Source organism: Ostrinia furnacalis, unplaced genomic scaffold, assembly GCF_004193835.3.
Source record: "Ostrinia furnacalis isolate ACB-3 unplaced genomic scaffold, ASM419383v2 OfSCF1083, whole genome shotgun sequence".
In the NCBI taxonomy this organism is placed as follows: Eukaryota; Metazoa; Arthropoda; class Insecta; order Lepidoptera; family Crambidae; genus Ostrinia; species Ostrinia furnacalis.
The window spans coordinates 126,612-270,790 of record NW_021131322.1 but is presented as its reverse complement, the minus strand read 5'-3'; the positions used below and the strand labels follow the sequence as shown (position 1 = coordinate 270,790).

Here is a 144,179-nt window from a genome sequence, read left to right as displayed (position 1 = left end):
ATTACTAATTACCTACTTATTTATTAGGACGAATTATTAATATTTATGTAGGTATACCATGATTGATACTTTTGGAGTCGGTGCAGGCAAACTTTACATGTTTCACAATCTTGTTTCATAATTATTTTTACAGCTAAGGTTTATTTAACTTCATGAAGATCTATGTAAGACACTTTTTATTAAAGAGGAACTTAATTTAGAAAACATTATGATCTTTAACACTAAATCAACTTTAGATAATGGTAAATGAAAATGGCGTTTAAATTTATTTACATAGTATTAGTTTAGAAACATTCGATTTAACTTACACTTAAAATTCACTTGATGAAGCATTACTTAAGTGCATGTGGTATCAAGTAGATCTTTAGTTTTATTTAGTTAAAACTAGATAGTTTTCATTCTGTCTTAGTCTTGCTAAATTATTGGTGCTGCTATACATCAGAGAACAATTAATTTACAAATTATTTGTTAATTACATCATTTTTCCCTCGACTTTGTCCGTGTGGAAGTCGAAAATGGTTCTAATAGGACTAATTGGTTTTTACGTTTCTAGTTTTGTTATAACATATAGGGGAAAGTTCGGTATATTGTACTGGCGGGTAAATTGCACCACCCTCATATTTCGTAAAGTATTCTTTGAACTCTGTAATTGCAACACAACAATTCATTGAATATCAGCCATATGATTTTTGCCGTGTATAATGAACACATGACGTATTTTACTGTGAAAAGTTTTTATTTAATTGTTTTTATGGAACATTTAACCACTTGTAATTGTGTTAAATTTAATCACATATTGTTTCTAATTTATTAAATGAGAAGATTGAGAAGCGTAAAGTCTCATTTAATTAATTATTAGAAACATTTTTTGGTACTTATTATTATGTTAAGATTTTTTTAAAGTACCTACTCTGACCTAGTTAGTTAAATTGTATAATATCATGTTGTACCCAACTTTACCATACCATACAATTTCGAAAATATTTTAGATAATATTTTAGTAAATCATATTTTAACCGCCTCTGTGGTCTAGTGGTAAGATCACCTGCTTCAGACGCAGAGGTCCCGGGTTCGATTCCCAGTGGGGGCAGATTTTTCTGTTCGGTTTGGTTGGTGGTAGGGCTTGTTCTAAGTCCGCCTGGCTAGCTACCACCATCTTACCTAAGTCTGTCGCCATAACAACAATGTTTACAGCATTGTTGTGTTCCGGCAGTTAGAGGTAAGATAGCCAGTTCCTCCGTGGTTGAGGATTCCGGGTGAAGCTCGCTTCCACCTTCGGCCTGATCGTCACTTACCATCAGGTGAGATACAGACCAAGCGCTTCCTCGTTGTGGATAAAAAAAAAGTTGAGAGATAATAGCATAATTTAGTTCGCTAGCGACCACACGCATTTTGTATCAAAAATTAATACAATAAGCTGCGCACGCAGATTCCCGTGGCCAGCGTGCATTACCTTGAATTAATAGGCGTGATCCTGTTTTATCGAAATCGTCCCGTTAAGTGTATTTTTTCTCAAAATGTAATAATTCTAGTAAAAAAGTAATTAACTTAATCTTCAGAAAACTATTTCTAGGATAATGGTCTTTAAAAAGTCCTAAGTAAATCTACGAATACTTTATTTACTTTTCAACACTTAAATACTACTTCATCTATACTATTTAGTATTAAGTGAGCATACAAAAAATCTTAATTTAGTAAAATAGGTTTTTTTTAACTTAAGCTAAGAATAACTTAAGACCAAATTATCTAAAGAATTCTTAACTTGGTTTTGAGTATTCTTAATTTGCTTAAGTAGCGCTCGATGAAGAATGTAAAGTCTTAAAGAAAAAAAACTCTATTCTAAGTTTATTTGGTTTTAGCTTAAGTGTAAATTTATATAGAGTTAAGACAAGTAAGATTTTGCCCTTAATACCAATTGCTACTTGGGCTGTAATCCTTCTTACGTTATAACAAACTAGCTTTCCGCCCGCGGCTTCACGCGCGTGGATTACATTATCTACATATTTTACAGAACCCTATTTTTTTCCAAAACAAAATTTAGCCTATGTTACTCGTTGATAATGTAGCTTTCGAATAGTGAAAGAATTTTTTAAAACGGTCAGTAGTTTTTGAGCCTATTCATTACAACCAAACAAACAAACAAAAAAATAATCTGATTTTTATGCATAATTTTTGGGCAATGATTAGAAGTTGTTTTCACATCAGCCAGATAGTTTTGACAGTTCCAACTACATGCCAGAGTCTGGCAGCCAGACAGTTTTTTTTAGGATAGCTGCCAAAGCCACGATGACCCAAATTTCATGATTCACCAGCATTCTAACCTATATTAGGAGCATACGCTGACAATCTTTCAGCTTTTATAAAATGACGTAGGTCTGACGTTCACTAGCTCTTAGTCTATTAATTATCTCCAGTCTTTGTGACTTATAAGTTATAACACTTATAACAGGAATAAACAACGTTAATCTCAGTTAAGTACACTCGTGATTAAAATAATATGAATAAAGTTCAATTTAGCTGATATTTGGTGAACGGTGTGAATTTCAAGTCTTTTATTGTTTATTGTACAGTGGTATTATTACCAGTCTCTTTCTTGGAAGAGATTGCGTTATGACATCGTGATATGATATTGCATTATAAATAAATATCCTTGGACATTTTACACTACGCCTCTAGTCCCAAACTAAGCAAAGCTTTTACTTGGGTACTAGAAAACGGATATAAACATAGATAAATATTTTTTTTTAAATACATACATAATATACATTAAAAGCGTTCTTGTCTCAAATACGTATTTAATTGATTTTTTTTTATGATACTTATTTGTTATTTGATACTTCCGAGCTAAAGGAAAATAAAGTAATTTCTATATTCACTCTGCTACTAATACTTTGCGGATAAACTGTCAGTTAATTACAGAGTTATCGTAAGTTGACGTCAAAACTCAACAGTTATTACTATTAGGTATCTTATACATTATTATCAGTGACTTCGACAGAAAACTGACTGACTCATCAAAGTAAAACATTTTGCTTCTTTTTTGAAAGCTTCGAACAACAACAACAATTTTGCACCGCCTACACAAATTCCCTGTTTTGCTTAAATTTAACTGGGAGAGAATGCCACATGGCATTAAGTTCGCCTTTTTGTACCGCTTTTTTGTGTGCAATAAAGTTTTTAAATAAATAAATAAACAAATAACATCCATAATCATCAATTTAGAAAATTAGTAAAATAAAAAAGAAATAAAGCTCTGCCTAGAACCTGTAACAAAAGAATGTGCAAAAAGCTCAAGCAAATAAATAAGCTGAGTACCAAGGACATAAAGCTACTTATTTTTCCGTATCGGGTTGATAAACTTTGTAGGTATCAGATGCTAGTACCTACGCATTTACGGACGCTACATTTTTTGTTTCGTGCTGCATCGCCTGTTTATAACTGGTATGCAAAAAATAATTTTTTGGTTAAAAAAATTCGTAACTAAATGATAACCTCCCATTTAGACCAAAATATACAGGACGTTCATTCAAACGATGGCATAATCAATGGCACAACGCAATCTACTAGTAATGCCAAATGGGGCATTATTGGCGATTTAAGATGCATTTTCTACGTTTGTCAAGAAATCGCACAGCAGCCCCAAACCCTTAAACAAAATAAGTAGGTAAACAAGACATAGTGGCAGATTAAGTTATAGTTATATTTACATTACATTCATACTATGTTTTTAAGCAATTTCTTCGCTTCGTGTATGTTACTGTACTTTGTGTAGGTATCTACACCTAATTTACAGTGAGTAGATTTTTATGCGACACTTTTTCTCGGTAAAAACACTAAATAATAGGTGCATATAATATCTTAATGTGATCTTAACTGCCGTTTTTGTTTGCGGGACTCCCTGTATCTATAATGATAATTGGTTGACGTGTACTTATTTGTGCTCGGGTTATCAATAAGTGAGGGACCATGGAGCGATTCGCTGTTTTCATACTAGTGCTCGGTAAACATAACATTATGTTACCTAGAATTAACAAGTCATAATTTAATTTATAAATAAGGCAGTGTTGAATAATGTGATGAAATACCAAATAATAAGTAGGAGTTAGTAAGTGCAGTGTAAAGTTAAATAACAAGGAATGGATAGCTTAATATGACGAGTCTATGCAGGTAGTGCAATCTATTTACTTAGTATGGATATATTAATAATGAAAAATAATAAAGCAAGTAATCGAAAGTAGGTACCTACATACCGAGTTGTTCGTTGAATAGTGTGTGAAATGCACAAAGCGGTGGCTTACTCGTAGGTAGGTACTTTACATAGTGACTTAATAGGATGGGTTGCACCATCTTTCATTAAATTTGACAAAAGGCAAAAATCTGTCGATCTCCATACAAAAACACCGGTTATCGTCATAGTTACGGCACAGTATATATATGAGCTAATGTGGTTACGGTCAAAATTAGGTGGTAGCACAGAATAATAATAAGTACTACGTACAGAAGTTTTACTTCGCGAAGTTATTTAAAAAAATGTATGCTCAATGACATTAACAATATAAATAATAATAAATAAATATCCTTAGACATTTTACACTGCGCTTCTAGTCCCAAACTAAGCAAAGCTTGTACTATAGGTACTAGACAACGGATATAATACATACTTAAATACTTTTTTTTTGTAAATACATACTTATTATATACATAGAAAACACCCAGTCCAATACAAACAAATATGTTCATGCACACTAATGTTTGTACTGTGCGGGAATCGAACCCGCTACCTCCGGAATAGTAGTCCGTTTCGAACCACTACACCAAACGGCCGACAAATTTGGTGTAATTTAGCCTGTCTCAAGAGTCAAGCACCATTTTGTTGACAAACGTCAATGATCGGCACTGCGCCGAAGCTATAGGGCTGACTTCGATACAATGACACGTGAGGTGCCAAACTGCGGAAAATGGCGGAGGAAATATATGATTTAGCATGAATTATTGATGATTAAACGAACTTCGAGTGAAGTTCGATCATAATTATATGAATAGCTTCATTCGAAGATATTATTTACCAGGTAGTCCCTTTAAGCTACTAGGCGACTTCGCAAAATTTTTAGAGACTTTTATTCAGTCTAATTAAAAACAAAACACGTATGGTTTGTATTTTAATATAAAAAAGTATCTTATTTGACTACTTTATTTCTTCCCCCTCCAATAACCCTACCGCCGTAACAGTCGTAATCGGTACTACAGCTCATTCTTTCAGAGTTTTTGCAAAACCTTTTCAGTGGGTATATGGGGGGGTGGGTGATAATATCTTCGAATGAAGCTATTCATATAATTATGATCGAACTTCACTCGAAGTTCGTTTAATCATCAATTATATTTTATAGCTTCATTCTTCAGATATTATTTACCAGGTAGATATTTAGAGTAAAGGGTTTTGCAAATATTAAAAAATAATGTATAATAATTACTTTATACTTTATTCATTTTATCAATACTTAATTCTAATGAACACATTGTTTCTTATTATCAATAAGGTTAATTATCAAATAGATCATTATCATCTTAACATAATTATTTATTGGTTAAAACACATAATTTGTGTTGTACAATATAAGTTAGAATTTAAATTACATAGTAATTATTCATTATTCATAATAACAATTTGTAAATCAGTAATTGGAATCGTAAATCGGCTACCTTTTAGGTAAACATACAGATTTTGCAAACAGGCCGTCATCTTGTATATTTCTATGATAAAATCGAGCGAAGGTACTTGAAGTGTTAGACCAGCCTGCGGCTTTTCTAATTGTTTCTATGTTAGATCCCGCGCGACTCGCAGCTGATGTGGCTGCGTGCCGCGTGCTATGTGCAGTGAAAATGCTTATGTCTATCCCGCTATCTGCCAGCACTTGTTTGACCCAGCGGCTAATTGTTTGTGTGGTTGCTGGTCTATGTGGTGGTTTAAATGTTAATAATAGTTTACCGGAATTATCTTCTCTATTATGTCGCGTTAAAAGAATGTAATCCTTTAGGGTAGTAGCTGGGCAAATTTTGATATTTTCATGAAAGTAAGGCAAATTTAATATAGGTTGTTCATGGCCCGGCCTTGATGTTTTAATGATGTCCGTGATTATAATTCTAATAATGTTATCATTAATAGTTATATTACTTAGTTTTATTAGTGAGATCGTTTGTACTCTTTGAGCTGTACAAATTGCCAATAGTGCTGCTAGCTTTTTAGTGATGTTTTCCAGCGTTAATTCAGTATTGGGGTACAATTTTGAAAGGTGATTAAGAACTAATTGTGGGTCCCATGTATAGGTATATTTGGGTAAGCTAGGCCTTAGTTTGAATGCTCCTTTAAGTAATCGTTTAACGCATTCATCGTTGCCAATACTATTACCTAATAATAAGGACAGTGCTGATCGATGACTATTTAAGGATGCATGCGAACAGCCTTTATTAAATTGTTCAGTTAAAAAACCTAAGATGTGAGATTTTGTCGGTTCGTAGGTATCTAGTTTGTTAGATTCGCAGAAATGCCACCATAGTTTATAGCAAACGTTATATTGCTTTAAAGTGCTGTCAGACAGCGAGGCTAACATTAAGGATATGGCTTCTAGTGGTGTTTTTCGCCGTATGAATGCTTCTTGCAGAGCCTCGCGGCACCCAGGGTAAGAGTCTCGTGCAATGGATGGTGTTCTCTGAAAGGAGATTGCAAAAGTCCTTTATGTGGGCCTAAGTATATTATTTTAGAGGCTACAAGGCTCTGCAGAAATGGAAACCACGGCTGCGAAGGCCATATTGGAAATACTAGTATTCCGTTTGCATTGTCATCTACGATTTTTCTTAAACATTTTAGGATAAGCGAAAAGGGCGGAAATGCATAAAAATTAACGTCTTGCCAGTTTAGGGTGAATGCATCTACTGCGATTGCGTCTGGGTCTTGTTTCCATGATACGAATTTAGTGCATTTGGTATTTGTGCGAGAAGCGAATAGATCTAGGTCGGGTTGACCCAACTGTTCAACGATGGTTTTATAGCTTGAGTCGGATAACTGCCATTCGGTGTCAGGATTTATAATTCTAGATGCAGGGTCGGCTTTATTCTCTTTGGTATTAACATAAGACGCGAATAACCAGATATTTCGTTTCTCGCACCATTGCCAAATAAGACGAGATAGGTCGTTTAAATGGGGAAACTGAATGCCTCCCATGCGGTTTACATAACTTATGGCTGTTGTATTGTCTACACGTAACAATATTGCGCTGTTGGTTATTTGGTTAGCAAATACCTTTAATCCTAAAAAGACGGCTAGCAGTTCTTTATAATTAATATGGTGTTGTTGTTCATCAGCTTTCCAAGCTCCATGAGCTCGTTTGTTTCCGCACGTAGCTCCCCACCCTGTACTAGACGCGTCTGTATAAATTTCGAGTTCGAAATTTGAATATCGCATGGGGTTAGAAGTTTTAAAGATGTTATTTAACCACCATTTAAGATCTTCTAGTATGACTATAGGGAGTATGATGTTTGTTTCGTAATTATCATTTTTAAGTAAGGCTAAGTACTTTTGCCTTTCCAATATCTTTGTGTATACCCAACCGTACTTTACGGCTGGGCAGGCTGCGACTAATACCCCAATTAATTGTGAAAATTCTCGTATCGAGCATTTGGTAAGAGTTGTAAATTTTTTAACCAACTGAGCAATATTGTTTCGTTTTTGTTCGGGTAATGTAATGTGTAATGATTTGGTATTGAAAACAAAACCTAAAAAGCGACAAATGTGATTTGGCTGCAGAGAGCTTTTTTCAAAGTTTATTACGAAACCTAAGGATCGCAGGAGTCTCAAAGTCTCATTAACGTTATTTTTACAATCGATAAAGTTGTCTCCAATGCATAAAATATCGTCTAGGTAAATCACTGATTTAAAGCCGAGATTTCTGAGATGAGAAATAACTTCTTTCATAATTTTTGTAAACACCCAGGGTGCCACTGATAGACCATAGGGCATAGCAGTAAATTCATATGTTTCAATGATTGAATTGGAGGCTTTTTTGCACTGAAAACGCAAGTATTTTCGGTCCTCGGGATTAATAGGGATCAAAAGGTAGGCTTCTTTTAGGTCTATTGTTGCCAGATAAGCATTTTTTGGGATAAGTTTGCATGCTGTTCTATAGTCTTCCATTTTGAAATGAGACTTTGAGACGAATTTGTTAAATTTTTTCAAGTTCAATATAAAACGTTTGTCGCCATTAGGTTTTGGTGTTAAAAATATGCTAGACAAGTATTGGTCAGTGCGAGGTGTACATTTTTCAATAGCTCCTAAGTCTATAAGTTTGTTTAAGGCGATATTTAAATCTTGATATTCAGCATGTGAGAAATTACATGGAGGTATGTTATATTGAACTACTTCTTTACAAAAAGGTATACGTAAACCATTTTTAACACAGTCTAATACATAAGTATTGGAAGTGATATGTGTCCAATTGTCATAAAAAAGAGATAATCTGCCAGCATGTACCTGAGTTATTGTTGTGATGTCCTCGGGCGCATCTGGTGTGCAGGACGTGGACCCCTTGGGAGAGGTGGAGCTGGTGGTGGTATCATCGAGGTTTGCGCGTACTGTCGTCGAGCATTGGGCGTGGGCTTCCTGTATCCTCCTCGTCCTCTGGTTGATGGGTAACGAGGAGGGGCCTGCCAGTTTTCCGAATATGGACGTGATGTTGAAGGCTGTGTTTGTCTTTGGTTTTGATTAGGTCTTTTCATTTGGTTGCCTTGTCTTTCGAGGGTTTTTGCCACCTTATTTTTTCCGACAGGTTGGCCCCGAAGAGCAATTCGTCTCGTTCTGTGTTATTTATAACACTTAGTGTGGTTTTATCTAGGCCTGTGCAGACAACTCTAGTTCTGATTTTCGTGAACAATGCGTGCATATCACACAGCATTCGACAACTGTTACTTAGATGTTTTATAGCTGAGGCTTTGTCGTCGCTTGTCATTAATTTTTCCATGGCCCTATTTATGGCTGTTATAGCAGAGCCTATTTGCTGTTGATTTGTGGCCCATCGTTTATCTTTTGTTTTCCTTGCGTCAGTCACAGCCGCCATGATCTCGGGGTTCATTTTCGGGGCTTGAAGCAGTCTACAGTTATTGGGAGTAGTGTATTCTTTGTAAATCCTGTCTTTTGATTCTTTGTCCAGGCCTTTTTTAAGTAGAGGCTGCCATAATTTGGCCAGCCGTTCGTGTATGTCGCTCCCGTATTCGGGAGTGTCATCAGTCGGGTCTCCCAATGCTGCTAGCAGCTCTGGATCCAAGTCTGGTGGCGTTGTTGTCTCCGAAGTGACATTTTCAACAAGACTCGTTAGTTCTTGTGTAGGCTCTGAAGTAGTTTGTACTTCCAGGTTTGGTTCTGGCAGGATCTCAAAGGTTTCCTCGTAGGGGATTTCAACCGTGTTATCGGCTTGAGGAAGTGAATTCTCCTCGGGAACTAAAAGTAGAAATAAGCTATGTAAGTACTTAATTAAAATTCTTACAATTTTAATTATTTTAACTATGTTGAAGGTGGAAAGAATTACTTTATTTAGATCATGAAAATATTGCTAAATATTGATTCTGTTGTCTGTATTTTAAATATCTAATAAGTATTTTAGTGGGTAGGTATATAAATTTTATTAAAAGGTAAGTCAAGGATTTGACTCTCGGTCAATTTGGAAAAAATTGACTCTTGGGTCTGCTAAAATGCATAATTTACTTATTTAGGCAACTCTCGGTCGATCTCGAAAGATACTTGGCTCTGGGTTGAGTAAGTAAATGCTGTTGTAAACAACAGCGACTCTCGGTCAATCTCATTTGAGAATTAACTCTGGGTCTACACGCTCTACGCCTACATGTGAGGCGTTTTGGTAGGAGAAAACACTGGTTTAGTACACATACCTGATAGAAAACTGTCGTCATCGGTTTCACATACACTTGGCGTAATTTCTTTTCTCCTTATTTTTGCAATTTTCTTTTCGTAATGCTTGATTAGTTCTTCAGCACTACGTTTTGGCATTTTGATTTTCAAAAACTTTTGTAAAATCACTTATTTCACTTATGCAAATATATTTTGAGACGTGCGTTCGTCGCCGCGCGCAAAAAGGAATGAGCTGTAGTACCGATTACGACTGTTACGGCGGTAGGGTTATTGGAGGGGGAAGAAATAAAGTAGTCAAATAAGATACTTTTTTATATTAAAATACAAACCATACGTGTTTTGTTTTTAATTAGACTGAATAAAAGTCTCTAAAAATTTTGCGAAGTCGCCTAGTAGCTTAAAGGGACTACCTGGTAAATAATATCTTCGAATGAAGCTATAAAATATAATCATGAATAATGTTAACTACTTATTTACCTCTCAGTGTCTTGAGGCAACTTAAAAAAGTACATTCTGTGTTTTTATTATTATTTAAGCAGTTAAATACTGCACAGTATTTAGTACACCATTTTCTTTATTTTCTTCCATCATACACAAGAATACGCGAGCGTGCGTGAGTCAATGTTCGCTCGTATGTGAGGCCTTGTCGAATAGTATCCTGTAGGTGGGCCATCGTGCGTGTTTTGTTTTCGATATAAACTCCCGGAGATGAACAGACCTGTGGGTCTAGACAAAGTGCAAATTATAATCGCAAACCAGTCGAAAAGCCTCTTTTTTGTATGGAGTTTTGACGGATTCGATTTTCGATTCGATCAAAAAGTGCGTTTTGTCTAGGGGGGCTGGTGGTAGTTAGTTAGGTTCTTTGACAGATTTTTGACGTTTGTCAAAGTTAAAGTATTAAGATGGTGCAACCCAGCCTTAGATAGTTAAACACTTGTGTGTGCATTAACAATCTTGCAACTAAGTTTATACGTATCTGCCTAAGTAAGTACCTAAGGCTTTTTATCAGATGTACGAGTAATCGCATTAAGATAATTTGTCTGCAGTCATGCACATATGTAGCGGTGCAGTATTTTCTAGAATGCGAGATATTTTGATATGAGTAGGTACTTAAATATCTAACATAAATGTATGTTGAGCATTAAAACGCAGTATTCAGAACTACAAAATCGTTTTTTGAAACTTTAAGTGATAAAATCTTTGATTAATTAAACGCTTGTTTGGGACCGTGTTCGCGCGCGTTGACTCTCAACTATGATCATAATCAAATACAAAATACAAATACAAAAATCTTTATTGTGAATCATCTAATAGGTGAAATGGTGATATGTTACAGTAGGTAGTATCACTATGATCCGTCAGACAATAATAAAAATTGGCAGTTACATAAACTAATTAGATTTCATCATTATCATCATCATCTCAGCCATAGGACGTCCACAGCTCAACATAGGCAATCCTCCCAATGCTTTCCATGTTGCCCAGTTGGTAGCAGCCTGCGTCCAGCGCTTTCCTGCTACCTTTATGATTATGATGATGCTAATTAGATTTATCGTCAAAGAATTCAGATAAAATCCAAGCGAGGCAGCGAACAGTAGCCAATTTAGTAACTTGTTTATGAGCACTTTCACTGTAAAAATGCCATTAATGTGATGCGTATTTTTCAGCCACCGTCGCTACGGTCGCGGCTCAAAAACGCTACCGTAACGACTACGTCTACGACGCCCACACAGATGCTTTCTACAAGTTCCACATCAATATGGCCATGCATTGGAGAGCATTAACCATCTGCAAACTGGAGGGTGCCACCCTCATGGTACCAACTTCTGTGCAGCAGATCGCGCAGGTAAAAAAAACTGAAGGACATTTGAGAGCTGTACCAAGGTTTTGTTGGCCTAATTACTTAGGTAAGTGTTTGTGAGCATGGCACAATCAAACCTTTAATTTCAGTTAGGTAAGTATTCGTATAGTGGTTCACGAGAAGAATCCTCCCTCCACGAAAAGAAGAATCCTACCTCCATGAGAAGTGTGAACAACAAAAATACATTTTTAAATCAAATTATTGCCCACAACTTGTGCTGTTGCTAACAACACAGATGAATGAATTCAGTCAACTCTACTATGCGTTAGACTTAAAATACGAGGACTAAATGCTTGTTGCTTCGTACTAACGATCTTCAGGCATAAATCTTTGTAGGTACCTACCTATCTAGATATGGAAGACACATACTGACCTTCGACATGGGTAATCAAACTGTAAGTACCTACTTTTGTGTTGCACAATTAGATCACGAAACTGGAATAGAATATACCGATAAGCTACTTATTGTGCAACGCTAGCATTTTATTATGGTTCGTGTGTAACGTTACTAACTTAAATTAGTAAGAAGACCAACTCTTCACTTGAGCTAAATACTTTAGCGGGATTGATAACTTATTTTATTTCAATGACTCTTACTACTACGTCCCCTTATGGCTAGCAGACTGCGAACTAACCTAGCTCACTGTGACATTAGATTGTAACTCGCCTATAAACCTATCTGATTAAACCGTCTCGACCAGAGGGGAGCTCAATCCTCGTCACGCGTTGATTCCCGCTGAAAACCAGCTTCTTCGTGACGTTTTTGTCTTGTCGCGATTTTTTGCTGAGCGGGCGCCTGTTCAACATATTTTGATTTTAAGTTAATCATGTCTACACTTGCTTTATCTACCACATTGTGCGGAATAGAGGCTGTCTTATTCTTATTACAGTTACTACCCATAACACTAGGTACGTATCAGTTTTCAAACCTTACTCGTATGTCGTATATTGCTAATGCTCTATGAACATACATGTTACAGGTCCATGGGATGTTCAAACAGTACCCCGACATGGGAGACTATGTTTGGATCGGGGATGACAACGCAGACCATGAATCAGCTGAGGAAACCCCGATTATCGATTGTAAGATATTATTAAATCTATTTCAAAATAGAAAATGTAGGTAAACAGCCATTTTTTTTAAATCATAAATAACTTGAAAAAATGCGACTCTTAACGCTAAAAATTAAATAACTATGTGGACAGCCATGTTTGTTATAACGGTACTATTCCCGCCTCTCGTTCCCACCACTGCAACTCCTGTGTAGCCAGGATCTACAGCTCGACCGCCACAAAAATCCAACCAATGAAGGTCAAGTCCATGTTTGTTATGGTTCAAATACATAACTCACCGCATAGGGAGCATCCGGGAGCATTCACTTGTAATCTACATATTATCTATAAAAGCGAAAGGTGACCGACTGACTCACTCACTCATCACGAAATCTCAGAAACTACAAGTGTTATGAGTCTCAAATTGTGCATGGTGGTTCCTTTTAGAACGAAGGTGGTCACTAAGACGGAATTTTGCAAAATTTAATCCCTATGGGGGTTTTACCACGTGTAAGAAGTCGCGGGCGGCCGCTAGATTATTTATACAGGATGTCTCAAAAAGTAGTGTCAAACCGAAGCCCAGAGGTAAAGCATCACTAGGGCTATCCGAATCACCCCTATGTATGTTCCGCGATTTTTAATAGTTTTCGAGTTATGATTGTTTTAAATTTCTGTGCTTAGGTACTTTTTTTGGTCACTGTGACGCGACGCGAATAGGTAAGATATATGCCTGATTTTTTATTATTATTAGATGAATACTAGGCCTGATTCATAAGTATTTACATCCATAACACGTGTAAGTCGAAAAATTCCATATGTTGTATAAAAAACATAACTCGGAAACTATCAAGAATCGCAGTGATTCCGGTAGCCCTATAATAGTGATGATTTACCTCTGGGCTTCGCTTCGCTTGACGCTACTTTTTGGGGCATCCTGTATAAGTGACTTTGAGCATTATTACACCACATTCTCAGTCGGTACACTCTTGTCAGAGTGGTGGTGGTCATCATCTTGAATCACGATTCAGAGTGATGTTCCTCGTAATACCACCACGACCACGACCACTCCGACAAGATTGTACCGACTGAGAAGAAGAAGAACACCACATTACTACACTATTCTATTCGGTTTTTCCCCTCGACTTGTTCCCATGGCAATCTAAAGCCTAAAATAGAATCCCGTCCAATGACCCCAAGCTACCCATCCTTATCGCTCGCGCGTAATTATATTGCTGTCGCGACTGTACGATGCGCGACCGCAGTGAGTGTGCAAGTGCGTCAGCAACATAAACGTGCGAGCGACAAGGATGGGCAGCTTGGGGTCATTGGACGGGATTCTACGTGCTCATGGACCAGGCTTTAGTAGTTTTTCAAGATCCAGTAATGCAGGACCAGATGACGCTAGCTTGCCACCATCTTGTAGGTAAAAGACCGTGTTTGATTTCCGTTTCCGACACAAGTATCTATGTCGTCGTTTCAGCCAATTGTTGTCCACTGCTGGACAAAAGCCTAACCCCCTTACCAATAAAAAGTTACACAGTTGTTGAACACTGTTTTAAAATGACATTTCTCTACTAAACGTCACTTTAATGCACTGTTCAACGTGCGTGTAAGTTTTATTAGTAAGGGGGTAAATAAGTATATATGTATTAAATCTAATTCACAAAATATTCCAGTGCAGCCAGAGGTGGAAACGGAGGCTCCGTGGGAAAAGCGATGCGTGCTTCTCACGAGAAGAGGAGAGATACAGACACGAAACTGTAGATATTATCAGCCCTTCGTCTGCATGGTGGAGGCAAAGAATGCGCCTTACGACCAAAGATGCGACGTCTACGCCGCAGGTAAACTATAAAAGATAGGTAAGTTCGTTCGTTTCAGCCGAAAGACGTCCACTGCTGGACAAAGGCCTCCCCCAAGGATTTCCACAAAGACCGGTCCTGCGCCGCTCGCATCCAGGCGCCTCCCGCGACCTTCACCAGATCGTCGGTCCTACTGTCAGCAGGTAAGAACAGTCATTTAAAATTTTACTAATATTATAAATGCGAAAGTTTGTATGGATATCTGGATGTTTGTTACTCTTTCACGTAAAACTACTAATCGGATTTTGATGACACTTTACAGTATTATTGTTTACAACCTGGCTATAATTTATGACGATATGTGACAAACTAAATTTCATGCGGGTGAAGCCGCGGGCAAGTCTGTGTATTATCATAAAGGAGAACTTTACACCGCTAGCGAGTGCATCTTAAAACTAGGAATCACTGTGTAAAACGACGTCTATCGCATCGTGTTTAATATACCTACTTATCTGTGCATATACGGTCAATAATATAATACACAATAACATTATAGATAGTATATTTATCTTAGGCACAAAGGCCAAAGCAAAGATAAAAACCCATCATACCTTTAAGTACTTTGTCAAGAGTTGCAACGGTCCTTAATCTTCACCAGATTTAAAACTGATGTAGGTAGGTACCTAATCATTCTAAATTACTTGACTCATTTAACTTTAGTATATTTTACCACCAATATGTATGCCTATATTTTTAAATTCCAGGATATGAATACAACACAGACGTGAAAAGTTGCTACAAAATTCCACGCGACATCAAGACTTGGAATGCAGCCTATGCAGAGTGTCAGGCGCATGGTGCTCACCTCGTGGTCGTGAATTCAGTAACCGAGAGGGACGTGATGCAAGCCTTGATGAGCCGCACTCCATACCTCCGCACTTCCTTCTCGCCATACTACTATATCGCGGGTATCAGAGCAACTAGTATAATTGGCTCGGAAGTAGTATATCGGACTATTTTCAGTGAGTATTTTTGATATTTCAATCCATAGTTTTGTAATGTTGTCTGTCTGTCTGTCTGTTATACGCTTTCCCGCTTAAACCTCGCAACCGATTTTGATGAAATTTGGCATAGAGATAGTTTGAGTCCCGGGAAAGAACATAGGATAGTTTTTATCCCGGTTTTTGAAACAGGGACGCGCGCGATAAAGTTTTTCTGTGACAGACAAAATTCCACGCGGGCGAAGCCGCGGGCGGAAAGCTAGTTAATTTATTATTTGATTAAGGTGTAAAGTTTAAGGCGTGTAGATTTGGGGCGTATAGTAGAAGTTTGTGCCCGCCAATTCTACTGAATCTTCGACGAACCTATACCACTTAGAACACCCGCCCAATTAGCACCTGCACGAATAGCACCTGGCCTATTCCACTCAGAGCACCTATTGATATAATTTTTTTGTTTTTTTTTTATGTGATAGGAGGCAAACGAGCAGACGGATCACCTGATGGTAACTGATTAATTGGGCGGTGCTCTAAGTGGAATAGGTCAATCTTTTCCAGCACTTGGCAACTGATTTTAAAAACATTTTATATCAATGAGATCCCAGATGATTTGAATTAAGTACAGTCAATATTAGCATATCAAACTAAGTATTTTTGTTGCAAAATCACACATAATTACAACTGCTTATGATACCACAAAGTTTAGCTTGAGTGCGTTCGTACAACCCGTGGTATAACCCGATCGAGTTGTAGACCCAATACACTGAACTGTCCCGTGACATTGACAGAGGGGCGCCACCGTCAATACCGGATCGCTGGTTCCGATTTTGCCATGTTGGGAACTACAATATAGTTTTTTTTTTCATCCATTTGTCAAGTTATTTAGCGCCTCTCTGTCAATGAGTTTAGTGGGACAGTTCAGTGTCTACATCTGTCATCTACTAGGCACCTGGCAGTCGATGTTACAACGACGCTCTGGTACGGGCGGGGAAAACGCGGGGAGGTATGCGGATGAATCTCGCACTAACGCGCGGGGTTTGCAGTTAACTCGATCGGTTTCATAGAAAATCCGATTTCAGACGAAACCTTAGAAGAGGCCGGCTTCAGCGAGTGGGCGGACAACGAGCCCAACAACCAACAGGGCATCGAGTACTGCGGCTCGCTGCACCAGCGCTCCGGCAAATACAATGACATATCCTGCCTCTCCAGCTTCGGGTACATATGCGAGAAAGAGAGAAACGAGTGACAAACCAAACCAATCATTTAATAAAGTTATGAAATCGCTAAGTATTTTCCTTTAGCCTCTCGTGTCCAAAAGGTAACATGAAAATTGCGTCTTGAATCAAGACAAATATAGGTACTGTCATGGACCTATAAAAAAAGGCGGACGGAACTCGCGCTACAACAAAACTGTGACGCAAAATTTTGGCGTTTGTCTATTGTGTGAGTGAATTTAGGGATGCCATGTTAGCCAAAACATTTTACCCATTTATTTTAAGAAAAACATAGATCGGCAGATGTTACTTGGAAATGTAGACAGAATTATTCCGTGCCATTTTAAAAGGATGAAAGGTAAAAAATTTTAAAGGAATGCGTTGAGGTAGGCGCGAAATTTTCAATGTTCATATTTTCTTACATTGTTTGCAAGTCAGTGTGTCAGGGTATGTACATAATGTTGATCAAAAATGATCTTGTGTACATTATAATCATAATGTTATGCATCATCAATATATTATTATTATCTCTGATAGATTTTTTTTAACATACAACCTGACACTGACTTGCAATCAATGTAAGAAAATTTGAATTTCGCAGTTCCACATTTTTGGGAAGGATCAAATTTGCCTATGAAAATATATCCCATTAAAACACAATTATTATGATAAATTATTTTATTTCCATAGTATGCGTAATAAATAACTAAAAAGTCCTAAAATTATTATTAATTTCCCATATTTCGGGTAATTTTCCCACGTAAATAACTGAGAACACTGGTCTTTGACGTATTATTTTTTCGAGTGAATGACGTTTGATTTCAATTAATTTCAATATTTTAATGTCGGGAAATAAGTGATTGGATTATTATTTTGCCTGTGAAATGTGATTCCTTAATTTTTGTTTGTTCGAACAGAACCGTTTTTACACAATTTCATCACACAAGACATGTCGTATTCGTGTTGTTTTTTCGCTGCTTAAATGTGTCAACTGTGTGAAGTTAGCACTCGAAGTGGTGTATCAGGGTGTGAATGTGTGCGTGCCGGCCTGTACGTACGGGCAAGCTGGTGTATCCTAATGTCACAGTATTTTGTTGATGAGAATCCGTCCGACTTTTTTTATAGGTCCATGGGTACTGTTTATAAAAGCTAAATAAAAAAAGGAATTCTCGAATCGGTTGCATAGATAAACGATTTGTAATATGAACTTATTGGGTCTTATTTATCTACCTCGTAGAAGTAAGGCCGCTTTCACATTAGGGCGTGAGAAGCGCGACAGCAGCGGTGTTTTAATAATTTGAAGGCGGGCATCCGCTTTCTTAGTATGAAATTATCGGCAGCGTGTCTGTCACGCGTTTGTCGCGCTGCTAAAGTCGCCTAAATGTGAAAGCGCTCTAAGTAATCTGTGACCTCACAGAAAAAAAATACTGAAAGAGTGTATTCGACAGATTTTTCAAAATACACTTTATAAGCAAGGGATCGGTAAATGAAAGTCGTTTGGTAATTATGCAGTAGTTTATTGTTACAATGTCGCGGTACACAGCGGCTACGCCGTTCTCGCGTCCTACGCGCGCGCGCCACACGGACAAACTCGACTATCGACTCTTGTCATATATTTTATTCGTCTGTCATTTGTCTGAACGTCACCACGGCTTATTCCACTATTCCTCGTTGACAATAATTGGAGCTTATAATGGGGAATAAAGGACTAAATAGTTCATTAATCCCCGTTATATTAGGATTTTATTTTAAACGTAATGGGGATTAATCAACTTTTAGTTCATTATTCCCCATTATAAGTTCTAATTTAACGTTAACGGGGAATAGTGAACAAAAAGTTCACTTATCCCCGTTGACGGGGATTGTCAACGGGGAATACACCACGTCTCTACCTTAAGGTGGCGGTTCGCACCGCGACAGAGACAGGAGACCGAGACGGGAGACTGCGACCGTTATTTGACTGGGCAGAGACCTGTCTGTCTCTGTCTCGCTTGCGAACTGTCGCTTAAACATTGTCTAAAGTCAAGTATCGTTCGCGGTCTCCCGTCTCGGTCTCGCGTCTCGGTCTCCTGTCTCTGTCGCGATGCAAACCGCCACCTTTAGGCTTCAACCACACCAGTTCGCGCGACCTGTCATTGGCCTATGATCACGCCGCCGATGGCGATCGGCACGCGTTGATGTGGTCGAAGCTTTATTCAATCGAAAAACTTTGAAAAACTATACTCAGCACACGATTGAAACGTGAAATAATTTCACTGATTGCGGTCGATTTCTAAAGCAAGTCAATCACTGATCTGAAACTGTATGTAGTTTGAGACAAATGCAGAGTATAGTTTCTGAATGCATGAGAATCTGTGATGGTGTTGTTCATTAAATATGTTTATAGATAAAGTAATAACATTCAAATCGAGTCAAATCTTTCTTATTTAAGGAATTACATGCAGTAGTGACGGGGATTATGGTACTTTGTTACATAAAATTTGGTGCTTTTAGTTGCAATTATGTACACTACGGGAAGACACAATGAATAGCTATGAAAAACTTTTGCAGAATCCTATTGATAACTTATTCTATAGCCAACATCAGGACTGCATGTAAAATCATAGCATTTTACGTTACTAGTCTATCTGTGTCCGTGTGGCCACAACGCACATAACGCTACAAAAAACTATTACAATAGTTTTGGCAGTTCGCAACAATGGTAAAATGCAACTAACTTCGTACACGACAGAAACACGTATCATTTATATTTACATTCAATTATGTTTCCGATTCGTCGCAGTTGTCCCCGAAACTAAATCACAAAATTATATGTGACGAAATTAAACTAAACCCATACATAAAATGTTTACGTCGGCGAGGCGCGCCCACCGACTGTCTTGGGCCATTGCATAATGAGAATCGATACAGCCATTTCATATTAAATCTAAGTTAAAAGTAACTTAAAACGACTATCAGTGCACAAAATGTCTACTATATACAATACAAATGGTAATAAGTGTTAAAATAAAATCATCGCCGTAGTAATACATGAATTACGATTACTTTATCATTTTTTGTATTTTTTTTTACTTTTTTGTTATTATCGTGTAAATAATAATTACGAAATTAAACAGGGGAGTGATTATTGAACACGAACTAAGAGCAGACGCTAACTTTTACGTAAACTAAAACTTACTCTACGCTATTTACATATTGAGAAATTAAGAACGAATACAATCACAGGCTCTGTGCGAGCATCGTGTGCGAGAACTTAGACCGAAAGAAGCGATGTCTACTCCGAAAACGATAACAATATGACAGCTGTCATTAAGTATTTTCATCGTATCGACTGTTGTTTAAAGGAAGGAGTTTAAGTTAATTAATAAAATAATAATAATAACCTTTTTAATAAGTACCTGAATGGTCTTATATCTCGATAAAAACTTCGAGAATGTCGAGTAATTCCATCCATATTTTTAGGGTTCCGTAGTCCTGACAAGGAACCCTCATTCGTATGTCAAATCGTTTATCGGAGCAGACTGGCTGACTGGCCGTTGAAAACGTGGCGTGAGCTAACAACTAAACTTCACTCGTGTAAATGAACAGTCGTGTACTTAAAACTTAAAATATACGAGATCTCTGAAAGTCTGGAAACGCAATACGTACAATTAAAGTAAGAAGCGTCGCGGGCGCGGGCGCGGCACGTGACCGTCTACGAGTAGTACAGGTGACAGCATATCAAGTTAAATATTATTGCATCATAAATGACTGTATTAAGAACCATTATGCAATAAAATTGTATCACCTGATGTGCTGTCGACTGTACATTAAACTTCACTAAGCACTTGTACTTCGTTACATTTCAATTCAATAACTAACGATAATAATAATACCATTGAATAACTTTCTTCCTATTTTTATTGTATTCAAAACTTGAATTAATTTATGAGGTACAAAAAGGCATCAATATCCTTCGTGTTATATTTATACAGTTTCTTGTCCGGCCACGCCCCTAATTATCGAATTACTTCGTCTATTCTATTTACACTTTTAAACACCCATTAAGAAATTTCGCGGAGGACGTGTGGTGTTAACAGCAAGCGATATCAAAGCTATTAAAATAACGTATGTATACCTAACTCAGCTATATTTACAGGCCGTATGGGGCCAGGCGGCTCCGGAAAAACGGACTTAAAAGGGTAGCCAATATAGCGTATAGCACACTAACACAGCTAGCTATATTTTATTACCGAATATCGCACGCTATATTGGCTCTCACTTGACGCTAAGGATATAGCAACGCTATTTATCCCGTCGAGAGATAGCGGTATATGATTATTTGCATCATCTATTAGGGCAACATGCCTCTAAGGAGTCTTACTAAAGACTCACTAAGTAATTCGTCTCTACGCTGTATATACAAACATATTTATTAAATAGTTCCTTTTCCCGGAGCCGTCTCGGGGCCAAGTATTTATCTGTTGTGTGTACCAGAGTCCAATAATTACGCCTAGCGGATCACAGTAACAGTTTTCTGAGATAAGGCAAGGTGGGGTCTGTCGCGGACTGGCGAGCGATTCGTACAGAGACGATATAGCTGGCTGATTCGAGTTTGCAAGAGGTTATTAAAATAAAAAAGATTTCAAAAAATTGATCGGTTTTGTGACTTTGTCTCTTTTACAACTATCCATTAAGGGCTAGTGTGACAAGGACAACGCTCTATAAAATTAAAGCTTAATGTCTGTTAGACTGTTACAAAGGTTTTAAATAGCCGATAGAATTGACGATATCAGGCTTAACACTGTAGCATCTTATTTTAGATATTCTGCAACAAACATTTTTAGTTTCATGTACAGCAGACTATATTTTATTGCAAAATCGACTCTATTACAACTGCATTACAAGCCACAGTGTTTAGTGCGTGCCGTCGTCTGTAAGTTAAAAAAATGTTGAAATGCCAGCTATACCATCCCTGTATAATAAACTAAGGCGACTGCATTCGCTACGATTTCGCAGCCAATGCATGCACCTGAGTTGAACGCACGGTTGAGTCTCGCCTCCTTTGTACCATCGAACCCTTCTGTCAATGTTGTCACATGACTAACGATAAAATTAATTTAATTTCATATTAAACAAGGTTAGTACTACTTATTGGAAAAATAGCAAAGCTCTTGAGTTTAATGCCCGTTTTCACCGTCAATCTCTAATTTTTATGAGACCCCTATGGTAACACCAGGAATTTTGTTTTCATAGGGGTCACTTAAAAATTAGTAATTGATGCTGAAAACGGGCATAAGAACCATGTCCCGTGGGTTTAAAATGGCGGTTTTTAGCCCCACTGTTTACTGACACAAAATATGTCAGCCATATTTTAATCAAATGTCATGAAATATTAAAACTGACAATAAAGCTGTATGATTTTGTATTCTATTCGTAAAAAGTTAAAGGTTATTTTTGTGAATCATGCAACAGCACCAACAGAAGTTCATCCTACTTGTGTGGGCGACTACAAGGGGACCATTCCGTATCGTACTAGAGCCTAACATTAATACTATGCATTTATTTATTTACAAATTTAAATTTTTTATTCATTTATATAGTTTTGAACTAGTTTTAAGGCTACGACGTCTCTTGACACTCACACATAGTCTTCCTATTCTAGACAGATATATGTTAGTAGCGTGATACAGGTCCTTCCTACCTAAACACAAATAGAAACATCAATTTTGGAACATATGATAATATTAAGTTTTTTTTTAATTACTTGCCAATAAAAAGAGTTACTTATCCATCACTCACGCACACTAACACACCCCAATAATCTTACGACAAACCACTAAAATATAACTATTAAATGCTTGAAATACGCATGTAATCCTTTACATTTACAACACTTTGCTATACAATGTCTCACTACTGCAATGATAGTATGTGAAAAATTATTCGTACATGTTTTTTATTCATTTATAATCATTGCCAAGTAAATCAGTATTTTTTTTTTGTTAATACTAAGTCTATCTAACCTAACTACGTAAAAATGTTCAGTCGATGTTACATACAATGGTGTTTAGAAGTAAGCTTAATATAAAAGTATGTTACACGATAGTTAAGGCGCGTACACACGGACGCGAGAGATTCGCGAGTTGGCGCGCAACCGTGATCATTAAGTACGAGCGCGCGTGTGTACACTCCCTTACACGGCGACACAAGAGAACACATAAAATCATCGATAATCCAAGTCCATCAAGTAAAATAGAAATCGTTAAAACGCATTAATAATATTGCAACTCTTATTGCTTGCAACGTCTTTACGAAACACAATCAATCAGGCACACATTGAAAATCTACTACATCACATACATTATAATTACATGGAATCGCAAAGATAAATGAAAATAACCTAATGCCTATGCGTACTTTGTTACTTTACAATCGCATCGCAACGCGGCGAGCGCTTGACGTCTCTTTCCCGTTCGGGCGAGTCGTATGTTGCCGTCTCTTTCTTTATTCATAAATACTCGTCATAGCGAGTGTTTCGTTGTATAAAATATGAATGTTGCATTTCGCAACTTTTTGTAGTTTCATTTATTCGCAAATGTCCGAACCAACCTAAACTAACCTACCGACATAGTCGCTACAGATTACACTATAAGTAAATATCAAAATGAATAGTAATGTAATATATTTGGTTGAGTGTCGCTGCAGGCGCGTTGCTACGGGCCCGCACACGTTGTTTGTCTTTTAGAATCACAAACATAAAATTAGCCTAACATCAAATCTCCCGAGGGTTCCGTGGACTTGAAATGCCGTATTTTTATTAAGTTTCACGGCCAAGTAAAGTGAATATGATATGTTCCCACTGGGCTAATAATTTAGAGTAGACAAACCTAAAGACTTGAATTAGAATTAAAAGTAAAATAACCTAAATTGTCAACTCAGTGAGAAGATAACGAAAAGTAAATGCACACATTTATCAGATTCTAAAACACCCGTCTGGCAAGACAGTATCGTGATTGGAATAAAATAGCAATTCAATTCAATTTCTACACTATCGCAATATTGAGGTACGGTGCGGTATTTTAGTTTTATATCAAAATTGTATACAGGCCAACATGAGATCTTAATTTGACTTAATTAAGCTTTTAATTGTGATTATATTATGTCGATTGAACACTCATATCTATCTAGCAAACATATCGTGTAACCCTTTGATCATACTAACGTTGAGGGAATCTATGTAATTATAAAGATTAAAAACTTGTAAAGAATGATTCAATCTGCATAAATCGCAATTTCCACGCTTACTAATAAGCTTAACATTCTCACATTCTTGCCAATAGCTATTACAACTAACCACGACACATCAGTTTAATTAATAACTTCAATTTCTACCGTTTCCTTTACTTGCCGATGGGTTTCAACACGCAGATCGAACTTATATTGATGAATCGTATCAATAACGACAATTTTTTTATAATTTTAACATTTATCACGACATTTACTGCATAATTACTATAAAGGATGAGACACTTGTTTGTCGGTTTACTACGATTCATCAAACTATTCGATGCGATGACAATTCAGATTTCCATACAGCTCACTTTTATTAACACGCATACCTTTGCTCGGGTACTAATCATAGGTACATTCCTACCAACATTATCACTAAACGAAACATTCAACCTCAACAGTTTGAGAATTCTACATTCTTGTCAATTTGCTAAGAAACAGTTTGGGAACCATCAAAATCACCAGGGACACACATACACAAAAGTCTTTAAACAAGCTAAAGTTCATTACGACTGCGTCAAAGTGAAAACGTTGCTGGCAGCGTTTCCGCGTTGTATTATTGCGCTAAGAATATTCTATTGTGGATTTAGGCGCGGCGGTGGCGGGTCGCGGCGGCCGGGCGGTTACCTCGCGGCGGAGTAGGCGCTGCGTCGCTTGTCGGGCGGGCGCCGGCGCTCGCGTCATTCCCACTGGTGCGGCGACGGCGGCAGCTCCGACGGGTGCGCCACGGTCGAGCTGCAAGCGCAATGACGTCAGCACCTGAGCTGCTCCTCCCCACCCCACTCCACACCCGATACCCACGCCGCTTGAGCTTGGCGGATTCGACGGACTATTGCGGCGGCTTTGGTTATTATGTTAACTAAAGAAAATGATAGAGGAAAATACAAAGCTCAGTCATATTTCCGTTGTTGAGTTGTTATCGGAAATAATATTGGATTTCGCTCGTGCTTAAGCAAATAGGTGTCTAGCGTCGTACTATATTCTCCATATTTATCTATGTTAACGTCTTGCATCCAGCGCTTTTGAATGACTAAAGTCAATGACCAATAGAAGTCTTGAAAATCACATTTTGGCGATTTCTATAGATCATGGAATTCTAGCTTCTCTCGTCGGTGCTGGCTATAAAACGTTGACATACATCTATTAGACGTGCTATAGAACAATGAGCAATACTCGACACGCACGGGAATGACTATTTATTTACTACACACTACACTTTTTTATTCAACTAAAGGCAGTTGTTGTTAGCAATCTCATCGGATGTTTAGTATACTTTGAAGCTTTTTTTTCTCCCATCATTTTCTTCCCACGTTTATGGCTTGGTTACTTTAATTTTACCTGAATTAGGTATATGAATATTGAAAATAGCTTTCTAAATGATGCTATAAAAGTTTACTCAAGCATTTCCAAAGTTTCAAAGTCCCAACGCCAATCGAATCCATCAAACAAGTTGAACATGCAAATTTTACCCAAATCTTTAATTGAAAAACTTTAAAATTTTAAGATCTTTAAAACTGTATTATACGATAGTATAAAAGAGAAATTGAATAGCAAAACTGCATCACAAATCAAACTACTTTAGCTACTAAACATTACAAAACAAAAGTCACCACAACCAAGTGCACGGCACTGTGCTCGCTCTCGACTCTACGCATGCACTACGGACCATACCAGTAACAATTTTAACATATTTCTAAGTAGAAAACGTTAAAATTGTCTATCCTCCCCGAGAATTTAACTGTCTCATAGCAAAAATCGATCTAATAACAAACTATTCATCAAGGGGAGAGCTCTTAATAATGTCTGCCAACTATGTTGAATATTTTTTCAGAATTGTATGATAATATGAATGAATTCATGGCAAATATTATCAAGAGACTTGATTGTCATGCACTGCAACCGAACCGGAAGATAGAGACGGAGCGAACAATCTAACGATCAACCCTTTTGAAATTACGAATCGACGGCCGTGCGCGGAGACAATACCAAAGGAGTTCAATAAAATAAAATAACTTGAAAATAACATTATTATGAGCAGCTTTCTCATACTTAGTTTTTGTAATCAACTTATACTGCCAGACACAAAAACTGCGTCATAAAGTTTACATTAACTTTTTTTCGTCACATTCCCGGTTAGCACATGGATTTGCTTTTGGGTAAAAGCCTATCCATGACTAAAATCTGCACTAAATTATATTGTGTGTACTTTGATAAGTGAGTGAGAGTGGCTAAGTGAAAATTGTTACACGATTATGGACTCCGGTCTGACATATTTTTTTTTAATTTCAATTCAATTGCAGTTTTAGTGTCCGGCAGTGTATGGCGAAGGGAAGCACTGTCCCCGCACGGCCGCGCGCCGGACAACACATAACAACGTGCGAACGCTTACGGACTGGCTCGCGCTACGCGGCGCACAGAAATATCACGGGCGATAGCAGTAGTATTTTTGCCGCCGTCTTGAAAGGGGAACAAACTTTTGCTTTCGAACCCGTTCTAGAGCTGTCGCAAAACACAGAAAAAAGCAGAACGTTATTACACTACTCCGGTCAGCGTGCTGAAGCGTGGAAGACACCACCATTTCAAGAGGGTTGATGTGGCTTCGGAACGGCGGATCTCGAGGCTAATGTACAGAAGTGTCGCTGGGAAGCGCGGAAAATTATACAAGTAAAATAAAACCCATGCTGGTTGTTCTACGCGGGATCGACATAGGTTCTTTACTTCTGCGACCACCGGAGCTCTAGCGTTATGGATTCGCCCGAAGGCGTGAAGCATTTGGTGAGACACGAAATTCACATAAAGTATGATGCTTCGGTACAACGCTCTCAGAACTCAAACAAAGGCGGTGATGTGTCGGCTCTTCTAAGTTATTGTAACAAAATTAACTTTCCTAACAAATCAGAAATACTCAAACTAAGCGAAATGACAACGCCTAAACTACAACAAGAAGCTGGATTTAATAGATTCTAAATAATAGAAGCCTATGAATTAACGTCACACATCACGCTCTTTCTGATCGAATGTCAGTCGTATTGTATTTTTTCGTATTAGACAAAAATAATTTGATTGAGTTCCTCAAACCAAGGACCGAACATAGACCATGGTATTATTGACATAGTGACACATACGTGCACTAACATAATATTCGCACGGTGCCACACCTAGTTGTGATGTCCGTTTGCTTTCTCTGATTTATTATCTTTAACTCAACGGGCAGACGTGGAGACAACAAATGTTATAAACTCAAACACTGCTACAATGCCTACAATGTTAGTACGGTGCAAGTCACACTTCAATACCAGTTTAAATATCACGCAAAAGGCAACTTGACAGCTGTAGGCCTAAGATGCGCGCCGTGATACTTTTATCGACGTCAAAATGTATGGACAAAATCGATAAAATGGCGTGATAACCGCTTATCGCGGCGCGCATCTTAGGCCTACAGAACTGTCACTGTCATACGCGTGTCATTTAAGCTAGGTTTGCACACACACACGATAAAAACACTACGACTGCGTGATTTTAGATTGGATTAGAAGAAGCGATGTTGTCTACACGTCCCCTGGCGAACGGCGTGGCCCTTACTTGGGTGCGGGTGGTCGCTATAGCTGAGCGTGTTAAGCCGCGTCTACACTCGCCGGCGACCGACGGCCGCGCTCTCGGCGTCTGGTGGTAATGCTAGAACGTTTGACTGTTATTGGCACGGATGTAAAAGATGCTACATAATTAAGTGATTTCGATAAATAACTTTAGAACTAACATTAGTAAAATGTATTGCAAATAATGCTGAAAATTATTTTTATTATTTACTTTTATCGGATTATAAAAGTTGCACTGTTTTAAGAAGACATGTTCAAATAATAGTCTTTAAAATAAGAACCATCGCCAACAGTGATAACTATCCATTGCCTGTCATGTCGATTCGTTCTATCGCAAAGAATCACCATTGGATGAGAGCGAGAGCAAAAACAGAAATGGATAGTTAACAGTGTGGCCGTGTGTACACAATCAACATAGCTTTTTCCTAATTTACGGTACTTTTACACTCATAATACTGTAAATATTTCTATTTAACCAAAATTTTGAGACCAATTTGCATTTACAAGTAAAAACATCATCCGTGTCAATACCAAACAACAGTTCTGTGCCGATCGCCGCACCTTCGGTCGTCGGGCAGTGCAGATGCGGCTTTATTTAACGTATCGCAAAGAAATCACCTAGTGTCGGTTGGTTGCGGTTGGTTGCGTCGTGGCGGCGGCTTACCTTGCGAAGCTCTTGAACGCCGCCGACTGCGGGTTGATGCACAGAGGCACTCGCGACGTCTGCAGTTGCTCGGCTATGAACTTATGGATCTCCTCTGCGGATTAGATAGCGTGTGTTAGGGGCGTAGCGGGACGCCTTTTTGTGATTCTTAGTGGCCAGGGTGTATGGTAGTAACGGCTGACGATAGATGGCGCTGTTCGTTTTTGTATCGCGGTATTGTGTATATTTTTGGTCAAAAACCTACAGTAATCTTATTCATTTATTTGCATTTTAACATATTATATCAATGAGACCTTACAAATAGATTTCTTTTATCTACTACAAGAAAACCATCATAATGAATGACGAAGCCAGTACCGTTAAAAAGTGGAAAAGTTACCACATATTACTATTTCACCGTGATTTTAAAATCAACATAATGCAAAGGATATTATTATCTCGTCAATATAGTTATTTATTATCTATTTATTTATTATGTTTGATAATCAAAAGTCAAGTAAGAATACCCAATCACCGACCATAAGGATTGTTTATTGGCGAATACTAAATGTAGCTCGAAAAAGAAATTAATTTCTATTCCTATGAAATCATAAAAACCGCTGGCCACTATTAGCGTCTTTCAAAGAATATTTTTTCTCTAAAAATGACATCCGCTCATATTGTGTAGTATGTGTATGAGTGGTGTTTTACCTTTGACCTGGTGCACGGAGGTGAGTTTCCGCTCCCATCCGTCGTGGAAGGCGTGCGGCGCCACCGGCTCTAAGTCCGGCGAGTAGTGACGCGCGGCGGGCGGAGCGCTGGAATTTGGTAGGCACTTGTGTTAGATAAAGACAAAGATAAACTTTTTATCACCATTACTTTATGTAGTTGTAAATGGAGCTATTTTGCAAAAAACATTAAACTGTAGTCTGCTGTATTGACAGTTTTTAGCATGATAATAAGAAATTCATTTAATGATCAGGGGGCGTACTGTGTTTACGTCAAACGGATTAGATGTCGATTGCGTAAAAAAGTGACATTAAATCTATGACAGATTGTACAGCGCCCCTAGCGGAAACTTTTAAGAACTAAAATCTTCGTATATTTTTTAACGCAGTCGATATCGAAGGCATTTGACGTAAACTCACATTACTCCCCCTGGTTGTAAGTTGATTATTCGAAAAACTTCTTCGTTGATATTTGCTTCTGAAAAATCTGCTTGTTGTTTCAAATGCTTATGTGATACATGCAAGTGACTACCGTATTAAACCTACTACTTATTATGCAGGAATGTTAGCTCCACCAAATACATATTATGGTCCTTATGGATATCGTGTTAGGGTGCATAATTACCTGTAGCAGCACTTGCACATGCAGGAGTGGTAGCGTAGACGACCCTCCTCCAGGTACGGATGTGCAAGCGCGTCGACTACGGAGATCCGCTTCACCAGATAATGGTCCTTATGGCTATCGTTTTAGGGTGTATAATTACCTGTAGCAGCACTTGCACATACAGGAGTGGTAGCGTAGACGACCCTCCTCCAGGTACGGATGTGCAAGCGCGTCGACTACGGAGATCCGCTTCGCCGGGTCAAACACCAGCATCTGAAATCAGGTTAAGATAATATCAAAATAACTGCAGAAATATCTTGCTAAATATACTAAGTCAAACTTCATTTCCGTGTGCAGTTTTGAATCTGCCATCGAACGCGTCCCCGGATTGGGGATAGGCGGATAGCGAACCCAAGCTCCAAAAGCGCGGCAGATCTGGTCAACTCGGCGGGCCACCCGTAATCCAGAATTGAGTGGTCCGGGGCTGTCGAGGCATTTGTCCGGGCCACAATGCAGAGGACATCTTTAAAAACCCTCACAGTTGGGGTGAGCTGACGTGGCGTTTGCCTAGGCCCATTTTTTGGAGGGACGCTCTCGGTACTTCTCTGATCAGCAGAGCTGACTGACCATAACCCGCTACGGCAGGCCAGGGGTGCTCGACCTAGGTCGCTAACAACACTGGATTGCACTTGTGCCAGCAGATGCACAGCCTCGTGCGTGTAGAGCGCGACGAGCGCAAGTCAGTGACGTCATTAGCCGACAACTCCGGTGTAGCCTGAATTACACCAAAGCGTACCTGCGCCAGCAGATGCACGGCCTCGTGCGTGGCCTGCACGGACAGCGTGTAGAGCGCGGCGAGCGCCGACTGGACATTACGACGTCGTGCCCGAAGTCACTAACAGATACACCAGACCTGACCCCAGTGTACAGCCTCTCTGTACCTGGCTTGTATATGTAACAACACGTACCTGCGCCAGCAGATGCACGACCACGGACAATTGGACATATGACGTCGTGCCCGAAGTCACTAACAGATACACCAGACCTGACCCCAGTGTACACCCTCTCTGTACCTGGCTTGTATATGTAACAACACGTACCTGCGCCAGCAGATGCACGGCCTCGTGCGTGGCCTGCACGGACAGCGTGTAGAGCGCGGTGAGCGCCGACTGGACACTATGACGTCGAAGTCACTCCTGAAGTCCTGACCCTACACTCTCTCTGTACCTGGGTGAGGAGCTACCTGGCTTGTATATGTATCAACACATACCTGCGCCAGCAGATGCACGGCCTCGTGCGTGGCCTGCACGGACAGCGTGTAGAGCGCGGCGAGCGCGGACTGGACATTACGACGTCGTGCCCGAAGTCACCCCTGAAGACCTGACCCCAGTGTACACTTTCTCTGTACCTGACTGAGGAGCTACCTGGCTTGTAAATATATGTAACAACATTTCTCACCAATGTATCCATCCTCTAAGAGCTTCGTGTTAAAGACACACTATCGTCAACTGTGCAACTACGAATACTGAAGTTCTTTGGTCACGTCTCCAGAAAGAGAACTCGATGGAGAGACGCCATCACAAAGGCCACTGAGTCCACCATGGTCTAGTGTACCCGCGACGCCTCTAACCGTCAGAAATGGAAGCACATCGCCAGGAGAGCTACCCTCGGAGATGAAATTACCCCACCATGTACCTCGTCAGCGCAACCACGACCACTCTGACAAGAGTGCCCGACTAAGAAGAAGAAGAAGATATGTAACAACACGTACCGACGCCAGCTGATGCACGGCCTCGTGCGTGGCCTGCACGGACAGCGTGTAGAGCGCGGCGAGCGCGGGCGGGACAATTGGACATATGACGTCGTGCCCGAAGTCACTAACAGATACACCAGACCTGACCCCAGTGTACAGCCTCTCTGTACCTGGTTTTTATTTACATACCTGCGCCAGCAGATGCACGGCTTCGTGCGTGGCCTGCACGGACAGCGTGTAAAGCGTGGCAAGCGCCGACTGGACACTATGACGTCGAAGTCACTCCTGAAGTCCTGACCCTACACTCTCTCTGTACCTGGCTGAGGAGCTACCTGGCTTGTATATGTAACAACACGTACCTGCGCCAGCAGATGCACGGCCTCGTGCGTGGCCTGCACGGACAGCGTGTAGAGAGCGGCAAGCGCGGGCGGGCGCGGCGCGCGCCTCATCATGTGCGCGCGCGCGCCGGCGCACGCGTGCCGCATGTCTTCCAGCGACGGCGTCCCGAGAAGCTCTGTTATTAACTCCAGCTGGAACGCAAAAATTTAAATTATGTTTCGGCCAAACCAACGCGTCTACAACCAATGTGTGTTACCAGTGATGACTTATGATCGGAAACGTGACCTCTCACTATAGGCCTTATACAGAAGCTTAAACTTGCACAGCGTGTTATGGAGAGGGCTTTGCTCGGTGTTTCTTTACGAGATCGAATCAGAAATGAGGAGATCCGTAAACGAACTAAAGTCGCTGACATATCCTGACGGATTAGCAAGATGAAGTGGCCATTGCCACTTCAGCTTTCGTCCGATGGGGCAGCAAGGTTCTAGAATGGAGGACCGGAAAACGCAGCGTGGGACGTCCACCCAAGGTTGACCGACGACATCATAAAGGTAGGAGGTAGGTAGGAAGGTAGCAGGGAAGCGCTGGACGCAGGCCGCTACCAACCGGGCAACATGGAAAGCATTGGGGGAGGCCTATGTTCAGCAGTGGACGTCCTATGGTTGAAATGATGATGATGATGATGAACGCGTCGACGATGACGAACACTGCGCGTGCATAGGATCGCCGCGACCAATGCAGGACGCGTCGATGTGAACTCAACGCTACAAATTCATACACGACATGTGATCGCTACCGCCATTGCCATTTCGCACGCAGGCACGCGTTGTTCTGGCCGAATCTTAAGACACTCTTTATTGTACTAAGCACAAAAGCAAAAATGATTTCTAGCCACAAAACTAAACCCCTTGAATAAGTGAACGATTCCTCTCCTACAAAACTAACGCACAAATCTCATGCATATACGGAAATAACAAAAGAATATCCTGAACTCCTCACCTGCTGCACGGGACTCTGCGCTTGGAAGAGGATGCGCCTTCCCAGCAGCTCGCCGAATATGCAGCCGACGGACCACACGTCCACCGCTGCCGTGTAATGGTTCGCGCCCATCAGGATCTCAGGTGCTCTGTAAAAAAGTAGAAGTAAATTGAACATCCAGATGTTTGGTCATAGGCTTACGTACGAGTAAAATGGAATGCCCAACTGTAGAAAGAATAATTTCAATTTTACCATCGCTATCCTTCAGCATTTCTAATTGATTAGAAGCTATCATTTCATTTAGTACGGGGTATTATTACTGGTATTTTTAATACTTCAGAGCTAGGAAAGTTTCCAATAGGAACTGCAGAAGCCTTCGAGTAATTGCAAAGAATTGAAACTCAATAATTCAGCGTAAGTGGCATGTTAAGACCTAAGACGAGGGCGCTATAAAGCGAGAGCGGCCTAGTTTCGGGCCGCAACCCAAAGGTCACTCGTTTCATTGCTCATTCACCGTGGACCGCGCGTGCCTTGGATGTACGTCTTGCAAAAGTGGCGAACGAATAGAAGACCACAAGCGTAAAATTATATTAACTAGCTTTTACCCGCGGCTTCATTTGCATGAATTCCAGTCTGCTACAGAAAGACTAATGCCGATACTTATGCCCATTTTCACCATCAATCCCTAATTTTAGTAAGTCATAACAGGAAATTTTTTTCATAGGGGTCACTTAAAAATTAGGGATTGATGGTGAAAACGGGCATAAGTATAGTAAGTATAACACGCCTAATATTAAAACCCTGGATAAAAACGATCCTATGTTTTTCTCCTTGACAAATCATAAACTTAAACCTTTCTCGTGAATCTCTCTTCCTATTGGTGAAAGTCACATGAAAATTCCTATAGAAGTTTTTGAATTTATCGCGAACAGACAGGCAGAAGCCGCAGAAGGTACTTTGTTTTAAGCCTGAAGGAATTTTATAGTTATGGAAAGTATGGCATACAATGGGGAAGGCCTAAATCCAGCAGAACCAAGAACGCAATGTAACAACAATTTATTTATTATTGAGTTCACATACCTCAAAGTAACATTAAAAATAAAAACATAACGGAAATAAACTAGTTTTTGTTGGACTATTCACATAATATCTTCTTAGGAAAGGAGTATTATTGCGCACACAACATTAGGAACAAATTCCAAGAAACATTTTGCAATTTATTTTCCTCCATTCAACGTGTAACTCGCGGAAAACGGAAAATTGATTGATGGAAATTGCTTAATAGATTCGCATGTTACGCAATGATAGCAATAAAAATATTCGATACCTACATATTAACCTATAACAAAAATGTTTTAGTTTATGAAAATGAAATAGTAATTTTTAACCCTCTCTGAAATATGTTTGCCTAATCCCCAAATTCTTATTTGCTAGGTCTGAACATTTCTAACCACATAACAATGTAAATATTTCAGTTCCCAAAAAAACAGCAAGGGAAGCAATGCAAAGCACGTACTTTCTCAAATTCCGATACAAATAGACGTAATATATTATTTCGGGACGCGAATGTCGGGGCAGCAGATCCCGGTTATTACGGTGTTCCTACTTCTGGCAGGAATAAGGTCGCGGGGTACCGACAAAAACCTTTTTAATACTTTCCATCTGACGTTTGTACTGGGACCGTGCGTCTAGATATCTGCGAGCCAGTATACAGGGTTAGGTACTTGTAAAACACCAACAATATCTCGAACTTAATCTCAAGAACTAGAAGGTTAACATCAATGCAACATCTGTTGTACGACTTTTGAAAATTAATTAGTATTTTAATTTAATAAACCGCTCTAATGTTCATAAGCCATGGGCATTAAAAAATCATTTAAACAAACGAATGCCGCATCGTCCTTTCGTTTATGAATGAGACAGTCTTCTTCTTGAAAATTCAATTTGTTGAGATATTATGTTAAAAGTCATTGTACTTACTACGTTAACTCGTAGAACAAAAATGTTGTTATATAATTTGATGTTATTTATCTAGCCCTGTGAGGTTACTACATTTTCACAAACAAACCTGTATATGTATATGAAACGCGTACAATTTTGTTTTTCAACATTTCCTCTGATTGCGTTTCACCTCGGGCGCGAGTGCGACACATGATTGATGATCCCAATATAAACTTGAAACTTTTTATATTCGCTGCCTTCGCAACTTTAAACAAATGCGCTCTTGTATTCTTTTGACATCTTCATTCATAACGTTCAGTAGCGTTGATTTTCATGATGTCAGACAACCTCGAATTAATCTTCAAGACGCGTTAAAGGATTGTTTAGTTAATGACTACGCTGATTGACTATAACAGTCTTACATGGCACTTAAATTGATTAAGATGATAAAGTAATAAACGGAATTTGTTATTATTTGACACGCAAATAGGTAGTTCATTTAAAATGCTTTAAATTGTCAGTGTCGATTGTGTCCAATTATAATGGAGATCGTTCAAACAATGGTTCGTTATCAGCACCAATGGATATTAATTTCACGCTATTTCCTGCTTTCGGTAACTTGCTAGCAGCTGCACTGCAGTGCCATCAAAATGAGAGTAAAGCATTCGTATGCATTAGAGACGGACACTACTCAGGCCGAATTTACTTTCGTCGGTGTAAAACAAACCATTAGAGTAGGTTTCGTATTCACATTTGGGAATCAAATTGCGATTTGGCTTTTGAAAAAGTAAGTTCTTTTTCAAGCAAGAGCATTACCGACAAGCCCGACGGATAACTAATGTTTGGCCAAAAAACGTTTCCCAAATTATCACATCGCAAACAACGTTTCGCAAACTTTTATTTGGCAAATTTTCATCTGGCAAAACTACTTATTGCAAATATTTAATTCGCAAATGTCGTTTTTGGCATATTATTGTTTACCAAATTATTGTTTGGCAAAGTATGTTTTGCCAAATGTTTCATTTGGCAAAAATATTTCACGATAAACAATTTACAAAATAATTTGATTGATGCATAGAATGGAATACAAATAAGCTTGTGGTTATTATTTTGTTTCGTGGGTAGTTAATATAATTTTTTTTCTATACAAATTTTCATGTTTCATTCTTTTTATCGAAATTTCCAAATGATTCATCAACAATAAAGGTGATTCTAGCGCTCGGCGGCCGCTGCCGCGGCACGCTTTGCTCGCCTTCGCGCGTTAATTGTCACTGTTCTAACCTAACCTAGAACCTACTATTCTGCAATACCTACTTTCTACAACCATACTGTTTTTTGCAATCTCTTTGTTTTACATAAAATTCTTGTGAAAACCATGATGTGCATAGGCACACCACCACTTACCCACCGTTACCCACAAATCAAAGCATAGGCAAGTATCTGAAGTGGCAATTTGACGAAACAAATTATTTGGAATATAATATTTGGCACAATAAAACATTTGCCATATAAACATTTGCCAAGTAAAATTTGGCCAAATGATAATTTGACCAAATGAATTAGTTGCGAAAAGAGCATTTGCTAAAAGTTCTTGAAATGAAATTTATTATTAATGAATTAAAAATGAAACTTTGGCGATAACTTGTTTGCGAAGTGAAATTTGGCGAAAAGTAATTTGGCCAAACGGAAGGATACCAACAATCTGTCTCTTGCTCTTGAGTATGATATCGTTGACATGTTATACTCGTAGGGCACGTCAAGCTAAGCTTTGTATCCAATGTAATTGTAATAGGTTCTATTTTAGAATAAAATCCTTACCTGTAGTACTGCGTGACCACCTCCTGCGTCATGTTCTTGCTCGCATCAGGCTCCTCAACCCGCGCGAGTCCGAAGTCGCATATCTTGAGCACGCAATTGCTGTTCACCAGAAGATTCCCTGGTTTGATGTCACGATGGAGGATGCGTGCCGAGTGCAGGTATTTCAGGCCTGGGGATAGATTGATCTAGAATTAGTACTGGTTGGATAGAATATCCTAAAACAAAATAAAAAGTGCACCAACTAATAGCATTTAATAGCAATACTCGATATTTAAGATCTGTTTCACTTGCTGATAAAGCCTATTAGGATCTTATCTATTAGATAAAACTGAATTTTATACGTCAGATAATAATCTGTTGATTTACCGATGAAAGTGGCCCTTAATCTGTTCCCATAGATTTAATTTAACAGACGTTTATTAAAACATCGATGGCCACGATAATTTAGTAATATCCTCGAGAAACATAATGATTATTAACAACACCGGTAATAAACGTTCTGTTTATTATAATGAGCACCTCATAAGCCTGATCAGATAGTAATGGATGAATGAATTTATTGTCCATTGTTTAAGCGTGATAGCCCCTCAAGGCAGTGTGGTAACTGGCAACTGCCCGACACTACTTGTGTACCGCTTTTGGTTGGTTTTTATCAAATTCTATTTTGCCCATTCGATTCCGGTTGAATCCGGCTCAAGTTGGCGGTTTATGCCTGCATATTAGATTTTGAATACAGCAACAGCTGAGTGGTCCATTTTCGGCCTACATAACGTATCTCCATATGCTGCCAACTGCCAAGTAATCCAGGTGACTGACATTTGTAGGGCAGTGTGCGACATTAGAGTTAAACTGAAGAGTTAGATTGCTTTTCTAAATATATTTACTAAAGGCACACTTTTGATAAAAAGGTGATATCCGTACTGCGAGTAATATTAAACAATTCATTGATAAGTGTTGTACTCCTCTTGCAACGTAGTAGCGAAGAGCTTACGGACGGAATGTAAAAAATCGAGCTACAAGAATTGTCTCAGAGCATTCTTTGTGAAAAGAGAATTCATGAGCAGACTTCGTTAATCGAGCCCAGTTTGTTTTGTAGAGCGCACGTCGCCAATACAATTTCAGATGATTCAATAAAAAGGAGTAGAGTTCGCTAATGATTTCACCGGCCAAAGGACCTTTTGGGTTGGTCTCATATACACAGGTTTTTATAAAATTTATACAAAGCGCCTAGACTCGAAACGATTGGAACCTCATTGTCATCTCGTATTAAGAGGAGTTGCAATTTAATTATTGAGTTATTTAAGTAAAAAACAGAGTTTAGTATATAGCATTAAAAGCATGGACTGAATCTGTGTTATAAAGCCGCAGGTATAAGTAAGATTAAGTGGAATAATATCACAGACATTATCTCTTACGATGTGAAATTTCGCTCTCTTCATAAAGCGTGTCAGTCGCATGATTTACATGTGTCTTAAAAAGCAATGTGGCAGCCATTACCGTAATACGCGTCCCATCGAGCCGAATAGAAATCCACGCGAGCGATATTGCGCTCACTTCCATACCGAAAGCCGCATTAGAACTCGGCAATTTTGTGAGGCGTACGTCAGTAGCAAACATTTCTGAATAAATTAAAATCCACCACGAAACGCTCCGGCTGATATCTTGGAAAAAATAGAACCATTCGAGTGTTAAATTATCCCTTTCAATTCGAAGAATTGTTAGCCATCTCTGGGAACGTTAAAACTCCTGTATCTTTTATCTGGCGAGGCTTGCTATAGTGTAGGTCGTGAGATAGGTAGTTTAACGGGTATTGCCGCTGGAGCAATAACTTTTGAGTGCGAGTTATACTACCTATTTGAAGGTGCCTTGGGAAGATGGTTAAAAATTTAGGTGGATAGTATTAAACTAAAAAAACTTTAGTGGTACGTTTTATGAAGTTATCTTTTATGTCCATTGCGGTTATAAAATCGAAACACTCGATTAAGATATTCCGCACATTAACATGTGTGAGTAAAAAACCGAGACTGAATTGGGAAAATATTTCCCACATCGGGATCAAAACTCGAAGCGACGCGGGCGCCTCCGAGTGACGCCACAAGGAATTAACGCCACCTCGTAGAGTTTAATTTCCCAGCGGGTCCGCCATTTTCACCTCCACGCAACGGACTTTTATGATGGCCCTGCTTCGTGCTAACCCAGTACACGTGGAAAGAATTGTAACATTAAACTTTGAGAATAGGCGATGAAAATCAGTTTACTTTCAACCTCGTGTAAACTTTACAGGAGCTTGGGGCCAGTGAAGATTCCAGTTACTTAGATAGACCTGAAACCATAATTGAATGCCAAACAAAGATATCGCAATACCAAAATTGATTTTATTTTGTTTCCGCGGGGCATATTTTCGGCTCGATCCATCCTTTGGCAAAATACTTGTACGGGCAAATGCGACAAAGACCCGAAAAGCTACCCTTTACACAAATTTAATTTTTTATGATAGGAAACTAAAAAGCAAAACGTGTTTTTTAAATTTCCGCTTCAATCTTTCTCGATATCATCAAATACCTATAATGGTATCTAAAATGAGCTACATTATTTAAATAAGAATGTCGTTAGGGTAGCGCATTTTCTTACATAACTTTTCAATTCCTATCATTGGAGGTCCGAAAATATTTCTCATACAATTTGATACCATAATGATCATTCTTCATAAAAAATTTAAAACCTACATATTTAAAAACATAATGATTGATATTCATAATATCACTAATCATACACTTAGTTTTTACTAATATTTGTTTTCATAAATTTATTACTCATAAGTGTATTTATCCATATTATTGAAAATCATGATGTCTATATTCGTATTAAATCGTATTTTAACATTAAATTAATTTGAAATGGTCCAAAACAGGCAATTTTTTGTGCCACAAAACTAACGTGACAGAAACGAATCGCTGCAAAACCGACTCCACGTAGTCTTGTCTGCCCTACCCCTAGAGTGTAATTTAAAAGCCGGAGGCGCGGAGGGAGGGCACGGGACTATTCCCACCTCTCGTTCCCACCACTGCAACTCCTGTGTAGCCAGGATCTACAGCTTGACCGCCACAAAAACCCAACCAATGAAGGTCAAGTTTGTCCCGGGGGAAAGTTAAACTGTCATTGGACCCGCAACGAAATTAATCAGAAGAACATAGGAGGAGTTCGAAATTAAGGTTCGACTTCCCTCCATTGCAAAGCGGATGACAGGTGACAAACAAAGGTTTAAAACCTTTAAGAAAAAGATTATGTACCACGGACAATAAATTAAATTAAGGGGGCCTATCTTATGAGCAATTAGCAACTACCTGCCAATAATATTGTTCACAAAATCGCTTAAAAGCACGGAAATTTTTCCTTGTCGCGACAAGATCGGTGTAATAAATTGCGGAAACAGATGTATGTTGTATTGAATTAAGCATTATATCACGTTCATGTTTCCAAAGATCACACTCCCACAAGATATGATGGGCAGACTGCTCATGACTGACATCATCAGTGGAACACTCGCAAAAAGGAGACGGAACTAGTTTGAATTCGTGAAGTTTATGTTTAAAGTTGCCATGTCCCGTGAGGAACTGCGACGAGCAATGGTCGATTTCTAACCATCGCCTAGTTAGACGTTCGCGTACATTCGGGAAGAATTTATATAAGTGACGTCCTTTGACTGACGTATCCCATCTTTTTTGCCATTCATTAAGTAAATCTTCTTCAACGACTTCTCGGGAATCAAATAATCGACTTATTTTAGAACGATCGCGGCTATTTAAGAAATCGGAGGTTATATTTTCCCTTGATGCGAAGTACATAGCCGCACGCTTTTGTACCTCTAAGTCGACCGGCAGTACACCAGCCAGGACTGGCAGAGCCTCCGTGCTCACAGTTCTGTAAGCTTTGCAAAGAAAAATCAATGCAAGGCGTTGACTTTGAATAGGATAGAATTTTATGTGAGCCAATATAGAACCGTCGTTAGGCTTAAGGTTATCTAAGTTATTTCCCTTCACAGGACGTTACTACGCCCGTGATCGACACTATGCGTAATCAGGCGAGAACAATCGCTTCCGAGAACAGCTGCTACCGATTGAAAAAAATCTCAATTCCTGGACGAATCTTTTCCAATAAAATAGCGTGAAAATTGGCTAAAATAATTATTCGAACAGTTCTGTTTTTGGATGTTTGGCTTTTAGAATGGAATATACAGGCCAAGAGCTTCCTCGTTGTGGATAAAAAAAAATTAAAAGTAGTAAATGGAAATACCATTATAAACAGAGGCCTGAACCGACGAAACTTCACGTAATGAGAAAATATACGACTGTGATTGATCCGTTTTCCGAGTTAAAATGCGTCATAGCTGTCACTGCTTGTGATGTTTTATCACAGGCCGCGCACGAGCCTTTAAAAATATTTACTGACACGTGGATTCATTCGATTGTCCTAATTCGTGCATACTACTGGAAAGCGCAAATAATTCTACAATGCGTAGAAGTGTATAAAAACAAAATAGAAAGGTTCAGAAGGCTTATGACGAATGTGTTTAAAAAAAATAGTAATGCCCCATCTGAAACCACAGCAACAGTTCTTTTGATTTTGATGAATACTAGTTTCATGAATACTAGTTTCTGTTGAGTAGAGTTACGTCTATGCGTTATGTCTCTTCGCCGTCTTAAAAACGACCTACGCTGCACGCCTTTCGCACGTCACATCCGGCAGTGTTATCCGCAACCCTCAAACAAGTATAACAGCGGGGTTACTCTGAAAAACGTAATCCGAAGTTTCGAATGTTGCCATTCCTCGCACACGAAGAGAGATGCCAGCACAGCATGAGCGACGGTGACCGATAGACCTGAAACTACGTAATCAGCGTTTCAGAGTAGCCCCCCAGGTCCAAAGTTGTCGTTATTTTTGAAACTTAAGATAAAGCAATTGACACCATAGTGCCCCAGTTTAAGGTTTAAATGAGGTTACTGCAATAGTTTTCAGAGTGGCACGCAGCAGCGCCGACCGCGGTGGGTCTCGACTCTCGCGGGTCGTCGGCCGGCGCGCGCGCCGGACCGCGTCGCCCGCTAGTCCTACTCCTGCGGGGACAATGCTCCTAGGGTTGCCCGTTCCCTTTTAACATCTGTTCTCTAAACTCTACATTGTACATATCATCATCATTTCAGGCCTCCCCTAATAATTTTATAGAGTACGACGTAGGTATGTACTATTGATTTTAATTACGAATCTATAGTAGACTACTCAAGTACTCGTATAAACATTATTGTACATACATACAACACAAGGTTTTTAGCATCTGAACCAGAGTTCTGAAAGCGATGCTATCTTGATGTTAGGCTACATCACCAAAATATAGTGAATTATATTATTAAAACTGCTTAGAATCCAAAATAAACTTCACAAGCCCTGATGACTGCTGGAAGTCTTTGGGCTTGGACGCTACACTCTTGACACGTTCCCGTTCGCGCTGGCTCGATAATGGTAATGTAATAGCCAATCGCGCTCGAAGGTGAAACTTAATAAACAACCTGCCGTAGCCTCATCGATTGTGGTTCTTCGAGGTGCAATTTATATGACTTATAAAGCATATGACGTTGTTGCCTTTTCACACGGTAAGTCTAGTAAACATTTATAAAACCAATAGTACAATTCAGCTTTTATAGTTACTTATTGATTCAATTTGTCTGATTTACGTTTCAAATATGAATATAAACTGAACCCAAATCTTTGTTGTTTCCCATCACATACCATAGGATAAGTCGTTACTCTTTAACAGTGAGTTACCTTTGAAAGACACACTTAAATTCCTATTTCAGGGAATGTAATGCAGCTTTCCTTCATCTCAGTACAGCTACCAAAAATGGCAACACCGAACTGATCAATAAAGCCTCAGCTGACAGGAAGAGAACCTCGAGTCAGCACCGATGCGTGCGCCCACGCAAGGCCGGCGCAATCTGCGATCGGGAACATAATATGTGCTTGGTCGCCTTGGCGGGACGAGTATCGATTACAGTTGGAATCGATAAGAGAATAGGCTAGTTGCCTAAAAAAATTTTTTTAGTCCGTAATGTTTAATATCAAAAAATATTGGACACATATATTTTTATTTGTCAATCTAACAAATAATTACATAGTTATGGTGCGTTGAAGTTGCGCACGACGTCACAACGTGCGGCATTTTTAAGCAAGCGTTGACGTCACGGGCCTCTTCTTATGAACTTTGGGGCGCTTTATCTCTTTAAATTTTCATTAGTTTGAAAAAGTGAAAAATACGTGTAGAGTATTTTTTTATAAGTTAACTGACGGACTAATTAAAACTCTTGCTTTTTGACCCAGGCAACATCCCCATTCCTGGCGCACGATTGTTTTAGTTAATTATTATAGAAGCGACTGATAGTTATTTTAAAGTTTGACATACGGATACAGATTTAAATGGATAGGAGTCTGAATTCCATGAAAAATTTAAATGTCACTGAATCGCAATTTAAGCACCATTAAGATAATTTTATTGGCGTCTAAAACAAATTAATCAAGCGGCAAACATTACTAACAAAAGTTACACGCGCGTAAAACACTTGTAAAGTGACGTTTAGTATGAAAATATATGTAGAATATTTTAAACGATACACATACTCGTATACGAATGAAGTGTGTACCGTTGAACATATAAGCACAGTTATGCTAAATATAATTTGACCAATCACTTACAATGCACGCGACCACGAAAACAAATCAATAAGTATTCGTACAGAATATATTACATAATCCAGTTTTGGCAAATATTCGGGAAACGCTTGCGGGTTGCCATGTTACTGCTACCACATTTTATCATAGAGAAATGTACGAATCGGAGATCTAGCTCGACAAGAAATACATGTATACGAGGGCGGCACTGAAAATTTCGGGAATCAAGGAAGTGAAACAACATTACTATTTAAAAATGTATTTATTGCTTTTTAAAGTATTCTCCGCGAAATTTGACACATTTTTCCATACACGAAACCAATCATTGAAGCAACCATTGCATTCGGAAGTTTGGGTCTCCAAAATGGCCGTTTTGTAGGCTTCCACAGCTTCTTCAGGTGATGAAAATCTCTGACCACGCAATTTATTCTTTATTTTAGGGAAAGTATAGAAATCATTAGGGCTTAGGTCGGGGCTGTACGGCGGATGGACTAATAATTCTATGTTTTCTTGCTCTAAAAACTCTTTTGTTCAGTGCGCGGTGTGAGAACTCGCATTGTCGTGATGGAGGATGATGCGGCGGTTGCAGTTCTCTTTACGGAGTTCAGAAACGACCTGTGGCAAACAAATGCTAGCATACTAATCTGCATTAACCGTTCTTTGTCCCCCAAGAGGAATAGTCGCAACATGGCCGGTTTTGGAGACAAACGTGGCCACCATTTTTTTTGCAACACTCCGTGAACGAACAATTTTTGTTGGCTTTAATTCATTTTCGAACACCCAAACTCGTGACTGGTTTTTTGTTTCGGGTTCGTACGCGTATATCCATGATTCGTCACCTGATACGATGTTGTATACAGCATTTGAGGATCCTGCATGTAATCTCCCGAGAGTTCTGACGCACCAAGTAACGCGAGCCGCTTTTTGCTCTTCGCAGAGCGAATGCGGTATCCATCGGGAAAACAACTTTTTTACACCTAGTTGTTCATGCAAGATTATTTGTATTTGGCTCATGCCAATGTCTAAAGTTGCCTGAATTTCGCGGTATATCACATGTCGATCTTCTTCAATCAGCTTACGCACAGCATCAACGTTTTCTTAGGTGACTGCAGTTTTTGGACGACCTTGACGGGGATCATCACTGAGCTTGACACGTCCACGTTGAAATTCAGGAAACCAGCGATAAATTGTGGTTTTGGATGGGGCTTCATTACCAAATGCAGAAATCATCCGGTCAACACACTGTTTTTGTGTTAAACCACTCCGAAAGTCATAATAAATCATCGCTCTTGAATTTTCTCGAGTCAATTCCATTTTCTCAACGACTAAACAAGTTTGACTAGACCTTGTGATACGACCGAGAATCTTTTTTTAAATAAATAAATGGTATACGATTTTTAAAACCCTGGAGTTTGCAATTAAATAGATTTTAATATGACTGGAACAGTGGAAATATTCCATTCCCGATACTTTTAGTGCAGCCCTCGTATATTGGATTCGCTGTGCCCGCAATATAGTATGCGTGAAAATCATTTTCAGTCAGTCGTCAGGCCTCTCGTTTATACGGAACTACGTCCATTTAAACAGACCAAGAAACATTTCAGAAGTTAGCTATAGACAAATTTTAAAAATGTATGTTGGGACTCTGCTGGTTTTCAATAAGGGTGAAACATTTTACCGCTTTAGTGTTAGTTTCAGCTATTGATAAATTCAATTGATAGTGCTAGAAACTCCGTAAAGAGGTAGATAGAAACGTAAAAATTCGTTCTGAAATTACTACAAGAATACGACCCAACAACCAACTCTAAAAATAGCGAGTGAGGCAACATATGCATGCTAAGCTTCTTATAGTTATCGCGGCCCTGCCGGCAGAGCCTCAGTCCTCACCGACCCGAGGGGCCTCGACAGGGACTGAGACATTAATCGTGCCAGACATTTCGGTACCTAAAACGTACTCTGTTTCAAAGTTCATTATACCCGAGATGTAGACATGTCGGTAGGCGAGTATACGAAAGGCCCTTATCGCGCAGATGGCGAGGTCCCGAAGTAAATTCCATTAGTGGGAACGGAAAGAGGGACATCAGCAGGGCTCTACACTTAGCTTTTTTTATTCCACATCGCTTTTAGCCTGTAGGTATTCTCTTAGCATGAATTTTTGTGAAGTTACAATCCTACAGTACAAAAATCAATTACAAAATGCGTAAAACGTATCAGATTGGAAACTTGAGATTGGTTTTTCGGTTTCGCATAAAGCCGAACGGTGGCAAAATGTAATGTTGTCATATATCAAAGCAAATCCATAGCAGCTTATACAGGTATACGGAGGTGATTTCGAAGGGAGAACGTGCAAATAAACGATATCGCAGCCGGCCGGCGACGCGGCGGCAGATTTGCATAATACAGCTCGGCACACACCCCGCCTCGCGAGTCGCGATGTAATCTATTAGTTTCGTTTGATGCGTGCACGGGATAGAATGTAAAAATGCAACACGTGCAAATATCGAAGACACTTTACGATACAAATACAATACTCAGCATCTTACTTAGAGCGTTATGCAATTTGACAATACTTGCTGAAACTTCTCAAAACTCGATGGATATGGAATGCTACATGATATTTAAGTCTTTTATGACATGCAATAGTGAAATATACATACACATGATGACGAATCAAAAATCCAAAATTCAGCAAATTAATCTTAGCACAGTGACATTAATTTTAACTACCCAATTTTAACCTTAATGTTTGCGGCCGACTTGTGGTAGGGCAGATGACTCACAAAGCGCTACTCCTCTCCATTCCTTGGCCTTGACAATAAAACAATCCAGTCTGAACTAACGCGGTGGGTCATCATGAGTCATGGGCGGATCACCACCGCGGGGTGTGTAAGGATTGCAGTGAACACAGGTCTAAGATGCTTGGATAGAGTCATATGGAGGGAGTTGAATCGCTTCTAGATTACGTGCATTAGTACAAATGCAAGCCACAGACGACAATATCCTCGGGGCTTGAGTAATGTGACTGAAGGATCGTCTTACTTATTTGCCCCTACTTGGTGAAAACATTGTATCATTTTTTTTCTAATTTTTGATGTCTCCACATTGTTCCACGAAGACTATAGTGCGCATCGCGGGTTTGCATCAATTATGGCCAGTTTGCATACGCATACCAGGCATACTGGCCACGAGCCGCTCTGCGTATGGTCACTGTTTACATCGAGGTATGGCGACGGCGATCCAGCAAAGGCATTTCCTAGATTGTGCTAACACAATCGGAACAGGTAGCATTTGCAGTAATACCGTCGACATTGTAGACGAGAAACTATGCAAGACTAGACGTTGCATTCCTTGACAATGTTGCTCTGAATTAAATCTAAAAAATAGCGAGACAAAAGAGTAAGCAACTTGGTTTCGTCATTAGAGTTGAAAAAAGTAATTTGTATAAAATGCAAAACACATCCACAGATACAATGTCCACGTTACTGCGTATTAAATACGGTTTCCCATTAAAAAGTTCTCCTATTACCCTGGAACGACGTGAGACAAAAGGGAGGGCTCGGTTTAATCTACGGAGCGCGTGGAATATTAAAACTATGTGCGGCACGTGTGGCCCTCTAATCACATTTTTATCCGGCGCGCTCGTTAATGTCGGAAATTAAGGGTAAGGCCTACAAGACCGGCCCGGAGGACGGGGCATTTATTAATTTGCCCTGCACGTCCCATAAAAATCGAAGCAGAATAGCCAATCCAAGCCAATATTTTTCGCAGAGAAAATACAACGCGATCTAGCAACTTATGTTACGTTCATGACCGATATGCATACCTTCGAAGCTATTTAAATTAGCATGGGCGACAGGTATAACTGTCTGATTAACTAAATCGCTAGGCCACAGGTCCTCGACTACTTATTTATTGAAATTCAAATCAGCCTAGACGCAGATGTTGCCGATTACAATTTTCCATTTTTGGAAACGTTGCCAAATGCCGGTAAAAAGCGGTCGATGCTTTGCCCTTAGGGATGCAGGACCGCAAGAATGTGGACGCAATCGGGAAGTTCTAACGTACTCGTATCTGTCGTATTTTATTGATCCCTGAAACTAGCTATAAAGGCGGTGCCACTATAAAGTTTTTAATTAAGCGCCGAGCTTGGGGCTTAACGACCGCATTTTTCTGGATCCCCTTCGCGCTTCACTCCCGGGAAATCTCTTGGAACTGTGCGAATAATTGCGCAAATTAATAATACGAAATCAGGATACCCCGCGACAGATGTTACGTGGATCCTTTGAATGTGGAATCAGCGTGGATTAGAGATTTTGTTACATTTCATTGAACAAGGAAATGGGATAAAATTGTTGTTTTCCTTGCTCTTCTTTCAGTTTGAGCGATAAATCTGCTGAAAATGTGAAATCAGCATGTATTCCAAAGTTTAGTTTGCCAAACTTTCTAATAGCACCATAAATTGTGTCTTTGTAAACATTCTTTTCCATGCCCTTTTCAGCCATTTTCACGTAGGTATACCTACCCAAATAAAAACCATCCCCGCTAAGGCTCTACTATGTAGAAATGAATTGATTCTAATATTTGAATCCAAATACAGCAAGTTTTGAAACGTAAAAAAAACATCAACTACAGTTTTTGGTGAAAATTAGCAAAAGCTCTCAGCTTTCAAGTGATATTTACTATGAAGCAGATCAATCTGGTTTTAATTAGTTTACGGCGACCACACCGCTGTCATAGTTGAGTCACTCCAGTCGGGCGGCTCCCAAGTTGAATTTATCGCAGCGACCAAGCGGCCGCAACCGACCGTGTTTACCGGCCTCTGGGCAGCTTACTGCATGGCAAAGAAGAAATAGCACAGTCAACAGCACATCAACTAAATTTTTCTTAAGTAAAATCGCACCTATCACAACTGCATATGGTGCTACAGTTTTTAACTTGATGTGCCGTCGTCCGTGCAAAAATTTTTCAGACATTAGTCCAATACATAAAATAGCTTTTGTGCCAGAAAGGATCATGACTTCGATTTCATTCAGCTTTGGTAAATTCAGCGTTGATCGATTGGTAGCGGCCTGCGTCCAGCGCTTCCCTGCTACCTTTACGATGTCGTCGGTCCACCTTGTAGATTGATCAACATGGAAAGCATTGGGGGAGGCCTATGTTCAGCAGTGGACGTCCTGTGGCTGAAATGATGATGATGATGATGATGATGAAATTCAGCGTATTTTTTGGAGAAAAACATGCGCTTCAATGAACTTAAGCTTAGTCCACTAAATCTTAGAATTGCATCCATAAATAGTTCAAAGAGTATCCTAAAAGGCACTTTACTAAAAAAAATGTCTTGAGTATAATAATTTTCTCTTCAATTGAGCAGTTGCTCAAACAAAACAAAATTGATAAATTGACGCTTTCAGAAGTAGATTTTGTTTGTTAAGTGAGACTTTGACTCGCAATAGGTCTACATCCATTTAATTTGTCAAGTTGACCGCACCTCCAGTGCCGCTCCTCGTAGGCGGCGGTTTCTCATCAACTAAGACGGAACCTGCGCGGATTCTAAAGTTTCATTATCGGGTTGCCATCTAATTTGTGTAAAGAATCTGAACATGAAAAAAATACTAGTAATATTTTCTGCATAAATATAGGAGCAGTCGATATTCAAACAGAAAAAAGTGTCAAGGAAACTCAAATACAACTGTAATTACGGTCAATTAAAAAAAATATTGAACTTACACAGGATCTTAACAGGAGACTTAAATATCAGGCCACAAAATTAAACTTTTTTTATCCACAACGAGGAAGCTCTTGGCCTGTATTTCACCTGATGGTAAGTGATGATCAGGCCGAAGGTGGAAGCGAGCTTCACCCGGAATCCTCAACCACAGAGGAACTGGCTATCTTCCCTCTAACTGCCGGAACACAACAATGCTGTTAACATTGTTGTTATGGCGACAGACTTAGGTAAGATGGTGGTAGCTAGCCAGGCGGACTTGGAACAAGCCCTACCACCAACCAAACCGAACAGAAAATTCTGCCCCCACTGGGAATCGAACCCGGGACCTCTGCGTCTGAAGCAGGTGGTCTAACCACTAGACCACAGAGGCGGTTCGACAAAACTATCTAAGATACCCCAACAAGCAATACATATTCTGGCGAAACGGAACGTACGAGAAGCCAACCCTGTAGGTATTACAAGCATTCCCGGTATACATACCACGTTTACATATTTAACCTTTTCTACTCCGTCGAAGTTGCTCCCAACACAATTAGACTAGTAACATAGCGCGTCTGCCCACGTAATGGAAAAACTTCCCTGATTGTGTGGAGACCGAGGAGACGGCTATTAAGCAAGCACCCATTGATCATAAAACAGAAATCGTAAAAGAACCCGTAGGATTGCTCAGATAGAAGTACTCTATAACACTAAATCATCGATACACTCCACAATACCCTCAATAAAATTTAGTATGTAGTTTTACAACTCGATATAAATTATGATTGAGTACGCTTACAGATATTATGCAAATTGCAGGTATAAGGGTGCATTTAATTGCTTAATGTCTAATTGGATTCCTGGTGGGATTAATTGCAATTAGAATATGAAACCGAATTCTAATCAAAGCTTTTGATTGAATTAATTAATCGTTATGAAACACGTCTAAGATTAGTGGTTTGCAAATTGCTTAATCATGTTTTACTGTTCCTAGACTAAACTGCAATTTGATAAGGGATATAAAATATGACTCTAGAATTCTAGACAATTTAGTATTAAGTAATAATTTTATATTATTCGCAGATTAGCATCCAAAGGACGTCCAGTCTCCAAAGCTAAAAGAAGGCCTCCCCCAAGGATTTCTACAACGAACTGTTCTGCGATCCGGCATCCAAATATTTAACCACGAACAGTCAACTAGATATATCAGTATTTTTCTACAAAACATAGCAATGAAGTTCACAGAACGCAATACGGGTGAGCTTTTAACTGCATTAATTTGAGAAATTGCAGTGCTGAGTGCGGCCCCGCACTGAGTAATAACACCCACGGTTTAGCTCTTTTCGGTTTAAGGCCATTGAGACTAAAACTTAGTTGCGTTTATAACTTTTTCAGAAAGGTCAGAACAGATATTGCATCGTGTTTAATTAACTTGTGTTTATGAGATAACGTTTTACTACTAAACTTACCATAATTTCCCTTGTTTATGATGCGTTCAATAATAATAATAAATTAAATCGTTATCGACTATGATTCTTTACAGGGCTTTAAATTAGTGGGAAAATTAACGAAAGCCATTTGGTATTGAGTGGCCTGAGCAAATGAAGCTCGTTTTCTTAAGCACTCAACTCAAGCAAGGCACAATTGATTAAACTTCAATATTTACGAATAAATCAATCACGGTCTTAAATCCATTCACACTTATTTAAGCATTGTTTCGTAAAAGGGCTAGGTAAAAAGTTACAATTAAAGTTTAGACGACTGATCTTTGGCCCTTACATTGTGACAACATTTGGAAACGAACGAATCGGTCAACTAAGTTGCTGTGAAATCACTTTGTGCAGTTTACAAAGGAACACAATCAACATTTCGAAAATCATAAAAGCAGTCAGACCTGGCAGGCTAGATATAACTGCATCCATGAAACATAAAATAAAAATACATACATAATAATAAATCCCTGCTGAGAGAGGCAGTAAAGTACATATAGGACCAAAATTATGTAAGGTTTATTAGCTCTACATTTTTAAACAATTGAAAATAACCTTTAACCAAATAATTTGGTAAAGGTGTTTGTTATTTATTATTACCCTAACAAGCCTCAAAATAGAGAGGGTTTCTATTAGTGCAGAACGTAAATAATGGGTACAAAACCATAGAAATTTAAGAATCACCGGACGTCGCTACTTGGGTAAATTACAGTGAAACTATTTCTTAAGCATTTGGGAACTAGCTCTTTAGAGTTTCCTACATAGGAAATAGTAATAATACCTTTTGATTTTTTAAATACTTAAGTTTGGGAATTAGCGCAGAATATCGGTAACTTATTTGCATAGTATTTCTAATTAATATTAAGTATATTGCTATTAAATGCATTATTTTGTGGTGACATTTGACTAGACTACATTCAAACAACATAAACTCGTAAAATTAGAAAGCCAATCCGTAAAAGTCAAACAAAATACCTACATCCTGAAAGTTACTCCACCACAATTTTCCTGTGAAATCTTAAAAGTACATATTTCAGAGAACTAGCTAGAATAACTTTCCCGGTGTTATATAACGTTAAAGGTATAATAAACAGTAGCCACTTACCTCTTAATATCTGGTATAGGAAGACTTTGATGTGGTCGGCGGAGAGGTGTTGCGGTGACACTATGATCTTGTGCAGGTCGCTTTGCAGGAGCTCCGTGATGACGTATCTGAACCGGTTTGTAGTCGAGGAAATTGGAATAGAATGAAAACATTATACACAAAATCATAAAGCATTCAACGAAAATAATTACTAATTAGGGTATAATGAACTCGTAAATGATGTGAGACATACATAAAGTAAAAACGTTAATTATATTCTACTTAAGAAGGCACTTTTTTTTTTTTTATCCACAACGAGGGAGCTCTTGGCCTGTATCTCACCTGATTACGCTAAGTGATGATCAGGCCGAAGGTGGAAGCGAGCTTCACCCGGAATCCTCAACCACGGAGGAACTGGCTATCTTACCTCTAACTGCCGGAACACAATAATGCTGTTAACATTGTTGTTATGGCGACAGACTTAGGTAAGATGGTGGTAGCTAGCCAGGCGGACTTAGAAACAAGCCCTACCACCAACCAAACCGAACAGAAAAATCTGCCCCCACTGGGAATCGAACCCGGGACCTCTGCGTCTGAAGCAGGTGGTCTTACCACTAGACCACAGAGGCGGTTACTTACTCTAAAGTTCTTAAAGATTTGGAGAGGCAACATAAATTGGTGTGTGGGAAGTACCTAAACTCCTTCATGGCGAAACGGATCGCTCTTGAGAAATATCTTAAATCAAGACTATCTTGACAGCGCCGTGAAAAAAACATTACCGTCCCCACAGCTTTTTATGTAAACATACAAATATTTAACTACTCTAGAATCCATGTTTTTAACATCTTTTAGCTCATAATTAAGCAGTCCATAACACTCATATAATAAAATATCGCTGAAAGATATATTCCCTAAAGAAACATAAATTCTTAAGTGGATAGGATATTTTCTTGGTTTAGTTGTATTGAAAAGCAATTTTATCTTCGGCCTCATTTACGTGACTTGTTGGGGTCCAAGGGCATCGGTAACGACCCATTGATCAGGTGGATTCCGTCTGCAAATACCTTTTTGTTTAGAAAATTCTGGGCTTGTCTTAAATAAGGCACAAAGTAATTTGGGTGGTACATTTGGGATAATGATGTTTTCGGTAAAGTCTGTAATTGTAACATCAGACTTGTGAAAAAGTAGCTGACACCCACGCAGACCTCGTTACACTTTTAAAAGATCCCTCAACAGTTAATTCCAAGCCTATTATGAAACGAAAGCAGTATTTATGTACAGTCAAAAATTAGATTGAAGCCTATGGTAGGTATGACTGTTTCAGTTTAATCTATGCGTGTGTTTGACACGATTATTGAGCTTTTCAATCAAAGCTTTCTTGTTTTTGATCTGTAATGTAATTAAAGCTTTTCTAAACTACTTATAACAAGTATACAAACAGTATCGCGACACAATTTATAAAGGAAGCCGTACTACAGCGCCCGTATCAAAGAACAAACTAAGTTATCCTTAGGCGAAAGTTGAAGTCTTAGTTCCAATTTGCCAAGAGGTGGAGCAAAAAAGGGCTCAGCTAGATGGGCCCGTGACAAACAGGGTTCGTAACTCACCGCCCACGCCCGGGTATGGCATCCCGCATGGATTAGAGGGGTTCAGTAACGTTGCTGATCTTCTATATCTAAATATATAAAAGGAGAAACTGACTGACTGACTGACAGATCAACGCACAGCCTAAACGGCTAATCGTAGGCACTTGAAATTTGGAAGGGACGTAGCTTAGGTACCGTAGAGGTGCACTAAGAAAGGAATTCCCGAAATTCCCACGGGAACGGGAATTAGCGGGAAAAACGGGATTCACGCGTACGAAGTCGCGGGCGGCCGCTAGTAAATATATAAAAGGAGAAACTGACTGACTGACTGACAGATCAACGCACAGCCTAAACGGCTAAACGTAGGCACTTGAAATTTGGAAGGGACGTAGCTTAGGTACCGTAGAGGTGCACTAAAAAAGGAATTCCCGAAATTCCCACGGGAACGGGAATTAGCGGGAAAAACGGGATTCACGCGTACGAAGTCGCGGGCGGCCGCTAGTAACTCATAAAGCTCTTACGGCTTTATAACGGTTTCTGTAATTTTAGGTACCTACCTACTTATCTAGATGACATAATACCTAAGCAAAAAGTATTTCTTTCTTTCTTTAAAATTTCTTTCTTTCTTTAAAAAAAATTGAGATCAAAGTAAGAAATGTTCGCGCCCGGAGTGTCTGTCAGCTACACTCGAAAAGATAAAGATCTAAGGGGGAGATTAGGACGATTTGTTATTTCTGAAAGAATTTAGAGGACAATTTCGAAATAATTTAGTTAAAAATCAGAAAGTGCAGTGAGTAATGTAATCATCAAGTAAACATGCATCACGCTGCGTGTAATCGTACCCCTTCTAAGCTTAAAACTTTATTAGTAAAATAAACAAGGTATAAAATGCAAACTTTATAACATTCTCTACCGAGAGAACTTTTGGGCCAAGCAGAAATTAGGTGTCCAATACCTAAATAGAAGTAATTAGTACTAAATTCAGGGTTAGAATCCTATTTAGACTGGTAATAAAAAGCCTCCGCCCGTAACGTAGCGTGATATACAGGCTATGTAGCCCTCCGCCCACGGAGGGTCGGGCGTTCGTAGGACGACCTCTGAGGGCCGAGTGCGGAACCGTCGCTGTGTTATCTCGCTTATCTACAGCGCCCTCGTGGCCATTATCGAAATTACAGAACGAAGCTGACGCATTCGAAGAACAAAGGTTTTTCAACTTGTTGCGGTGACATGAATTGTATGCGGTGGGGTCATATGTAGGCTGATGACGTGTTGTGTTTAGCTCAGCAATAGCAAATTGCTGGAGGAAAATGTGAAAATTATGGGCCATAATATTTTCTTATTCTATTATGTTATTATTGCATACAGCTGTAATTTTGTTAAGAGATAAATATGGACCTTATTGTCTTCACCTATCTACAAATTCTCATTTCCGTTGCATAATATGTTCGTGACTGACGCATCTTGTAATTTTGCCCTTCGACTATAAAGCTTCTTACATCAACGATCGACCAGATAATAATGCAGTCAATGTGCAATAACGTCACGATTGCTTGAACCAATGTTATGTGCGTAATCCGAACTATCGAGTTAATTCGATCGCTTGTAAGCGATCAAACACAAATCTATTGCCAACTTCGATAGCTATCAATGATTAATAATGTTATTGAGACAGACACATGCACGATGGAGCATCAGTTGGTGATTGACTAAAATTACACCGAAACCGAATTTCGGTTAAGTGTCGATTTCAATCGACGATTTAAGGGGAGTCTAATTCTAATATACAGAATAGTATTGTTCGCAATTCACCCACGCGGATTTCGGGAATCACAGGTCACAAACTTTACGTTTTTAAACACGGTCTTAAAAATATTTTTTTCTTGATTGATAGAGTTATATGAGCAATGAGCACAGCATGAGAAGTGATGGGACAACAATACAAGCATCCATCTCCTTTTCCGCCTCTTTCGAACTTCAGCACCAAAATTAGATCATATCTATTTCGGAGGCCTTAAACAAATAGCTTCAGCTTATTCAATGAGTATTGAAAGTTTTAATTGAAGCCACCACTATATCTGGCCAATACCTAAAACATCAACAGCTTGTAACAGACAACACTGCTTATTACCCTACACATCAAATCCATAGCGTCAATTAGATTGAAATGTGTCCCTAATGAATCAAAATTAACATTAATGCGTTTCTCGTAAGCAAATCAATATAGGATAATTAGTATGATTAAAGCCCTTAAGAGCCCGTGTCGTGTCAAGAGAAGTCAAGTTCAATTAAGGCGAGCTACTGAGCACAAAATACAGAGTGATGCGAAAACACTTACGGGATTAAATGAACTGGAAATTAGGTATATGTCATTGTAAGTTAGATGCGGCAAGGTGTAATGAAAATTCTATGAAGATACAAAAATGACACATTTGGCAGTGAGTGCAGTAAGGTTTTAGTGGCTCTCATTTCAAATCCATGTGAGGAGGCCGTATGTAAAATATTGCGCATTACATAACACAGAACGTTTTTGTCTGTCTGTTATATTGGGTAAATTTATTATGAGATAAATGAATACGTTTAGAGGAAAGAGCGATAGTTCTGGGACAAATTAACATTCATAAATCAAGCAAGCCTATATCGCGGTTTTCATTTGTTTGTGTATATTTACCGTTTAAAAAAGAAACTTTAGACCCCAGCACTTGAGATTGTGGTTTTTCATGACAAAATACTCCCAAAAAAAAACTAGATAGTTTGTTACATCAACAAGACCCTTACCTTTAGGGCGTGCGGATTACTGTTTTATTTTCGAACTTGGCAGTCGCCTTGAACTCGGAGGGCGATCACTCAGTACTTCTTTAGCGAGTTCTTTTTATAAGCTTTTATTTTATTAGCTATCCTGTGACTCTTAATAGAGAAAAATACACAAGAGATAATTTCAAGAAGACTCTGTTATCAGTTGCCCACAAACACCTTGCTTTAGATAGGTTTCTATGTCCGATCCGAATCTTTCAAAATACGGACCTAGAAAACTAACTAGAGGGATCAGACGACGGAAATCGGATCTAGAGCGTAGTATTAACATACAAATAATAGTTCTATGACTTATTGGCCCAGGGTTAGCATTGTCATTGGTCCAGGGTTAGCATAGTCATATGACTATGTTAACCCTGGACCGTATTTTAGCGGATCCGGATCGGACGTAGAGCGAAACCGCTCTTATAGGGCGTGTGGTGCTGTTTTATTTTCGAGCTTGGTCCGGCTCCCGGTCGCCTTGACCTCGAAGGGCCAATCACTCGACACTTCTTTAGCGAGTTATTTTAATATGCTCATTACCAGCTAGCTGTCTTTAGTTAATGCGGTGAATCACATTTGATCATAATTTTTATGTGGTTTGTCAGACTTGAAAAAATAAAAGCACATTTTCCTCCCTCTAAATTACTCCCGCTAATGTAAGTAATGCAATTGTATAACTTCAGATCAATAATTGTGTAATGAACACGCCAAGTACTGTCCTCACACTGTGACACTATAGACTTTAGACAGAGAGTTCGATCGTTCGTTTCAGCCGAAAGACGTCCACTGCTGGACAAAGGCCTCCCTCAAAACAGAGAGTACAGTGACCATATTGAGCCTTCTCCAAAGTATATTTTTTTCATTGCTTGCATGTCGAAGTTATGTAGTATCGTCTTGGCTAAACTTAGGAAGTTGTCGAAAGAAAAACAAATTGAAACAACTAATCTAACATGATGATTAATAGGTAAGTAACTGAAAAGTTGTATAAGCAAAAAATGTGAACAAGTACCAATGGCGCTGTAATTTGAAATTTCAACAAGATCTGACGACGCCTACTACAACGTGTGAAAACGGTAACAAGGTCGTACAGTTAGCATGAGGGCATCAATAAGTAGATTGACATATTGAATCTTATTCCTACAGACATAAGAGTTAATCTGTTGTAGGTACTGGTACTTCTGACGCTGACCGTGCAAGTGACGACAGCATGAAAGAAACGTATTAGGAACAAAGCTAAGGTCGATGTCGTTATGTTCATCTGCTTACTCATCACAAACCACAATCTCATTTGCAAAGATTATATTACTGTGGTATCTTTATTGGTCGATAATTTAAATTTTCTATTCTTTGGAATTGTACACAGCGCTATCAGGGTTTTTTTTTTAATTATTGTATTGTACTTAGTTTAAATTATTCAGAGTTTTTAATTAGTCAGAGACTTCATATCCTTTATATACGACAACTTATCAAGCTATAAGTACACTGTGATTCTTTTCAATAAAAATACCTAGTCTGATAAAATTCCAGCTTCTGTACAATCCGTGAAATATTTCATTCATCTTGAATAGGGTTATTCAAGATTTATTGCCGAATTCTCTTGGAAGAACTTTTGTTTGGATACGAAACGCACACACGAAATAGCGCATAACATATAATGTGTGTACAAAAGCAAAACAAACAGAATACTCATTTACACACAAATGGATCCAGTTTCTCGGCAAGTTTTAAGGAAACTGGGTAATAAATATCGTTCCAAAAACAATATAGTACCTTCTGCCTACGTAGTACTGAGTACGTGCCTGTATGTGGCTACTTGTGGGTAGGTACAGTGCGGTTGGTTGCCCAAGCTATCGGATCTACACGGCCGGCTTCGGTGAACCGCGAGATCTTAATTTACACAACGTAGTCGCGTATATTATAATGGGCCTTATTTCTTTGCTATCTCATAAGAAGTTACGATTGGTCAAGATTTTACCCGTGTGCAATACGGCTTTATATCGTTTAACTTTATTATGTGTCTGTTTTCCCAGATTAACTTGTATATGATTCAGTTAAGATCTATTTAGTTTCATAGTTAAACCAAATAGTTTATATTTAGCCTTTGATGTCGAACGAAGTTGTTTTGATAGTTATCGCGCCACAAGTTGTTCTGAAAAAGTTACTTTTTATTTACAGTAGAATTCATATTTTGATAAGCGTGTATAAACATGGCCTTTAAGACGACAATATCTCCCCTTTTCCACGATTATTATTAGTTTACAACTTTCCCCCTTCAATGTTATTGACAACTGAGCAGGAGAAGCTATTTTTATGCGGAAAACAACTCATGCCCATAATATAATAATTTTCAAATGGTTGTTTCAGGATTTTGTATTGAGTATGTTTTATATTTATAGGGTCATAATATATCGATGCGTGCTCCATTTGCGGTAGTTAAGTCGAACGTCTTTTACCTAACTGCGGTAGAACGAGGGTTTAACTCGTATTTATGAATATGTTACGATTGTCAAATATGTTTGTTATGAGGTAGAGACATAGACATCTTCATCGTTGCTGCAAGCAACTGATGTGCTGTCAACTGTATGAAAAAATATTTTACCAGAATTTCATGTGCTCAATTTTTATTAGAATTATCATTTTTATACCAATAACGAAAGTTATTGTTTCAACATAACATTGAATTTTCTTTCAATCTTCGAAGTAGATGGAAGTCAAATTATGTATAGTCGGCAGCTGAATCGTCGGAAGCCGATCGAAATCAAATGAACGATGCTCACAAAGCTGCTCCGATTGTTTTGCTTACGGTGTACTTGTTATTCATTGTAGAGAGACTTCGATCGTAAAGCGTGTTTCACACTCGCGCCACTAAAGTTGAGGAATTGGAGTGTAGATGGTACAGCGGTATCCCCCGTCGTTAGCGGCTGTTTTTGGTCGAAAAAGCTTTCGCGCTTGGTTCGCAAACTGTGGTCACGTTTTAGTAGAGAATTGACCGTGGTGAAGATTTATTTTCTGGAGTGTATTTACATAGGCAACTAAGTACTTTTATTTTGTTTTATTTTATTTTTATCCACAACGAGGAAGAGCCTGTATCTCACCTGATGGTAAGTGACGATCAGGCCGAAGGTGGAAGCGAGCTTCACCCGGAATCCTCAACCACGGAGGAACTGGCTATCTTATGTGCCACGAAAATAAACGCATCGTGTAAAATCTACGGGTAATGTGATATAACTTAAACGGGAGTACTAAGATCTCCATAGTGTTTTATTTAATCTAGGTACCTCCTTGTTTTTTTTTTTTCACAGAAGTAGTCGATAGCGCGTGAGTGTAGAACGCGCTTAATACAATTCTGCACAACGACCGAGAAAAGACATTACCTATTCTCTAAAAAGATATTTTTCATGACGGAATGGGGTTGGCGTCACATGGATATGAAATTTTGTTTAGAATTTCAGAAGTGTTTCTATAAATTATGAATCAGGAGTGGTTTATTTATGGCACATAGTTTATTTGTTTACGTAGAGAACGCGAATTTAATGTACCTACGCAATAGCTTGAGCCGATCAGGCTACTGTTGTAATATTTTATGTAGTCCGTCAGTTCCATTGTGACGTATAAATAGTATTTAACTTGGACACCGATCCTGTTCGCAGAAATGCGGGCGACAAAAACAAGTACTTTTTTTCCAACGGATTAACGATATCTAAAGTGGTCGTAACAGAAAATCAAACTGGTTATGGAAATACGCCGCATTTCCTTGCAGTCGTTTACTTACATTTAGTTCTTTTGGCCGCAAAAAGTCGGTTTTATTTGGGCCTTTTTATCGGAGGGTCAAGAGATACGTATGAAAATAAGGGATTTTTATAGTAATGCGGGCTAGGAACAATAAGAATCGGCAACAACGGGCTGGCTAGGGCTGCGCCCCTGCGATGCGCGGTAATTATTTACTGGGGGGCCGGGCCCGGAGTCGAGCCCTCGTTAGGGCTGCCCGCTGTCCCTTTCTGTGCAATTACGCGAATTAATACGTAACGTTTTATTTACAAAGACTTTTAGTTGCGGCCATTGAATGTTCAAAACTATATTGGTTATAAATTCCGAATATCGTTTAAATAACGGTTGAATTTAAAAGTTGTGATCTAAATTGAATGAGAGAGAGAGTTATTCTGGTAACGTAGCTTAGGTTCAGTCATGTTGCTATGTAATTAACGTCTTAATTCGAATAAAAAAAATCTTACAGGAAAAAATACAACGTAATTCCGCCAGCCCTGTTCTTCCCCTTGCTGTCCCTCCCCACCATGGCTTTGTACCCACTTGTCTTGATTTATCACGTTTTGTATTTCAGGATATTAATAAAATTGCTAGTGAGCAATTAATTTATGGGAAACTCGTGTGTTCGAAAAATTCAATATCGATGCTTTGTATTTTGTTCCATTTATTTTATGATGCACCTGGTTAGTTTACGAGAACGCTGTAAAAAAATGCAGCATTTTTTCTTTAACAGCGCGGGTGAAATAAATGCAGAGGGGAAGCCAGACTCCATAAATTTTCGCTTGCAAGGGGAGGAGTTATGATTAGTGACATTGTGTTGTATTTTTAATAGAATATAGAGCTCAGTCTCTAAGATGTAGCTCTTGTGAAGATTGTAATAATTAATGCTTGGGTTATCGGGTAAGTTCTGAAATTTTAAGCCATATCCAGAAATATTCAGTGAGACTAAGAGAACAGGACAAAAGGGGCAAGCAAGTCGCGTTTACATACGTTACTTACACAATTTAAAGCGGTGTGCTTTCAAAATTGTACCGTTACACATCGCGGGGAACACTTGTGTTTGTTCGAAACATGCTAATACAGGGTTGTGAAGTAATCCTACGTGGTGTTCTGTATTACACCATCTTGTGTGTTGTAGCTTGTTTGTTCTTTCATAAAAGTTTTATTACATTTCGAATGATTCTTTTTGACTATTACGTTCGTGTATTTAAGTAAATTTATAATTCAGGACTTTAATCGCTTCATAAAAATTTAAGTCAAGTTCCATCTACATACCATATCTAACTACTTTTCCGTTGAGTATCAGAGACTAGCAACATTAAATATAAAAAGGTTCCATGTCCATCACATTTCATAGGATTATCTTACGAGCTATTAAGTTGCTGTACAGTATTTATTAAGTGTACTCCTAACATGGTTTATTAATGGTAGATTCGACCAAACAAGAGTAAATATTAATCTCAGAATAAATCGTCATACTGAAACTGTCAATGTGCCAATTATACCAAGAGTTATTCTCGGATAAAAGTTTGGTCGAATCGGGCCTTAAAAGGCTTCCGAGTCTTCAACTCTTATTTCGCGCCACCCTATATGTGCTGAGGACTGCACATCAAGCCAAATACTGTGGCACTTTATACCGTTCTAATAAGTGTGGTTTTGCAACAAAAATACAGTCTGATGGCCTCTCGGCTGTACCCTAGGTGCATCGCCCGGATGCAGCGCACCTGTGCACCCGAATGTCTTGCCGTCCGAGCGCCCGACAAAAAACAGCGTAAGGTAAACTCGACGTGTGTTGGATTATACAGGGAAATTTTGGTACAGTCGAATTGGAACCTGTTACTTATGCAGTTTTTACATAAACAAAGCGTAATTTTAGAGAAAAAAAAATCATTTAAAGTATTTACTAATCAAGATCGCAAATCGTATAACAGTAGAGTTTTCAAAACAATAGTGTTTAGAAGCAGTTGTAGAGTTAAAGTTAATAGGTGAAAAAGCTCTTAAAAAATTCTGACTAACTAAATAACCGCGTAAAAGAGCAAGACGTCTATTCGTCAAGAAGTGATGTATGATACATTAGGTTAATGAATTCTCTTCTTGGAACAGGATATTAGATATAACAAGTAGTGTTGTAATATGAGCAGGCACCGATTAGCTGACAAGGAGACCTGTTATCGGGCACTTATTGTTCGCGACCGATAAATCGTCCGTCCACTAAAGTCTATGCCCTTTTTGCATGAAATGACAGAATTACAGACACGAGTATCAATGTCTTGCAATCGATAAGTTATTACACTGGTCAACAGTGGTTTTGGTGCCAAGGAACTGTATATATTTTTTGATTGAGGACCTTATGCTGGTTGCTTTAGTAGCAAATTTGTTGATTTCCTACGTGTGGTTTTCTAGATTTTGACGTGTATAGAAAAATACAAAATTTCACCAAAATCAGCGTTTATAATATTTTGAAATGCTTAAAAACTTTATTTTGCTCGACTTTTGTGAATGAGGTGTAATGGAACTATCACGTTACATCCTCCAGCAGTAATCAGCCATCATATACCGATCCCATCTGCCTTGGTACCTCTCTTCCAATGGTTTTTAGGTCTTGATAGCATCGCTCTCCCTATTCTTAGCTATAGCATGCTATAGTTACCCAAGATTCTATGGGAATTGGTCAAGATGACTGTGGAGGTAGTGCTCTTTGATAAAAATTATAACATCCTGAGTTTTTAAGGCATGTCTCACAATTTCAGAGTAGTTACTGGACTAGTGATTTCCGAAAAAAACAATTGTAATTTCAATTAACAAAATCTATGCAATTCGTTCCAAATAGTCCATCGAACTTAAGAAATCAGTATCTTTTATTAATATTGTTATTTATGGACCATTAAAAATTACTTAATAAATTAATTTAAAAAAAAAATATGCTCAAACTAGGATTTTTTTTTTGTTCTTTCCTCACTTTCTCCACTCTGAACTTCATGTTACGGCTTCTTTGACCATTGTAACATTGCCTTAAGTGTTCACAGAAGATTATAAAAACAATTTTGGGTATCCACGGCTTGAATACAACCACAATTTCCGACTTAAAGTAAGAAAAATAAGCACTTTTAATAAAATCTTGCCTGAATTTTTGAACTTTTTAACTGTGTACACACCACCAATGTAACAGAAATACATTTTGATTATTGAGACAACTTCTTGGCAATGTAGACATAATATTAAAATAAATGCATTTATAAAAATTTACCGAGAACACTACAAACTGTGCAACCAAAGTACCGATTAAAGCTAAATTTTAAAACTGAGGGTAGATCCAAAACTACACGTAGGAAAAAAAAAAGAAAAATATTTATATTATTACTAATACACACCTAATAATAAACTATCAACAGAATCTCGGCACCATTTTCATTTTGATTTTTTGTTGACCAGTGTTATCGATAGATTCATATCGGTTTATCAGAAGATAGGTATTGATTTCACCCGTGACTTTCTTGTCTACTGTAACTTGCTTAGTCACCAAAAGGCTGAAAGTTGAAACATCAACAAAAACCAACCTATCAATAAATATTAGTTAGTACGATCCAAATTCATTGTTATAGTTTCATAATTTACATAATGAGTTCAAAATTGAATAAATGGTTTAATTTTGTTCAATTAACATTGAGAGCTGAATCAACATAAAGTTATACAAAGCTACAAGTTAATAGCACTGAAAGGTCGCACACGAAATGGGGACCATAAAAAGTACCTACAAAACTAGATATGCCAAGTAACTGGTCAGACAACTAAATATGCATATAAAAAGTTTGCAATTGCAACACGAAAACTTCGTTAAGTTTAAGCGCGGCAATCCCCAAAATGGCCGGTGCTAACGGTACTGCAAAGGGAGCTCAGGCGAAATGTAAACAAAATTTTAGAGTTATTGAGCACAAATGCAGCTGAGCCGCCATTTGCATAGCAACTAGTGCAGGTAAGGCCAAGTTATTCAAATGCTGCAACGTACAAGCTGCAAGTGGATCAAGGACCTATTTTAGAAGTCATGCAACCTATTTTGGTGCATGCCGGCCACTATGTCTAACATTTATCAAACCCACTGGAATTAGAATGTTATTTTTCGTGTTCACAATCATCACATTAAGTTAGAAATACGCTTTTTTACTTTGTCTTAGGTATGCATATATGACTCTTATGTACTTTAAATATTACTTGTGTTCAACAGAGGCTTCCGGCGACTGGGACCGCAATTAACTAGGACCGCGGTCCCAGTCGCCGGATCCATAAAAAATAATTATTTTCTTCCGGCGACTGGGACCACTCATAGATAACTTAAAAGAAAATATTATTCAATCTAAAATTGGCACAGTACTAAAATCCATGAGTGGTCCCAGTCGCCGGAAGGAAATAATTTAATTTTTACGCATCCGGCGACTGGGACCGCGGTCCCAGTTAAATGCGGTCCCAGTTGACGGAATCCTCTTCAACAGAGGCTTCCGGCGACTGGGACCGCAATTAACTAGGACCGCGGTCCCAGTCGCCGGATCCATAAAAAATAATTATTTTCTTCCGGCGACTGGGACCACTCATAGATAACTTAAAAGAAAATATTATTCAATCTAAAATTGGCACAGTACTAAAATCCATGAGTGGTCCCAGTCGCCGGAAGGAAATAATTTAATTTTTACGCATCCGGCGACTGGGACCGCGGTCCCAGTTAAATGCGGTCCCAGTTGACGGAATCCTCGTTCAACGAGCACAGTATAAACATTTTTTTTAAATTGAACTCATGTTTATTTATTGGACTTCAGCCACGTAAATAACTTAATGTCAAACGTACAATGTTTTATTTAGAAAATAACTATATCCAGAGTAACATTTCATTTCTCAATAATCAGCAATTTTCGCAAACCCACCTCTACCCGCCTCCCTTTGTAGTCGTCCTTTGGCTGACCCTTTTGAAATGCATGAGCAAGTCTCAGAAGATGCATTGAAAGCGTACGCAGTAGGACAAGTCCTACACAATACTCCATCATCAACTTAATTACCATAACGAATTCTAAAACTCTCTTCAAATGCATATTGCTTTCAAGAATTGGAACTGATTTTCATCTGTTGTCACTTTGTGGAGCGGAGGCAGTGAACGAAAATGAAGTTAGAAGTTTAAGGAAAGTTTTAAATTATGAAGATAGAGATCTAGAGTCCAGAGATAGTGAATAGTCATAGTGGAGCTGTAAGCTGAAGTGAACTGTTATAAATAAAGCAAGATAATTGTTTCGTATTATTGTACAGTAGTGTGAAATATTTATTGACTACAAACAAATAAAACCTGCTTCTATGTGTTTCCTCGCTTAGTAAACGGTTCTGGCATTGATGTATCGAGTCTGCAGTACGAAACTAGATTTTATTCAAAATATGGTAAACTGGTGTGAACAGGAAAGTGCGTGTATAATTTGTTAACATGATTGGCTCTCGTATTTTATTTTAGTTTAGGTATAGCATAAACTATGACATAGTGATAACTGATAACATAGACGATAACGGGTTCCCATCACTGCAACTTCTGTATAACCAGGATCTACGGCACGACACTAATAAAACCCAGAGAAAGCGTACTACCGGGAAAGTGAGATCCCATCAAAAACAATACTTGTCAAAAAAACCAAGTCTCGCAACTCAGTTGTTCTACGGTAAAAAGTTGTGAGATCCATGTAATACCAAGTCCAGGCCAGGAAATCTTTAACGTTTTACATAAATATATTGACTTGGCCATCGCATGAAAACACGTGTAAATTAAATTATTTAGTGCGATGGCCAAGTCAATATATTTATGTAAAACGTTAAAGATTTCCTGGCCTGGACTTGGTATTACATGGTGATGGATCTCACAACTTGTAGAACAACTGAGTTGCGAGACTTGGTTTTTTTGACAAGTATTGTTTTTGATGGGATCTCATTTCTTTTTGTATTTTGTAGACAGCAGTTATGTATCTAGAAAACTGGACCGAAATTGAAAAATTTTACTCGACTTGGCGGTTGCACTACCGTGCCCCCAAATATTTTAGTTTTTCCTTGATTCATACACCAAACACTACTTATATTCCAAATTTGAAGCTTCTAGGTCTGCTAGAAGTGCCTTAGAGTTTTGATGATCGGTGAGTCAGTGAGTGACAAAATTAAGTAACTTTGACCCGTTATAATTCTTAAACGACTGGTTCAAATTGAATGAAATTTTAAATATACCGTGTCTTTACAATGCCTGCATAGCTAATGAAAATTCAGCCTTCTAGTTTTATCCACAACGAAGTTACAGGCAGTCGAAAATGGCCTGAATTGCTTCGAGAAAAGGATGGTACGGCCGTGCCGCTTTTTTGCTCGACTTGGTGGGGGCACTGCCGTGCCCCCAGATTATCTCGCTACAAGATATCACTCCCACAAAATATCTGGAGTCCAATCTTACTGCACATAAGATGATAAGCGTAAAAGACGGTTATGTCTCTCCATAAGCCAATAAACCCGAAGTGTTGTCGACTAGACCAAAATCGTTTATAAAGCTAATATCGATTTTCTGAACAAACAGAGATACCAACGGGAATATAATAATCATTGTTTATAAGTACGCCATAAGAACTAGCTACAGAAATAAGGAAACACAGCTGACAAGGCGAGTGAGGAATCAAATGAGTGCTCGCACGGCGGCTCGGTCAAAGGGAGGTGACGTTGACAGATCGCCACCGTGACAACCAATGATAAATAGCAACATCTTTCGGCGTAAAAACCTCCGGCAAGGTTGTACCCGGACTTTACTAAAGGCTCTACGCTACTCGAGATTATTCAGAGTGTAGGTAATTTCTTAATAGGTACAAGAGCACTTGATATCATAATAGATCTCCTGTATCAAGTGATAATGTAATACGAATCTAAAAGTCAAGAAATGATGAAGCAATTAAGCGTACTTTGTCACCTCTATAATGAAAAATTAGAAGGACTTTTGGCAATATTCTAATGAAAAAATATAAAGCTACTGGGAAATTATAATTTGCATTTGAATTCCAAAATTTTCACCTTTAATATTATTGCAGTCGTTAATGTGACTTTCAAACGTAAATCATAAAATGTTCCAAAATTATCATATGAAACAACATAATGCATAATATCATCACGTTTGCTCTCTCAGCTTTAATTAAAAGTCTAACCTTATGTTAAAACTTTATAACACTACCTCAGGACAGGAGTAATGAAGTTGAATTAAGTTTAGTTGAGAATATAATAAATGTTTTAATTTTCTTTGACTCCGTGAAAAAGACAGTTGCTAGGAATGGAAATGAGAATGTATGGTTAAAGTGGATGCTTATTACTCCAGCAGCTGCCCTCGGAGACGTCATTTAACACTGTCATTATCACTGTTCCCATTTTTAAGGACTTTACGGAACCTTCAAATAAGATTATTTATGTGTCTGTTTGTAGAAATTTTCCACAAAAAGAAAGATTTAGAGGAAATGTGTTTTTATTAAACTTCTCTATTATTAACTTGGTACACGATACACAAATCTTGCAATGCGATGAAAATGTACGAAACCGCACTTGGCCAATTTCTTTACTATTATTCCATTCTAATGCGCCAAACACAGACCAAGCCCTTTGACACCAATATAAGTGCTTAGCGTTGAATGTGTTTTGATTAAATTTTACCCTCGCTCAAATAAACTACTTTGAGCGTTCTTAAATTTCGCTCTGCCAACTAACTACCTACGTGTTTTCCAGTCCATTTGTCGGGATGAAACGTGAGTGTTTATTTCACTGCAGGGACCAATGAAATAGTCGATTGGCGCATCGATAAAAAACATTAGCACTACGAAAGTACGAATAATAGGCAGTGGCTGGGCTAATAGCGGTTGCAGACCAAGAGCTAAGCTAAGTTAGATTAGCGATCATATGCGGACTGCATCTCTTGGTCTGCAAGCTGAGCGTGCAGGTTAGTCCTACAGTAATGATTTATTTAATAATGAAAAGCATGTAAGTAATTACGAATGCTCTTTCGTCGACGCGTCAGACCAACCAAGCAATGCATTTGAAAAGAACGCCTACTATAATTTCTACACAAGACTGCTACTGCTACTTAATGTGCATAGCTTAATATGTTGTCGTCTGTATACACTATAAAAAAAATCTGTTTGACGTTCAAAATTCGATTTAGATGTAGACTTAAGCATATAAGACAGGGACTAGCGTAGAATCTTTAGACGAAGCTTCAATATAAGTAATTATGTTTGAGACTGAATCGAGCTTTGATCATCGTTTTAGAACAGGAGCCTTAAAATACAAAGACATGAAGCGTTAAGAGTTAGCAATAAATTACAAGGAAATTCATTTTCACCAGAGCAGGAAAAATTTTGTTAGTAGCTTAAAAATACCATACTTATTTTTTGCCGGTATCGTTTACGTTACACATTGAACAAGAGGAAAATCCAATATGTCCCTTTTCGGTAAGGTCGAACTCCACCTTCTAAAGATGAAATAGCTTTGAAACTAATACTGTTTGCAAAGATATAAGGGATAGTATAGTTTGAAAAGCATTATTATGATACAACGACCCCCTAGCTACAAGGATCAGGTTTTCATTATATTCCATCTTCACATTGGTGATTTACTATTTTGGTACCGGAGAGAAAATATTTGTACAACTTACATTCGTGGAAGCACTCCAACAAGAGTCAACAACATAATATGAGTAAAATAGAATCCTATATACTGGTAAGGTCCGATGTATAATTGACGTACGTGCCGAATCTGACACTATTGAGTGAGTGCCTTTACCCGTTAAATGAGTCCGCCCGCTTGCGGTCAGGCCCGCCTCAAGGGAACGAGTTGTGATCAATACGACATATATTGATACGGTATGATGGAGTAATTAATGTGATTTATTGACCGTCCAGTGAGGTGGAGCGACGCCGTTGGAAACGACCGTGAAACATTAACCTATGGCAAGGACTGGACTAATTGTCTATTACTGATAATAACCACAGTAAAACCAGCTTCAAATGAGTGTATGTACAGACATACACTCATTTGAAGCTGGTTTTATATAATACAGATTTATCAACGAAAAAACGTAAAATAAGAGAAAAGAATCACTCAACAAAAACTATCACATTATTTATTTGAGAGACTAAAGATTTAGATTACATAACACCTACAGACTACACTCTAAGCAAAATATTTTCACATTCTTGAATAATGTGCGCTATGTGAGTTGTGTTACTTTAATTACGAGCCTTTTTACTGGGGACATAAGGTTCACGAGTTCACGAACCGAAATGACAAGCCAAACCATTCATTCCGCGGAGGCCTAATTTTAATGAATATTAAAATATGTTGAAGTTGGCAAAGAAGTAGGGTCCGGTTACTTTATAAGTATGCAAAATGAGGTATGTCACTTGCGAGTTGAGACCGGGAAAAGATTGAATTCGACACGCTCATGAATTTAGAGATAGGGGGTGAAAAGTGCCGAAATTCTCCGAAACTATGTAGTTCTAAAGCACATCTAAAGATGCCTTTGCTGTCTCCATAATCATTTTTCATTCCAGCGCGCTTCAAAATCAACTTAAATGGGATTGCAAGAGTTTAATATTCCACTAAGGAGTAGATAAGATCTACCACGGGTTGAGCTTGCCCAGTACCTGGATATCTATTCGCTCATGCCCTAAAGGTTTCTGGGTTTTATAAATTGAGACAAACAAGGATATTCCTTTAATCACTTCGAATTCCGATTCAATTTCTTCCACAAGTGATACAGATACATGTAGCATAGAAGATACAACAAGCAGACGTGAGAGAAAAGGTACGTTGATGAATAGCGGCTTAGAGGCTGTCGCGCGGAATATCGCCGGCCGGCTGCCGGCTTACGCGCCGCGTAATTTGAGCCGCCTCTCTGTGTGTTTTCAAGTTTCCTTTTTGGATAAAATCATTTTGTATACAAAAAAAAGTAAATACAAATGTAACACGGACAATCCACGGAAAAGGATCCACGTGCAAGCAGTTGTTAAAGATAATGGAAGCTCGTTAGTGCAGAACACAGCAATAAGATTTTACTATTCTTTATTACTATTTTAACATCGGATACTGGTAGAAATAAGGTCCAAAGAAGATAACGTAACAGTCGACTTTTAGTTGGAGGATTCGTTGCCAATTAAGGACCACTCTAATACTATTTTTCGATTGGACAAGAATATTGACACAACTTACATCTGCGTCGTTCTCAGAAGCCTTGAAAGCTTGTAACGAAATGGCCACAGGGTTTTATAGACGCGAGCCAATATATTGAATTTGTGATACAATCAACAAACGAAGCGGAGCTATTACGCAGCGGAGCCGGCGCCGCGCGACGAATTTCCGTCGCCGCCGTCGCAGCCGGAATTATCCGCAGGATGCTAATCTACACAATGGCGGACCACTCAAAAGAAAAACCAGCACCCGACGCGCTCCATTCATAAACCCGATTGGACTCAGTAATGTAATGAGCGAGCTTATTCCAAACGAGCTTAAAGTTCCATTCCAACTTTCAACAGTTTCGAATGCCGCAACCGTGGCCAGCGAAACTCTTTCGTCCTTACAAAAGCTTGAATTAGTATAAAAGTAATTTCAAAGTTTCAACAGAAACAGCAAATATTACAGCTCTAAATATTCAAGAGATGAAAGCAATTTAAAAATTTCCAAGTGCGGAACCGTTTTCAACCGCAGTAAAGTACATTTTGTTATTCCTTGAAAACGATAAAAAATATTTAAAATGTTAGGCGTGTTTAATAAGCCGGTCGGTAGTAAAAAAAAATCCTAGTTACTGAACATGCCGACCGACGCCTATGCCGCGAAAAACTTTCATATAAGTCATGTAAAGTCGACTCAATGAACCGGAATACCAGCAAAATTGGTTGTGCACACTACTGTTTTCTGCTAGCTGAGCGCTAACATTTTTCTTTTTAATATCTCTCAAAATACCAGTGTGAATCATTCATCGGTGAAAAAAAAGACAAGCTCGAGGGTTTTAGAAATATGTCGACCGCAATAATTCTGAGTAACGAAGTCTCGTTTAGCGTGACTAGGCCAGAGGTGAAAAATTCCTGCTAACATTTCGAATCTAACTGCGAACTGCGGGAGCATTCAGAGTGCGAGGAAAAATAACAACACACGTTTGGTGACGGGCGGACTCGAGATTCAATTCAAAACGATACGCCCGAGTGGCAAAGGAAAACAGACACAAAAAGCGAGAGGTGTAAATAACGAATGTCTCTCTAAAGGACGTGTAAGGTTGATAGGGAAAAAAGAAAAGGACAAAAATAATATTTTGGGGAAAGACTTTAGAACTTTTGACTGTTGTAGGTAGGTGATCGATACGAATGAAGCAAAAGGTTATGGAATTTAAAAATTTAGACCAAGAATTTCACTTATGGCATTGCAGTTTCGTTGCGGCAAGTTAACTGCCTACACTTAAGCAAAACTCGCCACTTTTCTATAAAAAATGCTAAGCCAAACCCGCAATACGGTAGCGTTTATCTGGAACCGCGGGCACGCGTCCAAGACGTCATCGAGACGGAGGGGGCGCTGAGGCCCGACGAGCCACTCGCCAAGTGCCAAGTACCCTAAACCTGGCTTGGCCCTTAGATGCAAAACTAGTTACAACCAGCTACAACTAGTTAATGAACTACAAAATAGCAAGGCACCCCGCGGCAAATCCTTTTACATTTCACGCTTATGCAAAAAGTGGCGTGTTTAATGTAATCATCGTAACTGAACCGAGTAATGGATTCTCCTCACACTTATTCTGACATTCTGTCGATAATAAAGTAATTTGTAAGCCCAATTGCAATACCGAACGTAAGTACCGAAACTGTTTGGAAATAAAGACCTCTAACAATACCGTCAAAACAAATACATTTGCATGCATTAACAGTCTTGACCTTTGTTGTTATGGGCACGTGTGTAAAGTAACAGTTAGCGGAACGTTGCAAAAAGCGTAGATAACAGAAACGGGAACTATATCAGCTGGCAATGTCCTCGGTGTGATTGCGACGATCGGTCGTTAGTCGTTATCGACCACGCGGTGGAAAACATGGGTCGAAGAGTCGTCAACGTGAGAGGAAGTTGTTAGAGCTGGGGGAAATACGCAGTGTTCGATGGGAATGGGATGTCGGATTGCTGTACTATGGCAGTCATTCCAGTTTCCTCATACATAATAAGATGATTGTGGTATTTGACAATGGATTTTATTGGTCTTCGAATCTTTGCTACTTCACATTGACTGTCCACAACAGATCAATAATAAATGTAAAGCATTGATCTCTGCTCTCTCTCTCTACATAGGTATGCCTACTTAATTATAAATAAGAACGCGCTTTATGTGCCTTTTATACAATGTCTTTCAAATTCAAATTTTTTATGTATGTATTCGAAGACCATCCGAAACGTAAAAAGCTCAGAACGAATATTGTTGAATTAGGAAAAAAACGATGCATCCGCGCGCATAAGCTAGTTAAANATTGAAAACGAAATTATCTTACAGGTGTTACCTATGCATACCGAAATGCTTGGCATGCGGTAAAAAAAATGTCCTGATTGTGCCTAATGTTTACCCTACTTCATATTTTTTTTTTTGTGCATGTAATGTACGTGTCACTTATTTTTATTTTTTTAATTATGTTCACTATATTTACGAAGGAGTATAGTTTTTCTTGCTTTGATTAAAGGACATTGGGAACTTTAATATGAGAAAATGCCCCACGGCGGACAAAGATGAAACGTATTTTATTTCAAAGCTTTATACTTGTAGGTATATTCACTTAAAGCGCTATGTTGTGATATATGGGAATTCTGAGATATGACGAGTCTAAGTTGAAAATATATTTGTCTAAAATGATTTGATATTTTTACATGTTATGTTGTTTGGCATTGCAAAGTAACCAATAAAAGTAAATAAAATAATATAAATAAATAAAAAATATAAATAAAATAATATAAATAAATAAAATATTATAAATACTTAAATTAATATTAGACAACATCTCATATATTACTCCAACCCAAAATAAGTAGCTAAGGCATTTGTGTTATGGAAATCGGGAACGTCGAACCACAACACACCCAAACCAGAGACAATGTGAAAAGATCGTTTTCTATATTGTCCCGGCCGGGAATCGAACCCGGGACCTCAGGATTGGCCCGGCACACCTTGAAAACCGGTCTGTGCGCCTCTCCGCCACCGAGATCGTCAAAAATGTTACCTAAATGTAAAATAAAATAAAATATTAAAACTTCATTTTCTCAATATTCCCATAAAAGAGAGAAAATAAAATGCACGGAAATTCATTGGATATATTATATCTGTGATAGGTTTCGTTTGTGTCCGCTACTTTTCGAAAAGTGGGGCAAAAAGTTCCCAATGTCATTTAAAATAAATGCAGCATGCATAAGCAAGGTATACAATGTAATCCAGGCAAGAACAAGAGGTGCACCATCAAAGAAAATGTGGACACGTCAAGGTGTCGAGCAATCGCAATTTTTTGCTACTCAAAGTGTATAATCTATCAGCCGGGGAGATAAGTGGGTAAAACTCTGTAATGCCGCTAAGCCGGCGGGAGGAGGAGCAAAAAGTAATGATAAACAGAAGGGGTACAAATTTAATCTAGGGCCTAGCCAGCCCGCGCCGGTCCCCCGGAGGCCGCGCGGGCGTTAGCGAAATTGCCAGAATACATTAACACACTGGTTCCCAACATTTTATGGCTTGAAATATTCTTTAAATTACAGATTAGAGATTAAATTATAATTTTCAATCTAAGCTCAACAAAAAAACTAGAGATAAGATTTTAGTAGAGCAGTTACTTTCTGATTGCTATTGTCAGCAACAGCGGTTAAATCGTTCAAAGGGTAAAACACATTCACGTCTCATTTAGCAACGATTTTTTTTCTCCCAATTTTTGAGAACCAATGGTCTAACGGGAAGGGTCGCCGGTGCCCTATCTCAACAACCTGCACAGTAAGCTACGAGTTAAACTCCAACTGAATCGCAAATTAGTCACATTATACCTTTTTCAGTAAGAATTGATTTAACTTTGAGAAAAAGAAATTAGGTAATTTATCAAGACGCTTCGTTAGAAATACATTTATTTGCTGATTAATAAGATCTAATCAAACCAAATAGAAATCATACCATATTACACCATGGTAGAAAGTAAATTATACAAACTCATAAATAATTCCGAAACGTAAACACACCTTGACATTTAAATTTAACCTACATTATCAATATCCACCTGATTTCCACGAAATTTGTTAACGTCTACGTTACCGCATTGCTAACAACGACTTTCCTTAAGAGCAACGTTTACCTACAGCTCTACATTTAGTATTAATAATACTGTATTATGTAGGTAGTATTATTAGTTATTCCGTACGTAAATAAGTGATCAAAATTGTAATTTTTCTGAGACAGAACGAATCAACCAAGGAAAGCCTAATAAACTAAGGAAAAAATCGAACCAGCCTGTTGTTTAACGCCCAAATAACTACCTACTTAATAAAAGTACGAACTAGTGAAATTCTGCCTTTTCTAGAATACTTGTAAAAAGGAATTCTCTATCACAAAAAAGCAATATAAAGTAGTAATGAAGAATCTTTTTGATGCAAAATATTCTACGTGCACGTTAATAAAGGTGCGCGCAGAGTGGTCATAATTTTCGAGTTATATCAGATGAATTTAATGAACGCCGCTGGCGCTATAAAGGTGTTTATTTGTATCGTTATTCTTTACCTCATGAGGAAGGCAATATCGCAAATGTAGATTGAAGGTAATGTTATGAACTCAGATACTTAGACCTAATGTATTAAAAACGTTATACAAAACTCGACACAAACTCTGGCATAGATTCGAGCATTCGATTGGGTGAATTTAAATATGAATGTACCTCCAGTTAGTTATTATCTCACAAGCTACATTGTGCCGTTTCATTTAATATTTATATAGATCACTATTTGCATTTAAACAAGGTTTAAAATCTTTTTAAATAATCTCTGGAGTATTCATAACAAATGCGCACCAGGAATAGGACACTACAGTCTAAAATATCAGGTAAGTACTTTTTACTTCGTTTCTTTCAAATTTTACAACTTTTTTCATGTCGAAGCTTTTACGAGTCGAATTCAATGCGCCTAGGCTCGACCCGTCTCAGTTCGTTCATTTTTCTGCTTACCGCCCGTTCGAGATGCTTTCACAGAGATAAAATATAAATAGAGGTCATGAAAGTTACATAAATAACCTTGGCGAGAGAGATCATAAACATAAAACGTGTTAGAATCCATCCCCCGCGACCAGTTCGGGTCGGTGGTCGGTGCCAGTACGGGCAGTGTGTTTCGTAGAACTAACTTACGTTTTATACAAGTAGGTACATACACTCACACTGTCCCTTCTTACACAATGGTCTCGGTTCTCGGGAAACGTTTAGGCGTTTCCCAATGAGTACTGGAGTGGGCAGTTCCATTCCACGTGACGGGCTCCCAATACTTCAAAACAAAGGAAAGTAAATCAACGCGAACGCGTGGCTGTCCCCACGATCATTTCAGTAGATATTTACAGCAGTTCATAAAATGAGAACAAAGGCTATCATCATAACAAATTCCTGTAAACTGAATCGGAGTGTTCTAGTCGAATCGAGTTCAAACAATGAATCGTATTGAAGGTCGTCTTGTTCAATAAAAACTTCTAATATTCTTCAATTGATCAGCATATTATTGTGCCTAATTTTTCCAGCTCTTATAAGTCGTAGTAAAAGCGCAGCGTCCTTAATTATCGAGCAGTCCTTTTGTCTCGCGTACTTTAATGCGCACCGTGCAGGCACACGGCGGCTGTGTAATTAGAGCTGACCAACGGCCTAATGGCGCTAGGGTGTCCAGGTCAACGCTAATATTATACAGATCCAGCACTTTTTCTGTGCTTTTAGATCGTTTTCCCAAAGGCATGGCCTTCTCAAAACAGCAACTCGATTTCCTTTGCGAATTGCGTTATGTAGGACTCTCCATTTGTAATCAAAGCAAAGGTCACTCAATTCTCAGTCCACATTTTTTTTAATACAATCATCTGACACTGGACTTCTAGAGAACGTTATAATTGTGATATTTCCACATTCATAATGCTCCTTTTCTCTGGCTTTTTTACGCAAAGTGCTTGCAGGGTGGCCCCCGTATGTAATCAAACCGTCTAATGGCACTAGGGTGACCAGACTATCACAGATTTTCTTTTTCTCACACGAATCGCAATAAAAAATAATTTCTTTAGTAAGATTTTGTTTTAATATGAATTTTCCTTTAAAGTCGCACATGGTATAACAGATCACCGATCTACAATAGCCCCTATTTGTATACGTGCTTGCCTATTGACCTACCCTTTTCATTACTGAATGGTAATTCAAAAGTGCTCAACACTGCTATCCAACGCGTTTTGTACACACACCCGGCATGCCAACAGATGGTGTTATTGACAATGTAAGAGGCTATAATAGCCCGCATTTTCAATATCTAATTATAATGCCTGGATTCCTTCTATTTCTAGGGTTTCGTTAGTGGATTTCTAAACATTTACCAGAGGGTTGGAGACTACAGACGACGAAGCTGCGAAGACCTTTCTTACCGCACACGTACATAATAATTAAACACGACATTAAAACCGTTTATGACCAAATACTAGCGGTGTTATGTTAAGAACGTTCCCGAAGGAATACGATAGGACTGGAGCGTAACCAGAAGAGTAATTACTTATAAAAAGTTACAACTTGACACCTTTTTGAGTGATGATGCCTCCCGTACTCCCGTAATAGCGTTAAGCAACGAAAGTTACATTACAAACTTTTATAAACAGCTTAAGAAATCCAAGAAAGTTACTTTGAGTAATACAGATGCAAACTTCTCGGAATACTTGTGTATTTATACATTGACTGGAACTATTTTGTGAGCGAATTAATGTTCGTATAGCATGTAAGATAAGTGCATGTATCAAACGCTAGGTGCCGCTGCCAACTTCCTAGACTTGTATATTTCGTGCTATCCCACGCACATAGCGGCGTCTTGTCGTATCAAAATGAAATACTGAACATGACTTGTCATAACCACTTTAGACATTCAGTTTGTAAATTTTGCGTCTATTTTCGATTTAGACAGACTCAGGCAACGTTTAAAAATGATAAACTTGAAAGAAAGTTTACGTGGAGAGATAAGGAATCTAGGTGGCTGAGACAATAACAATCTAACGGCACATAAAGTCATAAAAAGCTCTAGCAAATAAGATAGATATAGGAAGACGTATGTGTACAAAAACAACAATCAGATATCGGTTTGTGTGTGATGACATATCAAGCTAAATACCGTACCATCTTAAGTTATTGTAACACGTGTTATTTTGCTACAAAAATGCAGTATCTGTTAACAACCGTACTTTCACGAATAACGTTCGAAGTCGAATTTCATTCACCTGCGTACGCAACGCACACATCGAGCGTGTTTTTGCGCGAACCAGTAAACGCAGTAATTAGGACGTGAAACTGCGATGGTGTAATCTAATTCAAATGTCAACAGCCGTGACGACCTCGGCGGACATTCATGAACTGCAGGGCATGTGCTTAGCATCAAACGTTACTTACTTGAAATTTGACAGAAACACTTTAGGTTGCCACTAAACTCTTATTGCTATAGTCTATGTATAGTTGTATGGTATTGATATAGTCCAACACTATTACTTTTTAATTGTAAAAAATTCGTATTTTTTTTTAAGTATTTACATGTTTTTTTTTTCGTAATGAACATAAAATGGCCACAACATAAGAAGCTGAGCTAAATTAAATGAAAAATTGTGATTTTTTTCAACTAATAAACTAAACTAAATGGCGAAAAATCATCTCAAAAAGGCCAAAAAAAATATAGGTTAACTTTCTAATAAAACACCTGGGCAACCCTACAACCACTCAGCCTCAGCGCAATATTCGTTGCTGTATCACATACGTAATACGTATCAACTAGCAGTCGTCAAGTGCGAGAAACGGGTCTAGCGCAATTTTCGCTATGAATGACGTCACTAACAAGGTGCTTTGCTGAAAGAGAAAACCGTGAAGGCACTTCAAGTACAAATAATGATATCATTATGCAAAACATAATGCACATTAAACTAAATATGTGGCATTATTATTACTAACAATTTGGTATTTTAAAAGAAAATAAGTAGGTATAATAAGTATGGATGATGAACGAAGAATGTTTCGTGAAAGTTTGGTTGCTGAGAAAAACATAGTATTCCTAAACATCAATAAGACTTTTAGAGTTTTATTAAAATTGGGTTAACGAGTTTCGAGTCAAGGGAATTAAGATTCAAAATGCAACATTTCCGCTGCTATAAAGAGTGAATAATCGTTAAAAAGGAAAATAGAAATGAAATGACACTTTCTCATCAATAAATAACAACTGCGTTTATCCGTCCAAACAAACAAGGCGGCAGAAAAACAATATAAACTCTGCCTTTTGTGCGCTCAAACAGCAACAAAGGGAAAAAGTGGCAGTAATAGGGAATTATTTCAAACAAACCGAACAATACCTTTTCTTGGCTTGAGGCTGAATCATTTTCAATACTTTCTTGGTATTCTAATTTTCATTCAAAAGATAGCTTTTCCCGATCGATTTCCTATTTTTGGACGAAATTATATTATAATTATTTGTATTACATTCCATAAACTACATATTTATTATTATTTACATATTAAGTAATCAGAATCCGTCATTTGAGAGCGTGTCAGACTCTGAATACGTCACAACATTTTGGATCATGAAAATATACGACTTCAACGAATTTCGTTTTAGAAAACATTTTTATTTCGAGCTATGCTTATCAAAGGTTAATAGAATCTAGCGATTTATCATGCAAACTAAGGAGCTACCTACGCGTAATGAATTTACAGTTATGTCATCCTAAAATTATCAATTATCATTCTGAAAATGCTTTTGAATACCGCAATACAAGGCGAGTATACATATATGTTTTGTAGAATAGAGAAGTGTAGTTTGTAGAATAGTGTAATATGCTCTCATGTTCGCATGTCGTGTATAAAACGAGTAGGCCTCGACTCAGGTCACCAAGTAGGTGGCAGCATTGAACCTTTAATTTGTCCATTCAGAAGTGTCAGAAACCCTTCAATAACCCATCGATGACGAAGTGACCTTTTGACTTTCAATTAATATTCTGGCGCCTGCATTTTAAAAGGAAACATTATGGTAGACGATAGCACATCAGAATATACATTTTTGTTCGAAATTAGCATCTATTACAACGACATAAGAGGTCCCAGTGTTAAACTTGATGTGCTTTTGTCTGTACCTTTATGTATCTCCGTTTCTACATTACACAATATTAATCTCGTGAGGCGGAATGCAATTAAGTTTTATTTGATGGTGAGAAACGTTGGATTTAATTGTTACGAACGTGAATGGGCCAATAAAATGGTATGAACCTGTGGGTGGTGGTCTTTAACACTTGAGCTATTCATGGACGAATATAAGTTCGTTAATTAGGCCAAGGTCTGGCATGTGAATTGTTCGAAGACACTTTGCTGGCTCAATGAAAATTTAATGAATGTGTAAACTAAAATATGCAATAGCTTTAACTGTGACGAAACATAATTACTGGAATAAAAGTCAAACGTTTATTGTTAAGTAATGCTTAATTTTCTATCTTTTCCTTGTGACATTATGTGGCGAGGTCAACATAATCGATTACAATTGTTTCGTGATATAGATCTTTTCAACCGACTTCAAAAAAGGAGGAGGTTCTCAATTCGACCCGTATGTTTTTTTTTTCTATGTTTGTTACGCGATAACTCCGCCAATTATGAACCGATTTTAACAAATCTTTTTTCAGCGTATAGGTAATACCTCAAGGGTGGTCCCATTTAAATTTAATAATAGAAAACACAACCCCCAAGGGTGGAAAATTGGGGATGAACTTTTTTATACGCAATATCTCCGCCGATTATAAATCAATTTGAACGATTATTTTTTTGTTGAATAGGTATTATCAAAAGGGTGGTTTCATGCGAATTTGAAGAAAATATTTCACCCCCAAGGGTGGAAAATTGGGGATGAACTTTTTTATACGCAATATTTTTAATTTTTAGTTTTTTTTGTGTTCACGCATTTGAAGTCGGTTTTATTTTTAAAAAAAGTTAATTATTTATGTAGAGTAGCTTGATTCTTATTCAAGCAATTTCTGGATTCTCTACATTTCCTTTTCATAGACAAAGGTTATAGCACAATAATGGTTTGCGAGAGTACGGTTGGTACGATCAGGCGTGACGGAGCGAGGTTAAATCGGTACAGCGGCCCACGCAGCTACCGCTAATTAGGAAGCGCACGCGCAAGGGCGCTGCACCGGCGCGCGCGCACCGCACAAAGGCGCGACGCCGCCGAACAAAAGATACACCCGCCTGGACAAAAGAAACTGCCCGGGGACAAAAGAAATGGCCACCCAACAAAAACAATGGCGGAAACACGGGCAGTGCCCGCCTTGTTTTGAAACAAAGGGATGTCGTGCAAAATTATGTTTTGTTAAAACACGTCAAGGAGCTGAAGGTTGCACCCGTCGCAGTGATATAACACCTTGCCATGCAAATATCACGTGTACATTCGTCTCTTTGAGAATCACATTATACGAGTACAACAATATTGAAATTTGGTTTCTACGTTAACGCCTTCACACACACAAGTAGAGCAAGCCATATTTTATTGGTATGACAATATATTTCATTTCTATCCTAAAAGGCGGGTAATATATTCGTCACAGTCGTGCCCCACTGTGCACAGAAGTGCTTAGTTCAAATCATCGCTCGGCGGCACTTTTCAACTGCCAATTTTCCTTCCTTTGTTTCCAGACGTTTGAGTTTTTACAAAAAAGACACGAGAGAATTGTGATGAATATTTTTCTTTTGCTGTCATTTCTCAGAAGTGCCGTTTTATGACGTCACCGTACATTCTTTGTTAGGAGGTATTTTTATAGGGCTTCTAAGGCTGCGTGCGAGATAAATGAGTCAGTGTTAAGTTATTCTGAGAAGGGCACCGCAGAGCTGATGCGTGGAGAATGCTGCAAAAATGAGTAAGCGAGACATTAAACAACGTGCATTGTAGCAAAAAGTCCGCGTGGGGCTGACAACGTCACAAAGAGCCAGGGATGGCGATCTGAAATCGAATAATCTCAGAATCGAGGAAATCGATCATAAAAAAACAAAAACACATGGTGTTGACATAAATCAGTCTCGGACTTATGAAAGTAGAATGAAATAAAAAAAATTGTTTGTTAGGTAATCTGTTATGGTCAAATTAAAAGGAAAACTATTATATCAAGTCGATTACACCGATTTCAGAAAAATCAATTTTTTAGCTCTCATTTCTCATTTGGATTGTTGCTCTAGTGACTAGCCTTTTATTCGGTTGGATTCAAATATCGATGCACCATGAATCGCCATCCCTATCAGCAACGCAGCAATGCACAGAGACAGTGCGTTTCATTTAGCGGAAGCTCTTATTTCTATTTCGGTGATGCGGTCGCGATGGGAGCTCATCGTCCGCCTATAAACATCTCATCAAAACACTTAAACGCCTCTCCGTTTATGACTATCGAGTAGTTCAAATGCTAACCGCTGATCGTGTAAACCTGAGCGAACGGCCTTGCTAATGCAACTAAAACGAGTGATATTTTATGTATTAAACTTTGACGCATGTTTTGTATTCATTATACTGCATTTAAAATTAAAATTGGGTAGACCTAGACACCGACTTTTCTTTTAGTGTTTTGAAAAATTGCTCTAGTTTTGAGATAAATAAATAAGCATTCGCTCATTTTGTTACCAATGCCATACTTATATTAAATGAGAATATCCTTTGTTTATTGTTTCATAATGGTCGCCGAGGTAGAGACTGCTTAGTGCTTAAAGTGGTTGATCGAGCAAGCGTTCTATAAAATTGACGAACTGTTTGGAATTTAATTATTATTGACACTGTTACCCACTATGTATTTTGACATTTAATTGACATTAATTCTATTTGTATTAATAATTTATATGGACATGATGAGTATTTTCTTATTAATACTGCAATTGTTTATTATTAATAAGAAAATATATTGAAAATTTGACATGTAATGAACATTATGAATAAATTTCTTATTCTTATTCTTAATCTTATTCTTAATTTGATGACCCCTGTATAAATTTTTTCTTTCTTAGAATGCACAGAACACCATCAAGCTTACACTGATGCCAGGGCATGTATTCTCTCACCCGCAAAATTCAGGCCAGTTTATATTAAATTACTTTTTTTAAATTCTAATATTCAAATATCATTTTATTTCATTTGTTGCCTGACGATTCATCTGCAACATTATATTTTATTGCTATCATTGCAGATAACACTGCACAACAAAATTGCAACTTTTGGCTGATGATTGACTTTCATTACATGATGTTTACTAATTTGACGTCGCTGATTCTGAATCTGCCGTCCATTTTTTCGTAGCAGCTCTTGTTTACGTGTTATAGCTTTCACTCAAAAATTGCTAAATTTCAGTCTTAATTCGCCGACAGTTCAAAAAATACTATGTTTTCTTTGTATAATTTAATATGGTAGCATTAAGAAGTGTTTGTGTGAATTATCTAAATCAATTTTGTTTCATTTGCGGAGAGGATATGTTTAAATAATCCGTTTAAATGTGACAAAGTTCGTAAAATTTGCTTAAAAAAATTTGTTTGGGGACCCAGTGGAAATGAAAGATAAGCTTTGAATTCCGCAAAAGGCGTGGAAAAGATGCGTTGAGTTTTTACGTTTATAAACAAATAAGAATATGTGTAGATTTAGGTACGAAACAGCTATGATCTGAAAGGAACCCTTGAATCATCGCGACGACTGTTATTTTTATTTTTGAACAAAAATGGTATTAACCAAAAAATATTGAACTAAATAGTAATTCCTTGCATACGTTTGGCATGTAGACGTCTTTTCAACCCTAAGAAGTCACCTGAACCTCATGTTGATACTTCACATGAGGATTTTGAGGCGAAAACTGTCAGTGTGGTAGAGACTTTGAATATGACCCGAAATTTTCAAAACCATGTAGCCAAGATGGTTTAAACGATCGTTTTAGAGATTTAGGATCTTCAAGTCTTCCGAAAATACATGGAATGAGTTATTTTGGCATTTTAATTTCTTTTTTGGAAAATCCGAAAAAATCTTCCTATTCTTACACATCGAACAACGTATGAGTCACTTACAAACATGTTTTTTTGGTTGGATGTAATATAAACATCGAATTACACTCTCTTCGCAATCACCTGAACAATTTTATCACAACTCTTAAGGATCTAAGTGAAGAACATGGCGAGCAAATCCACCAGGGCCTTCGTACGATAGAAGGACGCTATCAGGGCCACTGGAATGCACACATGATGGCTGACTGCTGTTGAATCATTCAGAAGAGCTGTCTGCCTTCAGCATCAGCAAGGAAGTCAAATAAAAGAAAGTTTTTTCAACTTAACAACTTCATGAAATAGGATCATCTCTAAAAAAAGTGTGTTTTTTTACAAAAAGACCCAAGTGTCATATTTTTTTAACCAGAGCTGATACAGATATTTCAATCACAGATTTGAAATCGTCATTAAAAATTGGACTAATATCATGTAACATAACCCAATCATCAGAAATGCTGTTGTGCAGTGTAATTTTTTGTACTAACTGAAGTGCTGATATTTTATCTCTTTTCGGATGAGAAAAGCTTTCCGCTTTGTCTGAAACGCGATTCTTATGCCATTATCGTGTCAGAAAATGGCGTACTTGAAAAAATCGAGCATCTAGTCTCTGCCACATAATGCCTGGTAATGTGCCGAGACGAGCTCTAGTGACATTTCTTTTTTATGTGATAGGAGGCAAACGAGCAGACGGATCACCTGATGGTAAGTGATTACCGTCGCCCATAGACACCCGCAGACCCAGGGGCGTTACAGGTGCGTTGCCGGCCTTTAAGATAAAGATACGCTCTCCTCTTGAAAGCTTGCAGGTCGTATCCGTCCGGAAACACCGCAGACGAGAGTCCATTCCACAGTTCTACTAGTACAGACATACTATCGTTTGCGCTTCGTTGTGATGATGGTATACTTGTCCTTTACGCTTTTTACCTACTGAATGGGCTCTAGCTCTAACGTCTCTTCCCAAAGAACATCGTTTAACTTTTATAGTTAATTTCGCTCCTTAATCACTCATTCCGCGCGGGATTGCTGGCATTGTCTTTGAGGGCGTTAAAGCATAGGTAAGGCAAAAATAAATTGTTAATGTTGAACGTTATTTCCTTAAAAGCTTTAGGAGCTGGGGTATTATTACCGAGTGTAGCTCATAACCTTGGCGACAGTTAGTTAAGTGAGTTTAAAGATTTGCAAACTTTAACACACAATAAGTGAACATTATAATAGTACAGAAACAAAAGGAAACAAGAGCAAGTTAAAATTCAGAGTGCCTTCTATTTTAAAATATTTATGTTTCCTGTGATTATGTTGTGTGTGTCGCAGCGCAGCGATGCAAAAGGCAAAGAGCTTTAGTGTAAACACTGCTCTAAAAAGAGCAAAACACTGATTTCAGCTCTTGCCAGAAACTAACGAATAAATCTAAGATAAACGATGGTCTAGGGCCAAGATAAACTGTCTCAGGCCCAGCTTTTACGAGCGGTTCAATATAGAAATTTCATCCTAGTGCTCACGTAACCTAAAGCAAACCTCGCAATTCGACGGCCTGCAGCCTGCACTGCCCTGCAAGTGTTCCTTTGTCCCAATGTTGTTTTACTGCTAGCTGGAGTGGCCCTCCGGCATTCGGAATTCAATAAAACTTGAGGGGAATAAATCGTCTGTGGGGTACAAGATATTGTTTTACAGCAGCTGACGCCAACGTCGGTTCGGAAAAGTAATAAACGAAATAATTGACTCTAATTGCGAATAGTTCAATAACGTCCGTCTAGTTCAAATTGCTCAATGAACTCCCAATGATGTTCGAGTTTCATCAGCAAAAAGTCGGAACGAAACGATTTCCACGAGTGTCAATCATAATTATTTAGGTAGACAAGATATTTTATAGAGACAGCGGACACGTGATGGACGTAACGTTTCGACGATTTCATCGTGTGTTGTTCATAACAACATAATAACATAGCGGCTCCGAACCGCGAATATTGTGACAATACGCGTATAATTAGCACATTGAATTATCGTCGGTTAAGCTGATTAGAAATCCGATACATGCATGATTGACTATAAATTATCTTGAATGCGTTACGTATAAATTAAAATATAATAAACTTGATATGTCAGCTCGAAAGACTTTGAATGAATCTCCTAAATTACTTTATTATGGAAACTACAAAGAGAGCTCCAATAAAAAGGTGCGCCATAAAAAGTACAATAGAATATGTGACATAAAATTTGAAACATAAAACCGACAGTTATTTGGGCGGCCATATTGAGGTGAGAGAGATAAATGGCATGGTATTGAAGTTGAGACTCCGACCAAATTGACATCGGAAACTTGACCTTTAGGACCTGAGTTATATGGTTGAGGTTAGACGTTAATTTGTTATGTAAATTCTAGGGTTTCTGAAAAGTTGATTGATAGATTGGTTATCGGAGTTTAATGGAATCTGATCTCCGGAGTAGTGACGTCACGTGATCCGACGGCGTAAAATTGGAAACCTCAGCAGAATTAATCGGGATTATCGATGAGTTAGATTTCGGATTTGTAAATGTTTGAAGATAAACTCTGTGATTTGAAAATTATAAATAACTTGAAAAATCGAACTGCCTAAGGCGGGAATTGAATTGCCGCCTTAGGCAGTTCGATTTTTTCAAGTTATTTATAATTTTCAAATTAGTTTGAGATGCGACTCTAAACGCTAAAAATTTAATAAACTCTGTGATGCCCCAATGAGCATTGTTTGAATTCATTAATTCAAACAATGTTCATTGGGGCGTAGTATTAAAGACAAAAAACTACTTATTCATCTCTCAGTCTGGCATGGACGATAGAGCTACAATAGTTAGACGGCGGTTTCACTTAATTCATACAATGAATAAACAAACTATGGCAAAAGAATAGTACAAAACAGCAGCGATTGTAAATTCATATTCATTAGAATGAATAAGATAACCAGCCATTGTGTATGTTTAACGGAAAAAATAACAATTTTGACTCTCGTATCCAACTATTCATATTCAGAGGACATGTAGAGACAAATTTTAATGTAACATTATCATAATTTATTTACCAAATGAATTAATGATAGTTGAAAAATCACACAAGAAAAGACGCAATTCGACAAAAACAAAAGTTATCTGACACATGTAAATCACAGTAGTTTATAAACGTAAACAAACACGTGCGGTCGGGTCAAAACACAGTTGCTTCGCAGTTTGGCAAGCGATATGATCAGCATAAACTTGGTGCTACTAATTTTCGTGAAAAAGCACCAACGTAAACATGTCGACAACCCCATAAAAATATAACGAGACCAAATTCAAATCCTCAATAATGTTGACATGCGCGAGTGAACTCCGTGACGTCGGCAGCTAACGACCCCAGAGTTTACACGTTCGCAACGAGATTGAAATTGGAAACTTTCGGCGCTATAAATCTTGGCCGCGGATAGAAAATCCAACAAAGACAAAGTATCGGGTACGGCTAAGCCGCCGACAGTTGGACGGACGAAACTCAATAACGCGCGGCGATAAAATATGTAGAAAACGTTGCGGATAGTGTTGCGGCCAATCCATTTTATTTACTGAGTAGTGAATTCGGTAACAATTGAGAATGTTACTAGGTATGCAAAATCACTTGAAACCTATGTTACAGTTAAGCTTTTACATTTACAAATACATTAATTTTTATTTCATTCAAAAATACCAAGTAGTTATGATTTTATAGGCATTCAAAGTTCGCTTAAATATTGAGTCCCGCCGACGGTCACGTGACCCCGTGTGACGTACATTCACAGCGTGCAGCGTCCGCTCACTAGAAAACGGATATACAAACTTATTATACATACTAGCTTTCCGCCCGCGGCTTCGCCCGCGTGGAATTTTGTCTGTCACAGAAAAACTTTATCGCGCACGTCCCTGTTTCAAAAACCGGGATAAAAACTATCCTATGTTCTTTCCCGGGACTCAAACTATCTCTATGCCAAATTTCATCAAAATCGGTTGCGAGGTTTAAGCGGGAAAGCGTAACAGACAGACAGACAGACAGACTGACAGACAGACAGACAGACAGACAGACAGACAGAGTTACTTTCGCATTTATAATATTAGTTGGGACTAGTTGGGATTAACACCCAGACCCATCACAGAAATTAAAATTGAACCAAACCCAAACTTGATGCGATTGTGTCGTTTTATTGCGAATTACCTTCCAGCTCCATCATTAGACCCCGATTACTATATAGAATTAAAATACTCATCAATATAAAACAAACGAGCCCAAACTCGATGCATTTAAGTCGTTTTATTATAGAGTTCCTATGGCCACCTTCCAGCTCCATCATCAGATCAGCTCCATGTCATCATAATATTGCATGGTCATCCAAATCACATGTGTTTGCGAAATTTCAGCTTAACCGGTTGCCTGGAAATGGGTCTTAATTCAGCTTGCAAGATTCCACCCATACAAATATGAGCCAGTCACTGTAATATGACGTCACGCGCATAAAATGGCGGGCCGGCTTAAAATTCAATATCTTGGAAACTAATTGACGTATCGAAATAATTCTTTCACGTATATTTTTTATTTTTAACAGAGAATACAGAAAGCTAAAAAACAAAATTAGTGAACATTCTTCATTACCGAATACTTCTAAATATTTATTTATTTAAATAAAGATCGTCTCTATGTCAATCTCCTTAACGACCTCAAAGTTTACGCGTTGGCAACCAACGAGATTGAAATGTAGAAACTTTGTACCTATAAAGTACGGTCACAGATAGAATATCTAACCAAGACAATGTAGTACGGTTAAGTGCCGATAGTTGAACAGAAAACCTAATAAATACTAGATGATGTTGCCGAAGTTTTCTAAGAGATTCAGGGGTCCATAATATACGTAATTCAAGCTTGGTTTATTTATTTTTTGTTTGAAAGTTAATCTCTAATTATATTTTTCAGAACAATCGTATTCGTAAACAGGTAGATTGACTTCAACTACACTGATTATTTTAGTGGTAAGTAGATAGGCCCGTATCGAATCTAATCGGAGATGTGTTTGATTGCTAAGAGTAGTTCTGAAGCGGTTAAGCGTAACAACAATCCGGTGTCGCCACAATCAAGTTCTCGATCACAGATTAATATTATGTACTTAGTTGTCGATTGTTGTCAACACTGGTAGAGACTACTGGTATTTAAATTACTTTTAGGACATCGGGTATTGTATGAAATATAACTTTTTGTCGCTGTAAGCGACGTAATTAGTGATGGGGCGGATTTGTTACAATTACAGCCATGGAAGGAAGGTCATGCTTTTTAGAGAGTGGGAATGAGGATTGCTTACGTTTGTTGCAAGTATGAGTAGGGTTAACAGATGACAGGAGTTTAGGTGAGCCTTCTTTCAGCTACATATTAATGATTGTTAGAAATATAAAACAACAAATACAAATGATAGCAAAATATAGAGTTTCTACACAAATATCATCAACTAAAACAAAAATAATCACACGGTGATAAAATACCTAATCATATCATACCTATCTATCGCGAGTTCGTGAAATAAGACGAAGACGGACGGACCTTTTTATACATATTAAGGCTGCCCTCATCCGTGTACCACGAAATAGAACATTGCCAAATAGTGTCAAGGTCAGAAAAATGCCGAGAATGAGGATCATTTCGATTTTTAGCTGTGAATGCAGATTTATAGGGCTAAGAAATCCTTAATACACAGTGCAAAAATTTTTGTTCTACGACAAAAATTGACGAAGTTATGGCCAAATTACTAAAAAAGTTCACTGACCGCCCGGCGCGGGGACGATGACGTCATTATATCCGATCCAAACGCTGCCGGCGTACTGCGTGGATAGAAAATATTTTATTCTAGCCAAATTATCAGTTTTAGAGAAAAACTTGTAATGACATTTATTCATCAGAATAAAGTAAGCTATCGATAGGTAATTTTTAAAAATGGAAATTGTGAAAAATAACGCAAAAAATCCATACGCTCATACGATTCAATGGCACGCAGAGACGCGATTGGGGTCTCCGCGGTGGTATATTTGGCGATTTATTCAAATAAAGTGTACATAAGTGTTGTTAGAGTCATATCTTCTATCCAAGTAAAATATAAAAATGTATAAGTATTAATTTATTTACCCCGGCCCGAAACTGGGTATGACTTGTCCCCTCCCCCTCCCCCCAGGCCATAAGCATAAGCTGGATATGACTCCCCTTCGGCCAGAAGCTGGGTATGACACCCCCCCATGCCAGAAATGCCAGAAACTGGGTATGACTTGACTTGAATTTTCTACAACAGTACTGATCCTCATTGATCATCTAAATACGAAAAGTGACCAGTCGTATAAAAACGTTTCATGGATTTGCGTTTTATTATCGAAAAACATTCGCTAAAACTCATTTTTTTCAACACATAATAAATCAAATTCAAGTTTAAATGCACTTTATGACATAATTTTTAAATTGTCACTATTAATATTTTTTATTGAATAACCTGTAAAGTTAATTCTACAATTTCTGAAAAATCACCTAAAAGTAACCTTTTCATTAGTGTAACCTAAAAGTAACCACAGCAGTTCAAAAGTAACCAAAAAGGTTACAAAAGTAACCTTCTGGCAACACTGATTTGACGTTTAATAACGTCACCAGTCACCACGAAATATGACACTATGATTTAGTAGTTTTTTTAGCTCTGTAAGTTTGGCACACAACACTTTGAGCAACGAGTGTTGCTAGCTACAGTATAACGATTTTGCGAATATAATTTATCTTTTGCTTTTTTTTTCATATAATATTTTTGTTATAACATTTAATTCCTTTAATACTTCACTTACGGAGCGTGTTTTTTTTAACTTAAAGGGTGGGGGTGGGTGGTCTGTTTTCTCAAATTACACAATTTGGCGCTCTTTGCCAGTAACTTTTATTCTCAATCTCATAATGGAATGTAATAAAAATAATGCCTTTTGACTACGTATAATCTGATAAACCGAATTCATGAATAAATCAATTAATCAAAACTTGAAATCATCCGTGAAATGTAACTTGCTATTGATTCTGCAAAAATGTCGTACAGAGACGTGCTTTCAGAGCGAGTATTTTGTGTTTTTTAAGTGATTTCCTAAAATGGCGACAATACATTGGTGGTTGTTTTTACTGGTTTCTTGTGAGTAACTTATCGGCTTTTTAAAACGCAATACTTAGGTACTACTAAAATACCTACGGCCTGGATAGGTATGATTACCTATCATAACAAATACTTTTCTCATCGGGAAATGCTTTGCTCATCATACCCACTGGCCGATGCAATGGGGACAGTCAGTGGGCTATGTTATGTGGGACTCTCCTCGCCCAGGGCGGAATCTACCCACTAATGTGGTGGTGGTGTCCTTTGGGGTCATTGAAACGGAGCTCCGTTGAGCCGCGAGTTATTGTCCTAAAATTGGACATTCGTCCGTAGCTATTGGACATTCGTCCGCGGCGTACTTACTTCAAAGTAATTTTACATTTCAGTGAACAATATAAACAACTCCCAAAATGTGAGCCACCGAAATTCGAGTCCAGCGAATAATAGAACAACTCCGTTAGTGAGAGGCCCAGCGCAAATTCAAGTGTAAGTTTGTGCGGATTAAATATGAAATAAAATCATTTCTAACTTTTTTTCTTAAACTCTAATTTCTGTTAGGCCCATAGGTTTGTTGGAAGATAATGCATTATTTTAAGGGAATCACACTAAACTGATTTTAACCGATACCCTTGGTCAATGTACGAAACTGTATTTTTTTCCAGTCAAAAGTAGTTTTGACCAAGGGCGTTAGTCAAATCAAAACCACCTGACTGCAAACAATCAGTTAAAAGTGGTTTCGCCTGATATAAAATTTTACTAATCAGTCAAAATTCATACAAAGTTAAGATAAGTGAAAATTACTATGAAATTATCAAAAATCTATACTATAAATACTATAATATTATAAATGCGAAAGTAACTCTGTCTGTCTGTCACGCTTTCACGCCTAAACCACTGAAGCGATTTTGATGAAATTTGGCATAGAGATAGTTTGAGTCTCGGGAAAGGACATAGGATAGTTTTTATCTCAGTTTTTGAAACACAGGGACGCGCGCGATAAGGTTTTTCTGTGACAGACATAATTCCACGCGGGCGAAGCTGAAGCCGCGGGCGGAAAGCTAGTATGTTATAAACAATTTTAAAGTGATTGGTGCATTCAAAATGCCACAGAAGTATTTAATTTCTTTAAACAAAATGGTGACACCTACCCTTTGTACAACAATAATGTAAAAACTGGCAACCCTAACGACCACACATTAATATTATGTACACTCACCACTAGATGGCGCTATACGCTTTTAGATCGCGATATCATTTGATTTTTTCCTATCCTTAAAGACCACGATTAGTTCAACATTTAACAAACTAATGTCAAGCTATGTCAAATAGCAATACAATTTTTGATAGCGTTCGCTTCCTTACAAGTGAACGTTTAGAATTTAGGCATCAGCCTCGAAAATAATCGTATCCTACTAATAAAAAATGCGAAAGTTTATTTTTCACACTAAAACCACTGAACGGATTCTGATGAAACTTTACAGTATTATTGTTTATGACGTAGAATAACATAAGTATTGGCTATAAATTTATGACGATCTGTGACAAACAAACTGAATTTCACGCGGGTGAAGCCGCGGGCAAAAGCTAGTAGTTAATACCTGTTAATACGACTAAATTTTTACCTTTACGTTTTGCGGCATTATGCCTGCCTGGCAAGCGAATACCTACTACAGGCATAGCACATTTGATTGTATTTTTCAAGTTGTAAATAAAGGCATAGAAGGACATAACAAGCAGTTTGCAATTTGCATCTCCGTGTATGGCCATAACACCACTAGATGGCGCTATATGCTTTTAGATCGCGATATAATTTGATTTTTTCCTTATCTAAAAGTAAAACGATGAAATTGAACGATATGAAGTCACCAATACGCCTTTCCATGATGGAAAATAATTTTTGAAAACGTTCACTTGTTTAAAAGTGGACGTATAAATGAAAATAAAAGTTTATTTAATACTGGGTGACAGGAAAAGCGATACATTCCTTGATAGGGGTTAAAGTAGAGCTTATTTGCAGTCACTTAAGTCATATGACACCATGTCTCTCTGCAAATAAGCTCTACTTTAACCCCTATCAAGAAATGTATCGCTTTACACCCTGTATACCGTTTTTACATAAATATATTGACTTGGCCATCGCATGAAAACACGTGTAAATTAAATTATTTAGTGCCAAGTTAAGTAAGTAGTTAGATGGCCAAGTCAATAATTTATGTAAAACGTTAAAGATTTCCTGGCCTGGACTTGGTATTACATGGATCTCACAACTTTTTACCGTAGAACAACTGAGTTGCGAGACTTGGTTTTTTTGACAAGTATTGTTTTTGATGGGTACCTACTGTTTACTGTTAACATTCAGACATCCAAACTTTCGCATTTATAATAACTAGGTATTAGTAGAATTAAATTTACTCTTGTTTGATCGAAGAACTACTTACTTACGCCCGTATTCACAAACATTACTATGAGGTCTCACAGGCCTGACACGATTAATTACTTAATTACCTGCTATTCCAGCCCCTATCAAGAATCTTTCAGAAGAAATAGCCTCCAGGACATCATCAAAAGTTTACTTGATGGAGCGAAACCTAAGAAACACAAGATGAAAGGGGTTGAGTCGGTGTACGAGCCATATTGGATCGGAGGGGAGTGGGTGTTTTATCGGTGAGAATAAAACGTAACTCCTTCTGGTAAAAACATAATCCTCCTTTTGGCGCAGTCGGGTAACAACGAAAGAAAATCTCTGTGGCCTGACGATATACCTACATTATAGATGGTTTCATCCACGAAGACGCGCCCCACCAATGTTTGGTCTCGGTCGCGCGGGGTGCGGGGAGTTTGATCCGAGCAATCCGAGCGGCATTATTGTAGTGTGCGTGTGCACTCATGGATGATTTAGCGTGTACCGATAACACTCAAACATTAGCGGAAGAATGGTGGGGCGCGTCTTCGTGGATGAAACGATCTTTAATTAAGTAATTAACAAATACTTACTTCAGGACTACGCCTGAGCTTTACAAGAAGTTTTCAACGAGAGCTCCCGTCACCACGGCGTGGTCATCCACCAGCAGTACCAAGACCAAAACTACTACTAGTATGTATCCTGTATCTTTATCATCATCATCATCGTCATCATCTATACAGGGTGTTAGATAAATGGGTATGAGCCGATACTAGCCCATGTTAACATAATGGTATGGTGAAGTCAGAAAATTGATATCATCATTTTAATTATTTTCATACTAGCGGCCGCCCGCGACTTCGTACGCGTGGATCCCGTTTTACCCCCTTCATCTATCTTACGCGGTTTAGATTTTTTCATACAAATAGTTTTTCCCGCTAACTCCCGTTCCCGTTGGAATTTCGCAATATCCTGTTGTAACTAAGCTTTAAGTTTACTAAGGTACCTGCATGCCAAATTTTAAGCGTCTAACTTACGCGGTTTAGATTTTTTCATACAAATGTTTTTTTCCCGCTAACTCCCGTTCCCGTGAGAATTTTGCAATATCCTGTTGTAACTAAGCTTTAAATTTACCAAGGTACCTGCATGCCAAATTTCAAGCGTCTATCTTACGTGACTTAGATTTTTTCATACAAATGTTTTTTCTCGCTAATTCCCGTTCCTGTAGGAATTTTGCAATATCCTGTTATAACTAAGCTTTAAGTTTACTAATGTACGTGCTTGCCAAATTTCAAGCGTCTAACTTAAGCGGTTTAGATTTTTCATACAAAAGGATTTTCCCGCTAATGCCCGTTCCCGTGGGAATTCCTAAGTATCCTATAACCTGCCCAGGAGTATGAAGAATAATTGTACCAAGTTTCGTTAAAATCCGTCGAGTAGTTTTTGTTTCTATAAGGAACATACAGACAGACAGACAGACAGACAGACAGACAGACAAAAATTTTACTGATTGCATTTTTGGCATCAGTATCGATCACTAATCACCCCCTGATAGTTATTTTTAAAATATATTTCATGTACAGAATTGACCTCTCTACAGATTTATTATAAGTATAGATAAATCTGATTTTATAAAAAAAAAATTGTATGATCCGACGATCTGGTAAACGTCGCGGGAAGAGCCTGGATGCGGGCAGCGCAGGACCGTGCATTGTGGAAAACCTTTGTCCAGCAGTGGACGTCATTTGGCTGAAACGAACGAACGAACGAACGATTTTGTATGAACATTAAAAAAATTACAATGATCTTTCTGACTTCACCATACCATTTATAAGTATGCATAATTGAATGATCAAACGAACTTACCAAGTGAAGTTCGATCTAAATTATCCTGTTTTCGCCGAAGAGATTTAAGGTCCCTCCCAACCCGAAGATTTCTATATCTTCTTCCCTGGAGGTAAACGTCAATGTCATCTCTTCTCTAAATATAATGAGACCGCTCGGACACCGAGCCCACAGCGTGGTAGGGGTGGGGTTGCCCGCTCTTTTGTTTTTTAAGAATGGCTACTGGGTAACATCTCGCATTACCTCGGAGCAAAAAAATGGCTACTGGTTAACATCGCGCGTTAACTTGGAGCTAAAAATGGGTCAAAGTTACGCGTCGTGTCACAACGCTTATAATAAAAATGTACGAGCACTTGCACAAAATAGTTGTTACAACCAACCTTTTGTTGGGTCTAATTCTCGTCACTACACTGCACAACTTAAAATAATTACGTTTTTTGTCGGTAAAAACGTCCTGGTGACGTCACTTAAGCATTTTTCTTATACTGCGTGCGGTCGTTGCGCGTGCGCACAAAGGAATGAGACCGCTCGGACACCGAGCCCACAGCGTGGTAGGGGTGGGGTTGCCCGCTCTTTTGTTTTTTAATACTACTACGCTGAATATTGTGTGCGGATTGGGTTGTCGTACAGGGGTACTACATGGTAAAATAAATCTCGGAGGCGAAAGCAGGATAATTGTATTAACATGGGCTAGTGTCGGCACATATACTCATTTACCTAACACCCTGTATTTATAAAAGCGAAAGGTCACTGACTCATCACGAAATCTCAGAAACTACAAGTGCTAGGAGTCTCAAATTTTGCATGGGGGTTCCTTTTAGAACGTAGTTAGGTGCTCACTAAGACTGCATTTTGCAAAATTCAACCGCTAAGGGGTTAAAACGGGGTCCAAGCGTACGAAGTCGCGGGCGGCCGCTAGTATTAACTAACTATGGTCCGGTCACCGAGCACGTAGAATTTCGTCCAATGACCCCAAGCTACCCATCCTTATCGCTCGCGCGTAATAATTTATTATATTGCCGCAGTTAAGTAGTGTGCGAGCGCGACGACAGCAACATAATTAGGCGCGAACGATAAGGATGGGTAGCTTGGGGTCAATGGACGAAATTCTACGTGCTCGACGACCGGGCTTTAGCTCAACTCACCCGGCGAACTTCGTACCGCTACTTAAATACTGTTTATTTTACAGCCACACCCTATTTGAACTTTATGTGTCAACACCCATGCTTGGAACTCTATGAAGAGTAAGTTGAGAAATAATAATTACAATTATCTTTTGTGGTAACCCAAATAAGGCATCATCATCATCATCATCATTTCAGCCATAGGACTTCCACTGCTGAACATAAGCCTCCCCCAATGATTTCAATGTTGATCGATTGGTAGCGGCCTGCGTCCAGCGCCTTCCTGCTACCTTTATGACACACACGCTGTTTTTCAAATAAGTATCAAAATAAAATAAGTGACTAATATCAGTTTTCACCATCAATCTCTAATTTAAGTGACCCCTATAAAAACAAAATGCTTGTTATGTGTTACCATTGGGGTCGTAGCACACTTATCAACACCCGGAAAGGGGTTGTAACCATATCAACTCGATTACTCGAGGTGGTCAGTATCCTTTGTATGAAACTCCATACTGCAACGCACTCTTATCCGCACCGTAACGTAGACGCCTCGCGAAAGGCGTTGGACAGCTCGCGAAAGGCGATACGGTGTTGATCCCTTTCCAAGTTGATAAGTCTGCTAAAGTCCGGTCGCTGAGCACGTAGAATTTCGTCCAATGACCCCAAGCTACCCATCCTTATCGCTCTTGCGTAATTATATCGCTGTCGCGAATGGACGACGGGCGGCTGCAATATACAAATGGGTAGCTTGGGGTCATTGGACGAAATTCTACGTGCTCGGCGACCGGACTTTATGACCTTTACTTGTTTGGGTGTGCATGTGACGCGTTGGTAACAAGCGCCATTTTCGCTTTTCAGTTTCGGCATAGTTTGCGCACAACGCTTCAACGGTTTACAGTACGAAATGAAGCAATTCAACGACACGTGCGATCTCTACTTCGCTAACTGTATAAGCCCATACAACAGTAAGTAGTGTTGCTATAACTAAAAATCTGAAAACCGGACTTTCCAGGTGAAAATCCGAATCCAATCCGTATTGTTGGCTTAGATCGTTTTTCATCCACGAAGACGCGCCCCACCATTCTTCCGCTAATGTTTGAGTGTTATCGGTACACGCTAAAGCATCGCACACTACAATAATGACGCTCGGATTGCTCGGAACAAACTCCACGCACCCACGTTAGGGTTGGTAGCGGCCTGCATCCAGCGCCTTCCTACCTTTATCAGATCGTCGGTCCACCTTGTGGGTGGACGTCCCACGCTGCGTTTTCCAGTTGATAAGTGTGCTACGCCTTAAAAAGCTATAGGTGCCGACAGTTTTACATAGGTACTTATAGCACGGATTACTAATATTTTTTTGCATTATAGATACTAAAGCGCAATCATTATATTTTTCAGTTCCCAGTAAGTATCCATCTACGTTTTAATCTTACCTATTTATCAAATTCCTCTTTATTTCAGTTTATTTACTTTGTTCCTACATCTTCACCTTTTTTATTGAACATTAATTATCATAGTAACAAAAAATGGGTTAGATACATTTGCCCACACGTGTCTGCCTTTTTAGCCCATGTGACTTCGCGCAAGTGTATTTTCGCGCAAAAGTCCATTCGCGCTAGTATTTTTTTTGCGCTAATGTCCACTGTCCAGTGTGCAAATGGCTTTTTCGCGCAAATATCATCTCGCGCAAGTGCCCATTTGCAAGTGTCCTACCGGGCCAGGATGCGCGCTATGATAAAATCATCGACTTTAGACGACAAATGTATGGGCTTATCACAAAAAAACGATAAAATACCTCAATAAAGTTTATCGTGGCATCCTAACCCTACTGATTACGTATTTTTGACTACTCACAGAGAACAAATGGGACTGGCACGTGGGTAAGTGGTACCTAGTCTACCGAGGTCCATGCTGGGAGTTATCAACGACGTTCGCTCCACCGCCGGTTATACCTACCAGTTTGAAGAGCCGAGCCAACTTTTGGCTATCCAAAGTGTACTATAATAAGAAAAATAATGTGTACGACTTGCATTTTTAGGGTCGTACCGCATTTGCGCCGCGCAGCGCGGCACAAAGCGTCAAATAGACTATTTAATTTTGACACAAACAACTTACCACAACCTCAGTTTTTAAAACTGAGAAAACAAGACTCTGCTATAGATTTTGTATGGCAATACAAGCAAGCGACGTCACTATTTTGTCACTCAAGTAAACTACTTTTTACAATTACAATGCAACCAAAAATCTTAATTTACAGTTAATTTCAATTAATAAAGTTTTTAAGACCAATCTTTCTTAAAAAAGTCAGTTTTTTAAAAAATGTTGTGATTTCGAATAAATTGAGAAGTAGTGTCAAATAGTCTATTATTCTTTCACTCATTTCGTATGGAATATGTAACAGCACAGTCGCTTACTAGAGAATATTTTGACGAGTGCAGTGCCGCGTGGTGCCGCACAAATGCGGTCCGACCTTTAGAGTTAATAAATTAAGTACCTGTAATAAAAGAAAAAAATTAACGAAAAATAAAACACGTTTTACATGACAATAATATTTTATTACAGCGCTAATTTACACAATCGCAAAAGCGAATATTATATACAACGATTTATTTCCTTCGCTTTAAAATTAATTAACTAAGCTTTGTATATTTTTATTACATAGCGATTTTGTAAGAGACGGAAATAGTAACAAGTTATTTTTAGTTAAAAAAGGATGAAAAAAGCCCTAACGTTGACTGGATTCAACTTTTTCGGTGACAAAGTTAAATAATGTATTTAACAAGCCCTAACTGAGTCAGCACTACAAGTGCTAGGAGTCTCAAATTTTGCATGGGGGTTCCTTTTAGAACGTAGGTGCTCACTAAGACCGGATTTTGCAAAATTCAACCCCTAAGGGGGTAAACGCGGTCCACGCGTACGAAGTCGCGGGCGGCCGCTAGTATCTAAAACAAGTAAGATCTTCGAGAAAATTACACAAAAAGTAACATTTACAACAACAAACATTTATACAAAATATATTTAACATAAAATGCCATTTTTCCAATGGTTTTTGTCCAATAATATTTACCCGAATAAAATTTTAAATAACTTCAATTTTAATCCCCTTTTAATAAAACTTACACGCTCGTTGAACAGTGTTTTAAAGTTACTTTTATTATGGAAATGTCATTTTAAAACAGTGTTCAATAACTGTGTAACTTTTTATTTGTAAGGGGGTAACTAAATGTTTAATTTTTATTTTCCTATCACATTTTTGGCATAATTTGTTTTAATTCAATATTTTAAACTTTTATTTTTAATAAACTTTACTTCTTAAAACAAAACTATTAACATTAATTTATATTAACTATTAATATTATTTTTTTCGGGACTATTCCCACCTCTCGTTCCCGCCGCTGCAACTCCTGTGTAGCCAGGATCTACAGCTTGACCGCCAATAAGCCAACTAGAGAAGGTCAATTTTGTGTCAATGTTCAAGAAATGTAGTTTTAATTTAAAAAGTAAAGTTTATATTGTTATTTATATTATTTTACACTTAACATACGTATGCCTAGTTGCCTAGTAATATAAGACATCCAATTTTGGTGTTACATTAAATTCATATTAAAGGACGAAGCACACTTATCAACCCGGAAACGGATCGTAACCGTATCAACTCGAAGCGGTCAGTATTCTTTGTATGAAACTCCGTACTGCAACGCACACTTATCCGCACCGTAATGTAAACGCCACGACTCGCTTTTTCTTCTTTTGGTTAATGGCGAAGAACTTGGGTTTTTTAGCCACTGAGGGCACACTGGTCACACTTTTAGACCGTGGTTCGCTTTCCGGGTTGATAAGTGGGCTATGACCTTATATTTTTCCTAAAATTTTTATTTTCATTTACAATCCAAATCTGTAGATTATACTAATAAAATTTGGTATAATTGTATAATTTAAGGCATAAAATATTGAGCTTATTATGGCGTTTTTGTTTAATAGAATTGCTAGATTTTAAGGTACAGTCAGCGTCAAATAGTTCGCGACACGTCTTTGTTACAATGAGGGCTATCGTTTTTATACTTAACAGTTGGCACCCCTGGCGATTAACAGGACCTTACTCTACAGTGGCGCCATCTTGATGAGTGCAAATGCGATAGTCCTCCTACCACTTTAGCGCTCACCAGTTGGCGCCACTGTCTTCGCTACTAGCAAGTGACAGGACCTTACTCTACAGTGGCGCTAACTGGTGAGCGCTAAAACGATAGTCCTCATTGGAATAAGGTTGTGTTGTCAACTTTTTGGCCACTTTGTGTGTCACGAAGTATTTGACGCTCATCCGTACTAATATAAATGCGAAAGAAACTCTGTCTGTAACGTTTTCATGCTTAAACCGCTGAACCGAAAACCGAAAAGTACGGAAATTTATTGAGATCTAAGAAAAACATAGGACAGTTTTTATCCCAGTTTTTGAAATAGGACACGCGAGAAATAAAGTTTTTCTCGTTTCAGCTCATAATGACAACTTCTCAAAATGACAACCGGGACGCAAAATGTCCACTTCTGGGAATGACAACTTCTTATAATGTCAACTTCGCTAAAAGACAACTTCTCATAATGTCTATTTCTCACTATGGCATTTGGTCAACTTCGCATAATGTCAACTACTTGTTGATATTTTATTTTTATTATTTCTAGAGTTCTAGTTCTTCTAGAGTTGTCATTATGCGAAGTTGATCAAATGCGAATTTGTCATTGTGAGAAATAGACTATATGAGAAGTTGTCTTTTAGCGAAGTTGACATTTTAAGAAGTTGTCATTTCGAGAAGTGGACATTTTGCGTCCCGGTTGTCATTTTGAGAAGTTGTCATTATGAGCTGAAACGGTTTTTCTGACACAAAATTATTGTACTACAGACAGATCTATTCATTTTTTGTATAATCATCTTTAGGTATACATATTCTTTTTTCTTAGATCAGAGTATAGCCTAGCTAGACAATAAGCAAGCTATGTCATATTTTATAGCAACCGAGCTCTCTTAAATTGTATTTTACCAAGGAAGGGTTATGTTTTATGTTTGTTCCGGCGTTTCTTCTCAGCACTTGCAATAATAATATGTTTGTCTCGAAGCGCTGGTAGGGCCCAAAAGATAAGGAGACATGTAAAGCCCCATAAGGGCTACCTTTTTAGGGTTCCGTAGCCAAAATGGCAAAAACGGAACCCTTATAGTTTCGTCATGTCCGTCTGTCCGTCTGTCCGTCTGTCCGTCTGTCCGTCTGTCACAGCCGATTTACTCGGAAACTATAAGTACTACAGTGATGAAATTTGATGGGAATATGTGTTGTATGAACCGCTACAAAATTATGACACTAAATAGTAAAAAAAAGAATTGGGGGTGGGGCCCCCCATACATGTAACTGAGGGATGAAAATTTTTTTTCGATGTACATACCCGTGTGGGGTATCAATGGAAAGGTCTTTTAAAATGATATAAAGTTTTCTAAAAAACATTTTTCTTAAAGTGAACGGTTTTTGAGATATCAGCTCTCAAAGTCGTAAAAAGTATGTCCCCCCCCCTCTATTTTTATAACTACGGGGTATAAAATTCTAAAAAAAATAGAGGTGATGCATGCTAATTAACTCTTTCAACGATTTTTGGTTTGATCAAAGTATCTCTTATAGTTTTTTTTTTATCTATACTAATATTTAGTATAAAGTAACTCTGTCTGTCTGTCTTGCTTTGACGCCTAAACCACTGAACCGATTTTGATGAAATTTGGCACTGAAATAGTTTGAGTCCCGGAAAAGGACATAGGATAGTTTTTATTCCGGTTTTTGAAACAGGGACGCGCGCGATAAAGTTTTTCTGTGACAGACATAATCCCACGCGGGCGAAGCCGCGGGCGGACAGCTAGTTTACTATATTTTGACGTTCATAAGTGCCACTAGTGGTCTAAATTGAATTAAATATTTTTGATTTTGATTTTTTATCTTTGCGAGACATTGTATTGAAATTATTTATACTCAAATATATCATAGAGAGCACGGTCGCTTTTTAATTGTAAAATAACTAATACACTTATATTATTCACAATAATGAGCATAAGATTATTGTACTTTATACATTTACAATCCATCTGGCTTCAATCCCAGTTTTTCAATCCCTCGTCTTCAGTCCATTGAAGTTTATCAATTCTATCGTTTCAGTCCTTTAAATAAAATCTAAACTCAATAAATTTAGTTTTGTTTGTAATTATTTGATCAATTATGTCATAAAATAAATTATTTATAAGCAAAAACTCTAAATTATAATCCATTTTTAATTTACCAAAACATTCTAAATTTTATCACAATGAAGTCAATCCAAAATCGATCAATTTTAAAGTTAGTTATATTTTCATATGCAAGTACACATAATATGCAATATTTTTGAATCTATAATTTTACACTTAAACACCAGCAATAGTCAAAACGTAAACAAAATATTGTTAAATGCAAAGTATTGAAAAATATATTGAGGTCAATCAAAAATCACCAAAGCAAAATAGTCTCCTTAGATGACAAATTATGCAGTTTTCATATACAACTACATATTATAATATGCACTTCTGGTAAAATAAATGCTTTAAACTTTTCGCAAAATCTGTCTGCTCCTTTTAGGCCCAGAACAGACGGTGAAATGCAACAGCAACGAAACTGCAACTGCTAGTTACTTTTGAGTTGCATCTAAGTTTCTGCCATAGCGTCCGTTGAGAGACCACACATGACGCGACCAGTTTCAAACTTTCAGTTTCAGTTTCATTCATAAGAATCATCAGAAAGTTGCAGTTTCGTTGCAGTTGCGTTGCACCGTCTGTTCTGTGCCTTATTGTAACATACGTAATATTGGCTTTAAACGTGGTTACGTTAACAAATTTCACCATCAAAACAATAAAGAAACACAGTACTAAACCTTCACAAACCTCGTTCACTTCAACCTCAATCCACTCGGCTTCAATCCAAAAACCCCAATCCATCTGACTTCAATCCAAAGACCTCAATCCGTCCGGCTTCAATCCGCTGGCTCATAATCCATGTCCCCGCAGTATTCTGCGAGGAAGTCCAGGAATAAGGTAAACTTGCCAGTAGACGAGCGTGACCACCGCGACGATACCGACTTCATACAGGTGGATAGGTTCTCTAGAATGTTCTGTGGAGAGAAAATAAGAGTTTTAGTTACCATTTATAACTCAAGAACGGCTGGACGAAGTATAGAAGTAACCGACTCTGCGCTCTGGCGATCTGATAATATTGACAGTTTTGGTCATTATTATGGATTTGTCTTGGAAACTTTTATCTAAAAATGCTATTTTAGTATTTACGGACCTAATGCCCGTTTTCACCATCAATTCCTAATTTTTAAGTGACCCCTATAGGATTTTTTTTTGGGACGTGTAAAAGTGCTTTTTTTAAGCCTATTTAGAGAAATAAATGAGTTTTAATGAGTTTTTTAATTTTGGGGTCACTTAAAAATTAGGGATTGATGGTGAAAACGGGTAAAGTGGATACCAAATTAATTTATTGCTCTATGTGGTTAAGTAAAAACTTACACCAGTATGCCTAGGTTGCGCGTCATGACAAACTTTTGTCGTGACATTTTATCGATTTATCGCGATAACCGATATCATCGATAAGACTTTGTCACGCCGCGCATTCTGGGCAGGCTAGTAAATATTTACAAATATACAAACCTGTGGCCAATCTTGTCTGTACACAGCTAGACACTGCTCAGTGAGTGAATCCTCACTCAAATAAGCATTCTTCAGCAAAAACACCAACACCGTAGCCAAAGCCTCCCATACATCAGTCGGCTTGCTCTTAGACGAACTCAATAACACAATATTCCTCGGGCACAGAATCCTGTCAAAAAACTCCAAATTCTCATCACTGATTTCATCGTTCACTTTGTCTACCACTTTCACTTCACTGTCACTGTCAACGGTCACTATTTTAATGTTGGTCACCGGTGGTCCGTCTTCGTCTGAGACCGGGGTGGGTACTCGGTCATCGTCAAAGTTCCTGAACTCCGGAGAGAGGTCAGGTCTTCTCTCTGGGAGGGTGAGTTCTTCGGGGGCACTCCGCTTCCTGTCTGGACAGCAGACGTTCCATATTGAGTGGAGCTGGTTGAGGAATGACTCGGTGACTTCTAGCGGTTTCTTGCTGACTGAAAAGATGTTTTTGGAGAGTTAGGGCCTGTATACACTATCATACAAATGAAAGTACTTAATAGTGTAATGTTCACAGTTCCATACTTAGCTTTAGCAGCGCCGTCTGCGTAGATAAGTAATTGTAATCTCAAAAGATCTTGAGTTTTTCTGAATTGGAACTGTACTATCATAACATTTTACATGGTCCTTTGAGCCAGATTGGACTAACGACCTACAGAGGCTACTGTCTACTTACCATAGACAAGGCAGAGTCCCGCGCTAAGCTGCAGCAGGGCTCACTACGTGGATAAATTCTGCATTTAGACCATAACAGGACCACGTAGTCCTTCGAGCCAGATGTGATGGTCCTTTGAGCCGGATTAAACCACTTTATTCTCATCAAAGATAAGCCACAGCTGAAAGCTGAGCTACAGTAGCACCCTCTGCGTGGTTAATATGAAATATTCATGGTCCTTCGAGCCGGATAAACTCACCATATACAAGACACAGCTCGACGCTAAGCTGTAACAGCGCCTTCTGTGTAGGCGGCCGTCGGAACACATTCTCGGGCGCACAGCACGCGGCGCAATCAATCAGTGTCTGTTGTAGATCAGTTGGTTCTTCGTCTTCAAGGAGGAGGCAGATTTGTTCCTGGAAACGAGGGTAGTTTGATGTTACGTAACGTCAACGAAAATTTGAAGTAGTCGTAACCAGCTTGGGCAGCCTGGGGAGTCAGCTTCTGGCCTAGGGGGGATGTTGACTTCTGGCCTAGGGGGGATGTTGACTTCTGGCCTAGGGGGATGTTGACTTCTGGCCTAGGGGGATGTTGACTTCTGGCCTAGGGATGTTGACTTCTGGCCTAGGGGGGATGTTGACTTCTGGCCTAGGGGGGATGTTGACTTCTGGCCTAGGGGGGAGGTTAATTCATTTAGGGGAGGAGTCATCTAGGGGGGAGGACTCATCTAGGGGGGAGGAGGTTCATCTTCTGCCCTAGGGGTGAAAACTACCCACCTTCAGATGTATAAGCGTGGCAGCAGGGCTGGTGCTGCGAGCCGCCCATTCCGCCTCGTCGACCGTGAGCGACTGTGAGCACGCGGCCTTATGCGCGGACGCTGCCCCCACCGCTATGAGATTCTTCATTTCAGCTTCTATGTCTTTGCAAAGGACGTCTGGGGAGAAAGATTGGATTAAAATAATTTAGAATCTTGGTTAAGGAGGTTTTCAAATGAGCTTCCAGAAGCGGTGAAATGGTACGCGACCATGGCGCGATTGATACGCGACTGTAGCGCGACAGTCACGTGACTGCGACGCGACATACTCACGACTGACATGCGACATGCCAGACGAGCAAGGTGTGAAATACAAGCGTAACTTTAGAATTAAGTTCTGAGTACTTCTAAAGTCCGGTCGCCGAGCAGACAGAATTTCGTCCAATGACGTCGCGACTGTAACGTCGCGGCCGCAGTGAGTGTGCGAACGCGACAGCAATATAATTCCGCGAGAGCGATAAGGATGGGAACTTGGGGTCATTGGACGAAATTCTACGTGCTCGGCGACCGGACTTTAGAGATTACTTTTCTACCACAATGATCTGCTTATGTGCTTAGAAGAAGTGGCAGACAAACAAACTCAGTCACCTTTGACTTTTACAACCGATTTCTAAATTCTAAACAGGAAATTAGTGGATAAATGCAATTTACATAAAAGTAACATAAGTCTACTGCTTTAATTTATTTAATAACTCACCAGTTCTAGTCCAATTCTGTTGCAGCCACCGTCGGACTTTGCTCAGGCAGTTGTTAGCAGCTAACGCCTGCAATAAAAACCAATGTAATTTTATTAAAATTGTCACTTTGTCTAGAGGCTGTATAATTGAAAGGTTTCCACAAAAGTCGCTCCTTAATTTCGAACTCCTCTGATGTTTTTTAGATTAATTTCGTTGCGGGTCCAATGACAGTTTAACTTTCCCCCGGGACAAACTTGACCTTCACTAGTTGGGTTATTGGCGGTCAAGCTGTAGATCCTGGCTACACAGGAGTTGCAGCGGTGGGAACGAGAGGTGGGAATACTCCCGTATTTTTTAATATGTCTAGGAGGGACCAGTCTGATTTATTAACCACTTGAGTCCCAGACGGCATTCATTAATGTCATAACAATTGATTATCTATTGTGTCTAGATTCGCGGGCCTTGAAGGATTAACGGTACATGCAAAGCTCGTAGAACCGATAGCCGATGGGGCAGAAAAGTTCTGGAGTGGCAATAACAGGCCGAAAGACGTAGTGTGGGCAGCCCTCAACTAGGTGGACCGACGATCTGGTAAAGGTTGCGGGAAGCACCTGGATGCGGGCAGCGCGAGATGGGTGGTTGTGTCAATCTTTGGGGGAGGCCTTTGTCCAGCAGTGGACGTCATTTGGCTGATACGAACGAATCGAGCAATGTGTTCGGTTTTTGGGCAATTTGCTGCGATACCGGCCCCGCCCCCTTTTCACATCTCCCTTTAGTTTCTGTGATCTGTGAATGCGACACTGGGTTTTGAAGTCAGCGCATTTGTTGGCATCACTCTAGATTTCTATGCTATACCTGCAATGGTAACGGTGCTTGAGGCAGCAAAGCCCTTAGGGCAGATGAGGCCCTCCTCTTGATGGTGACAGAGGCGCCCTCTAACGCACTAGTCCGTAGCTCGTCTAGCTTATATTACTATGGTAGCCAGAAAACTATAAACGACGACGGCTAACCATAACCATAGCGAGAAAAACGTTTATACACCCCTTAAGAAAAAGTTAAATTTGTGACAGATTGACATTCGTAGACGCTTCTCTGAGCGCAATTTTTAGTTACAAAAGAAGTCGGACGGGTGTATATCTATTTAAAGTTTTAAACTGTCACTTTGTTTAGAGGGGATAGTAGACAAAATGACAGTGAATGTATAGTCTGGTCGCCGAGCACGTAGAATTTTGTCAATATAGGTAATTACGCGCGAGCAATAAGGATGGGTAGCTTGGGGTCATTGGACAAAATTCTACGTGCTCGCAGACCGGGCTATAGAGTAAATATAAACTATACCTGTAATGGTAACGGTGCTTGAGGCAGCAAAGCCCTCAGGGCAGATGAGGCCCTCCTCTTGATGGTGACAGAGGCGCCCTCTAACGCACTCGTCCGAAGCTCGTCCAGCTTCTCGGAGTATAACGTCTGTAGTGACTGAAGTAACGCCGCCTGGAAGAGAAAATATTAAATTTACTGAATGCATGTGATATTAGAACGAGCACACCATTTTGGTTGTTATTTTGGTAATAGGCTAGATGACAAAATTTCAATTATTTATTGATATTAGGGAAACAAAAAATTTTGATATACAGACAAATAATCACACAAAAATAGGACGGAAATCAGCAAAGTTTCACAGTTATAAGAATACAGAATGCAGACTAAAATCAATTAAATAATATTAAATTAAACAGTAATTGCATTTAATGCCAAATAAATACAGTGGCAATTTAAAAAAAGTTAATTTACCCGTCAAACAGACAATTAGGAAATATTAGACACGTATTTTTTATTTTCTTTCATAATTAAATAATAACAGTGCTCCGTCGAGTTGATATGGCGCGTTACGTCACGCCTATATAGATTTTTTACTTAGAAGTGACGTTACGCGACATTTCAAGTCAATTTAATCGAATAATTCGATAAAGAAAAAAAATGAAAACGTCATAAAAAATAAAACTCATTTATTTATGCAAATAGGCTTTTAAAAAGCACTTTTACACGTCCCAGTATTAACCCTACCACTGCTTCGGGATAATAAATGGGCCAGTGCTGTGAAGAAGAAGAAAAAATATTATATATTTTTTTAATATCTAGAGGCGGGTGTCTAGTGTCTAGAGGCGGGTGTCTAGTGTCTAGAGGCGGGTGTCTAGTGTCTAGAGGCGGGTGTCTAGTGTCTAGAGGCGGGTGTCTAGTGTCTAGAGGCGGGTGTCTAGTGTCTATTAGTGGCTAGCTTATTACCCACCTGCGTCATACCGGCTCTCTCCCGCACCGTCCTGGCGGCCCGGGCGGCCACCTGCTCTCTCGCGGTGGCCAGTGGCCGAGCCAGCTCGCGCACAGTGGCCGCGGCCACTCGCTCCGTGACCAGTTCTAACACGCGCCGAGTTGAGGACGGCTGGCTTTTGAGCATTTCTTCTTCGAGACGCGACTGGGGAACAAAAGATGATGGAATCAATTTATTTTCTGCAAAAATACTGTAAAGGAAGTAGCATACTTATCAACCAGGGGGACGCATTCGATGTCGACTGCGTAAAAAAGTGACATTAAATGTATGACGGATTGTACAGCGCCCCTAGCGGAAACTTTCAATAACTAAAATATTCTTAGTTACGACGTTTGATATAAATTCATACTAAACCCGCCGGAAAGGGATCGTAACCGTATCAACTCGAGGCGATCAGTATTCTTTGTATGAAACTCCATACTGCAACGCACACTTATCCGCACCGTAACGTAAACGCTTCGCCTCGCGGTTGACAGCTCGCGAAAGGCGATACGGTATTGATCCCTTTCCGAGTTGATAAGTCACTATAAGAGAAGTCATTATATCGTACTTTCGAATCCTTCCAATACTGTAATAATTGCCAAATAAGGTAATTTTAGTCGGCCGTTTGGTGTAGTTCGTACTAGTGGTTCGAAACGGACTACTATTCCGGAGGTAGCGGGTTCGATTCCCGCACAGTACAAACATTTGTGTGCATGAACATATTTGTTTGTATTGGACTGGGTGTTTTCTATGTATAATAAGTATGTATTTACAAAAAAAAAAGTATTTAAATACGTTTATATCCATTGTCTAGTACCCATAGCACAAGCTTTGCTTAGTTTGGGACTAGAAACGCAGTGTAAAATGTCCAAGGATATTTATATTTATTTTCATTTTATCAGGATTCAATACGGCGCATATAAATACTGCTTTACTTCTTAATGCATAATTATTATAATATTCTCACCTGTAACTCCCTTTCCTTATTCCTCAACCGATCCTCCGGGTTCAACGTCAGACTAACCGGAGTGATATGCCTGAAAGTCCCCACATCTTTCTGATCATGGCTCACTTTGCACGTAGACAGCAGCACGTTAACATCCCTCAAATACGGGCACAGATCGAACAGAATCACTTCATCTATCACTTCACTGCAGTCTATATTCACTTCACTGATCACTGGGTTATTATCACAGGTGATATCTTGAGGGAAATGAGGCAAATCGAACAACCACCCAAGCGTGCACTTTAGAAAAATCACTGTGTTCTTTTTTAGGAACGTTTCACTGGTTTTTAAGCGGTTTATATAGATGTGACGGAGGATTTTGAGGAGTTCTTGGTAGTATGGTATGCGGAGTGAAGCGTAGTCCAACATGGATAGGTAGTGGACTACCCATGGAACGGTGATTATGAGGCGGGAGGTCTGGTAGGCTGATGTCAGCATGCCTTTGAGGTCAAGCGTTGGTTGGCTCTGAAAGAAAGAGACAACACATAAATATATTTAGAGAACTAACGGCAGCCCGCGACTTCGTACGCGTGGTCCTCGTTTTACCCCCGTTAGATATCATGTCGATAGATGGCGTTTCACGGCTTCCCTCCCCCGCATGAATATTTACGAACGTCAAAGACAGTAGTTTGTCCAGCGCTGTAGATTTTAACCAATGACGATAGATGGCGCTTTTTAGACGTCTTATTTATTTATTGAAAATTTGTCACATATCGTCATAAATTATAGCCTATATGTTAAGTTTTTGCGTGAAAGAGTAACAAACATCCAGACATTAGTAGGAAGTATGATACTCTGATTTTCCTCCCCAACCCGTCTGGCCAGCGTGGGGAGTGTAGGACAAATCCTCCATTTGCTGGTAAATTAGAGTCGTGCTCCTGCATGGAGACTACGAGTAAATGACCTATTAATGATGATGATTCTGATTCTACAGATCAAGGCAGAGGCATCTATGCGGTTGCAATAGTCTGTATGAGGCGGGGGGGTAGGAGAGAATCTTAGGGGGGCAGGAGGGAATCTTACGGGGGCAGGAGGGAATCTTAGGGGGGCAGGAGGGAATCTTAGGGGCAGGAGGGAATGTGGGAATCTTAGGGGGGCAAGAGAGACTCGACTAGATTGTTACTCACGTGGTTCCTCTGAGCCACCTCGCTCTCGGCGGCGCGGCCTTTCGGCGGCTGGTGGGGCGCAGGCCGAGCTGTCTCGGGCGCCAGGTTGTATGGAGCGCGACGACACCACCGCGGGACACCGACGACCGGGGACACGCGGGAGGGAGGCGGGAGAGACAGGGGGGGACAGGAGGGAATCAAAGGGGGGCAGGAGGGACTCGGAGGGGGGCAGGGAGACTCGGAGTGGGGCAGGCGAGACAGAGGGCAGGAGAGACTCAGAGGGGGGCAGGAGGGAATATTAGGGGCGGGGGCACGAGGGAATCTTAGGGGGGCAAGTGGGAATCTTAGGGGGGCAGGTGGGAATCTTACTCACATGGTTCCTCTGAGCCACCTCGCTCTCAGCGGCGCGGCCCCTCGGCGGCTGGTGGGGCGCAGGCCGGGCTGTCTCGGGCGCCAGGCTGTATGGGAGAGCCGCGACGAAGCCCGAGAACTTGCCGAGCAGACACAGCTTCTTGGCCAGCGAGTGGTAGTCTTTGGACACGTCTGGGTGCGCTGGAAGAGATAAAACACTTTAGAGGGAAGGTAGAGATATAAAATACTTAAGTAGAGTTCGAAACATAAAGTACTTTTGTCAAGATCAGGATTTAAAAGTAAATTAGAAAACAAAAAATAAAGATGTTAGACTAGAACAAACGCAATACGGTTTTTCAGTTTTGCTCTCTTCGTAATATGACAAAATTATGTAGAGAATCAACTTTAGTGAGGAATCTGAGACATTAAACACTTTAGTGGCAAGTGAGAGACATAAAACACTTTGGTGGCATATGAGAGACATTTAAAACACTTTGGTGGCGCGTGAGAGACATTTAAAACACTTTGATGGCACGCGAGAGACATTTAAAACACTTTGGTGGCGCGTGAGAGACATTTAAAACACTTTGGTGGCGCGTGAGAGACATTTAAAACACTTTGGTGGCGCGTGAGAGACATTTAAAACACTTTGGTGGCGCGTGAGAGACATTTAAAACACTTTGGTGGCGCGTGAGAGACATTTAAAACACTTTGGTGGCATGTGAGAGACATAAAACACTTTTGTGTCCGAGACATAAAGTACTTTAGTGAGGAATCTGAGACATAAATCACTTTATTTGCACATGAGAGACATAAAACACTTTTGTGTCCTAGACATAAAGTACTTTAGTGAGGAACCTGAGACATAAAACACTTTAGTGGCACACGTAAGAGGAATAAAACACTTACCAAGTTTCGTTAAAATCCGTCGAGTAGTTTTTGTTTCTATAAGGAACATACAGACAGACAAAATTTTTACTGATTGCATTTTTGGCATCAGTATCGATCACTAATCACCCCCTGATAGTTATTTTGAAAATATATTTCATGTACAGAATTGACCTCTCTACAGATTTATTATAAGTATAGATAGTCTAACTAACACCCAGACCGTCACCGGTCACAGAAATTAAAATGCATCATTTCAATTTTTTTTTTCATTAAAACATTTAACTGATGATACAATAATTGACGTGTCCACGTGGGAATGTGTCCGATTGAAAATGTGTCCCGTTGAAATTGTGTCTCGTTGGAACCAAATCTTTAGTGGCACGTGATAGTCATAAATCCGAGACATAAAACACTTTACTGAGCGTCCCAGACACAAAACACTTTAGCAGTGTGTCTGAGACACAAAACATTTTACCGGCACGATCGAGACCAAAAGTGCAAAGTGGATCGAGACCAGATTTTTTTTATCAACAACGAAGAAGCTCTTGGCCTGTGTCTCACCTGATGGTAAGTGACGATCAGGCCGAAGGTGGAAGCGAGCTTCACCCGGAATTCTCAACCACGGAGGAGTTGCCAAAAATAAAAACACTGAAATATCACGTCCGAGACAAACTATTACACTGTACACTCACAAGTCAAACCGGGCGCCGCGTCCAACGACACCAGACTGCTAGCCACTGCGTCCTGTAAGTGTACTCGGAAGAATCCGTCCGCTGAGCGTATAAACGAAGCGTAGAACGTCTCTTTGGTCGAGAACGCGGGTAGTCGGTGGCTTTCCGCGTTGGTGGGGCAGGTGAGACGGCGTTGGAGCTTGCTGAGTTTGGATTCCTGAAATTTAATATAATGGGTATTTATTAAAATTTATAATACAGTTATTGCGCAAGCTTATTTATTACAGACTAGGACCTCGTTTTACCCCGTTATAACCAATGGTACACTGTGATTGAAACACATAACATTTCTTTATTTAATAAAATTTAAATATTATTTACGAACGTCAAAAGCAGTAGTTTGAATAGCGCTTGATAGATGGCGTTGCACGGCTTCGTCGTCCGCATGAATATTAATGAACGTCAAAAGCAATGTTGATAGATGGCGCATATTATAGTCTATCCAATATAGCTTGATTAGAATGACAGCTGCCATCAAAAGTAACGACATAACTTTGTAGTAGCGATCAATGAGAGCTAAATATTGGCGGACAAGAAATAATTCACGTCTGACCTACAAACAATATTTTCGACGACAGTGCTTCCAATAAAAATGATAATTTCGTGTAAATGCAGCGTTAAATTACACCAATAAGTAGTAATTCGAAATTATAAAAATCAAGCTAGAGTATTAACGACGTCTCTACAAGGTTATCTCGAGTTACAAAAATGTTAGTGTTGGGACATATCGACAAATGTCATATTAAATTAAAACTATTTTTTTAACATATTTAACAAATTTTTTTTCTAACTAATTTTTTTACATATTTAAGTCAAGTTATACGTTTTTCTAAATGTTCACTATTAAAAACCAAAAAACATTTCATTCTTAAATAATCAAACATCGGAAATCAATCACCGGTAATTTTTTGGGTATTCATAGCACCGTTGCTCTAGAAGAGATGCCCACCGCCCTCTAGCGAGAGAAAAAAACCACTGAAGAACACTGATGATAATGACTACGACTTAGGTTGTACACCCTTGACATGAATTTTAAATTTTACTGTCTTTAAATTTAAATCATAATTGTCATTTTTATGAATAAAGATATGAAGAAAAATTGGGTGCATTTTTTTATATCATTTTTTTGAAAACTTATCGATAAATCTATGTGAACCGTACGAAACATACCCATCACTAGTCACATTCGTTTGACAGCCGTCATTCTAATCAAGCTATATTGGATAGACTATAATTAAATATTTCTCACGTGTTATTTATTTATTGAAATTTATTTGTCACATATCGTCATAAATTATAGCCTATATGTTATACTGGGTTATAAACTATAATTCTGTAAAGTTTCGTCGAAATCCGTCAGTAGTTTTTGCGTGAAAGAGTAAGAAACATCCAGACATCCAAACTTTCGCCTTTATAATATTAGTAGGATAGTAGGATAACTCACCTGGGTGTTAGCAGGCAGACATTCAGCCAACATGTGTTGAGTGAACAAAGCAGCAAGATGAGCATAGTTTGCTGACGCCTGTCCACACGACAGCAAGGTCTTGATCCGAGCTCGGAAGGACGATAGCGACCCGCCTGACGCTGTGGTCTCTTGGTACCATCTGTGAAATAAATAACATTTATGTAATCAATAACAATATGTATTTTGCTATGAATAAATATTTTGAATTTGAATTTAGAATTTGAATCAAATCTGCATAATATACTAGCGGCCGCCCGCGACTTCGTACGCGTGGATCCCGTTTTACCCCCTTAGGGGTGGAGTTTCGTAAGATCCGTTCTTAGTGAGCACCTACGTTCTAAAAGGAACCCCCATGCAAAATTTGAGACTCCTAGCACTTGTAAAGGCTGGTCAGTGAGCACATAGAATTTTGTCCAATGACCCCAAGCTACCCATCCTTATCGCTCGCGCGTAATTATGTTGCTGTCACGCTCGCACACTCACTGCGGGCGCCCGTCGCACAGTCGCGACAGCAATATAATTACGCGCGAGCGATAAGGATGGGTAGCTTGGGGTCATTGGACAAAATTCTACATGCTTACGGACCAGGCTTTAGTTTCTGAGATTTCGTGATGAATGAGTCAGTCAGTCAGTTAGTAACCTTTTGCTTTTATCTACATCTATAAAAACGAAAGGTCACCGACTGACTCAAATTTTGCATGGGGGTTCCTTTTAGAACATAGGTGCTTACTAAGACGGGATTTTGCAAAATTCAACCCCCAAGGGGGTAAAACGGGATCCACGCGTACGAGGTCGCGGGCGGCCGTTAATATCTTATAAGAAGGCTCAAGGTCACCCAAAGGGCGATGGAGCAAGCTATGCTCGGAGTTTCCCTGAAGGGGAGTTTGATCCGAGAAATCCGAGCGGCATTATTGTAGTGTGCGTGTGCACTCATGGATCATTTAGCGTGTACCGATAACACTCAAACATTAGCGGGAGAATGGTGGGGCGCGTCCGAGTGGATGAAATTATCTATAATCATGAAAATGTATAAAGCAAAAATATGTAATAATAAAATTGTTTATTACCTCACAATCTCGTAAAACATGTCCCTCTGCTTTTTGAAGTTCTGAAAACTCATCACCGATGGAAAGTTATCAACGTTGTCCGTCTCATGGTTGAAGCATATCACACCGTTGGATATTCTCTCTACACTTTTCTTCTCTTGCTGTCCTCCTTCTAACTCACACTTTAATCCGTAAGAATTTAGCAAAAACTTCGCTAAGTCCGGATAAAAAGCTCGAACTTTCTTATTTTCACCGAGTATTTTTAAAGAATTCCTATCCAAGACAACTTCTAATATTGTGCGCATATTCCACAAGCATTTCACAGCAAAATACGTGCTATTGTGTATAGATTTCATTAAATATTCAAAATTATTGTCTTTCAAATTGCTTTCGACTGTCTTGTACTCTTCTTCGCATTGCTTTGACAGTAAAATCGATATTAAGAAGTATATTTCTGTGCTTACGCTTAAAATTAGATTGTTATTCATTAATATATCGTATATATCGCATAAGAGATCAAGTTTTTCTTTGAAAACGATTTTTGTCGAGTCCGATTTGATGTAAGTTTTTGCTTGTTCAAACGATTCCTTTTGTGTAACCTTTATTTTGGGTGCAACAGGTTTGGGTGAAGCTGTAGTGTTCAGAATATTGAATTTCTCCATCAACTTGTGACGTTCTTGCTTCAACATGCTTCTTTCCGCGTCAAATCCACTCGCTTCTTTTGATTGGATGCTTTGTTGCTTAAATACTGCGTTATCTTCAAGCAAAGAAACGCTTGACTGCTGAAAATAGTCTGAATTAAAACTGTTTAGAGACACACTCTTCTTTGAAGTGCTCTTATCAATATTTGTCGGTTTAATCCTTCGTTTATCAGACCTCAAAGAACTAGCTTTTCTCGCTCCAATCTCGGGAAATGCATCAGAATTACTCAGATCTAACTCCACAGGTTCTGAGCTATCAGAAGCATTCCTACCTTTCTTCTTTTTGGAACTCTTTTGAGCAAAATCACCGACCAAATAGTCACCTAGGCAGCTTTTTTCATGCGATCTGTGTCTGTGACTCAGCCTGGGAGTATCACATCTTTCATGCATGAAACTCCTTAACGGAGTCACTGGGCTGGTAGCTGGCAGTTCTGATCTAGAATTGCTCTTCATTGGGGTACTAGATACGAAGACTTTCTCCATGCCAGTGCTAATTCTGGACTCATCGGAGGATATCGTAGAATCATCGAATAGTTTCGTCTTAACCCGTCGTCCAGTTCGCTTTCGATCTTTGCTAGGGGATTCCTGACTGCGTAGGGACGTCGATTTGACGGATAAGGTGTCTTTTCTATCATCGCTGGTCGGGTCGCTGATGGAACGTCGGTGTTTCCGGCGCGGGTTGAGGACCTTTTCAGGCGTTTGGTGGAGAGGAGGCGGCGCATTGCTGTTCGTTTGTAGGACACTGAAAATTAAAAATTGTTTGAATAAGGAGGTGCAAAATCACCATTATAACGGAATATGCGCTATTAGACGATTATCACACTGCACCGCGCTCCGCCGCGGTCCGCGTGATTACATATAAAAAAAACCGCGCGCAGACGCGTTGTCAGTCTGTTGTGCCGCGCGTGTTTTCTATACAAACTGAGGTACTTGCATACAATGATTAAATCTGTCGTCCCGCGTACCGCGGCGGAGCGCGGTGCAGTGTGATAATCGCCTTAGGTACTTTCGCTTTTTTTATGCTATTACTTTCGCAATTGACAGCAATATTTTAAAATTTCACCTTGTACAAATAATAGACAAATATTTTTGTTTGGCACACTAAACTTTCAATAATTCAAATTCAAAATATTTTGAATATTATTGCGTTGAACAATTTACAAAAATACATTACATTCTATTTCAATTAACATGTCATTTTCAATAATCATTAACCAAATAATTGCAAATATTTTCTGGTTTACTTTTTCCAAAAGATCCCAAGTAAAAGGATATTTAACTCTTGTCTTTAACTGGGTAAAAAGAACTATTACGGAGTATGCCACAATGCTGGTTTTTAACATGACCTTTGAATGACCCAACTCAATTTTGACCAGTATTTTGGCAAACTAAAATAGTAAGACACGGGTCTTAACACAACGTTTATTAATGAGTTACATTATGTACTCACGGCTTGACGTATCAGCTGCTATGCTGCTATGTTGAAATGGAACGCGAAAGTTTAAAATCTAGTATTTTGGCACTTATGAACGTCATCATAAGATTAAAAAAGAGAGCCCTTAAGGGGCACTTTACATGTCTCCTTATCTTTTTGGCCCTAACAGTGCTTCCTTCCTTGACCTTGGAGCACTGTTGCAGTCAGTAAAATAGGTGAAAAGACAGTCATTCATGTCCAGATTAAGGGGGTATTTGTTTTTTTTTCTGCATTTAACGTTCACAAGTGCCACCAGTGGTCAAAATTTAATAAAATAATTTTAATTTTGAGACAATTAGAGTGGTTTTCTACATTCAACTGTCAAAAGCATCTCTTCTACTTTTATTAGGGCAATATCTTGGGTTTGGGTAACCACAATTTATTAATTATTCTGTCTAATAGCTTTAATGTTGCGTATTTGAAGCACACTGTTTTTGCACCACAATTTTAATAACCATCTGTCATTGCTTTGTTTATAAAAATAGAGCAACTCACCTTTCCGTCTGTGTTCTCAAATACGACAAAAAGTACGCCACGAACTCGTTTCTATTACAACAGAACAGTATACAATCCTCGGGCGGATCCTGAAATTCAACAACACAAATAAAAATAAAGAAATTAACGAAAATCACAAACGGGTTTTAGGTTAGGTCCCACCTCGATCTCTTCGTTGTTCAACCACTTAAATAACAGTTCACAGTCTAATTTTCCTTTAAGGACACTTTCTATAATAATATCGGGCATTTTGCTCGAGTCTACAGTGGAATTGTTTCATAAAATCGATTTTAGCAGCTGCGCGCTTAAACTTTCGACGAAAGCCATTTTAAAAAAAATTTGCTGTCAAACTTGTTCCATTACTTGTCTTTTTTTTTGGAAACTTTTATTGGGCATTAATATTTTTAATGTAATTAGGTTAGTATTATTGATGGCTTTAGAAGTTAATTGTTTCTTTAATTAAAAAGTTGTATTTAGTATTGCTTTATGATATTTAAAAAACATAGTGATTAAAATATTGAGATTAGTTTATTAGTGAAAGGATAATTCGTTAACCGGAACGTTAGTTTAGTTGACAGTAACTGACAAGTAAGCGTGTTCCAATCGCAATAGCTTCGTTTCCACATTTCTCAAAATCAAAATTGTACAGTACGGATTTTGTATTATGGTTTTACCATTGAAAATAAAAGTTACAAAAGTAGTAATGATTATGATCAAATTCATTCAGAAAAGTTGGGAAAATTTTTAGTAGGTCTTCGATCGATAGATTTGTTTCGACGGAAAATGGGAGATGTAGGAAAAATATTTTTATTTATTTTACTTGTAAATACCTAAGTCCCATGTTTAAAGTAATTAATCTAGTTTAAGGTCAGTAGGTATAACAATTTACCTTTATAAAGTTTATTTACGTTTTCGCAAATTGTTTTTATTTGCGCCTTCACAAAGTGTTTTTCGCTCTTTGATTAAAAATAAATTTTCAGTGAAATTTTGTTCAAGCATTATGAAAAATTTACGTGTTATTAAGTTACTAACGTTTTAGAGACATTAGAAATGTTTTAACTTACATATAAAATTTATATTATTTTCTTTGTGCTAAAATCGATAATTTTTTCAGCTGCGCACCTACCCATTATACATAAAATTCTATGTGCCATATTAGTAAAAAATGACTCTTCAGACAGTCTGTAGTATAGTAAGAATAAAAGAAGAAGTAATTGACGAAGATCTAGAAGAAAATTCAATACGGACCGAAGAAAATCTCAAATCACATCTGAACCCTGAAAATTATTATGTTACCGTTAAAGGAGAATCAATAGAGGAAGAAGAAATAAATGAAGATACGGCTATAAATGTTGAGGCACCACCTAGTGATGAAGATTGCAAAAACATTGAACTCAATATTGAAATTCGTTTCCCTGAAAGTCATGATGGTTCGTGTATTTACAGTTTATTTCTGTCTTAAACATTTAAATTTGCAAGTCAATGTGAATTTTATTAAAAGTACAATCTATAATATTTTTCTATTTGTTTTCTTTCAGCTGTAGTACAACCGCAAGTTGATTCTGCAAGGAAGAGAAAAAGAAAATCAGTTCCCAAAAAAATTGTCCAAAGCAAGAAAGTCCCCAAAAAAGATGCCAAAACCAAAAATGTTCCCAAAAAAGTAGACAAAACTTACAAAGTCCCCAAAAAAGGTGCCAAAACCAAAAAAGTTTCCAAAACAGTAACCAAAAGCAACAAAGTCCCCAAAAGTGCTGCCAAAAGCAAAAAAGTTCCCAAAAAAGTAGACAAAAGCAACAAAGTCCCCAAAAGTGTAGCCAAAAGCAAAAAAGTTCCCAAAAAAGTAGACAGCAACAAAGTCCCCAAAAGAGTTGCCAAAAGCAAAAAAGTTCCCATAAAAGTTGACCAAAGCAACGAAGTCCCCAAAAAAGTTGCCAAAAGCAAAATAGTTCCCAAAAATATTGCCAAAAGCAAATCAGTTCCTAAAAAAAAGATCTCAACGGTGAAGGAAGAAAAACGTTTTCAGTGCGATACATGTGGAAAGTCATACAAGTCGAGAGCCAAGCTGGTAATACATTTAAGAGTACATACAGGAGAGAGACCATTTGTATGTCCAGTTTGTAACCATGGCTTCCGAACAAAATGGACTTTGACTGATCACGAGTTTACACACACAGGTGCAAAACCGCATCGTTGTGAGCAGTGTGACAAAGCTTACACAACCAAACCCCAACTCAAGATACATTTGAGATGCCATACAGGCGAACTACCGTTTGTCTGCAAAACATGCGAAAAAGGCTTCAAAACTCAATGGAAAATGAAACTCCATGAACGGTCGCACACCGGCTTAAAACTGTACAAATGCGATGTTTGTGAAAAAAAGTATACTACGAGATATCAACTGACGATACACAAACGTTTACACACAAAAGACATGTTGTTCCCTTGTAAAATCTGCAAAAAAGAGTTTACGGAGAAATGTAAGGTTGCGTTGCATGAACGCACACATTTGAATGCGAAGCCATATTGTTGTGATCTTTGCGATAAAACATACAAAATTAAGTCACACTTGAAGTTTCATATTGTCACTAAGCATTTAGGTGGGAAAAAGAAGGCAAAACGAAATAAAACTCAATAGAAGATAAATAATAGCAAAATATTTATTTATTTATTGAAACTCTCAATATGCTCACTGTTTTGTTATTTAATGTGTCCAGAATCTTGAAAACTCTAGTCAATGTTTTGTATTTATTCTATTTTTGTTACAATAAAGTTGTTAGAAATAAAAAGATTTTATTAAAGTGTGTTCACTTTTCTTTATACCACACACTAGTATAAATCACCAGTTTTTTAATTATACTCAAACACTGCGTTAACAACGCAGTGTTTGAGTATAATAACTGGTGATTCGTTTTCATTATTCAATAGTTTTGTTTCATAAAAAAAATGAAAAGATCTAGAGAAAAAAAATATTTTAAAAATAATTTAGGGTAATCTGATTAATAATGTGGCAAACTTAAAAAAAGTAAAAAGTCACCACATTCGTTTTTGGGAATTCTGGGGGATATTTTGTTGTGATTTGTGTAAATAAAATAGTGATTAAATTAGAAAGAATAATGTCTGATTCGGAAATATGGATCTTCAACGGCTTGTGCCGCTGTTGCCACGCGGACGGCAAGTTTCAGAGCCTAGACGAAACCTATAATACGCTTGGAGTCGACGAAAACTTCGGTCAGATACTTCGTGAAACTTTTCAAATAAATGTAAGTTTTTGCCGTAGCTTTTTGCAGTTTATTACAAGTTCTTAGCAGACTACAGACTTTTAGATTGCCGATAGTTTGGTCAGCTTCTCTTTTGTATGAGGATTCAGCTGATAATTTTTGGCTATAATAATCTAAGTGTTATGTGTACATAATCCATACACGTTCATACTAATTAACAGCCCAATCAATCTATTGGCCTAAGTATCTTATCATATTAATATTAACATTTTTAAAAATTGGAAATGGCAGACAAAGGTGACTGAAGTTTTTTTTATGGATAACAAGGCAGGTATTTAACCGCAATCGCACCTGGTGTTAAGTGAGATGCAGTCTAGGATGGTACATATCTGCCCTGTAAGTGCCTATTCACTCTCGCCTTGAAAAGGCCCGGATTATAGTGTTCAAGAAAGACAGAAGCAGGCAACGAATTCCAGTCCCTAGCTGTTCGCATTATAAAAGAGTCATCTAAACACTTAGTGCGAGCTGGTGGAATGTCGACAATGTAGGGATGGTACGCTAACCTGCGTCTGGTTCCTCAGTGATGCAAGTTTAATTTAGAGTTGATTCTTCGTTTTCAGATTGAGCCGTTATCGGGTGAGCTTGCAGTGGACACATACAGCATTTGTCCTCCGTGCGTGTACCGGTTACGAGACGCATCACTGTTCAAAAAACAAGTTTTAGAGTTAGAGAAGAAACTATGGTCTTGTATGGAAGAAGGTTGGTGATCTCTTATTATTATGCTTATTAATTTATTAATAAACTTAGGTTGAGTCCAATGACCCCAAGCTACCTATCCTTATCGCTCGCACGTAATTATATTGCTGTCGCGACTGTGCGACGGGCGGCCGCAATGAGTGTGCGAGCGCGACAGAATTACATGCGAGCGATAAGGAAGGGTAGCATAGGGTCATTGGACGAAATTCTATCTGCTCGTCGACCGGACTTTACCAATGAAGGAGAGAAAATATACTTTCACAATTAGTAAATAATAATAAAAAAAACATGGTTTTCAGATATCACAGTTAAAGAATGTGAAACAGACTCCAAAGTTATAGTTGAAATGCAGTCTATTGGATGTTCTGATGGTAAGTTGTTTGCAAAATATTAACAAGCAGTTTTAAACCTTCAATTATGAAGTTATACACTCGGCATCAAAAATCGCACCTCCAAACACAAGCACTTATCAAATGTATGTGTTACGGCTAAAGATAGGTATGAACATAAACTTAAGATTAGCCGGCTAAACTTAAGTTTATCTTCGAGAAGCAGCTAAGGTTCGATAACATGTTAGTTTGCGTCGTGATATTCCATCTTTAGCCGGCTAATGTGCACATTAGCCAAAACGAAACGGCTAAAAATGTAATCGATGGGCGCGCCAGGCCGGCCATATTATTTAACAATTGTGACTAGATATTGTTTTAAGTAATTAACACTGAAGAAGTTTTATTTTGGCATTTTAAATACCTACAGAAGATTCTGTAATGACCAAATGGTTCCTTATTATTTTATTTTAATGATTAGGTAGACTATATTGTTTTAAGTAGGTAAATAATATTTTGTTATTGTAATAATTGTAATTTTGAATACCTACCTACATAGGTACTTACATAAAAGTATGTGTAATGAATGTGATTATTTTTTAATAAAGTTTTCGTGTCAAAATAATATACATTATTACATTATTTCCTTTTCCATTACCTTCAACATTTTTAGCCAAGGGCCTACGGTTACACTTAAGTTTAGCCGGCTAAAGATAGAAGAAACTAACATTAACACCTCGTCGAAGATAAACTTAAGTTTAGCCGGCTAATCTTAAGTTTATGTTCACACCTATCTTTAGCCGTAACATATGCATCCCCACTTCCCACCAACATTAGTACCATTTCAAAGTCTACTTCTAAGTGCCATATAAATTGGTACATATTCACTGACTTGAAGACACTAGGATTATGAAATTGGTGCATAAGGCGAACTTAATGCCATAAGGCTTTTTCTACCAGTTTGCAGAAAAAAGTTGACTGACTTTTCTATAGACTTGCCAGCTTGTTGTTCAAGCTTGTAATGTATAAAACTAAAACTTAATTTCCAGATATTATAAATGAAGAAGACCTTAAAGAAGAGTACCTAGAAACTGAGGGTAGTATAGAAGAAGAAGTTGTAATAACGTACACAGATGATAACGTGACGTGTGGTATGTTCTTATTTTATTTATAATTTTTGGGAAACATACAGTTACTAAATTATATTGTAACTGTATGTTTCAACAGTAAGAAAACACAATTTCGTTAATTTAAGACTATTCCCACCTTTCGTTCCCACCGCTGCAACTCCTGTGTAGCCAGGATCGACTAGTTTATTTTATTCGTTTTTCTGATGTATAAACAACTAGCTTTCCGCCCGCGGCTTCGCCCGCGTGGAATTTTGTCTGGCACAGAAAAACTTTATCGCGCGCGTCCCTGTCAAAAACCGGTATAAAAACTATCCTATGTCCTTTTCAGGGACTCAAACTATCTCTATACCAAATTTCATCAAAATCGGTTCAGTGGTTTAAGCGTGAAAGTGATACAGACAGACAGACAGAGTTACTATCGCATTTATAATATTAGTATAGATAATGGTCTAAAGTTTCTTTAAAATGAGTTCAGTAGTTTTTGCGTAAAAGAGTTAACAAACACTGTCTTTTAAAATATTAGTAAGATTCCTAGTGTTAGCAGAGGAGAGTTTTCATTGCATTTACAAGAACGTATTTAATTTCCAGATGAACTCAACCAGACTATTCCAAAGCGAGCAAAAGAAAAAATCTACTGCGAAGTTTGTAATAAAGAGTTTTTGAACAAGGGCTCCTTAGAACTCCACATGAAGAAGCATACTGGTGACCCTGCATTCTCTTGTGCGTTATGTGGCATCGGATTCCACCATAACCGTGCTTACTCCAAACACATAGACTCAGAACACCGTAAGAACGACCATTATGTCTGCAGCATCTGTGATAAACGGTACACCAAGGCTCAACTGTTCAAAACCCACATAAAAATTCACTTAGACGTCATATACAAGTGTGATTTCTGTTCAAAAGAGTATCCGAGAGAGAAAAGTTTGAAGGAACACATAAAAGTGCACTCCGAAGAACGATACGACTGTGCTATTTGTAACAAATCTTTCGCACAGAAGTACAGATTGAGGTTGCATCTAGCGTCGCATTCCAGTGATCGTCCGTACATTTGTGAATTATGTGGACAGACGTTTCCGCAGGCAGGGAATTTAAAAAGGCATATGAAGTTCAAGCATTCAGACGATAAAACATTCTATCAGTGTCAAGTGTGCGGCAAGAAATTTGTGACCAATTGGTATTTGAATATCCATGAAAAAGTGCATACGGGTGAAGATGAGAAACCGTTTTCTTGTGAAGTGTGTTTCAAGTGTTTTAAGTCAACTCATTTGTTACGGAGCCATATGAAAGTGCACACTGGTGAGAAACCATACACTTGCAGTTACTGTGGGAAAAGATTTGCTCATCTAACATCGTTTACCTCTCACGAACGAAGGCACACAGGTGAGAAACCTTATAAGTGTAAACTGTGTGACAAAGCCTTTGCAAATGGTACGAACTTGAAAGTTCATCAGAGGGTGCATACTGGAGAAAAACCGTATTCTTGTATGATTTGTGACAGGTAATTATAAAATTGCAAATGTTTTAGTAAAATTTTCTATCTACTGTAATAGTACTAGGGATGTTATGGATATTTAGTTTCGGTTATGGATACGGTTTCGGATATAGGAATAATATTATACCGGTTACGGTTATTTTTTTATTTCGAATATCCGAAAGTTTCGGTTACGGTTACGGATATCTGTGCTTTAGAATGTAAATTGCAATAGTTGTCCAACACCGTTCATTCATGGCCGCACACTAGGTCATCATCATCATCATCATTTCAGCCACAGGACGTCCACTGCTGAACATAGGCCTCCCCCAATGACTTCCACATCGCACGGTTGGTAGCGGCCTGCATCCAGCGCCTTCCTGCTACCTTTATCAGGTCGTCAGTCCACCTTGTGGGTGGACGTCCCACGCTGCGTTTTCCGGTACGTGGCCTCCATTCCAGAACCTTGCTGCCCCATCGGCCTTCAGTTCTGCGTACTATGTGCCCTGCCCACTGCCACTTCAGCTTGCTGATCCGTGCTTGCTGATGCACACTAGGTACATTGAATAAAAAGTAATAAAAAAATAAAAATTTATACAGATGGCATTATAAAGGTAAATCAGGCTATTATGCAACAGAAACTTTTGAATCAGTTACGGTTTCGGATATTTTTTTATTTCGGATATCCGAAATTTTCGGTTACGTTTACGGATATCCATAACATACTTACTTTCCCTCTCAAGTCGCATTACAAAATTCCATTCTGTATATTTACTTATACAATGTTTTAAATACTTTTCAACGTGTTTTCCAGACGTTTCTCCGAGAGCACGCACCGCAAACGGCACATGCGTCTGCACACAGGCGAGAAAGCCACGTGCCATATCTGTCACGTGCAAATAAGTAACCTTTCCGCACACGTCAAGAAAATGCACCCGGAGCAGTGGCAGCCGGTGCGGAGCCCTATTGAGAGGATAGCGGGGGTCGCGGATGGTGTGAAGGATGAAGCGACGGTTTGAGCGAGGCGATGGCTGGTAGTCTGAGAGAAAGGTTCGTTTAAGCGAGTTGATGGCTGATTAGACTCGAGTTAGATAGGGCATCGAGAGGATAGCGGGAGTCACGAACGATAGCGTGAAGAGTGAATGAGCTATAGACTCGCTAAAACCAGCCATTGGCTCACTAAAACCAGCCATTGAATCGCTGAAGTCAGCTGATGTCGACTCGTTGAAACCAGTCATTGGCTCTTTAAAACCAGCCATTGACTCGCTGAAATCAGCTATTGCACCGCTCAAATCAGCCATCGACTCGGTAAAACTAACCGTCGACTCACTAAAATCAGTCATCGACTCGCTGAATTGAGCGAAACAATGGCTGATTATAGCAAAGAAATGGCTAGATGAACCAAAATGCGTGGGAGATTAGATGACTAAAAGCAAGGCATTAAAGACGTGAAGTTAGAAAAGTTAATATTAACAGCACATGCGATTGAGATAGCCTCGTGCCATATTTGTCACGCAAAAATTTTCACACGTTATGAAGATATACCCGGAACAGTGGCAGCCGGTGCGAAGCCCTATTGAGAGGATAGCGGGGCTCACGGATGGTGTGAAGGATGAAGCGACGGTTTGAGCGAGGCGATGGCTGGTAGAGTGAGAGAAAGGTTCGTTTAAGCGAGTTGATGGCTGATTAGACTCAGGGCGGAGCCCTATCGAGAGGATAGCGGGGGTCACGGATGGTGTGAAGGATGAAGCGACGGTTTGAGCGAGGCGATGGCTGGTAGTCTGAGAGAAAGGTTCGTTTAAGCGAGCCGATGGCTGACAAGAGCGAGAGGATGGCTCGTTTAAGCGAGTTGATGGCCGATTAGACTCAGTGCGGAGCCCTATCGAGAAGATGGCGTGTAGTAAATGGTCGCTGTAATGAGCCATTGGCTCGCTAAAACCAGCCATTGAAGTCAGCTGTCGACTCGCTAAAATCAGTCGTCGACTCATTCAAACCAGCTATCTATTCACTTAATTGAGCTAAACAATGTTTATTTATTTATTTGATGTCGAGTTATTTAAAATTTTAATTTAGTAGTAATAGTTATTAAATAGTAATTACTATACATTTTTGTTACAAAATAATAAGTTAATTATTTTTTACAAATCCAAATACGATTTTATTTTGTCATATTATTATAATGTCGGCTAGGATGTATTGAATCATGTTAAAGCTAAAATATTTTATAGTTATGTATAATGGATAATATTATGCCTAAATAATAATTATACAAATCAAGTGTTAAACATGTAAATAAATGTTTTTATAGGTATGTTTGTTGACTGTGGTCTTTTATAACAAAATATGGACTGTTTTTGTCTGAAAATAAATAATTTTTATTTTATAAACGCCACAGGCCTCGTCACGATGCTTCACTACATAGTATAAAACAAAGTCGCTTTTCGCTGTCCCTATGTATGCTTAGATCTTTAGAACTACGCAGCGGATTTTGATGCGGTTTTTTTAATAGATAGAGTGACTCAAGAGGAAGGTTTGTGGGTACAAAACATGCATATTATAGAAGAGAAAAGCTGGGAAATTCGATTGCAACCGTGCGAAGCCGGGGCGGACCGCTAGTACTATAGAAATGTAAGACGTCTACGTCTGAAGGCCTCCCACTAGGTGGACCGACGATCTGGTTCATCTGGTGAAGGTCGCGGGAGGTACCTGGATGCAAGCGGCGCAGGACCGGTCTTTGTGGAAATCCTTGGGGGAGGCCTTTGTCCAGCAGTGGACGTCTTTCGGCTGAAACGAACGAACGAACGAACTACGTCAGCACTACAAGAGGCGTCTAGTTTCAAATCCCGCTAAAACGATTTTGATAAGATTTCGAGAAATTGAAAAAAACCGCTTATCCATATAGCTTTGGCCTTAGGCAAAAAAAAAATATGATACGAATTATTATTGTCATCTGGCAATACTAACAGTAATTGCTATTTATCTTTAAATTAAATATAATTTGAATTATAATGAAAACTATTTTCATTTTGGCGTATTTTGTTACGAACATTCGGTTTTAATGGGATTTGAAAAGGACATGTTGTATTTTAGCGGGATTTGATAAGAGCAAATTATGAAGCAACCACGTTATAAAAAAATCTCCATACTGATTTCGCAGTCACGTGACCAAAATACCGTGCTACCATTGGTCAATCAAGTTTTAGAGGGTTTTGAAAGAAACGGACGGCGTTTTAGCGGAGTTTGTAACACAAACTTAATTTTAAGTGCTAGTTTAGTAGTCTTTTAGTGTATTTTGATCGAAAATGATTGAACAGTATGATGAGAAAATTGCAGTAGCATCATTTAGAGATATAAACAGAAATTAGTTGCAGGAGCGTTTTAGCGGGTTTTGAAACTAGACGACTCTTAAGGAAGCATTGTGACGCAGTCAACGGCGTTTATTGGAGACCAAATTTTAACATCGATAGCTAAATCTTGAATTTAGCTACACTCAGGAAGTAATAAAACAAAAGACTAGTGTATAAAATGATTTTTATTAACATAACGCTTATTTGTCTAAAAAAAATACTTAACATTATAAAATCGATTTGAATACAATAAAAATCTTGCAAAATAATACTTTTGTGATGTAATAAATTAATAAATAATACTGAAAAATAAATAAATGCACATTTGTATAAGTAGCTGATTTCAAATAAGTACCAAAAAATTGCAAAGCTCATATTAATATTAAGTAAACGAGCCATCCTTTTACTTAAAAGCAGTCCTTTACATTTTTTGATTTTTATCACCCACTTTCGTCAGTCAGATGTCTTTTTTCCCCAATCAGCCATCCTTACGCTGATATTCTGCCACTCTTTCGCTCCCAATCAGCCATCCTGTTGCCTTAATTGGCCATTTTTCGTTCCAAATCGGTCATCCTCTCGCTTTCAATCAGCCATTCTCTCGGCCTAATCAGCCATTCTTTCGCTCTAATCAGCCATTCTCTTGCTTTCAATCAGCCATCGTCTCGCCCAAAATCCGCCATCCCCTCGCCCTAAATCAGCCATCATGTCGCCCTAATCAGCCATCCTCTAGCTTTTAATCAGCCATACTTCCGCTGGTATTCAGCCATCCCCTCGACTAAATCAGCCACCCCCTCGCCCTAATCAGCCATCACTAGGCCTATTGCACCTATGCCTTTTCAACGCACTGCTCTGAGCGAACTGGCTACAGCACATTTCACACGAAAACGGTTTCTCCCCCGTATGTATCCTCATATGCAATTTCAAATTCCCACTTATAGAAAACTGTTTATTACACACAGTACAATTATAAGGCCGTTCGTCAGAGTGCACACGCATGTGTTTGGATAGATTTCCTATTTGCTTGTTGCATATCTTGCAGGTGTAAGGTTTGATGCCCGTGTGGACTCGCATGTGACGTTTTAGCTGGCCGGTTTCGCGGAAACATCTGGGGGAAAGAAAATGCGTTGTTAAATAAGTAATTTATTTTCGTATCGGGACTGTTGCGCGAAAGACACTTGCGCGTAAGACATTTGCGCGAAGGCAAGCGCAAAAGAAAAGCCATTTGCGCGAATGGACGCTAGCGCGAAAAGACATGAGCGCGTAAGACACTAATAAAAAACTGTTTTCGCGCAAATATCTTTCGTGCTCATGTCTTTTCGCGCAAGTGTCTATGCTCGCAAATGTCTTTCGCGCTAACGTCCATTCGCGATACTGTCTTTTCGCACTTGTCTTCGCGCAAGTGTACCAGAACCATTTATTTTCGGCAAATAGGCGTTTTAAAAGCGATTTTACATGTCAACACATTTTAGCGTGAAAGAGTATCTTTAAAATCTTTCACATTCATTAAAATTACAGGACTCGAACCCGCAAATCGAAGTTTTTAGAGATCTAACAATCAAAATTACCTTTTACAAATCTCGCATGGATAGGGCTTCTCTCCAGTATGCACTCTCATATGAATCTTCAAGTATCCATTATCAGAGAACGGTTTCTTACAAACTTTACATGAAAACGGCTTTTCACCGGTATGAGTCCTTTCATGCAATTTAAAACTGGCCATTTGAGCGAACTGCCTGCTGCAGAAACTGCAAGTATACGGTTTAATACCAGTATGCACTCTCATATGCACTTTCAACGTTGTGTATGCTGTGAAATCCTTCTTACAAACTTCACATGAGAACGGTCGTTCACCCGTATGGGTCCGTTCATGGATTGCCAAATAACTTTTGCTCGAGAACTGCTTGTTACAGATTTTACAGGAATACGGTTTCATTCCAGTGTGTATTATTATTATGTGTCTTTTCAAGTGTGTCCTTTGGGGGAACCGTCTTCCACACACATCACAAACATAAGGCCGTTCACCGGTGTGGGTGAGCATATGAGATTTCAACGTTTGGTTATGCCCGAACGACTTGTTACAAACTTCACAGCTGTATTTCCTCTCACCGGTATGCGTTTTTAAGTGTTCTTTTAATCCTTTCTTCCTTTGGAACTCTTTTGAGCAATAACTACATTTGAATTTGTCATCGAAGTGAGATTTTAGATGTTTTTTTAACAGCCTTGTTTTGTCAAACGTCTTATTGCAAATTGTACAGACATATTTGCCGTTGTCCGAGTGTGTGCTTTCTATGTGTTTGGTCAAGTCTTTGCTGTTGACAAACTTTGTGTTGCACAATTGGCACAAATGAGTTTTTTCTCCAGTGTGAATCTTCATGTGTACTTCTAAAGAACCGTTGTAAGTGAATTTCTTTTGGCAGATGTCGCAAGCGAACTTTTTCGACTTCGCCTTTCGTTGTTTGCTCTGTTCTTCTGAAAATAAATAATAAATTAAATAATCAAGTGATTAAAGTTCGGTCGCCGAGCAGATCGAATTTCGTACAATGACCCCAAGCTACCCATCCTTATCTCCCGCGCGTAATTATATTGCTGTCGCGCTCGCACACACATTGTGGCTGCCCGTCGAACAGTCGCGATAATGTTAATAATGGATTGAATGTTTTTACTGTATCTTTTTGCACATAATTTCTTACGCCCGTATTCACAAATGTTGCTTGCTTATGTGCAGGATGAAGGTGCAAATGGAGGATTTGGTCTACAACACTCCCCAATATGACCAGACGAAGTTTGCCGGGTCAGCTCTAGCTAAGTCCGGTCGCCAAGCAGATAGAATTTCGTCCAATGACCCCAAGATACCCGTCCTTATCGCTCGCGCGTAATTTGACATCGCGCTCGCACACTCACTTCGGCCGCCCATCGCACAGTGAGTGTGCAAGCGCGACAGAAATAGAATTACGCACGTGCGACAAGGATGGATAGCTTGGGGTCATTGTACGAAATTCTATCTGCTCAGCGACCGGACTTTAGTCATGTAGCAGCCGCCCGCCACTAAGCGTGGATCCCGTTTTACCCCCTTAGGGGTGGAGTTTCGTAAAATCCGTTCTTAGTCAGCACCTACATTCTAAAAGGAACCCATGCAAAAATTGAGACTCCTAGCACTTGTAGTTTCTGAGATTTCGTGATGAGTCTGTCAGTCAATCAGTGACCTTTCGTTTTTATAGATACATACGTGGTTCCTCCGTATCACTCTGTCCCGGCTCCCAATCCCTGTAGGAATCCTCACTGGCCCTCCGTTTGTTTGCGAGGGTAGACAGCGGCTGGTCTTCCAAATCCGTCTCGATGAAGATCTCCATTGAGGGTACTTTGTCTTCTGAAAAAGGTCTCTTTTTAAAAAAAAATAACTAAAAAAAGCGAGCGAGCGAGATCGAATCAGAAATGAGGAAATCCGTAAACGAACTAAAGTCGCTGACATAGCCTGACGGATTAGCAAGCTGAAGTGGCAATGGGCAGGGCACATAGTACGCAGAACTGACGGCCGATGGGCAGCAAGGTTCTGGAATGGAGGCCGCGTACCGGAAAACGCAGCGTGGGACGTCCACCTACAAGGTGGACCGACGACATCGTAAAGGTAGCAGGGAAGCGCTGGACGCAGGCCGCTACCAATCGATCAATGTGGAAAGCATTGGGGGAGGCCTATGTTCAGCAGTGGACATCCTATGGCTGAAATGATGATGATGAATTAAAAAAAGAAACTGTAACTGCTCTTGGAACAGATATATGGGTAGAAAAGATATGGGTTGACTTACCATCATTGTATTTAATGTCTTTTTCGTCAGGAAATAGAGTTTCTTCTTTTGGACCTGCAAAACAAGAGATAGGATCAAAATATTTTAATAAAACTAAATTAATCCATTAATCTATCATCTTCTTAAGTTTGGCACGCTCTTTACGGAACACCCTGTATTTTATTTTATTTATTTAATAGGACAACCAACAAGACATACACTGGAAGATAAATAAGATAATCAATATTTACAACGTATATAACTCTGTATGTATAACTCACCTTCTGAAATACTGCCTACTTCTAATTTTACACCTTTCATAAAAGATTCTCCATCTGAAACACAATAAATGTTTATTTAATTTTCTGAACATACATATTTAGACGTAGCATGGGCAAGCCTCACTAGGTGGACCGACGATCTGGTAAAGGTCGCGGGAGATGCCTGGATGCGGGCGGCGCAGGACCAGTCTTTATGGAAATCCTTGTGGCCTTTGTCCACAAGTGGACGTCATTTGGCTGAAACGATCGAATATTCTGAACATACATATTTTGCCACATGTTCAGGGCCGGATTAACCATCTCGGGGCCCCTAGGCACAGCTCGTTTCGGGCCCCCCTTTTTTGTCGCGGAGGAAATGAAATGCGCACCGTCACCACTGCCGGAGGACATGGGTAATGTGTGGGACTCCCGGCGCCCTAAAAAGAGCGCTGCTCCGTCACTAAAACCTCCGCGGCGTTCCTTCATCGCCCAAGTGAGGGTGTCGCGACTATCCGGCCGTAGCCTTAGACTTCCGAGACACCACGCTACAGCGACAGCTCGCCTACACGGCGGACCCTACACGCCCCCCTTGTGGGGGTCCGACGGAAATGCCCGAAACGCCAAGCCTTTCCCGTCAGACGAAAGTGACAAGGGTGCTCCCGCACCCCCGGCCTGCTAGCCGCCACCTGGGGGCAGAGTAGAACGGTCGTACAACCGCCTTCTCCGCCCCCTTCTCCGCCTGCGGAGCGATGAGACGAGAGGATCGTTCTCCCGCTCGCGCTCCACTGCCTCCTTCTGAAGGATGACCTCTTCGCAAAAGGAGGCGATTGCCTTCCAGCATCCTTCACTTCCTAGCATGGCGATGACCAGGCTCGGAAGCGAAAGATCCCGGCCCACGACCACAGTGAGGACACGGCGCTGCTCCTCCCAGCCTGTGCAGACCGCGAGGGTGTGCTGCACCGTGTCATCCGCCGCGCCGCATTTGTGGCACACGGGGATTCCTCTCGCCCGATTCTATGCAGGTACGAACCGAAGCCATGCCCGGTCAGCACCTGCGCCAGACGGAACCTGAGGAACCCGTGCGGTCGTTCCAACCATTGGTCCAGAACAGGACAAATGGCGTCCAGAGTGCGGCGGCTAAACTGCGCGCGAGTCATGTCTTCGTGACGGCGCCGCACCGCTCCGGCACTTTCCACGCGCCTTCTGGTCTGCCATCCAGTGATAGATGGCAGACAAGACCCCAGCTTCTAGCTCGCAAGGAGGAGTACCAGTGAGGACGCACGCCGCAGAGTTCCCTACCGTGCGGTAGGTCTTTGCGACCCTCTGCGCTATGGCCCGCTGGGGTCTGCGCAGAAGGGCAGCATTCTCCCTCTTGTTGAGTGCGTCCACCCAGACTGGGGCGCCATACAGCGCCATGCTCCTCAGAAGGCAGGCATAAAGTCGACGGCACCTCGTTTGTGCAGGACTATAGGACAGGACTTCGCGGTCCCGTAAGTAATCGGCCAGCAGCGCTCGAAGGTACTGAGGCACTCTGTGATGTTGAAGTGCCTAGAGTATGGTGGAATGAGGGATGGTATTGAAAGCGTTGGCTATATCGAATGATACAGCCAACACACCCTCAGCCCTCTCCCTAGCCTCCGCTTTTTAGCCTCTGAAGGGCGTCGACCGTCGTGTAAACCAAAGCAGTAATGCCAACGTCACGAAAATGAATTAGGTTCCACAATATTGAAATATGACGATTGAATGTGTAAACCAAAATAAGGCGAAGTTTTGAGGTGGTTTGAGTTTTGTTGCATAAGAATTTTTTCATTTTTTTATCGGGAGTGCTGGGCCCCTGGTCATAGTGGGCCCCTGGCCATAGTGGGCCCCTAGGCACTGGCCTAAAGTGCCTTATGGATAATACGGCACTGCACATGTTGATTATTTCTTTGGGCTATGGAAACTGGTTATGGGCAAGCTAAATTTTTGGCACTTAATTTATTATTATTACTTTGGTATTTTTCCTGAAATGTTTAGGGAGGTCTGATGTTAGCATATTAATTGTCCCTTAGTCACTTTTTAAGACACACTGAAGAGAAGTGGTCTTATTTTACTGTCAGAACAACATGGCAGTCATTATCATGGTCATACTCAGCTTCTGGCCTAGGGACTTCCTAGGCCAGCGGTTCCCAAACTTATTTAGTCTACTGCCCACTTAGAGAATAAATTATTTTTAGCGCCCCCCATTTTTGTAGTCAAGAGTCGAGCTCAGTCGGTGTCTAAGAGTTCTCCTAGTAGATGACGCCTCCCAAGCCTCTACACAACGTCCCGATTTTTTTTTCAGGGTTTCTTACCGCCCGAGCGCCCACAAGGGGGCGTTATCGCCCACTTTGGGAAAGACTGCCCTAGGCCCTAGTAGGGAGGAGCAAGTCATACCAAGCTTTTGGCCTAAGGGGAGGTTCAGATCGTTTGACTTAGCTCCTCCAAAAGTACACCCATGACATTATTGTGCCTATAGTCATTGGTCATTAAGTAAAATTCAGTACATAGGCCCTTACTAGGGCACTTATACTTGTCCCAAATATAGCTTGCCCTACAACCTCTTCGGAACATATGGGCTGGTGCTGAGAAGAAGTGGCGGAAGAAACTCAGTCACCTTTGTCAGCCTCTTTTTCAATAAAATACAGTAATTTATAGCTTATATGTTACGCAATAAGTGCGAGCTAGGCAGTAAAATCTATACTAATATTATAATTGCGAAAGTAACTCTGTCTGTCTTGTTTTCACGCCTAAACCACTGAACTGATTTTGATGAAATTCGGCATAGATAGTTTGAGTCTCGGGAAAGGACATAGGATAGTTTTTATCCCGGTTTTTTAAATAGGCGCGCGCGATAAAGTTTTTCTGTGACAGAAAAAATTCCACGCAGGCGGAAATCTAGTAATTAATAATTAAAACTGACGTACCATTAACACCGCACCCAGCGTAATACCTCATGAACTTCTCTTCGCACGCTACGACTTGCTTCTTGAAGAGCACTGCGTCTGTCAGCCGCGGCTCGCATAGCGGACAGATGTTGTACGTGTTCGCTCCTATCTCTCCTGGCAAAGGCGCTATCTGTAAGAGTATTTTATTATTTATTAGTTATTATACAAATTACTTATAGTCCGGTTAGCCCCTCGTACTGAGCTAAATATGCTTGTATCACGAATAAGCTCACTACAATACTTGGCCAGTCCAACTCTTTCACTGTTCGGGTATCATGGCTTCTAAGCTTTGGCTATCGTGGCTATTTTTTTCATATTTGTTTGAATAATAATAGTCTAATGCCTGTTTTCACCATCTATCCCTAATTTCCCTATGAAAACAAAATTCCCGTTATGTGTTACCATAGGGGTCACTTAAAAATTAGGGTTTATGGTGAAAAAAAAGTTAGGCAAAATTTGACATTACAATATTGATGTGGCATAAAGAATATTGTGGTAAGCAGTAAATGAAAATAAATACATACAGATACTTTTTATTGCACACTACAAAAACAAAATAGAGACAAGTAAAAGAAATACAAAATCAAAATGATACAATTTAAAAAGCCTAGTGCTATGGAGAAATGTTTTTCAGAAAATCCAGTGAGAGAACAGATAATGTTTATTACTTCATTTCATAATAAGCCATGTAAATGTGATAGAAGATTATGTTATGGTTGGTTGAATTTATTATCTTCTTATTATATGTATAAGATATTTAAACAGATAGCGTAAGCGGTCAGAAATTCTATGTATGGTTTTTAAAGACACCTAACCAGAAATTATATGGACATTTTTTTATATTAATTGCAAGGCAATTTACAGGAAGCAAGGTGATTTATGATCAAACTATATACAAAATGAGTTACTGGGTCTGTTTGTAAGCTAAAAAGACATTTAAATTACTTTAAATAACATACATTCACTTCGAAAGTCTCGCGAAGCATTGTCGACAATATTTCGTCCACTCCATTTACAGAATATGATCCGCTTAGGCTCTTGAAGGTGCCTTCTGCGTGGCAGCAGCGGCACAAACCATTTGCGCTCCATAACTCGGTCATTTTAATTGATTTTCATTATAATTTTAATACAAAAACACGGTCGCTACGTAGACGACATCTTTTTGTTTTGACAATTTTGACGTTTTTTTATTTTTATTATTATCTTTATGCATACAGATGACAGATTTATACAGCCTAAAACAACATACCTAGGGATAGCGGATAGTTTATTTTGGTATGCTTGTGCTTAAAAAAAATACGTAGGCTGTGGTAGGCTGGCTGGCTGTCACTTGGCTTGTTGTGTTGTTATCTGTCAAAACTGTCAGTGTACTTCTCTTGCTTGGATTGGCGATTGGCGATCGAAATTTTTCATTTTTTCCTCAAAGTAAATCAATTTCATGTCCGAAAACACTGAAATATGGAACTTAAATGCCTTATGCCGCTGCTGCCACAAGTATGGGTATTTCAAAAGCCTGCAAGATACGTATATTTATGAAACCGAAGTGGAAGTGTACGCCAAAATGTTACGAGATGCCTTCGACATAGAGGTGGGCTATACTCAGCTGTATTTGCATTTAAATACATTCAAATGTATTCTATTTTATGTAGTATAACTTATCTTCCTTGCCAGTTATGTTTTTGCCAGTAAATATGTAGATTACTGTGGTTAAACAATGTTGGGAATGGACTATTTTTTGTTGTAATTATTAAGTTTATTTCGTTAGTCAGTCATCATTGTTACTGGAAAGCTTCTTAAATATTAACATACAAATATTGTCCCCTTGTTTGTTGCAAAACAACTACATTACAAACTAAATTTCTCCCATCTGTCTTTTCAATTTAAATATGAGTAGTAATGAACTCATTTAGCCTTAAATTTAAACACAACTTCTTACTAAGTCACCTAAATTTAAAATTTATCTGTATTTTTTGCTATAAAACACTTTCTTTCTTTCTTTACAATAAAAAAAAAACTATGTTACCACAGCATTAAAACTTAATTTGGCTTATGCCCGTACTCACAAACTAAAAGGAGGCTGACAATAGTGACTGAGTTTCTTGCGCTTTTCTCAGCATTGGCCCATTTATTGTCCCGAAGCAGTGGTAGGGTTGATACTGGGACGTGTAAAAGTGCTTTTTAAAAGCCTATTTGCAAAAATAAATGAGTTTCAGTTTTTTTTAAACGATGCTTGCTTAAGTGAAGCAGTAAATCGAACGCACTTCATTGAATCCTCTTTAATTGGTTCATGTGTCACCCTGTGCGTAAGTCCTCATAAAGCCCGGTCTGTGAGCACGTAGAATTTTGTCCAATGACCCCAAGCTACCCATCCTTATCGCTCGCGCGTAATTATGTTGCTGTCGCGCTCGGATACTCACTGCGGCCGCCCGTCGCACAGTCGCAACAGCAACATAATTACGCGCGAGCGATAAGGATGGGTAGCTTGGGGTCATTGGACAAAATTCTACGTACTCACAGACCAGACTATAGTAATGTTTGTGAATACAGGCGTTAGTTTAACTGATCTTTTCAATACTTTTCGCAGATAAAGCAGCCGTTACTAGACGCTAGCAACTCGATCTGTGAGGTGTGCATAGTAAAGCTTCGGCATGCAGTCGATTTCAAGAAGCAAGTTTTGGAGTGCGAGAAGAAGTTTGCTGTTTACTGCAAAAGTGAGTATTTCAGTTATAAATAAAGCCTTTATCACTGACAGTATGAAGCGTCGGCGCCGAGCGATCAGCGTCACTCAGGAACGTTCCCTTCAATTACATACATATTGATCAGTCAGCGCCGACGATCAGCGAGCGGTCAGCGCGATTCTAAAACCAGCCTTATACATTACTAGCCGCTGCCCGCGACTTCGTACGCGTAGATCCCGTTTTACCCCCTTAGTGGTTGAATTTTGCAAAATCCCGTCTTAGTGAGCACCTACGTTCTAAAAGGAACCCCCATGCAAAATTTGAGACTCCTAGCACTTGTACAGTCGCGGAATGAAAAGGTTCGTCACCTTAGTGTCGGTTTTCGCTTGCACTAGGTACTGTAAGAGTCAAACCTGCCAACATAACCGTGCAAGAAACAGTGCTGCTAACATTTAAATAAATATGACGTTTGCTAACGAATAAGGTTTTGCTTGTTTATTTTTCTATCCCATCAGTGCAATGTTACAAAATGTAGTTATTTTTATTTAATAGATAATGGCAGGTTGAACCAACAAGAAGGTTTTAGTTTATCAATCATAATACTCTTCTTGACAAGTTAAATCGTCAAACAACTTTGATCTGAATAATTTTGAACTTTACTGACGAACAGTTAAAGATTATTTTCTCTAACTCGAGATTATTCTGTAAGTTTCAAAAGGTAATATTTGCTCGTGATTCGTTGAAGGAATCAATTTGAAAACTGACGAACCTTTTCATTCCGTGACTGTACATTCAATTTTGTCCAATGACCCCAAGCTACCCATCCTTATCGCTCGCGCGTAATTATATTGCTGTTGCGACTGTGCGACGGGCGCCCGCAGTGAGTGTGTGAGGGCGACAGCAACATAATTAAGCGACGGAGCGATAAGGATGGGTAGCTTGGGGTCATTGGACAAAATTCTACGTGCTCACGGACCGGGCTTTAGTTTCTGAGATTTCGTGATGAGTGAGTGAGTCAGTCAAAGATTTTTTTGTATTTACAGATGAACTTATCAGCAATGGAATGGAACCGGTGAAAATTGAAGCCGATTTTGATATGGGTAAATAATATAAATTAAATTATGTTTAAATTATTGAATAACATTTTATTCTAAAATTTGGTACAAATAATAAAGGCTCTTTATAAAAAAGAAAATAAACTATAGTTCGTTTCATCCACGAAGACGTGCGGGGTCGAGGGAAGCGGGGAGTGCGGGGAGTTTGATCCGACCAATCAAAAGTAGTTTGCGCGCGCACTCACGGACAACCATCCAATGAGGGTTTTCGCGATTGAAAAATCCGCCAGATGGCAATACGTAGACGCGAGGTCCAAATGCTGCATGATTGGTTATTTTTGACATGACATTGACAGATATGTCAAAATCCAACGCTGCCAATGCCAATATAATGGCCTATAGTAAATCAAGCACTTTAAGGAGCCCCTTAATAAAAAAATCAGCAATAAATTTATATTACGAGACTTTTAATGGCATTTACTTACGATTGCTAAGGCTGTGGACTACAGGTTTACAAATATAGATCGTTTCATCAACAAAGACGCGCCCCACCATTCTCTCGCTAATGTTTGAGTGTTATCGGTACACGCTAATGCTCCATGAGTGCACACGCACACTACAGTAATGCCATACGGATTGCTCGGACCACACTCCCCGCACCCCGCGCGACCCAGACCAAACATTGCTGGGGTGCGGCCGAGTGGATGAAACGAACTATACTGGTCTATGCAAATACAGAAATTTTGATTACACTTTGAAGTTATATTTCACAGCAATATTTTTTTAACTGACGTTTATTTTACAACTTAAATGTATAATGCAAGTTGTAAATACATTTCAGATTATGATGCTGAATATAATGATGAATTTGGTGAGTTGATTTGTTATTTTTATTGAATTCTCTTTTTTAATAATGAAACAAGAAAAATCTGATGGTGATTTTTTTATTTTACAGAAATTAAAATAAAGTGCGATAATCCTGAGGACGATATCACGAAAAAGGAAGAAGATGGTAAGTAAATAATGATATTTTTAAATGTTTTGTATGTCCCGTTTACCCCCTTAAGGCACATAGCTCGAAGAGCTGATGGCCGCTGGGGCAGGAAAGTTCTTGAGTGGCGACCACGAGCCGGAAGACGTAGCGTGGGCAGGCCTCCCACTAGGTGGACCGACGATCTGGTGAAGGTCGTGGGAGGTGCCTGGATGCGAGCGGCGGTCTTTGTGGAAATCCTTGGGGGAGGCCTTTGTCCAGCAGTGGTCGTCTTTCGGATGAAACAAACGAACGCTTAGGGGTTGAATTTTGGAAAATTCCGTCTTAGTGAGTGATTCTCTTCATAATTTAATTTGTTATCAAATTATTCCCATTCATAACAAAACTCGTTAGGTAGGTTTTCGTCCCAGTTAATTTTAATTTTCCATAAACGTTGAATTTGAATTTGTATAAAACAGTGAGCACCTACGTTCTAAAAGTAACTCCTATGCAAAATTTGAGACTCCTAGTACTTGTAAATAGTTTCTGAGATTTCGTGATGAGTTGGTGACGTCATTCAGTTTTTTCACTTTCGCTTTTCTATACTTATAATAAATCTGTAGAGAGGTCTATTCTGTACATGAAATATATTTTCAAAATAACTATCAGGGGGTGATAAGTGATCGATACTGATGCCAAAAATGCAATCAGTAAAATGTTTGTCTGTCTGTCTGTCTGTATGTTCCTTATAGAAACAAAAACTACTCGACGGATTTTAACGAAACTTGGTACAATTATTCTTCATACTCCTGGGCAGGTTATAGCATACTTAGGAATTCCCTCGGGAACGGGAATTAGCGGGAAAATCCTTTTGTATGAAAAATCTAAACCGCTTAAGTTAGACGCTTGAAATTTGGCATGCAGGTACCTTAGTAAACTTAAAGCTTAGTTACAACAGGATATTGCAAAATTCCCACGGGAACGGGAGTTAGCGGGAAAAAACATTTGTATGAAAAAATCTAAACCGCGTAGGATAGATGAAGGGGGTAAAACGGGATCCACGCGTACGAAGTCGCGGGCGGCCGCTAGTATAGGTATAAGATAATAATATAAATCTTTTCTGTTTTCAGATTTGTACGATACACAAGCAGCAGGCATAAAATCTGAAGGTAAATGAAGATTTTGACAACTATCTATACTAATATTATAAAGAGGAAAGATTTGTACCTATTTTTGTATGTTTGTAATGAATAGGCTCAAAAACCACTGAACGAATTTTGATGAAACTTTACAGTATTATTGTTCATAATCCAGAATAACATATAGGCTATAATTTATGACGATCTGTGACAAACGAAATATCACGCGTGCGAAGCCGCGGGCGGAAAGCTAGTTTATTATAAAATGAGTTTATAAGCATTTTGTTGAATTTTTTTTTTATATAATGTGGTCTCACCGTGCGTGTGGACGCACAGGGTGACACACGAACCAATCACAGAGCTCTATTCAACGCTGTGCGTTCGATTTGCTGCTTCACTTAAGCAAGCATCGTTTGTGAATAGGAGCGTAGTGTGAGTTTACGTCAAACGCATTCGATTTCGACTGCGAAAGTGACATTAAATGTATGACGGATTGTACAGCGCCCCTAGCGGGAACTTTCTAGAACTAAGCAATGAAACTGCAACTGCTAGTTACTTTTGAGTTGCATCTAAGTTTCTGCCATAGCGTCCGTTGAGAGACCACACATGACGCGACCAGTTTGGAACTTTCAGTTTCAGTTTCATTCATCAGAATCATCAGAAAGTTGCAGTTTCGTTGCAGTTGCGTTTCACCGTCTGTTCTGGACCTAAGCCCTTTTTTGTCTGTTATCCAATAGTAGTTCTTATTATCAGTTACAGAAGACATCAAATCCATCCAAATAGAGCTACAACCTCTAGAAACAAAACAAGATGCCAAAGAAAATGGGAAAAAGAAGAAAAGAGTTACAAAAAGTAAGTACACTATAATCCGGGCCTTTTCAAGGCGAGAGTGAATAGGCACTTACAGGGCAGATATGTACCATCCTAGACTGCATCTCACTTAACACCAGGTGCGATTGCGGTCATATACCTGCCTTGTTATGCACAAAAAAGCGTCTTCTCCATAGGATGTCTGGAAGACATCACTTTATAGCGATAAGGCCGCCTGAATTGTACTGTCCCTGTGTAGGTATTTCTTTTTTTGTTCAGGTTCTGTATTTTTTTTTATTAAGCGTCCATCAAACTTTTTTCATGACCATTCTTTTGTTGTTTTCAGGAATAAAAACCGAAAAAACCATAAAAAAATACGACCCATCACTTGAAATCCACGTGCAAACCGACACTGGGACTCTATACTCATGCAAAATCTGTGGGGGGTCTTACGAAGATCAGAAATCGCTAAAAAAACACATACAAACGAAATGCACCCTCGAGTTGAAATGTACATATTGCGATGCAACCTTCACAAGTTACAAAACTAGAGTGTTTCATGTTAAAAAAGAACACACTGGAGTCTTAAAATTCGCCTGCAGTTACTGTGAGAGAACATTCAACGACAAATACTGTTTGAAAATGCATGAAAATACACATACGAAAACTGAAATGTTTAAATGCGACATATGCTCCAAAGAATTTTCGTACAAACAGTCTTTAAGGACGCATTTGAAAGGACATTATGGCACGAAAAAAACCTTCGTCTGTCATATATGTGGGAACGGATTCAACGATAAAACTAATTTGGGTTCTCATATTCGGACTGTGCACGAAAAATTACGGCCGTTTGTGTGTAGTATATGCCCTAAGACCTTTACAGCGAAAAAGCATTTGACTGTACATATAAAGAAACACACGGGGGAAATGCCGTTTGAATGTGACCAGTGCCAAAAACGATTCCCCACGTTAGGTATTTTTAACGCGCATAAAGCGGTTGTACATAACAGAAGCAAAGATAAGTACACGTGCAAAGTCTGCCGAAAAAGGTTTTTCGTTAAGGGCTTATTTGTGAAGCATTTAAGAACGGCACATATTGGTCAAAGGCCTTTCAAATGCACAATTTGCGATAAAGATTTCATTTGCAAATATTCGATGAAACGTCACGTTTTATCGCATAGCGGTGTGAAACCTTTCGAGTGTGAATTGTGCGGTGTTAAATTCGCCCAAAAAGGGGCTTTGAATCGTCATACAGACCGAAAACATAGGAATTTGAAAGATGACGGGGTAGTAGAAAAGTGTGAGGTTTGCAATAAAAATGTAAAGCATTTGAAGAAGCATATGCTATGCCATTTAAATAAAAGATTCTCTTGTGAATATTGCGGGAAAAGTTACTCAGAAAACAACGTATTGACGCGACATAAAAAAGTGGTGCATTTCGGTATAAAGCCACACGTTTGTGAGTTTTGTGATAAGAAATACGTTAAAATTAATAGTTTGAAGAATCATCAGATGAAGGTGCACAAAATAGTCTCGAAAATCGAAAATGACGAGGATTTTGACAGTGCTGTAGCCAAGTTTAGTATAAAAAATAAGAAAGGAAAAATCAAAGTTGAGGATGGGATTGTAGATGTAGATGAAATGCCCAGTTTTGAGTGAATTTGAGTTAAATTAAAAATCAAAAATATTTTATTCAATTTTGACCACTGGCGTCACCTATGAACGTCAAATACAGTAAAAAAAAGGGTAGCCCTTGGGACACTTTACATGTCTCCTTATCTTTTGGGCCCTACCAGCGCTTCGAGACAAACATATGGCAAGTGCTGAGAAGAAACGCCGGAACAAACTCAGTTGACACCTGCTTTTTAATGAGGGCTATCGTTTTTATACTTAACAGTTGGCACCCCTGGCGATTGACAGGACCTTACTCTACAGTGGCGCCATCTTGATGAGTGCAAATGCGATAGTCCTCCTACCACTTTCGCGCTCACCAGTTGGTGCCACTGTCTTCGCTACTAGCAAGTGACAGGACCTTACTCTACAGTGGCGCTAACTGGTGAGCGCTAAAACGATAGCCCTCATTGACGTCCACTGCTGGACAAAGGCCTCCCCCAAGGAATTCCACAACGACTGGTCCTGCGATTCCCGCAACCTTTACTAGATAAAACAAATTCATAAAACTCATTTATTTTTGTAAGTAGGCTTTTAAAAAGCCTTTTACACGTCCCAGTATTAACCTACCACTGCTTCGGGACAATAAATGGGCCAGTGCTGAGAAGAATCGATAGATCGTCGGTCCACTAAGTGGGAAGCCTGCCTACATCATATTAACTGCCTCTGTGGTCTAGCAGTAAGACTATCTTCAGACCCAGAAGTCCTGGGTTCGATTCTCAGTAAAGGCAACATTTTCTCCTCGCTTTGGAAGGTGGTTAGGCATATCATCAGTATTTTTAAGGAAAATTACCCACGCTTTTACACGCAAGGACGAAATACAAGGCAGGATTGTAGGGGCGTAACGTTTTCAGTGGGGCAATATTCAATTTTAAAAGAAAACAATTTTTCCATAGTTTTAAGTTAGGTATTTGTGTAAAAGTAAGAGATAAAATATTATTTTCCGTTAATTGATTAATAAAATTATGGATTATTATTATTGTGTTGTTGAAAATAAAATAATTTTATATCAATATCTTATCTTTTTTTACAAATCTGTGTCACGTCATCATTTCAGCCACAGGACGTCCACTGCTGAACATAGGCCTCCCCCAATGATTTCCACAATGGCCGGTTGGTAGCGGCCTGCATCCAGCGCCTTCCCGCTACATTTATGAGGTCGTCGGTCCACCTTCCACATTGTCTCTGTGGAATATATAAGAATTTTTAATAAAATTATCCCGATGGAACAGTGGCAGAAGTTTCACGGGTTCGATTCCCGAATACTACAGTAGATTGAGGAACATATAATTTTTCAAGTGCTTAGCAAAAGCCGCTAACAGAAAACACATTTTAATAAAAAATAATCGAGGGAGTCATTCATTTTTTCAGTCGGTTTACAATGCTTACTAATATTATAAATGCAAAAGTAACTGTCTTTCTGTCTGTGTCGCTTTCACGCCTAAACTACTGAACCGATTTTGATGAAATTTGGCATAGAGATAGTTTGAGTCCCGGGAAAGGACATAGGATAGTTTTTATCCCGGTTTTTGAAACAGGGACGCGCGCGATAAAGTTTTTCTGTGACATACAAAATTGCACGCAGGCGAAGCCGCGGGCGGAAAGTAAGTTTATATGGGCAGTCGCAACTAACAAAGCCAAAACGGAAAGCGAGCCATTTCATTCACACGTCCAT

At 39.0% G+C, this 144,179-nt stretch overlaps 8 protein-coding genes across 12 annotated transcripts; 4 read left to right on the top strand and 4 right to left on the bottom strand.

Moving 5' to 3' along the window:
* Positions 1-3,906: 3,906 nt before the first annotated feature.
* On the top strand, positions 3,907-16,908 carry LOC114351068 (hemolymph lipopolysaccharide-binding protein-like). 2 transcript variants are annotated; one of them, XM_028302111.1, is made up of 6 exons: positions 3,907-4,000; positions 11,581-11,759; positions 12,755-12,857; positions 14,504-14,668; positions 15,391-15,648; positions 16,704-16,908. In XM_028302111.1, exons 1-6 carry the CDS (start codon positions 3,967-3,969, stop codon positions 16,868-16,870), a joined length of 906 nt encoding a protein of 301 aa, XP_028157912.1. In that variant the 5' UTR covers positions 3,907-3,966; the 3' UTR covers positions 16,871-16,908. The 2 variants fall into 2 exon arrangements, with proteins under 2 accessions (XP_028157912.1, XP_028157913.1); XM_028302112.1 differs by lacking the exon at positions 3,907-4,000 and adding an exon at positions 4,060-4,167.
* LOC114351070 (uncharacterized) lies at positions 8,747-10,057 on the bottom strand. The gene is made up of 2 exons (XM_028302113.1): positions 9,934-10,057; positions 8,747-9,487 (listed from the first exon to the last, which is right to left on the bottom strand). Exons 1-2 carry the CDS (start codon positions 10,049-10,051, stop codon positions 8,766-8,768), a joined length of 840 nt encoding a protein of 279 aa, XP_028157914.1. The 5' UTR covers positions 10,052-10,057; the 3' UTR covers positions 8,747-8,765.
* A 2,336-nt stretch (positions 16,909-19,244) lies between the features above and the next one.
* nmo (serine/threonine-protein kinase nemo) lies at positions 19,245-53,137 on the bottom strand. Its single transcript, XM_028302108.1, is given in 10 exon segments — positions 19,245-24,814; positions 24,817-24,845; positions 28,371-28,464; positions 29,061-29,167; positions 29,842-29,954; positions 31,794-31,964; positions 32,773-32,899; positions 36,511-36,679; positions 51,530-51,679; positions 53,116-53,137. Coding segments are annotated over 10 exon segments (1,122 nt in total). The 3' UTR covers positions 19,245-24,674.
* Positions 53,138-89,999: 36,862 nt separating this feature from the next.
* LOC114351073 (uncharacterized) lies at positions 90,000-98,128 on the top strand. The gene is made up of 7 exons (XM_028302120.1): positions 90,000-90,127; positions 90,475-90,574; positions 92,606-92,752; positions 93,088-93,182; positions 95,524-95,578; positions 96,320-96,426; positions 97,318-98,128. The coding sequence occupies exons 1-7, from the start codon at positions 90,088-90,090 to the stop codon at positions 97,497-97,499; spliced, it is 726 nt and encodes a 241-aa protein (XP_028157921.1). The 5' UTR covers positions 90,000-90,087; the 3' UTR covers positions 97,500-98,128.
* A 4,167-nt stretch (positions 98,129-102,295) lies between these two features.
* dlt (codanin-1 like protein dlt) lies at positions 102,296-117,254 on the bottom strand. The gene is made up of 14 exons (XM_028302122.1): positions 117,085-117,254; positions 116,923-117,011; positions 114,274-115,695; positions 113,186-113,345; positions 111,703-111,898; positions 110,142-110,320; positions 108,624-109,127; positions 107,636-107,818; positions 106,690-106,839; positions 105,372-105,438; positions 104,637-104,794; positions 104,120-104,276; positions 103,170-103,642; positions 102,296-102,628 (listed from the first exon to the last, which is right to left on the bottom strand). The coding sequence occupies exons 1-14, from the start codon at positions 117,169-117,171 to the stop codon at positions 102,491-102,493; spliced, it is 3,963 nt and encodes a 1,320-aa protein (XP_028157923.1). The 5' UTR covers positions 117,172-117,254; the 3' UTR covers positions 102,296-102,490.
* A 317-nt stretch (positions 117,255-117,571) lies between these two features.
* On the top strand, positions 117,572-119,694 carry LOC114351080 (zinc finger protein 41-like). The gene is made up of 3 exons (XM_028302128.1): positions 117,572-117,789; positions 118,037-118,352; positions 118,461-119,694. The coding sequence occupies exons 2-3, from the start codon at positions 118,088-118,090 to the stop codon at positions 119,555-119,557; spliced, it is 1,362 nt and encodes a 453-aa protein (XP_028157929.1). The 5' UTR covers positions 117,572-117,789; positions 118,037-118,087; the 3' UTR covers positions 119,558-119,694.
* Positions 119,695-119,980: 286 nt separating this feature from the next.
* Positions 119,981-125,893, top strand: LOC114351076 (zinc finger protein OZF-like). Of its 2 annotated transcripts, none has more exons than XM_028302123.1 (7): positions 119,981-120,182; positions 120,761-120,899; positions 121,196-121,267; positions 122,272-122,373; positions 122,941-123,853; positions 124,641-124,819; positions 125,562-125,893. In XM_028302123.1, exons 1-7 carry the CDS (start codon positions 120,036-120,038, stop codon positions 125,585-125,587), a joined length of 1,578 nt encoding a protein of 525 aa, XP_028157924.1. In that variant the 5' UTR covers positions 119,981-120,035; the 3' UTR covers positions 125,588-125,893. The 2 variants fall into 2 exon arrangements, with proteins under 2 accessions (XP_028157924.1, XP_028157925.1); XM_028302124.1 differs by having other exon boundaries at positions 124,641-124,876; positions 125,619-125,893.
* A 1,542-nt stretch (positions 125,894-127,435) lies between these two features.
* On the bottom strand, positions 127,436-135,369 carry LOC114351072 (gastrula zinc finger protein XlCGF57.1). 3 transcript variants are annotated; one of them, XM_028302117.1, is made up of 7 exons: positions 135,141-135,369; positions 134,161-134,311; positions 131,237-131,290; positions 130,977-131,030; positions 130,400-130,540; positions 128,739-129,642; positions 127,436-128,278 (listed from the first exon to the last, which is right to left on the bottom strand). In XM_028302117.1, exons 1-7 carry the CDS (start codon positions 135,279-135,281, stop codon positions 127,975-127,977), a joined length of 1,749 nt encoding a protein of 582 aa, XP_028157918.1. In that variant the 5' UTR covers positions 135,282-135,369; the 3' UTR covers positions 127,436-127,974. The 3 variants fall into 3 exon arrangements, with proteins under 3 accessions (XP_028157918.1, XP_028157919.1, XP_028157920.1); XM_028302118.1 differs by having other exon boundaries at positions 127,465-128,278; positions 128,739-129,639; XM_028302119.1 differs by having other exon boundaries at positions 127,465-128,278; positions 130,400-130,537.
* Positions 135,370-144,179: the final 8,810 nt, after the last annotated feature.

What these genes read in the sequence shown, in the direction of transcription:
- LOC114351068 (XM_028302111.1), top strand. Translation starts at nt 3,967, where the DNA reads ATGGAGCGATTCGCTGTTTTCATACTAGTGCTCG. An exon ending in TGTTTTCATACTAGTGCTCG is followed by an intron (nt 4,001 to 11,580) that starts GTAAACATAACA and finishes CGTATTTTTCAG; the next exon opens with CCACCGTCGCTACGGTCGCG. An exon ending in GGAAACCCCGATTATCGATT is followed by an intron (nt 12,858 to 14,503) that starts GTAAGATATTAT and finishes AAAATATTCCAG; the next exon opens with TGCAGCCAGAGGTGGAAACG.
- LOC114351070 (XM_028302113.1), bottom strand. Translation starts at nt 10,051, where the DNA reads ATGCCAAAACGTAGTGCTGAAGAACTAATCAAGCATTACGAAAAGAAA. An exon ending in TGACGACAGTTTTCTATCAG is followed by an intron (nt 9,488 to 9,933) that starts GTATGTGTACTA and finishes TTCTACTTTTAG; the next exon opens with TTCCCGAGGAGAATTCACTT.
- LOC114351073 (XM_028302120.1), top strand. Translation starts at nt 90,088, where the DNA reads ATGGCGACAATACATTGGTGGTTGTTTTTACTGGTTTCTT. An exon ending in GTTGTTTTTACTGGTTTCTT is followed by an intron (nt 90,128 to 90,474) that starts GTGAGTAACTTA and finishes TTTACATTTCAG; the next exon opens with TGAACAATATAAACAACTCC. An exon ending in CAAGACCAAAACTACTACTA is followed by an intron (nt 93,183 to 95,523) that starts GTATGTATCCTG and finishes TTTATTTTACAG; the next exon opens with CCACACCCTATTTGAACTTT.
- dlt (XM_028302122.1), bottom strand. Translation starts at nt 117,171, where the DNA reads ATGCCCGATATTATTATAGAAAGTGTCCTTAAAGGAAAATTAGACTGT. An exon ending in TGAACAACGAAGAGATCGAG is followed by an intron (nt 117,012 to 117,084) that starts GTGGGACCTAAC and finishes GTTGAATTTCAG; the next exon opens with GATCCGCCCGAGGATTGTAT. An exon ending in CGCGGCGCCCGGTTTGACTT is followed by an intron (nt 110,321 to 111,702) that starts GTGAGTGTACAG and finishes TATCTCTTCCAG; the next exon opens with CGCACCCAGACGTGTCCAAA.
- LOC114351080 (XM_028302128.1), top strand. Translation starts at nt 118,088, where the DNA reads ATGACTCTTCAGACAGTCTGTAGTATAGTAAGAATAAAAGAAGAAGTA. An exon ending in TTTCCCTGAAAGTCATGATG is followed by an intron (nt 118,353 to 118,460) that starts GTTCGTGTATTT and finishes GTTTTCTTTCAG; the next exon opens with CTGTAGTACAACCGCAAGTT.
- LOC114351076 (XM_028302123.1), top strand. Translation starts at nt 120,036, where the DNA reads ATGTCTGATTCGGAAATATGGATCTTCAACGGCTTGTGCCGCTGTTGC. An exon ending in GTGAAACTTTTCAAATAAAT is followed by an intron (nt 120,183 to 120,760) that starts GTAAGTTTTTGC and finishes CTTCGTTTTCAG; the next exon opens with ATTGAGCCGTTATCGGGTGA. An exon ending in GATAGCGGGGGTCGCGGATG is followed by an intron (nt 124,820 to 125,561) that starts GTGTGAAGGATG and finishes GGGTCACGGATG; the next exon opens with GTGTGAAGGATGAAGCGACG.
- LOC114351072 (XM_028302117.1), bottom strand. Translation starts at nt 135,281, where the DNA reads ATGACCGAGTTATGGAGCGCAAATGGTTTGTGCCGCTGCTGCCACGCA. An exon ending in AGTAGGCAGTATTTCAGAAG is followed by an intron (nt 131,031 to 131,236) that starts GTGAGTTATACA and finishes CTTGTTTTGCAG; the next exon opens with GTCCAAAAGAAGAAACTCTA. An exon ending in AGACATTAAATACAATGATG is followed by an intron (nt 130,541 to 130,976) that starts GTAAGTCAACCC and finishes GACCTTTTTCAG; the next exon opens with AAGACAAAGTACCCTCAATG.